This window comes from Rhamphochromis sp. 'chilingali' (assembly GCF_963969265.1).
Source record: "Rhamphochromis sp. 'chilingali' genome assembly, chromosome: 4".
NCBI classification, from domain to species: Eukaryota; Metazoa; Chordata; class Actinopteri; order Cichliformes; family Cichlidae; genus Rhamphochromis; species Rhamphochromis sp. 'chilingali'.
This window is the reverse complement of record NC_137948.1, coordinates 31,758,657-31,868,490: the sequence shown is the minus strand read 5'-3', so window position 1 is coordinate 31,868,490 and position 109,834 is coordinate 31,758,657. Positions and strand designations below refer to the sequence as shown.

Here is a 109,834-nt window from a genome sequence, read left to right as displayed (position 1 = left end):
GCAGGCCATCCTGAATAGTCCAGGGATGCTTTCAATCTCGTCGCAGCGGTGTATAATAAAGACTTTGCTTTTCCAGAGAGGTTGTTTTTGCATCGCGTCCTGCGATGCTGCCACATGAGTAGACTTTTTAAATTTTATTTTATTTATTTTTTTAAACTTCTGTGATTTCGGAGATTGAAAACATCAAAAGCAACAAATTCTGGATGGGTCGCCGGGCTACAGTAATATTTAACTGTGCTGAGAATGAGTAGGTAGCTCTCATCAGAGAGTGAATATAATGTGCCAAATCAACCAAGGGGATAGTAGAGCCCTACTGTGTATCAACTTCTCCTCACCACTGTTTTTATATACAGGATTTAAAAAAAGGGGGGGGAAAAAACTGCTAATATGAGATGTTGTTATTACTATTCATTATTCTTATTATCATTACTGGTCTTCTATTATTCCTATGATCCTCATCATTAATATTCTATTATTTGAATATGGCATGGCTCTATCGTGTGACTGTGTTTTTTTGACTGTTTTGAAACTCTCAGCTGAGGAGTGTACACCAACAGAGACACAAACAGTCGATGGACAAGACTTTTGAGTTCTCCTTTTTCTACCAAGAGGAATGTGCTCCTCGCCAAGCCAGAAACAAGCCCCCCTTTTCTCTTGGTGAACCCCATCCCGCCCACACCCCACCCTAATCCTCCTAAAGAGGAGAACGTTGTACAGATGAGAGAGAGAAGTTCTATATTTGCAAACAGAGGTGACTGTTTTGTTTGTACAACATGGGTTTTGAAATCTTTCAGACTTTTCAGAAACCAGAATCCCAAGTTAGTCACCTGCCGGATCACTTACAAATGGTACGTTTTTGATTTTGAAATCGAACTTCAAAAAAAAAGAAAAACAATTCTAATCTTCAAATGAATGTCTTCAATTCCCATAGGGAAAGCATATCTGCACTGTTCAAAATCAAAAAACGACTCTTAGAAAAAAAGGAAAAAAGACCTAAAACTCTCAGCTTCCTTCCCGATACACTGTAGCGCCACTGTGTTTTTCATCGACAATTCACCCCCCCCCAATCCCAACCCTCAAGCCCATCGCCCCGCCTCCCTCACCTTCCCCTCCCTCGTCCCATCTCCCAGGGTTTTAACGTTTGACCTTTTTTTGAATTCTTCTGGTTCCACTGTGGTGCCATTGTGCTAACTTGACAAATCGCAACACATTTGAGACGATTTTAAGTACTACTATTTACAGACCTCTTACCTTCGCATCAATACTTGTCAGTGTGCCAAACAGAACTACGATTTGCACAAAATGATCCACCACCATTGGCTCACTGCTTCCCCGCCTCCAATCATTTTTAAGACCAAAGTACTGTGGTAGTAAATTGACACCTTACCCTCCCCAACCCGCCCTCTCAAAGCCAGGACCCAACTGTTGACCCACCATCATCCTCACAGTTAACGACTCTAGCACATGCATACATGCAACTTCAAGTGTACTCATGCACTCGCAACCAACACACAGATGAATGTATTCTTCGAGAAGTTAATACTGTTCAGCAGCTGGATTCTGATGAACGAGCTGCATTCAGTCTTTGTGCCCATTGTCTGAGAGGAAACTCTCTTTGAGATGGCCAGTTGTGAGACCAAGAATTGGGAGATCAATAAGAAGCGATCGGCTTCCTAGAATCAAATGTGACCAAATTGGTGCACACAGTTGACCAGTTTGTCCTGGAAGCCCAAAGCAGTTGCTAAAGAGGTTCTATTTAAGTACTGGCAGTTGGTTGTTTCTTTTTTTAAATATATGAAGTGTTATGGTAAAATGTGATTAGTATCACTTATGTGGTGAACAGAGACTTTGTGTATATCTGAAATATCTGCAGGATTTAAACACTGGAGGTGAAAAATAGGAGAAAAAAATGTGATAATATACTTTACACAGAACTGTGCTACAACAAGTCATTTAATGAGACTGTAAACCAGGGGTGGAGTCAACAGAGTTTCATATCAATGCACCTTGAATTTAACGTTAACCAGTTTTGCGACATGATTTGAAACAGAGTTGACTCCAACCTTGAAATGATGACACTGAAAATCTACAGAGAACACAACAGATATGGCAAACAATGACAAGTTTATTGTTGAGTGGAAACACTGTAAAAAAAAACAAAAAAAAAAAACTTTTTTCTCTGCTATAATGAGTTCAGAATGCTCAAGTCATTAAGCCGGTTAAAGCCATAATCGCGTGTGAGTAAAATCATCACAGCTGTCTGTAGCACCGCAAAAAGCACATTCATTTGTGTGGCTGGAAAAGAAAAAAAAGGCAAATTTTTTAAAATGTTTTTCTTCTTCCCTGACACTGCAGCGGCTATGACATGGTTCCTCTGCTGCTGCAGCAAACAATCCAACTCTGATCTAAAAGGAAACTGATGAGCCGTGGCTGTTGCTGCGTTACACGTTCCAGATTGTGGCTTTAACCAAACAATAGCCTTAAAACATTCTTTTTTTTTTCATCTTTTTAACTTTAGCGTTGCTTTGAGAATTGAAAACAAAAATAATCCTGATTTCTTAACATATACTTCACCCGACTGCAATTTTATAATTGCTTGATTCTGAAGCCTCACTTGAGCATTCTTTTAGTAACAGTAATATCAATGTAGCGATGTATTCTATTACTGTTTTTGGTTTGTTTTTCTTTTTTTTCCATTATGTTTTATAAACAGTAATGGCCTGAACTTATCATGTGTCAGAGAGTAGCAGAGCTCACCTCGAGTAAGACACAAACGAGCTGATGGTCAAGGCGACCAGATGGCGGTGACCCCAATCAGCGCTGCTATTCTTTGAACCGTGATGAAGTGAAACTGTGTTTTTGAAACAACAATGCCTAGAAAGTGGAAATAAACCGAGGTCCTACTAACAGAGAGAAATGACAATGGAGCATGCTGCAAGGAAATCCTCAGTGGAAGCTTGTGTTATATTCTTCTAGTGAATGACTCAGGAGCAAGAGAGGAAGTGAGAGAGAGAGAGTGAGCGAGAGAGAGAGAGAGAGAGAGAGAGAGAGAAAACTCTACCATAGGATCTCTCAGAGGCTTTCTTTATTTTACTGTCAAAAAAAATTAAAATGAGCACAATAAAAATAGCCTTCCTTTCACTGTCTCCTTTCCCTGGAGAAACCATACAAATGCCACAAGTGCCAGAAGTATCACAGGACTTTCATTTCGCATTTAAAAGATGTTTGATGGATTACATTTGCTGGGATAAACATTTACTTGTATAGCCATAGATAATTCTGGTCTCATATGTTTGTGACAAGGTTGTGGACATTTTTGCTTTTATCTCAAGGCGGAGGCCAAAAAGAAACCGTTTGTGGTTCTCAGTGCTGAACATTTCAGGAGACATCTTTTTCCACAAAACGATACCAGTTACTCTGCAAAATACACAAAAGATCTTGTGGGAAGTTTTAAAATAGTTATACTCAAAAAAGCCGATGGTGAAACCTTTGGATCCTTTAACACAAATAAATAAATGTTCTTCAGCTTTAGGATATTTTATCTCTCAGATTTCTGCCTCCTTATATAGTGGAGGGAAATGACATTATTTGTGGTGCTACTGTAACCCATGTGTGCGTGTGTTACACCTGTTTTTGTCTGTGTTATGTTCTGTTTTGAAATAATGAGACGGGATCTCTGGTTCTTTAGTTTCAACCGAATGAAATACAGAAATACTGAAAACCATGAGTTGTGTGTGCTGGGCGCCTGCGAGGCCTGAATAACATAGTAATGTGATAAACTAAAAACATAAACTGGTCCATCACTGACTTGAATTAAACAATTAATCAGGCAAATAAATTCAAATTTGTAACCTGGATCGTTAAAAACTTTAGTGAAATCAAATCTCTGCAGGATTCACACAGGAAGAATAGAACAGCATACAGCAGTTTGGTCTTATTCAAATTGCAAGTAATGGATTTAACAACTTTTATCATCAGAGTGCCACTGCATGGTAACCTCCAGCCTTATTGGAAAACACTGTGACCGGAGAACATCAGCACAGACTCAAACCACACAGGCAGGAGATTAAAATCCAAAATAAATTATTTAACAGAAAAACGGGTGTTTGGGGGAAATTCATAAACTTGCATCACATCAGCTGCTACAGTAATAACAGCCTGACCTTTGAAGAAGTAGGGCGCACACAGAAATGCTAAGAACTAAGGTATGTATTCAGAGACTGCATTTAAAAGATGGATGAGGCCCCTGTGATGACGTCCCAGTGTTTCTGAAGTCCTGTCTTTGATTTCTGCTTTGCGGCTGGTCATTTCTGTCTTTTGGAATCCAGAAGTGACCATATTTACAAAAATGGGTAGAGTCCCAAGTTTTCAGCTAATGCTAACAAGCTTGGTTAGCAAGACGCACTCACAGCTAGCCTATAGATACTAGCTAGTATCAGACTAAGAAAATAGCAGGACTTCACTCACTAAGACTGGAGGACATTCCTCTTGAGTACAGGTGCTAGCAAGTCATTTTATTGTTACGTATTTGCATTAAAAATAGCCTAAAACATACATGAGTAATAAGGCTCAGAGACGAGAATTAGCTGTTGTTGACATCTTGGTTTTGAAAAATCCAACGGGATAAGGAGCAGTGTTGCCAACTCCTCAGTAAGGAAAATCGCTATTGGTTGTCCTAAAAGTCGCTAGAAGTCGCTAAATGATGTCATCGCCTAATTTGCATAATTGGTCATGCTAATCTAATTGTAACCTATGTTGTTGGAGAGAGAAATAACATCGTAGAAGAGACATAAAGTGAGTAAAAACGTCCTAAATGCATTTAGAGTTTATTTAGAACTACAAATTCAATTTCTTTTAGCAATTATTGTTTTTTTTTAATGTCACAATTCCAACCTTGCTCCTTTACCCGGGCTTGGACCGGCAAAAGTGACCCGAAATAGGCACTCTGGTGGAGTTACTTTGTGTGTGTGTGTTTATAAGTAGTTTTAAACCTTGTGATCCACAAAACAGCAAAAGAGTAAAAGAAGAACTGACTGCGTTACAGCACCCGCTGCTTGTTGAGAGTAAAAGCAATACGCGCTTTCACGTCTTTTTTTAGCGACTTTTTTTTTTAGAAAAAAAGTCGCTAAGGGGTCTGAAAACTCGCTAAATATAGCAACAAAGTCGCTAAGTTGGCAACACTTATAAGGAGGGGTGGGTCTGACTGTGAAACTGCTTGGTCAAGCCATTAGCCAATAAGCAAACCACAGATAATCCACCATTTTCTTTTAACATAACCAATATTTACAAAAAAGTTGTATTTACAAAAATGTTTTATTCAATATGATCAAAACTGGTGACTCGAACTCGAAAGAGTTTATAGAAGTCAAGACAGAAAACAATTCCAATAGAGTTCTATGATAATTAAGTGAAGTTTAAAATAAATATAAACTGCGAAGAATCACAGTATAATATGATTTTAAAAAAATTAAGTGAAATTGACTGCAAAACAAATAAAATTAAATCAGAGAATATTTTAAAAACAGTTACTGTTGGTAAAAGTCTTTATATAAACTCAGGTTAAACAAACTTTTTAAATGTTTTTTAAAGTCCACAGAGTCAGCTAGATGTTGTGGGAGATGTTCCAAAATCTTGGTGCCACAGACCTAAAGGCTCTGTTTCCCCCTTTTCTTCAACCTTATATGATGAACAACTAGCAAATTCTGAGCTTGTAAACAAAGACTGTGAGCAGAAGTGTGTTTAGTGGCAAGCTGGAATACATAGTGTGCAGGAAGTTTGTTTAATTGTCTGTATGTGAGGGAAAAAATGCAGAAAGAAAATAATAATGGACCCAGGAATGAACCCTGCAGAACCCCACAGTAATGTTAAAGGAGAACTGGCGCACCCTAACAATCACAGTAATAGAAATCACAGCTATCACCATCTGGTGGCTTCCAGATACATATTTTATGCTGTCTGTTGCTTAAATAATGGTTAGCAAATAGAATATTCATTATGGTCACCACCTGCGTTTCTTTTGTTAGCATCCAAACATGTACTAATTAAAACTTAGCATAAAGAGCAGGTGAAGCTCATGGATAAGACATTGATTTGAATTTGAAATCTAACTCACCAAAATCACCAGGATCCTACCTCTGGGGGTAATGATAATGCATCTCATGGTTAAGTATGGAAATGGGCAAACCTCAGCACAAAGAGCCACGATCATGCCAGCATCACAGAGGGTCTGTGAAGAAATTAGTTACTTTATTATTTTGAAAAGTTAAACTGGGACCATTTTATAATACAAAACAACCAATAAACCTGCAGCCACCCTCACTGTGTAGGCAGAAATCTGAGAGACAAATACAGCATCTCAAACCGATAAACAAAGCTAAACGATCTTTATAGCTAGAAGCAAGCAACTGAGCACATTACAGGTGATTGAGGGTTACACCAACTGACACGTATTGATACAAAATAATTACATAGATACTTATTAATCCCAAAGGAAAGTTTAAAAAGCTGCTTTCAGCTGCTTCCTTATTCACAGCAGGTTGCTCTGAGATGTGATTTGGCAGATTTTTATACTCTTCCTGATGCAACCCTCAAAGGATTTGTGTCTTCTCCTTGGATTAAATCAGGGATCTTTCATTTGTTAGGTGAATGCGTAAACACTATGGAGCCACTACTTAGGTACTTGAACAGTGTCCTGCCATCTGATATGTAGTTAAGACTGGCTGACAAATCATACAGAGGTATTTATATTTAGTTTTGATCTAGAGCCTGAGGCCATTTTGTAAAAAATCATGGAGACATCACAGTAATGAAAACTGGTTAATCTCTGACTAACTGATGCTTGTAAAAAGTTTTTGTCTTGTACTTAAATATATTACTATTAAATAAACTGCATAACATATGTAAAATAAAATAAATCAGTTTTGACAAACCTACACACCACTTGAAGGTGAACATTTCCCCTTAAGAAAACGTGGATGGATATGGATACTGACAAATCTACAACGCCCTCGATAAAGATCGCACTTTGGATTGACAGCACGGTTGGGATGGGATGCTCACTTTGCTCGATTTTAATTTGACAGATAGCAGTTGAATGGACCAAATGAACCTGTCTAATGAAAACTTTATTGACAGTAAGTATTTCTGCACAGTATGTGTCAAAACATATTTTGAAATTTTGTGTTTTATATGCTGACAAATATGCAGCATTAAAAGCAACTTTGACAGATTTAAGAAAACTAGACATTCTCCTTCTTTGTGCAGGGAACAATCGGCGTTTGTGCATACGGCGCTGCTGACGTATCCCACTTCTCGGGCTGTTTTGTGCAAAACAAAACAACAAAAAATAATTTGATGTGGCTGGAGATTGAACTGCCAGCAGCTTAAATAATAGTGCAAAATCTGGGCTACCTGTACATACACAAGGGAATTTTAACTTTCTCAAACAACACAGGAAATTTTCCACATAGTTATGCGATACAATTTTCTCTCAGAGGCTTTGCTGTGCGTGAAGCAGGTGAGTGCACTGATAACAGACATCAATGCAATACAAGGCAGACGTTTTAATGCTGTGCAATGATGGGGCTACAAGAGAAATTCTAAATCAGTTCTTTTACAAATGCTGGTCGTTTTACATCACATGGACGGTTATGTCACATTCGGTGATTGTAAGTGACGACTGTACTCCACTACTTCACTGCTTTTCATGTATTTATTTATTTCTTTTATACAAGGTGAATTTACTGGTACCGTTAAAAGTATTCAAGCTGTGAAAGCAGGAGGAGCTCTGTCACATCTGAGGAAAGCACTTGAGCGACAGCACCTGAGCTGGTCTGCAGAACGCACACTCTGAACACAAATCCTGGTTACAGACCAGGTTATTGAAAGGGAATGTGTTTTTAACCATTATTATGGCAGGTAAGGGCTAATAACAAGACAAGATCAAGTTCAAGTTTGCAAAGTGTAGGGACTTAAAGTGGCTCCGAGCTGTGAGGGGAAACAGCTGTGCTCGTTTCCAGTCTAGCCCCTTCAACTTGGTGTGCTGTTGTGGAGGGTCTCTTAGTTGAGGGGTACGGCACGGATACATTGGCAAGCTTTGGAAAATCCTTGCTCTTCTACAGAACCAGAAAGTAACTTAAAATCAGCATCCATGCCGATTTACACTGTTATAACGTGGATGTATTTCAATCAAAAATGTGTCTTCTGTTCTGCATTCAGTTGTTTCTTCCTTTTTCTCTTCTGTCATTAGCTTTTATAACGCCAATAAAAAAAGAATACAATAATAAAGTACATAAATAGCTACAATCACAGAGAGTATAAAAGATGGCTGTGATGATGTCACCGGCTGGTTTCTGAAGTCCTGTTTTGAAGCCTCGAGGTGAGCGTCTCCGACATTGCTACTTCGTATGCAACATACTGGATGTGACAAGAAGGGATGGGTCTCACCTTGAAACAGTGATCAGCTAATGACTTCTTACTGACACGGTTGTGTTATGTGTTTGACAACATGTATTCCAGTATATTGTTTTTATAGTTACTTACAATGACTGCAGCAAGATGACATTTTATAGAGTCTGCCTTCAAATACAAGAAACTGCCATATATGTAAACTTAACACAAGAAGTAAGGACGTTTGTGTTTTTGGTCGATTACCTCGTTGTTGTAACAATGCTTCTTGGCAATAAATCTTGTACCATTGGAAAGCCTGTTTATTTTCCCATAAATGGTAAAAAAATGTAAGCAAAATGCATTTGTGGGTTGAGCTACAGAGTGGAGTATGTGGGTATTGATTTTACTTGGTCACACACTGCTGTCCCATTCTTCAACGCACATTTGTCGCATCACCCATTGTGGTTGTGTTAATCACTGTGGCACAAACAGCATGTCCAAGCTGATCCCACAAGTGTTCAGTGGGGTTGAGGTCACTCCGTTCCGTCCTCTCCAATCCCAAATTCTGGAGGTAGTCTCTGATAAACCCCACCCTGTTGAGACAGGTTTTTCTCATTTTAGAGGACAGAGTTGAGTCTCAGACTGTGGAGATGTGGTATGGCCACTGGTTGCAGAATCTCATCTTGATATGTATCTGCATTGAGATTGCCTCCAGTAAAGACGAGCCCTATTTTTCCAGGGAGATGCTGCCACACACTGTTACATTGCCTCCACTGAGATCTGTTATTCTATCAGTGCTGCAATCAGCATAGCCTTCTCTCGGTCTTCTCCACATTTTGACACCATGAGCAGAATCTAAACTCATCACTGAACATAAAGTTCCTCCACAGGTTCAGGTTCCAGTGCACATGTTGGTGACACCAGTGTAAACGGGCTTGACTGTCATCCCTGTGATACCAGAGATTGGCTGTGTGCAGTCGGGCTGGGTAGAGAGCGATCAGCCATATCATCCTACAAACCTTGAATGCAAATCGTTTCCTTAGTGCTGACAGGATGAGGAAACAGTCTTCTTGTGGTGTTGGTTCTTGGGTAGTCCAATTTGTGGCCTGTCTCGGCTCCCCCATTATAGGGAATTTGCTTTTCAATGTGGAGATGGTACCAGGGCTTCTTTCAAATAACACTGCAAACTGAACACCAGCTTGAAGTTTCCCTGTGGCATGAGCCCTATTCAGATCAGTCAAACGTGGCATGCTTGGAGCAGACACCAACTGGGTGCTGTAGCAGGCCTCATGTTCTCAGGCATGTGATCAGGCACCTGAGTGTCAGGACCTGGGGCACCAGAAGCTCGAACCAAGAGTCACTAGTGGAATAAGCTGTTTGGCACTGGCAGAGAAGATTTGATGAGTTTTTCATTTGATGAGTGCAGCTCAGATACTCAACTCTGCTGCTCAACTCAGAAATACATTTTCCTTAGAAATATGTTACAGTTTAACCTCCTAAGATCCGAACCCTTCCACAGCATGCATTTTTAATTTCTCTCTTTTTACCTAATTTTTGTTTCTAAGAAAAATGAGAGCCACTTATGAGGATATTCATTTAAAATTTCAATAGAACAGTAGCAGTATAATGTCCTCGTAAGTGGATATCAGGCCCTTGTAGAGCAAAATTGAGTATTTTGGTCTAAATAACCCAAAATGTGATGTCCTCATGTGGACGCCAGGTCCTGTGAGGTTAAGGGTAGATAGACAGGTTTTCCACTTGTTTTAGATTTATTGCTAAAGAAAAAAAATATATTGTTGCAACAAAGAGATAATAAAGCAAACAAAAATTATCGTACTTTTTTTGCTCAGTTTACATTAACGGAAGGCATTATTTTAATTTTTTATTTAATTTTATTACTAAAGTAGTCATTCTGAAATAACCAAATGGAACTCATATTTGTAGGTGTGATGAGGTTTCTCTCTCTGGGCAGAAAACAGATGCTGCACTTGCAGGAGGTGTGGTTAGTAAGCCGTTAGCCCACTTACCGCTTAACTAATATTAGATAATGTAGTGAACCCTTCACTTGTACAATCAAAAGGACAAGAGCAGAGAGTTTGGGGACTTAACAATTGAGATTTAGTAATTTAGTGAGCTTTACAGGTGCTAGTAGGCAGGCTCTTTTTTTAAACTGTTCCTCCTGCTATAAAGAGTGACAAACACCTAATTTGAAGTGTGTATAGCTAAGCTAATCACCTCCCAACTCCAGCTCAGTACTTCAAAGGCACCCTGTAGAGCGATGTTTACCTTCAGTGTTCCTCACTAAAAATGAACCACATGGATCCTTGCAGTCTAACAAACATGATGAAAGAGCTTTCTTGCTCATTCAACATTAGCACTATTTAAATCTTTAAATATCCACCTGTTTACAGCAGTATTTTACTTCCCAGTAGTTTTTTTTTCTTCATCACTAAACGGCGTGTTACTTTACCAACTCTCAATCAGCAAGCTAGCACAAAATGACGCGTTCCATTCGCCTCAGAGGTCCAGTGTTGCATGTCAGTAACTTAAGCGCATGGACTGCAGTATGTTCATACGGTGGCCCTCAAAGGTCAAACGCACTGCAAGTTAAGAAAACATCAGCGTCTACTTCTGTTGCATTTCATTCAAACTCGATTGTGTTTTGTGTGCTTTTGCAGCATTTTTCTATTTGCTGGTGTTTTCTGAAGTTGCAGTGTGTTTGACCCCTCAGGGCCACCGTAGACAATATGGCTTCTGTATATGCCTTGTTTAGTAACTCACAAAATCCACAAAGGTATCTGTACAGATTACAAGTTTTACAGTTTTGCTTCTGTTTTTTTTAGTTTTTGCATTCACTGCCATTTTCCAAAAGTCAATTTCCATACACAAGCTCAAAAATAACTCGACATTTGACTGACATGCAGTTTCACAGCCAGGTGAGGCCTCTTTGATTATTTTGATAAAAGTTCTGGAGTTGAAGCTCTGAACTCACTGCACCTGGTCATTTACTGGAACAGATGACACAAAGATGAACTTATGTGACAGGAAGATGGGAAGACTCGGCCACCTGATCTGAACTCAACAGAGCATGCTCACAGAGGTTGGCTACAGTAAAGACCTGCCAGAGCATCTCAAGGGAGAGGACTAAAGGTTCTCAACTTCATATTTAAAGTTATGTTGGTTTGTCCGATTAATTTTGAGCCTCTAAAAATGGAGGACCATGCATAAAAATGGCTGTAATTTCTAAGCAGCTCATGGAAAATTTCTGTAAAACTTATTGAATTAAAGCTGACGTCTGCACTATGACTATGATTGTGCATTTACATTTAGGCAAAATGACAAAAAATAATAATAAAGAACATCATCTCAAAACAAGACAGGGACATGTAATTTTTTCACTTTGAAACACGATATTGAGCTCCCTATTTTCAGGTCTCATGTTGTCATTTTTGTGCAGACTTTCAGTATGCATGTTTTAATGGTGAAGAAGAATTAAGTGCACATATAGTTAATGACTAAACCGCCACTAAGCCTGTACCGGGAGCTTATCGCTGCAGGTGAAAAAGCTCTTTGGATTCATAGCAGTGGTGTAATTCACGTTCAGGAGCACAATACTGTTCTATCCTGAAATGACTGTCTGGAAATTGTGACTTCAGTACATCACCAGCAAGGTTCATTACTCCTTATCTTTAAACTGCAGTGGTACAATTGGCTTAGGGGCTCGACAGTGGGCGGCTTCTATCAAGACAGTGAGAAGGGAACTTGCTCTGGCAGAGCCTTTTCATTATCCTTCCATCTCCCATCTCTCCTGTGTGATTTTTACCGAGGGCAGGTGAGTGTGGTATGTCTCTGTGCTTACATCATCTGCCTCCCCAGCCTCATTTCCCTCCCTTTGTGACATCTCAGATCTCTTGCTCACTCTCAAACTCCCAGAGACAGATGTACTCTGTAGTTGCAGATTTTTTTTCTGCGAATCGGAACACCCGGGGAGGGTAAAACACACTTTTTTGTGCCAGGTCATTAAACGATTTTAATTTGGAGCTTTTGGAGATTTAACTTTATTGCTGAACTTTTAAAATTTGCACATGATATTTACAGAAATGCACAAAAACGCACCCGTAGATATGGGGGTGGTTCATTAAAGAGCACTCCCGGCCAGGAGAATGAAAGATTTTGCTCCTGTACCCGGTGGGCCAGTTGAAAAGGGCAGCCAAACAACTCCTGGTATTACTGCTGCTGCACAGTGGAAAGGAACCTACATTAAGTGTAGTTTTGAAGCGCTGTGCTTGAGAGCTGCCCTTTCTAGATGTGGTATTATCAAAGCAGTCTGACGCAGAGCGGAGAAGCCTCCAGCTTGACCCGGCATCAGAGTTTGGAACACAAGTAGTTGTCAGGCTTGTCACAGCCAACACTGCAGTGACCAAAATAACCGTCTTTCTATGTGTCTGTGTGTGTGCGCACGCGCCGCCTGTCTCCCCCATCACTCTATGCCTGCCCAAGTAACAAAAGGAACCCTCCCCAGGCACAAACAATAACCACCCTCCTTCATTCTCCACATTGGCATTTACAGTGACGCCTCCGGCAGGGATGGAGGGTGGCAGAGATATGAGGACAGGAAGAGAAGGGGGGGGGGGGGAAAGAAAAACAGAAAGGGGAAGGAAATGGAATTAAGAATAAGGGGCTAAAGAAGATAAAAGAGCGAAGAAAGAAGGAGTTCTTCGCTCATTTTCGGTTTTGATTTCTCACAGAGCCCCGGGGGTTGTCTTTGTGAAATAACCTTCTTTTAAAAATGACAATTAGACTCGCTGTCTCTCTCAAAGATCACGGCCTAATGTGGGCCAGCCTGTAGAAGGAGGCGGCTTGATAGAGCATGATGATAAGGGCAATAATGAGAAACATTCTCACCACTGTATTAATACATATTAAAATCAACCCGCTAAAGGGAGGGCCCCACTTCTTACTTCAATACACAGGCAGCCACACATAGAGGCCAAGCAGCATTAATAATGTACAGTCTAACTAAGAGAACACTGTGGAAAGGTCGAGGCTGGCTGAGAGGTAAACAACATGACTTGGGAGTTATTAGGTCAGTGGTTACGCTGTTATCTTCTGTTTGACAGGAGGTATATATCCAACCTGGTGCTGGTTAAATATCTTATGAGGCCAATCATTCTTGAGATAAACATCTCAGCAGTTTTAGAGAAAGAAGTTCCTATAGTTAAGTGATAGTGGGGAGTGTCAGTGGAGTTGCTGGCATTACAAGTGAGCTTTATTTAGCTTGTTTTGCTTGGATAGCACGCTGCATGCACAGACTGTACAGCTGCAATGTACAGACACACATCTACTATCTTACATACAAACAAAGGTCTAGAATTTCACCTACCAAAACTAAAGCTGAAGACTGCTCGCGTGGCCTCTACCTCACAGGAACACGCTATTTATCAGGTGATTCCATGAAAAATGAATCAAATTAATGCTGTCAAGATAGTCAACAGTTCCAAGAGGTTAAATGACTTGACAGAGGTGTGAAGTAAAAAGTACAAATAAAATACTTCGTTACTGTACTTAAGTACAATTTTCTGTGCTTTACTCCCTACATTTTTAAACAAATACCTTTAGTTTTTACTCCCTACATCTTCAAAACAGGCTTGTTACTTTTGGTTTAATGCATTAGAGGGGAGTTATTATTTCACATCACTGACAGCCTCCAAACATCAAACCGATGCCTAAACAGTAACACATGAAAGACAGTCCTGTTCATGTCAAAAAAGATGAAAGATGCGGAACTATGTGCCACAGTCATGGATGGGTGGGGGAGGACGGGGGGGGGGGGGGGGGCACACCTTAATGACTGCAGGTGTCCATGAGTTGCGGTACTTCTAGCTAGCAAAGAAGAGCGAGCATAAAGGTGTGACATGTTGTAGCACAAATGCAGTGTTTCCATTAGCTCAACAAACATCAGCAAACACACAAACTCCAAAGACTTTTTTCTTTCTTACTCTGAGTGCATTTCAGAGCCGGTATTTTTTCACTTTTACTTGAGTAAAGAAGATGAATCAGAGCTGAAGTATTTTTTAACACTATGATCTGTACTTCTACTTAAATACAGAAAGTCTGTAGTTTTGCCACCTCTGGAATTAGAAGACAGATCACCTACGAGCCATAGGTGATCTGGGTCAGCACAACTCTCAATCAAAGCGACCAGACAGCTGCAAATAAATCCAGCCGGTATCCAAATAGATGAGCTATTAAATGAAAAGCAGCTACAGGACTGTTAAGAAAGAGAAACGATCACCAGAGCCCAAAACTGGTTGTTATACCAGGCCATAAACATGCTTTTAATTATCTAAAGTTGGTCATTTTTAACAGTAAATGGGATTGACTCACTTTTGGAGCCGGCCAGTAGAGGAACTGCAGTTTTACACGCTTTAACTTTTTTTTTTGGCCTGTGCGTTGCCACTTGGCACACACAAACTACTGTACTGAGTGTCAAGAGCGAGTATATTTGGAGAAATTTGGGGTTAAATCCAATAAATACAAAATAAATAAATAATTTAACAAAAATAATTAATTAAAAATCAAATCATAGAACGTGCACCACAAAGAAAATGAGTTTGGATTAAAAACCCAAAGAATTAGCAGATAAGCAGAGGACAAACAAAGTTTGGCGGATATTTGGTTTCTTAGACTTCTTCAGACTCTCTCACCTTTCTAAATTACCACACAAGGTGACAGCGAATCAGCTCAAAATACACGAACACGCACCAGCACGTGTTCCCGCACATACACAGACTGAAGGGAGCTAAGACGAGAGATCGAGGCAGTGCATATTAAAAGTACTCTAATTAGCCAAACTGTCACTCTCATTCTCTGGCAGCCACACTGGACTGTGCCTGGCGACTTGCCTGCCTGCACATTTCCACTGGCCCTCTCAACTATATATTATATACTGTATGGGTCTGAGGATTAGTGGATGTTTAGACTTTAGGCAGAGCAACTGCTCCAAACTACAGAAATTAATCGAGAGAAATGTAAATGTAAATGAATCTGCTCTGTGGAAGTTCATAATGTATGCCCCCTGACAGCTCCTGCAAATAGGCTCTCTTGATCTGGCATCAGTACTGAGTGTATATCAGTCTAGACCAACTGTTATGCCAGAGGATGATCACCAACTTGCCCGTAGTAACGATGGAAAATATCAGAAATTTCAAATGAGTGGGCCAGCTTTTACTAAGAACTTTACTGATACATTTCTAAAGCACACACCTTCATGGCTTTTAGCTCAGAATCTTGTTACTTGTTACTGTACCTGTTCAACTGCTCGCTAAGGCAAATATCTAATTAACCAGTTAAACTCAGAGCACATAACCATGGACTTTGACGTGGTCAAGACGACCTGCTGAAGTTCAAACTGGACATCAGAATGGGAAAGAAAGGCGATTCAATTACTGATTACTGGACCTGAGTATTGTTGCTCCTCATGCAACCTTCATGACCACAGTGTAGCCATCCTCTCATGGCCGCTTCCAGCACAAATGACGTCAAAATTCGATACTTGAACACGACGATGAGTTCAATGCCCTCCACAGCCACCAGATCCCGGTCCAGCACCTTTGGAATGTGCTGGAATGGGAGATTCTTGTCATGGATCCATCTGCAGCAACTGTGTGATGCTGTCATGTAAATATGGATTAAAATCTCTGAGGAATGTTTCCAGCATCTCATTGAATCTGTAGCATGAAGAATTAAGGCAGTTCTCGAGGAAATAAAGGATGCCCAACCTAGCACTAGTACAAAGATGCAGTTCTGCTGAGTGTATTAAAACTATACACTGCAGTTACAATTTTACTACCAATCTTTCAGAGAGATTTTCCACCATGAGAGCCACTGATACCATACCACGCCAGGGAAGCATGAAAATCAATTTGGAAAAGCTTGAAATGTTGTCCAGTTTGGTAATCCATCACTGAGAGCATTTCCTTAGCGTAAGGTTTTGTCAGAGTTATGTTATTGTCATGAGGAAGGGGGCACAGAGAGCCGTGTTTTCTGTTGGTGTTTCTGTCACCCACTGACATTTTAGCATTTCAGAGTCAGAACAGCAACTTGGCTCATACAAGCGATGACATTATGCTTTTCAAACCATCTGTGCTTGCTTGTTGTCCTTTTCCATATATATATATATATATATATATATATATATATATATATATATATATATATATATATATATATGGGGTTAAGAGCAGCAGAACGAACGTTGAAAACAGGCAGCCAAAGAGAGCAAAATTATTAGGACTTTTGTAGGAAACATAAAGAGGGATGAAAGTGGGCTGGAATAATCTGAAACAGCGTTCCAGCACCTTCTGTTAATGAACAATTAAATCTGATAGGTAGGTTATTGCATATTACTGTCAAATGAGTTCATTTTTCATGTGCTGCAGCGCGGCGTCACTTCCAGTGACAGCATGGAGATACTTGCATGGTAATAAGAAAATAATGACATCCAAGGACTCGCTTTTACCATCGACACATCCTTAATGCTCAATGCTGTGATGCGTTCATGGTGCAGATGTAAAATTGTGGTTGCAGTCAGAAACTACCAATACTGTTAGATGCAGGTGGCGAACACGTACGGCTTCTGCACAGTAATTTGGAACGGTACAGAGCAGACATGGTGGTATTGGTCAGTGTTTCTGATCCGGTCATCAAATTATAACTTTAAAAATGGTTTTAAAGTGCAAAGGAGCTGAAAACTAGCAGTTCGAGTAACATCTACTTATATTTTGTTGAATTCAGGTGGCTAAATCAATAAAGAGCAGAGTAGCAGCCCAGGTTCGCTGATCACACCCTAACAGATGGCGTGACAATGTGAAGTATTTCTACACTGGTTGAACAGGTACCTGGTTTTAAGGTTTCCCCAAATCCCAATTTAACCTCTGAATATAACCTCATATATTATATAAACACATTACATTAAGTTATAAATAAAAGCCTTTATGGTGGAGCTTCTCAAATAAATGGGAATGAACTGAACAGAAGTTGCAGCTAGACAACTCCAGTAGGTTGTTAATGACATTTTTGACAATTTTTAAAACTCAAACAGCTACATCAACGCTACCGTGCACTGAGCAAATTCAATTAGGCAAATATGATATATTGTGGATAAATGTCTGGTGTTGTAACCCCATCATTAACAGATTAATCAGGTAGGGGCAGTTTGGGGGCTTCTAGAGGGGATGTGAAGTTGGAAGGGTACTGGGAATAAAGAAGGACAAACGCACAAGAGCGTTCTCTCATGTCTGTGTAAACTCACAGAGGGATGCTGGAAAATAAAAGCTGTCTCAAACACAGGAAAGCAATGTTTGGGAACTTGTCAGCATGCAGCAAAGTAGGAAACATTTAACGAGATGAATCATTTCCCGTTATGAATCTGAGGATAAGACATAACTGGAGAGTTGAGAAAGAACATCAATTACGTTTGACCAGCTTGTGATTCAATTTTCAGACTTCTGATTAGAATAAATTATACTCTCTCCTCTACATCACCTTACTTTTGTCTCATCAAAGGAGACAGAAGAAAAGAATCACAAGTCATTTCCACATTAAGGGCTGTAATTGTGGCGAAGCTTCACAAAGCAGATATTCCTTCACTAAAGTGTTCCTTGCCCTGAAAGTTTGGGAAAACCAGTGAAAACCAGTGCGTAAGGTGATGTTTGAAAGATCATTTCTGTTAAATGAAAATTCAGCTAAATCAGTTTTAGTCATGACCATGTAATTTTGAACATGATACAGTCTCTTCAGTTGTATGTCTATCTGTCAAAAGGCTGAATTGTCAGCTGCTGAGATCTAATGTTAAGGCAATGTTGATATGTTAACAGCCAGATAATCAGGAAAACTGCTTTACATGCAGCAAATACACTCACCAGAAATTTTATCAGAGTACACCTGTTTAATCGCCCAATTATATGGCAGTAGCCCAGCACATTTAGGCTGAAGACATGGTCAAGGTGAGCTCAGAGATGGGGAAGACACCTGACTCAAGTGACTTCCAGCGTGGAGTGAAAATATTTGTGAAAGACAAGAGTAACTTAAATAACCACTCGGATCAACCAAGATATGGAGAAGAGCATCTCTGCGCATAAAACACACTGAACTTTGAAGCAGGTGACCAACAGCAGAGGATCACACTCAGTGCCACTTCTGCCAGCTAAAAACAGGAAACTCAGGCTAAACATTGCTACATTTAGCCTGCCCATCCCTGAGCCTGGTTCTGCTGGAGGTTTCTTCCTGTTGAAAGGGAGTTTTTCCTTCCCACTGTTGCCAAATGCTTCCTCATAGGTTGCCATCTGATTGTTTTAAAAGGTTTTCTGTATTAACGTAAGGTCTCTAGCTTACAATATAAAGCTCCATGAGGCGAGTGATGTTGTGAACTGATGCCATGTTTAGGATACTGGTGGTGTAATGATGTAATGGTGTGGGGGATATTTTCCTGGCACACCTTGGACCCCTTAGCACCAACGGGAGCTTTACATCCTGGACAAATCTGCGGCTACTGTGTGATACTATCATGTCAATATGGAGTAAAATCCCTGAGGAATGTTTCTTTGTTGCATCACCAATCTGTATGCAGCACCAGCTGCAGTATTTCGATCAATAAACCCCCTGCCAGAGCTCTGCGATGATAATATAATAGCATCTTTAAAAACAGGGCTTAGAAAGTGCTTTGGCAACAGTGCAAAAGCGAAGTCCAGTGGAGTCCTGGCATTCATGTGGATTTTTCCTCAACACTTTCCACCCAATTAATCAGTGTTGCAGATGAGCTGAAACATCCCCAACACCCTGCAAATTCCACAAGTCTCCTGAAGGCTCAAAGAACGTGAGAGAGAACCCAAGAGAGATTCCAAATCATCCCAACTCCCCATATCTCAACTGGATTAAGCATCCAGAATACATCTGATTCATAGGGACCCCACAAGACAACCCACAGGACCCAGTGGATCTACTGCTAACATTTCAAAGCTGACAGGACACCAACAGAGATCCTGCATTCACGCCACAATGGGTAAGAAGAGCATAATAAACAATATAAGACAGGTGGTATTAATGTTGTGCTGTAGCTGTATAGTGCAGCTTGTGGAAAATCCCTTTATTTACACCAGCATCAAAGCATGTAACACAGCCCGTGTGTATTTTCTATCTTGGTGGGTCAATAATCTTGTTCAGGAGGTGAAGGATGAGAAATTCTTCATTGTCAAAGCAAAGCTTGGTGTTGATGAGCTACCTTTCAGTGTCACTGAGTTCTAGAGTTGTAATGTTAAGACAGCAACATGTTGTTTTGTGTAGATAATAGCTCACATCTCCACTCCTTTTCATTACTTACACCTTCCTAGTAGCAGGTTGGACCCCCTTTGTCAGGATGGATCCATGCTTTCGCGTTGTTTACACCAAATGCTGATGCTGCCATCAGAATGTCACAGCATAGATCGAGACGCATCAGGCCAGGCAACTTTTTTCAAACCGTCTGTTATCCAGTTTTGGTGAGTCCGTGCAAATTGAAGCCTCAGTTTGTTCTTGGCTCACTGGAGTGACACCCGGTGTGATCTTCTGCTGCTCTAACACATCTTACTGTACTTCAAAGTTTGACGTGTTGCGCATTCAGAGACACTCTTCTGCATACCTTGGTTGAAATGAGTAGTTATTTTAGTTTCAGCTGCCTTATTACCTCGAAGGTCTAACATCAACAAAATACTATCACCCGGCAACCAGGGAACTGTTTCAAATTGGAGATTTTCTTCTTTCAGATCAGTCTTTGTAAACCCTTGGGATGGCTGTGTGAGAGAATCCCAGCAGATCAGCCCAACAAACCACGCCATGTTCACAGTCACTTAAATCACCTCTCTTCCTCATTCATATGCTCAGTTTGAACTTTAGCAAGTTGACTTGATCATGTTTACAAGCTGCTGCCATGTCTTAAAGAGCTAAGACCTATTTCAAGGGTGAGCTTAAATCATGCAACAGTACCCAATAAAGCCTTGTTTTGTCTTCCAGGTAGGCATTCCCATTACAATAATCTCAGCATTTATAATTTCAAAAGAAAATCTGGCACGCGCCTACTGCTGGCAGTAGGTCAGAGTTGAATTCTCTTTTACTTTCTCTGCTGAGGTTTTCTTTCGATTTTAAACCTTAAGCCTGTACGATAAACCTCACGCCTCCTGCTGTGTTGAACGTTCACGTTTGCGGGATCTCTAAATCCAAGTCGGTACCAAGAATTTCATTTCAGCTGGAAAAGGCACCGCATTACAATAACTGTAAAAGTTCAGCATCTGTTACGACCAGTTAAATATTGGACTGGGTTCCTTCACATAAAACAGTTACATAGCAAAGAGCTTTTTACTGCTGTTCTGGGGCACAATACTGTAAGAATACATGAATGCCCTCGCACAAACACACACACACACACACATACACACATACACACACACACACACACACACCTTATTCAGTGAATACAGTATCCTGCTGTTTCTACTCTAGGGGGGAACCCGAGGAGAAGAAGCTCAGATCTGAACTAAAGCATGACAGCTGCACTGTCTCTCTCTCTCTCTCTGCTGGGACTACAGTGAAGGAGAGAGCTGGAGACTGGAGGAAGCACTGGGAGAAAGACTCACTTCAGAGAAAATGATGCAGAGCTTCCTGTGCGAGTGGAAGCCGGCAGATGGAGAGTTTAGTGAGGAAGGTATAGACAGAGAGACAGAGAGAGGGAATAGGGATGAGATGAAAGAACAAAGTGGCAGCTTCTTTCTCTCTCTCCTCTTTTACTGTCCCACAAGCCTCCCTCTAGTTTCCAGCTGAGACTCCCCTCTGTAGCGGGCATGTCTCTCCTCAGCGGGTCTCATCAATATTTCTCTGTGGTTTACAAAAAATAAAGCTGAAAAGATGAAGTTGAAGTACCACTCCTTTACTTTAAAAAAAAAAAATTAAAGATAAATTAATCATGCACAAGAATTGCTTTTAAAGATTTAATGCTGCCTTGAGATGATTTCCGCTGCGTATTTTCTTTTAAAAATACACCTTTCAAACGGATTGTTTACTGTCTGATGAGGTTTGGCACGCCAGTGCAATCTGATGCACGGCGCACAGCTCAGCTATGGAATTTTTAACCTCACTCCACCATCTCATTTATAGTTAATGAGATATCAAGGGTTGTGCTAATTGTTTTTCGACTCTGAGATGATGGGCTGATGAAATAAAGATAAAGGAATTAATAAAAGAGCGTAGGGGAGCAGGAAGATGAAAGAGTGTGAGGGGGTTGTAGTTTAGCAGGTAGCGAAGGATTATAATAATAATGGAAATAATGTGGTCGATTGAGATGTTCACTGCTTTTGCTGTTTTTCTTTTATTCTGATGTACACTTAAGGTTGTAGCGATGCACTAAGGATTAGGAAGCAATCATTCTTTTATTAGCTGTGTTTCAGGTAATTCTCTGTGGTAAACTAGAGCTAACCATGGTTCCAGCTGATTACAAGCAAACAAAACCTAAAAAAAAGGACAGTCTTAAACATATCTTCTCTTTTTTGCCTGGAGCAAAAAGCCATTGTTTAAGCACAACAACACTCTGAAGGCTACTAATGACATCGTGACTGAAAAAACAACAGAAATTAAAATTCAAAGACAGAAACGAAACTGTTCTTTGCCCACAGTGGCTGTGTCGGAGAAAAAAATATCCCTCCTATTTGATTCATTCAAACGTACATGCAGAGTCAACAGGTGTGTGCCGGTGGCGTGCCCAGGAAAGCTGAAAAAGAGAGACCCATGTAAGGAAAACGGTGATTAGGGGAGTCTGAACACTTAGATTTGGACTAAAATTATCTGAAACTTTGGACAGGTTTCATATAAGTGTCCCCCAATGCAACAGTGGACCTACTGGGACAAACACAAGTTTTTGAAAAATGACAAGTTTGGTAGTTTTACTTCTGTGCACTACCGCAGTGCATTCCAAATCAATTGTATAGGATTGAAGTGCAGGCTTTCAGCTTTAATTCAAGGCATTTAATAAGTAACATTACTTTTTTGCATAGTCCCCCATTTCTATAGGCTCAAAGGGAATTGGACTTATAATTGAAAAACAGGCGAGGTGAAGCCTGCTCCCCATTATTTCAGACAAAAGATCTGTGAAGTCAGTCAACTGAAAATGAGTTTTGTGCTTTTGCTTGATTTTATTGTGTAAATCTGTCCCACGAGGTTGAAATCTGGTGAATTAACACAGCTTATCTATGCCAAAGTATTTAAATAAGACTAAATGCATGTGGAGTCAACTTGATTTTTCTAATTGATTTTCTACACAAATCTATATTTTATTGTAACAAAATTCAAAGGTATTGTGTACTAAGTACAAAAATACAATGATAAAAGATCTGTCGGTGATTCCAAGTGCTGAACTTGTATTTGGTATCAAGATGAGACCCAAGGAGATGCCATCATTAGGCTGAAAAAGAACACACTGCAGGAGGCATGTTGCTGTCTACAACCAAGAGATGGCTTCAGGAACTGAAATCTGGAGTGTGCACAGTTCAGTCTTAGAAACACAAATACAAAATCGGAGGCAGAGACTCATCATCATCATCAGATCAAAAACAACTAGCGAAATTAAAAATACAATAAAATAATTAATAATACAATAAAATTAATAAGAAAGGTGTCCGTTTCCTACAGAGTTTAAAGCCAGGGAATAAAAATAGGTTTTCAATCTGGACTTAAAGACCTGCACTGATGACGCTTGTCTAATATGGAGGGGAAGGTCTACAGGACTCAAACAAGCAGCTACTGAAGCTGCAGTAAAGGCCTGACAGAGCATCTCAAGACAGGAAACGGCATTTGGTGATGAAGGTAATAGCAAAAAAGAAAAAGTCACTGTTCAAAAATGAACTAGAAATGAGCTAGAAATGGCAAGAGAACCATAACGTGCCAGACATTTTTCCTCTATTGCAAAATGGAAACGTACAGCGTGTAGGTTAACTCTCATTTAATAACCCCGTAGACTGTTCTACAGTAGCACTAGCAGGCTCTCTTTTTTCCTCACCTGTTTTATTTGTCAGCTAAGCCCAGAAATCCTTGTACTTTGGTTTGACAGATTCCTTCGGCATCCAGCACCATGTTATTGGGTTGTCGGACAGGAGCGCTGGCAGCAACTTTGACTCAGAGCAACTCCAGCCCTGGTGGGAGTTTGACTCCAGAAAGAGAGCCGTGCTTAGACGTAGTCTTAACTATATCCACTTGGTAATGCTCGGCCCTCTAAGCACACAACCTGCTGCTATAGTAATAAGGAGTTTGAACACCCCAAAATATAAATAAATAAAATAAATATTAAGTTAATACAGTGTCGTGCAAGAAGCAATACACCCGAGCTGTACACTAGTACATATTCAGTGGCTACTACTCGTTACCTCTTTGGTTGAGCTTGCACATTTATAGACACTGTTCAGTAGAGACTAATTTACATGTAATCAGCATTCAGAAAGAAAAAAAACACACACAAAACAAAAACGTTTCTTCAATTATCCATGACAAAAAATGTGATCCAGGAAGTGCAGTTTGGGTAACAGTTCCATTAGTGTGAAGGCTTATTAAACACCAAAACACTTAGAGTGCTTTATAATAACACAAGGATGGATCCCCCCCCTTCCTAACTCTGGAAAGGGGCAGAGCGGCTGTTGCTGCTCCACTGACATGCTGCTCACACTACACCTTCTGTGTAGCCAATCTGTCAATCTGGACATAGTCTGAGGCAAATTAGACCCATGGGTGCGAGCCCGGACACCAGTCATTCGGGTGCTAGCTCCAAATCCAAGTGTCTCCTAATGCCTGCGGTCTGGGTATTTATTAACGCAGTGACTCATTAAATCTCACTCGATCGACAGTCCAATGTGTTTTATTAACATTTTCATTTCAAATTTAAGACAAAAACAACAAAGGTACAGCAGATCGCAGCGTGTGCTGCACAGCTTACGCAAAACCCTCAAACACATGACCTCATCGGGGCGGTGGGTGTTCAGATGTGCTGCGCTGTGAAAAAGAATGTGTGTAAAAAAACAGAAACAAAACAAGGACAGTATGTGGCATGTACTGTGCAGAATATGTTGCCTCATGAGGCATATGGCTGGGCCAGCTGGAGTCCTTATATCGTTGCTGTGATGAGTGGCTTCATCCTCAGTTTGCTTCCTTTTGTTTCTCGGTTTTATTGGACGGCTTCCTCATTTCCCCTCTTCAGCGTGTTTATTTCTGCCATTTTCACGTTATTGTTACCAAGAAATTCCACTTGTGTTGTGTTCACACACACAAAGATGCAATCGCTAACTGAAGCCATAAAGGGGATAAATCGCAATTCATCAAACTCAAGGACAATGACTGTGTTACAGGCACTAAACATTACAGCTTCCCTGCACATGGCACACCACACACTGTAATTCTTCTGTAAAGCTGGTGCACAGGAACAAGTAAGAGAGAGCAAATACATAATTTCTCAATTGAAATTCAGAGTCCTGAACTAATATTATACTGTATGACACTGTTCCTTTCATTCGCGCCTGCTCCGTTTCTCCTGGGTGACAGGCTGATAGGTGACACAAATTTTTAAATTACCCATATCCATGATTTTTCCATCTATTACATCTAAAATGACTGCACACGGTTACTCCTTCAGTGTTTCAGTGTCAGTCAAGCTTAGTGATCCTGCTGACAGTGGAAACGCACAAATACTCCCCGTGTGATTACCCTGCACCGCCTCCTGACTTCCAACCTTTAAAAATCTTGTGAGGGGAAAAACAAATCTGAATTACAAACTGAACTAAGCAGGATTCAGTGATTGCTTTGACACCGGCTCAGATTGGCTCGGACAGAGTGGAACTACAACTGCTTCTTTTCTCTTGTATAAGGCCCCTAGAGCAGCGGTCCACAACCGTTTTTGTGCCATGGACCGGTTTTAAGGTGTCGTGGATAAATACAACAAAATAAAACTAGTACCAGTACCGAAAAAAAAGAAGATTTATTCATAACACACGTGAAAAGACCCAGGAAAACAGAGTTAACGATAAAAATGATAACAAAATAACGCTAAAACCATACATTTCACACCCGAGCCTCAGCTCTCACGGACCGGTACCGGTCTGAGGCCCGTGGGTTGGGGACCGCTGCCCTAGAGAAAGGAACAAACTTAGAGGAAGTGTGTTTCCAACATCCAGTATTTTTATTTTTATTTTTTTAAAGAAGGCTCTAAATACAAATATAAGTGATTTTTATGGATCATTTTCATGATGACTAGGAAAAAAAAATGGTTTCCTCGAGACTTTATTGATGAAATATTCATTGTACAAATAGGCGCACCAAGCTGCTTTTCAATGAAAGAAATTCTATCAAAGCAGGATTCTGATCCGCCACAAAAACAGCACTCGCTGATCTATTCATACAACAGAGCTGCTGAAACATACCGGCACAATCAAAACAATTTATGAATATTGTATGAGGCGAGGGGAAAAGTGAAGTATATAGAGGGCGATGGGGGGGGGGGGGGGAAGTCAAAATAAAAGTTAAGCTCATCTCGAATTTTTACACGAGTGTGTGAGATGGTGTGCAGTTCTGTCAGACTGTGGTCTGTCGGCTGAAGAGGTCGAGGGTCACGGCGGAGAGGAACGCTGGGATGCTCTTCTGGTGATGCAGATGAAGAGCCACCATCTCTCCCAGAGTTTTGGAGAACTCTGTTTCCATAAGCTGCATGCTTCCGTTGGAGCCCTGAACCAAAACACAACACACAATAACAAGCAATCAGACCCACTGCATTTGTTTCCACACAAAAAAAAAAAAAAACTTTCAAAGTGAAGCAAGCTCACTTAAAAGTTGTTATTCTCTACTAGGAATTAGTGTGTGTGCGTGTGTGTGCATTCACAGCAGGGTGAAGGTGTCTAAATCTGTGTGGATTAATTAAAAGGAATGAGGAGCAGCTCGGGGCGATGAAGTGAAGGAGAAAGGGATGAGTGAAACAAGGGATAAAGTAATTAAAGCATCGCAGGGAGGGGGAAAGCAGTGAGCAGCAGAGTCCCATGACATACAGAGAAGATATTGAGACATCTTAGAAATGCCCCGTGTCAATGTGTGTCAGACACACAAATCTCTGATTTGACAAGTGTCACGAGAAGGCTCATAAAACGAAGGGCAAAGGGAAAATACTGAAGAATGGCATTTAATCAGAAACAGAAGTCCAGAAGTCGAGAAAAGAATAAATCAAAGGGTATTAACAGACACGGTTTTTTTAGTGCACTCTCTGAACACCTTGATTGCACACTCATTCTTGGCGGTGACCTCAACCTTGGACTAAATGAAGAAATGGATAGGCTCAACACAACAGGAACTCAGCGTAATTGGCAGTCCACAAATATAATCAAACAGTATATGAACGACTTTGGTCTTTGCGATGCATGGCGCTCTCTTCACCCCACCAGTAAGGAATATACTTTTTTCTCGCATGTTCATCACTCTTACTCTCGTCTGGATTATTTTTTGGTCAGCAGCTCACTGCTGTGTGACATTTCAGACACTGAGATTCATCCTATAGCTGTCAGCGATCATGCTCCTGTATCTTTAACACTAATGCACAAGAATAATACTACGCCAAGTAAAAACTGGAGAGTTAATATATCACTACTTAAAGATGAAGACTTTATTAAATATTTTAAAAAGGAATGGACTTCATATTTAGACTTTAATGACACTCCCGGAATATCTGCTTCTGTTCTATGGGAAGCAGGGAAAGCTGTGATGAGAGGTAAAATAATTTCTTTCTCATCACACAAAAAGAAAGAAGAAAACAAAAATATTCAGGAATTAGAAAAAAACATCAAATCACTAGAAGAAGCCTACGCGTCCCACCAAGATCAGGAAACATTGAACAAAATATGCAAAACAAAACTAGAATTAAATGAAACTATTAATAAAAAAACACAATTCCTTATACAAAGACTTCGCTTGCAGAATTTTGAACACAGTAACAAATCAGGTCGATTTCTAGCTAACCAGCTAAAAATAAATAAAGAAAAAACAACTATATGTGCTGCTAAAGATTTATCGGGGAACACAATATATGATCCTGGAAGAATAAACAACATTTTTAGGGATTTCTATGAAACTTTATACTCACCACAAATAAACCCATCTAAAAATGAAATTGATCTGTTTCTTGACAACGTAACTCTTCCAAAATTACTAGACAGTCAAGCAATGGAACTGGATTCGCCACTGACGCCAAGTGAACTCCAGGAAGCCCTGATAAGTATGCCCAATAATAAGGCTCCAGGTCCAGACGGCTTCCCTGCAGAATTCTACAAAGAATTCTGGACAATTCTGGCACCAGTATTCCACAGCATGTTGCAGGAAATCGAGGAAAAGGGCAGACTACCACCAAATATGAATTCTGCCAACATTAGTCTCCTGCTAAAACCAGGCAAAGACCCTTTATTTCCCTCAAGCTATCGTCCAATTTCTCTTTTAAATGTAGACCTTAAAATAATCTGCAAAGCTCTCTCAAAGAGATTAGAGAAAATGACCCCCCTCTTAATTCATCCTGACCAAACTGGTTTCATAAAAGGTCGGCACTCCTCAACAAACACTCGTAGATTACTTAATTTAATAGACTACTCATACAATAAAAACATCAAAACCATAATATTATCTCTAGATGCAGAAAAAGCATTTGACAGAGTTAATTGGAAATTTTTATTCGCAACTTTACACAAATTTGGTTTTGGAAACTCTTTCATAAACTGGATAAGAATATTATACAATTCCCCAACGGCTCGTATCAGAACAAATGACCAGACATCCTCCAGCTTCTGTCTCCTGAGGGGCACCAGACAGGGATGCCCACTCTCCCCTTCACTTTTTGCAATTTTTATCGAACCTCTAGCAGCAGCATTTAGACAGGCTACAACAATTAAGGGCATAAAATGTAAGAACATAGAACATAAAATCAGTCTCTATGCGGATGATGTGTTGCTTTTTCTGCAAAACACACAAACCAACCTCTCTGAGGTAATTACTTTAATAAACTGGTTTTCAAGAGTTTCAGATTATTCAATTAACTGGCCAAAATCTACAGTTCTCCCCATTAACTGCTCCTGCCCCACTGCAATCCGGAAATATTAAATATTTAGGTATTAATGTCTCTCCTAAGCTTTCAGACTTAACTAAACTAAACCACATCCCACTTCTAAAGAAAGTAGAAGGCGATCTGACTAGATGGAAATCTTTACCCATATCACTCATGGGAAGGGTCGCCACTATAAAAATGATGATCTTGCCAAAAATAAATTACTTATTTTTGATGATCCCTAACAAACCATCACAAGATTGGTTCAGATCTCTGGATTCATATATTTCCAAATTCCTTTGGAAAGATAAACCCCCGCGTATTAGCTTAAAAACGCTACAAAGAACCAAGGATAGAGGAGGATTAGATCTGCCTAATTTTCACCAATACTTCTTAGCCAACAGGCTTCAGTTCATCTCAGAATGGTTAAAACATACCTTCTTAGTTGAGCCCTGGCTAGATGTTGAACAGGCACTATGCAAGGATCTAGAGATTTCAGACCTACCATTTATTAGCTCAAACATCAAAAGACATGAATGCTTTAAAAGTATCAACATCAGCTTTTCTCTAACAGCATGGTGGGAGTTTCTAAAAATAACGGAGTCTTCATTAATCCCATGCAAACGTACACCTATCTGGAATAACCCTGACATATTACAAAACAATAATATGATTAATTTTCCAGAATGGAGTTGTAAAGGAATTAAATACTTAGAACATATATTAGAGGGAACAGAATTTATTCCATTTGACAGACTAGTTGAACAATATGGGATCAACAAGACAAGGTTTTTAGAATATCAACAAATTAAATCCATAGTAAAAAAGAAATTTAACCTCAGTCAAGTTGAATTACAAACACCACTAAGTGCGGCACATTTTCTTACTCTTAAATCCCCCAAATTATTATCTAAAATATACAGAACACTTTCTAAATTAGATGAATCAATATCCCTTCCTACTGCAAAGTGGGAAGCAGATTTATCAGTCAACCTAGACCAAAACTTCTGGTCTCAGATTTGCTTAAAAACTTTTAAATTAATTAAAAATCCCAGTCTGCAATTAATACAATACAAAATACTTCATAGAGTGCACTATACAGGTCATCGGATGTTCAAGATGGGCTTTACATCTTCCAACAACTGCTCACACTGTCAAGGCAATACACCAGACAATTACATCCACGCTCTTTGGTTCTGTCCACCAGTGCAAAAGTTTTGGCGCGAGATATGTGAAGATTTATCAAAGTGTCTGAAATGTAACATTCCAACTTCCCCCTTAGTGTGTCTACTGGGCAGCTTAGATAATGTCACTTCAGAAAAGAATATAGCCCATATGATCTTCACTGCCCTATGCATAGCCAAGAAAACAGTCCTCATGAACTGGAAAAATAAAAATAATCTTAATTCTAACCAATATAGAAATTATCTATTAGATTACATTAGTCTTGACACAGCCTCTGCCACCACATTAGATCAATTGCTCTGGGCCCCTTTTATCAGCTCCATCACCTAGTGGGGGTGGGGGGTCATAGTTTGGTCCCACCTTCACTGTTGTGATTGGTGAGGGGGTAGGGACAGGCTTAGGGCGTCGGGGGGTTCCCCGGAGGCATCTTCCTTGGGGGGCTCAACCCGGGGTAGCGGTCACGTCCGGTTGGGGGCTCTGTTGGCTCTCAGGTGACTGTTTCCTCGCGGCTGCGTGCAGCGGGGCTAGGGGAGGGTCTGTGCTGACGGACGTGGGTTACTGACCTGGCAACCTGGCTGCCCCTGGGTGGGTCCGGGATGGGCGTGAGGTTCTGGGGGCGCTCCGTCTCTGGGCTGGGGCCCGGGCCGGGCCTCGGGGGCTTGGGTCCTGGTTGGTGTGTTGCCGGGGTTGTGGGCGGGTGGGTGCATGGGGGCCCGGCCCTGGAGCAGGGTGCCGCCGGTGCGTCGAGCCGCCTGGGGGGCTCTTCAACTGGTGGGGGGGATGGTCACATCTTGCAGGAGCTTTCTTCTCTTCAGGAACTCTCTGCAGGAGGGGGAGATACAGGAGAGGTGGAGGAAGATCTCAGCCTGGGTGTTTACCATCTTATGTAGTCTGGAAGATGTGTGGATGGTGGGGTGGGTGCAGTTTTCTCTGTGGTGGGGTTGGGTGGACTGTCCAGGGCTCTGTGGAGCCGGGGGGCGCTACTGCACTGGGCCCCGGTCTGATGGGCCTGGGCCCCCCTTCCCTGGCGGGTCGCGGAGGGTGGGAGTGCCTACTGGGGTCAGCGGGGGAGCTGGCCCCAGGGAGGGGTTACCTGCCCCTCCCTTCCTTCCCTCCCCATCTCCAGCTGCCTCCCTCTTCCCGCTCCTCCACAACCACCCACACATGCAGGGCCTTGGAGTGGGGGTATGTCACTAGGGTGCAGAGGAGGCTACCCCCCCCCCCCCCCCCCCTGTCCCCTTCTGGCTGCCTCTGCCTCAATTTTATCCCACAACTTAGACATTCACATTATTCACACTCTCATTACACATACATATAGGATCTTGGGGGTGGGCACAATCACGGAGTCCAAATTACCATCAGGGTGTATACCTCACCCCTGACGTCGTTGCCCACCTCTCAATTTTAAATACACTTAGTCATTGAGGGCTAGCAGGAGGGACTATGCGCTTACCTGCTGCTCCTTGGCAGGTAGCTCCAAGCCCTCCTGGGTTTTAAATGCACCTTAGAACACATATGCATCAACACTACAATGAGCGGGTGGAGGGAGGTTTGGAGTCTTCTCCCACCCCCATTCTCTGCGGCCTGCTGGAGCGGGAGGGCTAGTAGGAGGAGTTGGCCATCCGACTGCGGTCTGGGGTGTGGGGCCTCCCTGCTGCTGCGGAGTCGGGGTGGTCTGCCTCTCCCCACCGCAGGGAAAAGGGTAACACCACCTGGGTCTGGGTGCAATTCCCCCCTCCAGGGGCAAGGGTACCTAGACCCGGTTTGTAGAGTACGCTTGGGGAGTGTGATTGTGTGTACAGCGTCTCTTTATGTCTGCCTCCACGTTGGTTGAGTGTGGAGTGAGTGCATATGAGAGCATGAGGGTGGGAATGGATGTTTGTATATGTGTGTGCCTGTATGTCTGTGTCTATATGTCAGGTTGGGTATCAGACGCCACCTCTCTGGGGACACCTCAGGCCCTCCAAGGTTTGGAGGCCTATCTCCACCCACCACCACTTCCCCTGCCGGTGGCGGACTCCCTCAGGTGTCGGTGTGTTGGTGGTTCTTTGTGTCTGGGGGTGGGCGTCCGGGTACACACCGGCTCACTCCTTGGCGGCCGCTTGTCGGGGCCTGGGGCCTGGGGCTCGCTCGGGCCCCTTTGGAGGTGGGGTGCCCCCGGCCTCTCGGCCTGGGGCTCGGTCACTCAGGCACAGCTGGGGGCCGGCGGAGCTCACGGGCGCGTCACTGCAACTCCCCCTGACTTCTGCTCCGCGGCTGCTGGGCGAGCCCTCATCTGGGACTCTCCTCAGCTCTTACTGGGACAGTGGCGCGGCTGCCCCCCTGTTGGTCTTCCATGGTCTCTTGTGTTCTGGGGGCCTCTGGATGTCTGGAGTTTTGATCTCCTCCATACCCGCTTCACACCCTGGAGGACGGGGCTGTGGCCCCCCCACACTCCCTAGCAGATCATTACATGGAGAAACCTTTGGAATGCAAGCATGCTGATCCACACAGGTATGCACACATGGGTATTCACAGACGCGGACTAAAGCTTTCTTGGCTGCTGCCTCAAAGCACACTGCGCGCTGTCTATCTTGCGTGCTGCACAATATCGTTTATTATTTAGTAAATATTGATATCTATGACTAGCTAGTTTATTGTGATGGTGCTTTGTTTTCTCTATTATTATGTTGCTCTTTGTTGTTTGCTGTCGCCTCTGTTTGTTTTTTTTGTTTGTTTTTTTTTTTTTTCTCCATACAGGTGACCCAGGAGTTCTTTTTTTTTTTTTTTTTTTTTCTCTCTCTTCCCCCTCCTTCTCACCGTCTCTTCTCCCCTTTGGTTTTCTTTCTTTCTCTCCCCCTCTTTCTCTCATTCATTCCCCCTGTCCTATTTATTAAAAAAAAAAAAAAAAAAAAAAAGACAAAGGATGAACTGAAGCTCTGCCATCACGTAATGTCGCATACTGTTGTTTCTGATGTCATTTAAAAAAAAAAAAAAAAAAAAAAAAAAAAAAAAAAAAAAAAAAACAGACAAAGATTTAATCCCGCGCTAAATCATTTCCAACAGAGCACTTTTATTGAAGGAGCAACTCTGTAAATGTCCTCTCACTGTGTGAGACCTGGAGTTAAAAACACATTAGGAAAAAAAATGATAATTAATGATTTGACAAACGGATCCTGTTTGAGCATCATTATTTCTAAGACTGAACAAAACAGCTGGAAATTGCAAGGTAGTGCATGACTGTGTTGTAAAAAGTATTATTTGATAAACTAATTAGTGCGCTTCCTCTCACACAACAACCTGAAGTGAACTGTTCATTTCTGTGTGAAGAGTCACAAATCTCTAATGGCTGAGAGGAGTGGATACCTGAACTAATGGCATTTGCTAGCTGACTGCACAATGCCTAAGTGAGGCTTAATGCAGTATGGAGCGCGCTCAGGAAACGCAGATATACTGACCTGCTGTTTCAATGTCATTCTTTGGAAATATGAATGAAAAGTTTATAGTCAGAGCCGCAAAGTCTGTTAGGCTACGTTCACACCGCAGGTCTTGATGCTCAATTCAGATTTTTTGATCAAATCCGATTTTTTTTGTCTGCGTGTTCACACTACAAATAAAATGTGACAGCAAGACGTCACACACAACGCGCTCTGTTTAGGCCCAGAGCAAACAGTATTGCTTGACTGATGGCTCTTAATATAAAGACTTCGGACTTTACGTTTCCCAATTTTTGCTTTAAGTTATTTTGTTATTTACATAATAATGTAGATAACCTAATAATAATGTATGTGTAATAATGTGTATGTGTTAGTCCCCATAGGGAAATAGTTCCTCTGCATTTAACCCATTCACCCAGTGAAGCAGTGGGCAGCCACCAATGCAGCACCCGGGGAGCAGTGTGTAGGGATGGTACCTTGCTCAGGGGTACCTCAGGGTAGCTGTTCAGTGGAGTCGAACCCCTGACCTTCTGATCATGGGGCCACCACTCTACCTACTGAGCTATCCCTGCCTAATGATCCTTATTGCTGTTTTAGAGAGGAGCGGTGCTTCAAAGGATAGCTGCAGATTTCTGTCAGAATCTGCAGATTATACAGTACAAATAAAATGTTCACGTTTCTCCAACGTTGTCTTCCCAACAGTTTCACTGACATCTACACTGGATGGCCAGGAAGCATTCGCGATATCTTCTCCGGCGCTGATAATTGGCGTCTGTCTTGTGTCGGTGACGTAAAAGACGGATTTAATGCGACATGACCGTTCAAGCAGCAGTCGCTTTCTAAAACATTGGATATGTATCTGATTCAGTACCACATACGAAAGTGACCCAGACCGGATTTGAAAATATCGGATTTGTGCCGTTCACACTGTCATAGCATGATCGGATATGGGTCGCATAGGGTCAAAAAAAAATCGGATTTGATGCGCTTTCGCCTGCAGTGTGAACGTAGCCTTAAAGACGTTCTGCTTCAAAAGACAAGCTAAACTAAATCAAGTCATAGGTGTGCTTCTGTTTTTTCAAAGACACTTGTAACATGTATGTAATAAGTCCAATTCTAATGTAAGAGTAATTTTACTCCCACCGTGTCATTAGGATTGGGTGGTGGTGTATTTTTTATTTTGTTTAATTTTTATGGTGATTTAGTCTCTGTACAGCGCCAGAGTGGATATTAAATCAAACAATCACGAAGTGCAGATTGTATTAATTGTTTAGAAATTACATCAAATTTTATACACACACAGTATGTGTGTGTGGGGGGGGGGGGGGGGGGGGGAGGGGGGGGCACTGGCAGGTCGTTTGAAACTAAGATGAGTATTGCACATTTGATGTGTCACATGACCCTCTTCCTATTGAAAAAACAAAAGTTGTATCCAAGATGGCCGACTTCTAAATGGCTACCATGGTCACCACCCATCTTGAGGAGTTTGCCCCCTCACATATACTAATGTGCCACAAACAGGACTTTAAGATCACCAACCATTCCAATGTAATTACGGTGTATCCATATAAATGGCCCACCCTGTACAATGCTGTTAAAAGCGCAATCTTGATATGTAGAATCAAGCAGGATGAACAGCTAAATTTTAACCTTTGTTTAAACTGTCCCAAAATACTCTTGGCGTTCATAAAAAGGTGAAATACCTCGGGCACGTTATTACTGAGCAAATGAACGATGATGATGACATATACAGATAACGATGTAAGCTCTATGTGCAGGCAAATACTATTGCATGAAAATTCAGCTTTTGTTCACTTCCAGTTACAGTGGCTTTATTTAAAGTGTATCGCACAGTGCTATATACTGCACCCTTGTGGTCATCTTACAAATAATGTAGCACGCAGAAGCTGCATGTTGCATATAATGATGCAATGAGAATCCTTCATAGGATATCTATGCCCAGTCAGATGTTTGTAGCTGTGGGTGTTTAAACTTTTAAAGCACTTTTAAGAAAGTACTCACTGATCCGACAGTGAGTGTTCCCGTTACTCATCCAGTCTGAGGAAGCATTGGCTGAAGTGTTTGTGTATTCATTGATTTCTTCTAAGTAATTTTGTATTTTATGTATATTATGGTTTTATATTTTTACAAATATTTAACATTTTTTATTGAGGTTTATATGTTGTGTTTTGTCTTGTTTCTTTTTTGTTCATTGAATACAATATGGCCAGGCCAAGATATTTTGATACTATGCTGCGTTGATCCTCTCTTCCCACTCAATTAAATAGCGATGCCAGCAGGATATACTACTTTACAAGTAGTGAACAAGTTTAACTCTGAAAACCAGCTTAGCTGATCCTGATCATAGTTGTGTGTAATTAGGACACCTGAAAGAAATGTGGCTTTGGTCACTTCTTCAAAAAAAAAAATGTAGTCTTGATTTCCCTCTAAAATAATCTGTGCATCACCGCAACACAGCAGTTCAAAGGCTTTTCTAATCGCACCATCTTTTCTCTGACTACTTCCCATCACTTCATCCAACTGCCTGACAATCCCTGGTGAGATTTTTTTTCCCTCTGCGCTGCAGTCTCAAAGCTACACCATATCCTCAAGCTGCGACTCAAATCACAGACACGCGCATACAAACACGTGTGCACGCACGCGTTTTTAAAAAACGCCGTGGCTTGGAGAACATGAAACGCATAGATCAAAGAGAAAACACTGGGACTAGTTACCATGGAGATCTGTGTGTTTGTCTTTGGCAGTCTGTGTGTGAGAGACACGTAAGAGTGGACAAGCTGATGGAGGCCTCTGGGGTCCGAAGACTGCGAGGACGCTCACGGTCGTCTAGAAAGGAAAACTGAGATACCAGCCTCAACGTGAGGCGAAACAATACAGCACTGAACAAAACAATTGTTTTAAGTGGCCAAACGTGGAATCAGACACACACACACACACCTGAACTAAGGTTACAGAGATTTACAAAGATTACTAAAGGTTATAGATACAAAAAGCAGCAGTGCTCTGGGACTGAGGCAGAGCAACATGGAGACACGGTAAGAGGGCACAATGAATAAGGCGGTGAAGAGCCAGACTCCAGCAATGTTTGCACACAAACTGCCTTGCTTCAGCACCGCTCCCATTATGTAATTTATAACTTTACAGTCTGAAAACTTTCAACTCTACAGTTCCTTTTTGAGGCTATATTAAGCTCACCATTTTCGATTTCAGTTCGGCCATTTGCAGCACCCATGCTACAAGCTCTGTGAGGCTGCACAGTGGTGGTGCCTGGAGCCGACTGCTGACATCACCCTGCTAACATGCTCACACTGACAATGTCACGACACTACCTCTGTAACACTAACATTTGCTAATTAGGGCTAAACACACAGTACAGCTCGGGCTGATGTGAGGGTCATTAGTTAAGCAAATATTTGACCATAAACCAAATTACCGGACGACCTGCACTTGCGTCCAGATGATTGAGCCAGCAGACGTGTAACTATTTCAGCAAGGTCGTCAGGGGTCATCTTTTAAGACCCCGAATTTCTGTCCACATATTTGTTAAAGTCTAGATAAGTGCAATGGACTCACTGGCTGACAGATATGGCAGCATCACATCACTGGCTAAATTTTGACCAGGAATCTTAGGGCTCGCCGAAGATATTCACATCAATCCTCTGGGCATGTTGGACACTGGAAAGTTCTGAGCGATCTACATGGGATTTTGCTCTGCAATAGTGGTGGTTTTAATCTTCAAGTTGGTAACTTTCAATTCGTTTTTTTTTTTGTTTTTTTTTTTTAAATAGTCCTGCGTTTTTTCTTGTGTTACTTAACAAGATGCACATCTTCTCTGTATTCAGTTATTACCTTTTCACACTGATGTTGACCATCAACTTTTCCAGGTATGTTTCCCTCCACCTCTCAAGTGCCAATACGTCTAACAGTAAATGGGGCTGTCATAACCTTGTTGCGTTTATGTTTCTAGTAGAAAGAAAAATATCACCTGAAGTAAAAAGACTGAATGCTGCCATTTGTCAGGTTTACAGTCCCTCCAGTGCTCCGTATGAGGATCATTGACATAACATGAACTCTTGTTTTCAGGGGAAACTAATCTTAACACACTAATAGACATCGTTTAGTTGATATGATTGTGAATCAGATCAAGGGTTTATTCATGATGTTTGTTATGATGCTGTCATTTTCTTTGTGTATTTACTCTCCAGCTGCTACACCCAGCTAGTTATGCATTAGTGGCCGTCAAGCAAGGGATGTTGGAGCAAGCTGAAAGAATATTTCTCCTGCCAAAACAGCGAGTACTGACCCTCAGCCAATTATTCATAAAAAGAAATGCAGTGACACAGAAATGGGCCATCAAAAACAGCTTTTCCCCTCAATCACAGCTAAATGTGCTGCGTCTGTGTAACAGTGTGTTATAATGCATTAGCTTTGACGTTTTTGAGGCAAACTGAAGGTTTAAGAAAAAGGGGGAAAAAAGCTGAAGTGAAAGTGAACTGTGGCTCAACCTCTGCACATAGTCTGATAACATAAAACTCTGATAAAGGCTGAAAAAGACCAAAGCACTGTTGAACAAACTGTTACTATATGAAGAACTGTTTAAATTAATAAATGAATGAATGAAAGACGCTTTTTGGTTCTTTTAATGTCCAAGAAGGTCACATATCTGCCTGAGTAAATCAACAGGTCTCCAAATGGACTTGTACTGAGTAGGTTGCAAACTGATATCGGATGCACTCATAAACAATTCTGTTTAAGTACAGATGAAGGGGAGGAGTCATTTTTGCTTGTTAACACAGGCTAACCTGTGATTACAGATTTTAATTACACATCAAAGCTGTGCTATAAAATTAGAGCTGGGCGATAGAACGATAACGATATGTATCGCGATATAACTTTTACTCGATAGAGAAATTAAGCTATCGCGATAGACCTCGCCGCTCTTGTCCTCTTAAAATAAAAAAAATTAAAAATAAAAAAAAAGGTCAGCCAATCCAAACTAAGTAGCGCAGAGCCGAACCAATCACAGCCGCAGCGTCACGTCGCGTGACTTGTTACGTACAGCACAAGTGCCAAGCCGCACGTGTGTTTGTTTGGGAAGCAGCCAGCGGGTAATGGAGGAAATGAGTGTGCCGACTAGAAAAATCAACCGAGCGTGACCAAAGAGAAAACAGATGATGGTTCCAATGCTGGAGAGATTGTCGAACGGAAGAGCCATAGAAGTTCCGTAGTGTGAAGGTATTTCGGCTATTTCAAGTCTGACAAAAACAGAGTAGCGTGCACTGTAAATTGTGCCGAAAGCAAGTCTGGAAATACAATAAACTGGTGCATGCGTCACACTGTGCGCCACGTTATTGTTTCGGTGAAATGAATTTCTACAATACTGTTACTGTTAATTCTACTCTCTGCAGTGTTTAAATGCTTACATATACACACAGTTACTGTCCGTCCACACATACGACTCTGTTCTGCTTCTATGCCCCAGCTTTGTTTACTTTTTCCCACCGAGGCTTCTAGACTTCTGATTGGCCAACATTTCTGCACGGTTAGGAATCTAGCGCCTCCTGCTGCTTTGGCATGTTCATAGCAGCGTTTTCCTTCATTTCTGCCTTTATGTGTGGACGGGATTATTTTTTTAAAACGAAAAATCTCCATTTTCAAAAATACCCGTGTACGTGTGGACGTAGCCTCAGTCTCTGACTGGAAGCGCTAATTCGTCATTCGGCTTTTGTCAGACTAAAGTAACTGTTAAAACTGTTTGAAAAGCTCAGCTATACAACAAGGAGAGATTGAGAATTTCCTTTTAGTTCTCAGTTTCTTTGATATTGACAAAAGTTAGTCAGTTTTGTCCGTTCTTCTGTAAAACAAACTAAGATTTATTTTTAGAATTAATATTTTGTTTCTAAGTGGAATTGACAATTTAGTAGTCTGTTTCGTTTGTTCTATTTTGAAACTTAAACGCTTTAGCGGCTGCCTTTTGTGTAGTTTGCAATATTTGCCTTTATTTATCTGAAAAAGTCTCATGTTCCTTAAGTACATCTACCCTGTTGAACTTATTATGGGAAATAAATATTTAAATCAAAACAAGCTGCTGATTATTTCACATTTTACTTGTGAGCAACGGCACATTTAAATCTTACAAATATAGTTATTTGGCTTATATCGTGATAGATATCGTTATCGCCTGAAATGGAAAAAAACATATCGTGATATGAAAAAATCTCATATCGCCCAGCTCTATATAAATTTATTTTTTTTAATGGTTAAAAGAGACTCATATTTTAAATGAACATGACCCAACGGGCCATAGGCTTAGTGCCACTTGTTACATTTATTTTCACATTTCTCTTTCCACGTGCACAGAAAATTCAAACCAAGTTAATCAAAGGTCAGGGGAGATTTTTTTCCTTTAAATCAGCTTTATTCAAATACTGACCATATCAATCCCTATTTGCATATTCACGCGTCGCTAAGAAGTGTTTTTAACTATATCTGACCTTTATGAAAACAACAAGGTTCTGTTTACGTTTGAAAACGTGTAGGAAACAACCAAGGTGACATCAACGTGCCGTAAACACAAATATCACAGGTTCCTCCAACAAGGTGACTTCGACCTCACCCAGCATGAAAGCAGGCAGAAATGAAGGAAAACTTCTGTTTGTTTCCTCAAGATCAGGGCTAAGAATCTAAAAAGACAAACTTGTGCACAAAAACTAAGGACAACTCAACAATGGAGAGGAGAAGTGCTATCCCATTCATCTTTTCATTTGTCTATCCAATTAAAGGAAATCGATCCTTCCTGGCTTGAGATGCAGGGTGGGGCTTTATAGTGACCTCATCCAAGCAAGGAGCTGCATACTTCCTGAATGACAATAATGCTCCTCTCTGAATGCAGAATGGGCCAGAGTAAAAGGTTTACACCTACGCCATCAGACACATGAAAGACAACAAGGCAAAAACAAAACCCTGGGCCCTCTGTTGTCATGCCAATAAAAAGATCAGCAGCACAATAATCAATGCTATTATTTTTCTGACCTTGAAAAGGTTTCTCTCGATAGAGATTTTGGGATTTTTCAAACATTTCCAACCCCAACTTCAAAAAACTTGGGAAAGTGTAAACTGTAAAGAAAACAGAAAGCAATAATTTGAAAATCTCAAATTCATATTTAATTCAAAATGACTTTGGTGTCAGAAAAATGCCTCAAAAATTGGGATGGGATAACAAAAAGCTGGAAAATTAAGTGGAGGAACATTTAACAGCCAGCTAGGTTAGCAACATGACTGGATAGAAAAAGTTCATTCATAAATTGTTGGAAATTTTCACAATAATGTTTTTCAATGTCAAAATGCAAAGACTTCAAATATCTCCTGATCTAGTAAACATATAATGAAAGGGTCCTGATAATTTGGAATTTGTACAATCAAGAAGGCTGAAAATCAGTATTGGCTGCTTGTGATCGAGCTTTTTTCTTTTCATGCCACATCTTTGTGAAACAACCTCCTGCAAGATATTAGGCAGGCCTGCTCTGTGGGGGCTTTCAAAGCCAAGTTAAAGACCCACTTGTTCATCCTGTCTTGCGTGTCTTAGCTCTGTGCCTAGAGTTTTTACTCATTCTTATTGCTGTTCCCTTTAATTTATCTGTTTTTTAAAATTTGTTTTTATTCCTTTATCCTTTTTTTAAAAAAAAAGTGATTTATATAATAAGTTATTATCACCATCATCTTTGAACCAGAAATGGCCGTCTACTCTTGACCCAAGCTTCAAAAGCTGCACAATAGTAAACATGGCTCTTGTAATGCCCTCTTCGCCAATTTAAGGTTTTCTTTTCTGTTGTATTGTGACATGACGTGAGGGTGAATTTGGGTGAAAATGGTTCTTTTAATGATTTTAAAAAGTATTGAGAAAATAAGCTCTCTCTCTTTACAACGAAAAGAAAACAAAAAACAAAACTCAATTGTAGAGGTTTATTTTTTTTAGTCATATTGGAAACTTTCTGAATGAAGCCCATTAAATGACTTTATTAAAGTATTCACGGGGTAATATTAATGTTGCATGTAATTGTTACCATTTCCAAGCTCTCATTTAGTGCAGCTATCACCAATACCATTAGGTGGCTTATTGTGCTACAAAAATAAAAAACACGGCAACTCCACGTGCTTAAATTCACCTTTAAAAAGGGCAACACTTGGGATTTTGGAATCACCGTTTCACGCCACAATACAACAAATGTTATTTCTTTAGCAGAAGTGAAGCTCTCTGGCTTCTCATTTCCATTTGATGAGCTGTTTGTGTTATTACAACTGATTGGCACAGCTGTTTGGAAGTTTAGATTGTGGAGGGGAAAGATGATGATTAATCAGTGCTCTTCAGCAAATCATTTTCCACTTCCCTAAATCTGTAACGCCTGAAATACTTACAGAAAATTTCACTGTTCTTGGACAAGGCATGCCGCTTTGCACTGGTCTTTTTCAACTGCACATTAAACTCAGAGTCCTGATCTGGCTGCACATGTGTGGATGTGATAGATGGCTCTATATTGAGGTGGTGACATGCAGTTCACAAATCAGCTGACCTCTGCCTCTACTCTCCACCGCTAATGAGTAGACTTTTCTTCTCTATCCTTCTCTGTGTAGTTCTTTCCTCCCTCTGTTTCACTGCATCTTTGTCACCGCGATTAGATCATTCGAATAGAAATCAGTGCATTTGAAAACATTTCATTATCATTTATACCTTTGCCTCTTTACACACACACGAGAAATTCCAAAGGATGTCATAGCTGTTGATGGGTGCGGGTGAAAAACAGAAGGCAAATTAATTGAATATGCAGATTAATAGCTTGCAATTTAAATGCAGATTTTGGCATTTTTCCAGAGTCGGGAAGAGGATGAAAAGGAGAGAGGGAAAGAAACACTGTGTGGAGTTCCCACCAAAACTGAATCAGCAACAATTCAATACATATTTATATTCTAATCAGCTTTTTGTTTACACATTTAAAAAAAACGCTACTAATGTGACTGAGCGCTGAACAACTAATGGCAACATACATCTGACGAAATGATTTAGTGAGTGCTATGAGAAAGACCTCAGCTTAATAAATGTGATTAACCTGAATCTCAGGAGCACAAATACATAAAACATGGAGTAAGTTACAGCTGTTAGTAGAAGACACCTAAGATGAACATTCATAATGACAGGCGTGTTCGTCTGTATTTGTCATTTTAGATTTCTCTCATCGTTGCCTTTGCTCCCATCAATCTGTAATCAGAGATACAAAACACCGCTCTGCCTCAGTCACCAGCTTTAATGTGTGATTAGCTGGCCACTAATCACCAACTTAGAGTTCTCATGATTCATGACTTAAATATATAAACTGAAAGAAAGTATGAACTGGCCAGTTGTTTTTTAGCATTAAAATACCAAGTAATGAATGCCAAGTGAGGAAGAGCAAGGGTATTTATATGCAGTGACAATGAGCTAATCCCAATGCAAAACATTATATGTAGCAAGCATTCCCGATAAGACGCAAAGAAAACAAACTGGGTAAACAAGATTTTGCTGTTGGAATTCTGAGCAGTTCCGAGCTTTTCTCTGCATTATAATATAGAAACTGGCAGTGATGCTGGGTTTGTCACGTGGATACACTTACGGCTGGGTGGACACTGTACTAATGCAGCTTGTTGGAATCGTTAAAGCGTCTCTCTTTGCCTCACGTGCACACACGGTTAATTCTGCCCAGACGTTATCTTCCCATTTACTTGTGAATTTTATGTAACACACGTAACACTGTATTTGTGTATACAGACATTGTATCAACTCAAAAATGTTTGGCTCAGTCCAGGTTCAGTAACACTGTCTTGATGTAAAATCAGTTAAGAGTGGAGTGATGTACGCTGTTTATAAAATGTAGTCTTTTATTTTGAAAATGAAATTTGACAGTGCAATTTTTAAAATTGTGATAGAACAATAAAAACCAGGGCTCGCAAAATCGCTAGCGCAAAGTCCCGGGGCTAGCGATTTTTCCAGTCGGGCTACCAAAATCCATCTCAGCACTGCCCGTCGGGCTATCATAGGAAGGAAAGATATGTCAATGTTTTTGCATTCTTTCGCAAATGTAGCTGAGTAATTAAGTCATCGGCATCGATGAGCCACTGTCAATATGTGACACATTGAAATCGCGTTTGAATTTGCGCTTGTTTTTTGCTTTCACTTTCACTTTGCGATCGCGCGAACTGTGTATAGAGAGCGGCAGGGCTACCAGGGATTTTGAAATTTTGCGAGCCCTGAAAACATATTACATTATTAGAAATGTCTTAATATGACTGTATTGGGAGCACTCATCATCTATTTGAGTTTTTAATCATTTTTAAACTCAGGCTTGCAGAGTGGGCGGAGACTATCCTAGCACTCATTATAAGCAAACAGTGGGGCACACCCTGGACAGGTCACCAGTTTGACTGGCCAATTCAGAGTCACCAGTTAATCTAACATGTCTTTGGAATGTGTGAGGAAGATGGAGTACCAGGAACGTGCAAACCCCACACAGAAAGACTCGAGCCAGCAGGTTTAAACCATGAACTTTCTTGAATGGCGCTCACCACTGCACCAGTTTGCGGACCATATTCAGACAAAATCTGTTTATAGTATACTATATGAGCTCACAAAATTAATGCCAATAAATGTCAGACACACACACAGACTCACTCTCAGACACATTGGCATAGTTTACGAATAATCATAGTCTAATTTACAAATGGAGACAGATTGCAAACACATTGCAATCAGTTGAAGTCAGTCTGTGACCAGTTGCAAACTCATAACACCACTACTGCTAACCAAACAAATTGGATTCAGAGTGTAAGATTTTACATGGCACTATTTCCACAAAATATTTAGTAAATATTAATACTGAGTGTTAAAAACAGACCTGATTATCAGAATTCCCTATGAAGGTGAGATTTACAGCCTATTTCAACTTAATTTGCTGTAATGCACCAAAGTTGCTGTGTGTTACAATTCAGTTAGAAAGCTAATATTATGAAATATTATGTGCACGGTTTGTTGGCTTTGCATCTGATTCTCAGTAGAAGGGTTTCACAGTTTACATGTAATTAAACTTTTCTCTAACTGAACCCTTGTTCTTAAATATGCAGAGATCTATTAGTCATTTCTTAACATTTATACATTTTCCGTAAATTCATTTAGCCCTGAAACACAGGTTCCCATAGGACTCCTCAGCCTCAGGGATTTGTGATGTGGAATCTCAAGATTGTTAGCATAATGAACATGCTTCTCCTGATTTAATTTGCAAATAAGGATAGGAAAAAATAAAAAAATTTGGAAATAAGAAAAGGATGGCTTATAAACTGACTTGGCAATAAAAACAATTCTAGATTGAGCGTCTAAATCACATTTACAAACATTACTTCGACAAAGCTATCTGTCTCTTAAGTGGATTTCTCTTCCGTGTAGGTGGCTAATTACAGGTTCTATAAAGCAAAAATAGTAAGAGTCACAGATACATAAGAGAAAGCAGAAAAGATAGGTAACCTTTTATTGCCAAACAGCAGCATGGAGAATATTTACAGCACAAACCTCAAAGCTTACATTAGCCTACATTTCTCACATTGCAACTTGACTGATGATAGCTCAGTTAGAAATTCTAGAGTGTTCTGCTAGCAGTGGCTAATTCAGCAGCTATACTATACGATGGGTGACCCACTTAGTCCTGTAAGCTACACCATAACTGCAAACGGACATCAATGGGGCCGATGTGTACGTAGCTTTCTCAATCCATGAGTTTGTGCGCACACGTAAACTACTTCTGAGACTCAGCAGCCCTATTGATCAGAAGTGGATAAATAATTGATGTTATTTTTCCCCAAAAAATGTTTTTTATTAATACAAATGTGATTAACTGATGACCACTTAGCACCGGCATTAATGGGTCATCTTTCCTCGAGTCCGTGGCAGAGACGAAGCAGCCTTCTCCGGCTCGGGAATATTCATGACCTCAGGTGGACTTATGTGTGGGTGTGATGTATCATGTTACCATGGAGACAGCAGACATATGTTCCGAACATCGACCAGAGGAGGCAGTGACGCCGACAAGAGCAGGCACGCGAAAGTGCACGCACAGACACACGCGTGCCCGCATATTCACATACACACCCCGAGGGCAAGCGGGACAGGAAACTGTCAGGAGGAATCAGAGTCAACATTCTCCTCTTTCTCTGGGAGTTTTCACTCCGAGACCGCTCTCTGAAGGCTTAAGTACATACAGTCCTATCCACTGAAGAAGTACTTAATTTATTCTCTCTTGTCCCACCAGCCTTTGTGTTTACTGTTTATTAGTGCTTTGCTCATGTTTATCTTTATTGCTATCAGCGATACATCATTGAGTGTTTTGTTTCAGTCAGTGAGCAAAGTGAAATTCAGTCCCAGTAAGCCTTCTTCTCCCAAAATATTTCAAACACCCACTCATCTCTTTTTCACTTTCATATTCATTTTTATGGCTCTCAACTCCATCTTGTACACATGAGCAAGAGGCTATTGTGTGTACATGCGCTCTGAGATTTTAATGAAAAAAAAAAGAGAGTGGAATAAAACACACAATGTGCTGTTATTCCACTGTACAAAGGGAGTTATCTGACTGCACAGTACACACAAACAGTGGCTCAACAATATCCTGAAAGACTGTTTTTAATAACTACATTAGCGGTTTGAAAAAAAAAAAAAGACCTTGTTTGATCAGATTCAGCTAAAAATAGATATGCTACAATGCTATAGCAGCTACAGATGAATGAGTACTGATGGCGAAGTGTTCACTGAACAAATCGGAAAACCTAAAGGTGGCAAATTAAATTTGCAATAAGTTGGACATAACTCCTGGAATTTAGGCAGGACATTTATTGAAATTGTACTGCAGTCCCATTCTTCCAACTTTTCAGTATTTTTCGTAAGGCTGAATGGGTTTAAGCTGAATATTAATTAATATTAATAACCCACAAAGTTCCACACACAGCTTCAAATTAAAGGTATCAGTCTTTTAGGGTTTTGATTTAATTATGCATTGAATTATAAAACATTAATGTACTTTAGATTACTCTAGCATCAATGTGGAAATGGCATTAACTGCTATGTACAGCGCACTGTATATTATATTATTCCTCCTTTGGAAAGTGAGAGGATTGAGACCTACAACCTGATTGTTTTACAAAAATCAATGCGTTAAGCATCATTGGTTTGCTAGATCGCAAACTGTACATTCTACTTAAAACTAAAATTGGAAGCCACTGAGAAAATAAATAAATGTTACCAAACAAACAGCATATTGTAACCTCCTGAGGGTCTGTCAGTACTACTACCTGTAGAACGATCCATAATCATAATGAACTAAAACAAACAAATTAAAACAAGTTTAAAAACACTCGAAAACTACTAAAGTGTACTGCCAACTTCACTGACAAATGCAAGAAAGTTACAAACCACAACTAAAGAAAAACTACATCCATGTGACTTTAAATCTCTGCTGAATGACTCACCTGGCCTGCTTCACCCACATGTCAACTCAATCACTCCAGACAAGTCGTGTCAGCCAAGCTGTCCGTGTCTCCAAACATACTTTTTTTGAGGCCTAATAAATACTTAATCCCTCATCGTCATGGAGGTATACATATTAACTTGATTTACAACAAAGAAAAAAAAAAGGTGTCAGGTCCATAATCAACATCACAGTGGACTTCAGATTAAACAATCAATATGTGATTAAAGTGCAAACCTTCAGTGTCAATTCAAAGAAGTTTGTAGTAGTAGGGCTGTCATGAAACTAAAATTTCAAACTTTATACTGATACCTGGGAAAAGGCTCAATGCCATTTTTAATACTGCAGAGGAAAAATAATAAAGTAAAAATAAATAAATAAGCCTACATTTCCCAAATAATAATAAAGATTCGAGCAAGGTAAATTATAAATGGACTGGTTCTTACTTTGGGGTTAGTAACTTGGCGACTGCAGACTGGAGCAGGGATCGAACCACCAACCTTCCAATTAGCAGATGACCTGCTCGGCCACGATGTTCTTTCTATGAAATGTTTTGTCAGATGTGATCAGACCCAAACCTTCTAAAAGCTTTACTTTTGATTCATCGGTCCACAGAATCATTTCCCAAATGTTTTGGCAATCATGAGATGAGCCTTTGTGTTATTCTAGGTCAGCAGTCGTTTCTCCTTGAACTCTCCCATGGATGCCATTATTTGTATCTTTCTTATGGTTTAATCATGAACTCTGACCTTATCTGAGGCCAGTGAGTCTGCAGTTCTTTAGAAGTTTCTGGATTCTTTCATGACCTGCTGTCTCTTGGTTGTAGACTTTGAGAATGACAAGCCTGGCTCTTCGAAAAGGTTCTCTGTTTGGTTAATTGTTGTAGAGGATTCTTAACCATGGAAATGATTTTGTGATCTTTAAATTCAGTTTCCTTCTGTGGATCTTCAGGCCTTTTTATATTGCTGCGTTCATTGTTGATTTTTAATCTCATATTTAGTTCTAGTGAGCAGCTAGTTGAACACCGCCTCCAGATCTTTTATCAACTTAATTTGTCATAAAGTAACAAAGAAGCAGGCTTCGCCTGGCCATTAATCTGCTTATCAGTCAATTGTCCAATTAATTTTGATCCTCTGAAAACAGAGGGATGCGTATAGAAATGCCTTTCATTCCTAAATTGTTAATGCTATAGTGTTAAATCACTTGAATTAAAAGCTGACAGTCAGCATTTCAATAAAAAACGTGATTTCATGTAAAATTCACTGTGGTGATGTACAGAGGTAAAATTACAAAAGACAATCACCGTCCAAAAACGTGGAACGGCAAAGAACTGATACAGGAAAAGGACTAATGTAAGCATACATTATAAATAAGACTGTTCTATAACTGTCCTCCTTTTTAACATCAGCTGTGTCGATATTTTAATAGATATATTCAATAGCACTGTAGTAGAGGATGAATACATAAAACCTCCTTTCCCTTTGGGAGGGAGGCGATGTTGACACCAGTAACCTTTCGAGCTCCTTACAGCTGTTGCAACCAGCTTCCCTGGCAGTCAAGCTCTGCTTTAAGTTATTTCAAAATTAAGCTATAACAGACAAATGAATAAACTGTTCAAGCTGTGATGGCTTACAATCCGTCTTACACACCCTCACAGGCAAACACACATTTGTGTGGCGTTAATCATTCCCCGGTGGCTGATAAAACAGAGACAGGTCATTAAGTCTCGACAGTGTTCATAAACTGTACTTTATTAACTGTCCTCTTCTTTCGCCCACTGACACACACACAGACACAAATTATTTTGCTTTTTCAAAAGGCACTTTTTCCATTGCTTCTACTCTGTCTGCGTATCACCTATCCTCAACCGTTCCCTCATACGTTTTTCTTCCGCTCCATCTCTCTTTTGTGACAGGGCTGACAGTTAATTGGGAGTGTGTTTTAATGAGCTGGCCCTGAGATTTTATCTTCTCCTTTCATTAGGAAGGGAAGACAGGGGAGAGTGTGTCAAGGAAGTGAAGGAAGAGGGAGAGAGAGTAAAGGAGGCAAGGAATGAAACGAGAGGAAAAAATGTCAGTGAATAGAGAACATCGAGAAGTTTTTAGTAAGTGCTGTGGAGAGCTCTGTGCGTGTTTGTTTATTTCTTAATGAGCTAATCAATAGCAGAGGTGTGTAAGCCCAGCAGTGGGTCTGCTTTGGGAGATTACTTACAAAGACGCACAACTTGGAAGACTTGTTTATCTACAATGTTCTTCTCTTATTTTTAAACTGGCCTGACTAGACTAAAAGTTGCTCATCTCAGGTTTCTCAGGCACAAGTCAGGACAATATAAACCTCAATCTCAATGTGAATCACATTGTGTCAAATCTACCATTTTATTTAAGCAACTGCACAGTTTGATTGTATAAAACAAAAATAAATAACAGTTTAAAAATAAAATTCTATTTCTAATACCATAGAGGAAATGAATACAGAAAAATCTACAGCAAGATTTGCAGCAAGGTCAAAAGTGTTTATGCATAAATAAACAACCTTTTCCAGTCATTTTTCAATATTTGGTTTTTTTTTTTGGTTTTTTTTAACCTATGGGCTTATGTGAACTCTTAAATTCACAAACGTTAATATAACACTCATTCTGCATCTTCTCCTTGAAGCTTCATGAAGAAAAATGCTAAAATAAGTCAATCACTCACATTCCTAAGGTGTCTATCTCTCTGATTAGCAGAGCCTCATAAATATCTAATCACTGATGCTAATCAGATTGCTCACCTAGGAGTGAGCTAAAAATATAAAGCACATGCACAAGCTACACTAAGCCCCCCCCCCCCCCAAAAAAAAACCCCTACCCTTTTCCTAGGTAAATAATGGCTTTAACAAATCTAATGTAACATTAACCCATTATTGATCAACCAACAACAGTTCTGCATAAACTCTGGGCAATGAAGATGATGATCACTGTTTCTTGTTGGCGGCACTAAAAGAATCACACGGTTACGGTCGGTTCTGATGCCTGCAGCTTTGATCTCCTTCCACTTTAAGGCTGGCTGTTACACAGTCAGGCTTCAGACTATTTGGTAAAACTGATCAAAAACAGCAGCATTTTGGTGCCAACATAATGACATTCCCTTTGACTTTGAAGTATATCGTGCAAACATATCAAAACAATTGACATCAAATGCTGTACAGGTCTATAACTATTATGGATGATAATATAACAATTGTACCACAGCACATCAAACCTATCATTTTATTAATGCAGAACTTTACCATGAAAACCACACAAGTAATTTCCTAATCTCAAAGTAGACTCCAAGTCGATAAACCTTTTATTTTCCTTTTTTAGGTAAATTGCAAAGTTCAGCTGATTATGGCTGGATAATTAGATTTATTCGAACATAAGAGTGTCCATAAGTGCACGTGGCACCAGGACGCTCTAGGCCGTAGGTCGATGATCGATTTTGTAATCGTATCAGCAGACCTGCGACCATATGTTCTGGACACTCGGGTAAAGAGAGGGGCTGAGCTGTCAACTGATCACCACCTGGTGGTGAGTTGGATCAGGTGGCGGGGGAGGACGCTGGACAGACCTGGTGCACCTAAACGCGTAGTGAGGGTGTGCTGGGAACGTCTAGCAGAGGCCCCAGTCCGCGAGATCTTCAACGCACACCTCCGGCAGAGCTTCGACAGCATTCCGAGGGAGACTGGGGACATTGAGTCCGAATGGACCATGTTCAGAGTCTCCATTGCCGAAGCTGCTGCATTGAGCTGCGGCCGCAAGGTGGTGGGTGCCTGCCGTGGTGGTAATCCCCGAACCAAATGGTGGACACCAGAGGTGAAGGGAGCCACCAGGCTGAAGAAGGAGTCCTATCGGGCTTGGTTAGCCTGTGGGACTCCGGAGGCAGCCGACAGGTATCGACAGGCCAAGCGGAATGCGGCTCGGGCAGTGGCTGAAGCAAAAACTCGGGTGTGGGAGGAGTTCGGAGAGGCCATGGAAAAAGACTTTCGGACTGCCTCGAAGAGATTCTGGCAAACCGTCAGACGTCTCAGGAGGGGAAAGCGGTGCTCTACCTGCACTGTGTATAGTGCTGGCGGAGCGCTGCTGACGTCGACTGAGAAAATTGTCATGCGGTGGAAGGAATACTTCGAGGACCTCCTTAATCCCACTGACACGTCTTCCGAGGAGGAAGCAGAGTCTGGGGATGAGGGGAATGACCCGCCAATTTCCGGGGGCGAGGTCACTGAGGCAGTTAAACAACTCCTTGGTGGCAGAGCCCCTGGTGTTGATGAGGTCCGCCCCGAGTTCCTGAAGGCTCTGGACGTTGTAGGGCTGTCCTGGTTGACACGCCTCTGCAATGTTGCGTGGAGATCAGGGGCAGTACCTGTGGACTGGCAGACCGGGGTGGTGGTCCCCATCTTTAAGAAAGGGGACCGGAGGGTGTGTTCCAACTACAGGGGGAATCACACTCCTCAGCCTCCCTGGGAAAGTCTATGCCAGGGTGCTGGAAAGGAGAGTTCGTCCGTTAGTCGAACCTCGGATACAGGAGGAACAATGCGGTTTTCGTCCTGGTCGCGGAACACTGGACCAGCTCTTTATCCTCTCCAGGATACTTGAGGGTGCATGGGAGTTTGCCCAACCAGTCTACATGTGTTTTGTGGACTTGGAGAAGGCATTCGACCGTGTCCCTCGGGGTGTCCTGTGGGAGGTGTTGCGGGAATATGGGGTGTCTGGCCCATTGCTACGGGCCATTCGATCCCTATACAACCGTTGCAAGAGCTTGGTTCGCATTGCCGGCAATAAGTCGGACTCGTTCCCGGTGGGTGATGGGCTTCGCCAGGGCTGCCCTTTGTCTCCGGTTCTGTTCATAATTTTTATGGACAGGATTTCTAGGCGCAGCCAAGTGGCGGAGGGCTTTCGCTTTGGTGGCCTCAGAATCTCATCTCTGATTTTTGCAGATGATGTGGTTCTGTTGGCTTCATCGGGTGGGGGCCTCCAGCTCGCACTGGAACGGTTCGCAGCCGAGTGTGAAGCAGCGGGAATGAGGATCAGCACCTCCAAATCTGAGGCCATGGTTCTCAACCGGAAAAGGGTGGAGTGCCCACTCCGGGTCGGGGATGAGTTCCTGCCACAAGTGGAGGAGTTCAAGTATCTCGGGGTCTTGTTCGCGAGTGATGGGAGAAGGGAGCCGGAGATCGACAGACGGATTGGGGCTGCAGCTGCAGTAATGTGGACGCTGCACCGGTCCGTCGTGGTGAAGAGGGAGCTGAGTGTAAAAGCGAAGCCCTCAATTTACCGGTCGATCTACGTCCCTACCCTTTGCTTAGGCTGCTGCCCCCGCGACCCGGCCCCGGACAAAGCGGATGAAGATGGATGGATGGATGGATGGATAATTAGATTTATAGTCAATTTTTACATTTTGGTTTAAATGAAGTTTGTAAATTATTAAAGCAGACCCTATAAAACGTTTTGAAGGCTCTGCTCTGTATTTACCTGTTGCCATGGTGAAATGTGGTGAAACTAAGATTGAACATGCTCAAAGTTGATTGAACTTTCTCTGATCAGGAAACTCAGAGTGGTTTTTTATGGTTTTAGTTCTTATGTTAATGCATTTCCATGTTCTAAGTAAAATGAGTCGAAAGAAGCTTGATCTGAACAACAGTATATATGTTGTCCCTGTATCATCGAATCATTTTTCTGCTCCACATGATAGCCATACATCAGACATCAACCACGAACTGGAGCAAATATCTGAACTGCTGTGTTTAAAAGATTCAACTGACAAAATTCTTTTAGGGAAATCCAGAAAAAATAAGTTCTGAATATCAAAAACATGTAAGCATATTCTAGTAGAACCAAAACATAAAACTGTGACCCTGTAAATGAGCAACATGTAGCCTCATTAACCATTTAAAACACCAAACTACAGTAAGGTTACAGGGCTGACAAACAATGAAAATACATTTTAATGAGTGTGACATACAGTAATGAATGCATGAGACAAGAGCGAGGGCAGGGGAACGTGACTACTGCAGGTTAAACAGCTTACGCTATAGGAGGGGGATTTGGGTGCCTCTTCTAGAGGGGGATATTAGCAGGATTATCTGGCAACCCTGTTGCTGAGGTGAATAACATTAGAATCCTATTTGTAAAGACTTCTATGCTTCCTGTCCCAAATCCCCCCATTTTATCTCCCTTCTCTCTTGCTTCATAGTACAATTAGTCCACTTTACATTCTCATACCCCAGATTAAAGTCACACGCATGCTTAAAAAGCAGAATATATACACATACTGTATTTATGTGTCCTAGTGTGTATCCTCTTTAAAACATGAATGTCACTGTGTGTTTATGTGTGTTTATGTGTGTTACGGCCTCCGGCCTCAGGTGGCCCCGCCTTCCTCTAGGTAAATCAATGTGTTCCAGGACTCGTGTGTGATTGGTTACTGGGAGACCCGTGCCAACCCTCACTTATGCAGAATGAAGTGTGCCAGACCACACGGACGATTGGCTGCCCCGGGATCCCATGATGCTCCAAGAGGCAATCAGTGGCTGATCGTACCCACCTGTGGCTACAAAAGGCTGGAGGTCCTTCACTCAGTGGCGGCTGCTTAGGACTGAACATGCAGTTTGCCCTTCATGCCTCCCTCGTCAATCTTTGTTGAACTTATTCATATTGCTGACCTTTGTCGAACCTTGGTGCATGCTTTAAACCTAGCCTGATTAGAGTTTTGAGCTGCTAGCTGGCTGTGAGTAGGATTGCGTGAAGCTGGCTTGCCTTAGTTAAAACCCTAGCTTTTATTTTGTGTGCGGCCAGCCTGCCTTAGTTACCCTTTAACTTTTACTCGTGACTGTTCTTTCTTTATGTAATAATTGTCTGCCCAGTGGTCTGTTGCACAGCCCTGTCGGTTTTCTGTTTAAAGTTTGGAATTAAAACCTTTTGCTTTACTCAGTTTTGTGTTGGGGGGCTCGTGTATGTTACTCCCTCCCTGACGCCTAGCAGAGGGGGTCGTAACAATGTGTGTATGCGCGGGTGTTGATTTTTGTATTCCAATAATAGTACAGGCCTTTCTGCTCCCATAAGCCACTAAGTGTTTGTCATACACGCTCGCAATGGTGCATACTTTGAATACTAATACAGAGGGTGTTAGCATTCGTTTTGGGTATGCATGTGTGGCTTTGTACATCTGTATGCACGTGCAGCCAGCAGTGGGAGGGTGAGGTGGTAGCAAGTGCTGTGCGGTGTGATAGAGTGTTGAGATTGGAACGAGTATGTGTGCATTTGAGTGTGACAGTGCGCGCCATGAGGGCATTATGACTGTGTGTGAGTCTGTATATGTGTGTGTTTTATGGACACACTCTGAGGTTAATAAATATTGACAGTGAATTATCTCTTCTGGCAGAGTCGCAGGTGGTTTCGATGGAGCAGACCGGACAGAAATCAAAAGAAAAAACAAAAAAAGTGCATGTGCACGTTTACACACCGCTCCTATTTTATATTTTTCCTTTTTCAGCTATTCTTAATTTCAGCAGAATTCTCGAGAGTCCTTGAGCAAGGCACTGATGACCAGTCGCAATAAATTAGCATGTGACAGCAATAATTACCTGCCAAGATAATAAAGCCGCCCCTCTGCCACCTTGCCATTACGGATTCTCCAGGGTTTCTGCTCTAGCTAGGGGCCGCCATCAGAACACGATAGCCGCAGCAACATGGAAATTAGCTAATGCTACACAATTGGGCTACAGAGAGAACGAGAGACAGACTGAGCAATAAGCAGAGGTAAAAACAAAACTCCAGGATGGAAAGATGAGAGGAAAGTAAAAGAGTAAAAAAAAAAAAAAAAAAAAAAGCTGTGTTAAGCTTAAAAAAAAGTGCTTTCTAAAAAGCTAAGGGATAATGACAAATTCAGCTTTTATTTAGCCCATTCAATAAGTGAGTGGTGATCGATTAATGTAAAACCCACCCTGTGACACTGCCCAGTCATCACTCTCTTCTTCTCTTCCACACAGACGCTGCCAGTCTCCCACACATACAAATTTAAACCACAAAGCAAAGAGTCTCTGTTGGCATAGTGCTCGTCTCGCTGCATCGCTAAGCCGATGCACAATGTGGCAAAGTGATGCGGCACCTTGCAAGGTCAAATCTAAACTTCCCGAGGCGCTTTTTTTTTTTTTAAAAGAGCTCCCTGGGACAGATATCAACACTTACACAGATGCCATAGCCTGTAGGAGTTTTGCTGACAGTGTGCCCATTTTAACTTCACGCTGCTGTTTAATGATGCACACAATCTGTGGCTAAAAGCTACATGTTTCCATATCTGATCAGTTCAGGTCTGTATATAAAGAAGGATGTAAAATAACACAAACCCCCCCCCCCCAAAAAAAAACGTGTTACTTGTACGCAAGGCTGGATTATCAGTGTACGTATAAATTTCAGGTCTTGTTTCAGCTTCTAATTATTGTTCTTATTTATTTAAATTTAAAATATTGTGGCATTTGACGGCATCCCCAACCTTAGATGAACTCTTCATACCTTTTTGAAGAGCAAGGAGTCATCCATGTGCTCCGCGTAGACAGACGTGAGCCGGTATTGGTTCTCAGTGGTTATATCGATCTGGTAGCCGGTCAGGACGTAGCACACTGTGCGAAACTCCTGTATTTTTCTCTGAAACACCTCTTTAAGTCTCTGGTTCCTCAGCTCTGAACTCTCCATTTGTTTACGCAAATCTGCAACACACAAATCAGTTATACAGCACAATTATTTTGATAGCATAGTTATATGCTATCAATATGTAGAGTTTCTGGAATAACTCCAGCAACTTAAATTAGCATCTCAAAGACTTGATATTATTAAATAGCAAAGCCATAAAAATAAAGATTTAGTCAATTTAAATAAACCTGGATTCTGAACGCACAGAAGAAAAAGACTACAAGTGGGAGACAAAAGCTCAAACCAGGGTGGAGAATCAGATAAAGAGACCAGTGGAGAGCCTAGCATGGAACTACTTAACATTTGAGGGCGATGACCAGGGGGTGATAACTGATTCCCAAAAGGCAATATTTAAATCATTTCCATTTTTGCTTTTCAGACCAAGAGAGGAAGATGTGCAATTAGATCTGCGAATGCTTTTCAATTTAACATCCATGAACATTCAGAGTATCAGAGTATTATCCTTCTCATGGTATAGAGCACAAATACGTTACTATTTAGCTTGAGATGGGTGGAATTAAATCATCGATGAACCATAGGCTGAAATATTAGCAATGCCTAATGTTGCATAAATATTTAATGTTACAGCAATAGTTACATTAATCATCAAAACACTGCTGCCTGTCTCCCATCAATGATATAATTTTACCATTTTAAAGTTTCCCAGTTAGTTAAAATAACTTTTTATTAAAGAGTTTATGGTGTTTATGTTTAGCAACATAAACTGGGTGTAGAGAATCATGTACTCATCTACTGTTTTTGGTACCAACTACTAAATATCGTGACACCCCTAGATACCAGCATCAAAAAGTTGTGAATGATATCAATCTCTACCCCACAGCAATCCCTCTGCTCACTCAGGGTCTACATACTACTATAAAGCAGAGCACGGTGGCGTCTGAAGCAGTCAGCTGCATCTCCTAGCTGGGAGCAGAGATAATCATGAAGGGGAGAAACAGAATGGGGCTTGACTTTAATTTGTTGAAAATCAATTTGGGATAATTACTTTAATTTGGAGACTTGATTTGAGAAGTCAGAGAAATTAGTTTGTCTGAGGAAAAAATGAGTCGTTGTGGAGGTAATTATTTACAATGTGATCACCACAGAAGAGAAAGTTAAAAGGATATAGATGCAAATGTGGAGCCATGAACATTTTGTAAGTACACAAGTGGTAAAAGGAGAGCTGGGAAAGGAACAACCACAAAGAGGCAAATATTTACTTTTTATAGATATTTGTGCCGATCTTCTCAACACTGTGATGTATGCAAATCTGAGAAAATGTAAAAAGAAAAAAAAGAAAAAAGAAAAAGAAAAAAACGAGTGCAGGCAGGAGCACCGTAAAGACTATTAACCAAAAAAACAAAAACACATGGAGGGAGATGATGTAACCAGGCAAAGAAATGCTTACCTAACACCTCTGAAAAGCTTGGTGTTTGCTACTGATTTTTTAAAAGGTTAAAAGCATTTCTGCTGCTCAAATGTGAACCTACATTGTTCAGGGTTATACCTTACTTAACAACCAGTCCTTTTCACTTTTTTCCTCTCTCTCTACAGTCAGCATCAGTCAGTCAAAACTCTCTATTCTCTTACAACATAATGCGTCGTTTCAAGAGCAGTCAGGGAGTTTTTATTCCCATAACTTCTAACCCTGCTGCGACTGATAATTATTTCTACTCATCATTCTCCTCTTCATAGCGTATAGCTTGGCCGATTACATTTTTATCTGTCATTATTAAACAAGTGAATGACTAGAAAGTATAAACTTAAGAGTCTGGGACTGAGTCTGCCAGTGAGTGTCTACGTGCCTGTCTGTCTCCTGGGTGACTGGGCTCCTCTCAAGTGTCAGTCACCGCGGTTAAATAGTGTTTCAAGACTTCAGAAATGTGACAAAACTGTCACTTTATGACAGCCATCAAAATGCCCTGAAAATGGTTGGGAATTCTCAGGCTGCAGCAACCAATACATTTCCTTCTCCGTGCAGACAAGTGGACACACAGGAATGTGGACATGTCGTTATCTGTGCAATCGCAAAGACAAACACGTACAAGTGGGCACACAAATGTGTCAACGTACGTGTTGAGTTACTAAATCCGAGTATTAGTTAGAATACTTTTCACACAAACTTTTACAGTTTTGGTGACTTCTGTATTTCAGTCTTGATTGGTGTCTACAGGTCTGTGTACATAATGGCTCAAAAGCTGCCAGCTGCATAGGGAGCGTCTTATTTATATATTTTCTTCTCTCGTTTTCAGTCTAAAATACTGCTAAAATTTGCACTCGTATCAGAAGCAAAAACAAACAAAAACTAAACTAAACTGTAGTGTCCCAAAACATCTGCAAACGTCTTGAGCCACCCCTCACATCATTATATAAGGGAAATGGGAAATAGGGGCAGCGATTTACTGAAAAGTGCAAACATGCATAATCAATATTTAGTACGACCATTTTTATTCTTACTCTTCAACACAGCCTGAACTCTCTTAGTCAAGCTTTCTTTTCATTTCTTTAAGTAGTCTTCAGGAACATTTCCCCAGGCTTCTTGAAGGACTGTTCTCTGTCAGGATGATCCCACACTGCTTCAATAATGTAGAGGTCTGGCCTCTGGGGAGGCCCATCCATGACTGATAGTGTTCCACTGTATGTTTTTCTATTCAGGATCATCATCATGGTGAAAAGTTGTCCAGTTGCCCACTTGTATAATTTGCCATATGTCAGGCTTTACTACCCATTAACTACCCTTTCTAAAGACGTGGCTTTCAGATAATGATACTTTTATGCCTGCCACTTCTTCTGGCCTCCACTTGTTTTTTGCTGAGATAAGTTTTCAGCTAATAATTTTTGAGAATCATAAAAAACTATATTTTAAAACCTCTCAAACTGTAATATTTAAAGTTTTCATAGATTTGAAATAAAATTTAAAAAAAAATCTCTGCACACATGAACCAAGAGAAAGGTTCCACAACAATTAAAATGCAACTCGTGCATACTGTCTCGATAACCACTACGACACTTATTAAATCACAATGTTTCAGTCTGACTGACTTGATAAAGGTACCTGATGGAGCTAAGTGAGACAGTGTGCGGAGGTTATATTTAAACTGTTATAGATTTTCATTAAGAAATGGGTACAAATGGGTACAGGCTGCTAATAACTGCTTCTTTGCAAAGTTATCTGACTTACCCCTCGAGTTAGGTGCCTGTTTAATGCTTTAATGATTCACAGTTAGTGTTAAGTGGCTTAAGAAACCAAAAAGAAACAAACTAAAAAAAACATTCATCTGAAATTGTACGAGGACTGGACTGAAAATGAATGAAAAAGCATCCAAAGTCCAAAGAAAAACTTTGAAAGACCTATAAAGACCTAGAACTACTGCTCAAGACAACTTATAAAAAAGATGATGATTATTTATTATTATTATCATCATCATTAAAGTTCATTTCCCAGCTGTATTTAATGAAATAGTAATTTGTAACAGCAAGAGTAAAAAGTTAAAGCCCTGATTTTTTTCTAATTCTAAACTTACTTTTAAATTTTGTCATCACAATTGTCCAGTATTAATGTGTGAAAAATGCAAAAATGTGGAAACTCATCATCAACACCCAGGGCAGAACTAATAACCGCTGGTGTATAAAACTGGACAGTAAATTTTACTAATTAAATGTAATTAAAAATGGAAAACATTTTCTACCTGCTGCTAATTGCTACATGAAGTATTGTTCCTGTAATGTTGCTTAGGTAATTTCTTAACTGAACACACAAAGCCTATAGCCAAGTTAAACTACTACTGACAGCAGGGTAACACTACATGGGGTAAAATGTCATTAAATAATTTTATAGACATTAAAACGTTTCTGTTGATCTCTGATAAGTTTGTAGACTTTCTATTGCACTGACCCAGGTCTTGCAATAAGGACAGATATCACACACTAGGTCTGCTTTATCTATACAGAGTTTAAACTGAACTTACTTGTTACAAACTCAATTTTCATATCATAAGAAATTAAAAGCCAGAGAAGCGAACATGCCAGGAACAGGAGAAGATGACAGAAAAGACAAGAATGAAAGATGAGAAAAAAATAAGAAGGCTGGGAGTTGGAAAAAAGAAGTGCCAAGAAAATTGAGACCGTGAGCGAGCAGCAGACAGACAGAGCGAGCACAGAGCGCTGTGCACAAATTGGCCAACAGACTTTTACCAGTGAACTGTCCTGAGCTCCAAATGCATATTTAACCCTGTCATAACTGCACGTCCTCCCTCTAACAGTCTGTCATATAGACACTTAAGAGGACAGAGACTTTCTGAGCCAAAATATCAATGAAGCAGTTCCCAAGAGCAACATGTTCCTTTAGAAAGCAACTGTTGGGTATGGCTTTTCTCTTTTTTTGCCATTTCATATTTTTTGGATCAGTCTACATGTAAAGAGGACCTTTAACAACCTTTAAAATCTGTACTTTATGTTGTCTAAATATCCACTTCCCCTCTAATGTTAACTATAACATTATATAACAATATAATTAAAAAGAGAAAATCTAGTCATCGGATCAGAAAAGCTTCATCCATGGATCAAACCCTCCCTTGGCCCCTTATCCATTCATCTAACATCAGCTATCCGAAACCTGGATCTGCAATTTCACCTTAAAATATATAAACGAGGTCACCCAGTCCTCCTCCTACCACCTAAGGAATATTGTGAGGATATGAATAATACTGACTTCTAGTGACACCCATACTATCAGTCATGCTCTTATTTCCTCTCAGATTACTGTAATTGTCTTTTAACAGCCATCAATCATATTATTCCACTCTTAATGATGGTATACTGGCTGCCTTTGACTTCTAGACATTACCTATTACTTTTTAAGCCCTGTTTGCTGTTGAATGACATTATAGCTCACTCTTATTCTGATGTCACACTTCTGTGTCATCTTACCCAACACTTCCTTTGAAGGAGCCAAACTAAGGCTGAAGCTGGGGTTGTGCATGTCATCCTGGGAATGCCCCACAGCACCTCCACTCTGCAAAGAGCGTACAAGATCCCTGAGCCGTGTCACTTCTTGTCGGAGAGCCTCCACTTCCTGCTGGCGCTCTTGTTTGGCAATGGCGGTGGGGTTCACTTTGAGGTGGAGAACACGGGTTTTGACTGGATCGTAGTCTCCCTGAGACACAGAGACATAGATCAAACAGCCATCAGTTATAGAGCAGAACATTTTTTATGCACCATCTCATCTTAGCATCCAGGGCGCCTCACATTCCTCACTCACAGCAGTGATCATCACGCTTCAGTTCACCTCGCTGTTGCCAACTCAACAACTCTGTCAGATTTAGTGACTTTTCATATTCTTTTACAGAGCGCTTTTCCCCCTGAAAAATAAGAATGCCTTGTGACAAATGCAGCAGTGTAATGACCAAAGAGTGGAAAGTTGCATTCCCCTGCCTGAGTCTCTTCTCTGTTCGATGAGTGCCCTAGATGAGCAGGCAGCAGCACCCATGAAAAATCTGATTCCTTCCAGTCATGATCAGCTTTGTAGCTTTGATAAACGAAAACTGGCAGCAATAGCTCTATTAATGCCAAAGAGTTACCACACCAAATATTGACTTAATTTAGCTGAGCCACAATATCAATGATTTCTATCATTAACTTCTTTGTGATAACAAAAATATTGACAGCAACAAGTAAATAACAATAAGAAATTAAAATAAACAAAGAGAATACAAAATATACATTGTGAGAATACAGAATACATTGTGTGCTGTCGGTCCTGCTTGCTACACAACAACATTCAATATTTAGTATTTACTGCTGTTTACACTTAGCTAGATTAACGTGACGGTGTTGTGTTTAGTATGTTGCTCTGGTTTTTTGCTTGTTTTCTCTTCTCTTTCTCTCAACAGGTGATCCAGGAGATTTTTTTTCTCTCTTCTCTCTCTTTTTAAGAGCCCTTCCTCACTGTCCCTCTTCCCTTCTGATTTTCTTTTCCTTCATCTTTCTTTCTCCCTTTTCTATCCGTCAGTCATGTCTGTCCCGCCTGTAACAACTGAAGATAAAATAAAATAAATAATAACAACAAAGGTCGATCAAATGGACCAATACAGCAAGGCCGTGATGATCCATTTGGCAAAGTAAATCCGTTGGGTATCCTTGTTGGTCTTCAAACAACAATTCTGACGGCTAAAGAACCAAATGGGACAGGCAAAAAAAAAACAAAAAAGAGAGAGAATACAAAATATAACCAGGCCAAACAAAAGAGAAGACGAAAAGTCCGAAATATTTAATGTACAATAATGATCCTACCGTACTTTTAAATACTGATCATTTGAAAACTACATTAATTAAAAGACTTGTACTCTGCTCTCATCTTGGGATGTCAGATCAGGTCATTACAGTTTTACACTCATTGTAATTATAACGTTCCACACGTTCTAACACGCGGAAACACCCCAAAACACGTTCCTTTGGTGTGAGACCAACATATGCAAGAAAAACCCTGCAAACCTTTTATAACCAATTTCAGTTTGCTATACATGGAGAGAAATGGTTACAACTGATCTCACATTACAGATTGGGAGAGGAGGTTAGCATAAAAAAAATACTCGACAGTGTGATCGAAAGCTCTTGACGTTCACGTGAGCTTTCCCTATGAGGAAATAATGTTTTCAGTTATATCAAACAGACACATTAACGAGAAAGTATTCTTTCCCAGTGTTTTCTTCTCACTCTGCAAGGTCTGGCTAAATAAAAGTCGCTTAATGCCAATATAAGGAGAGACACACTCAAACAGGAACGCTCACAACATGTACACACCCCTATCTGAGCTCTTGATTACAGGCTAAATTAGATTCTATATGCCTCCAAGCGACGGTTGCCAAATAAACTACAGAGTATATGAGGAAGAGAAACGGTGAAGGACAAATAAAAGAACATGGTAAAAAACAAACGGTGTCCGGGTACCACTGCCTTCAGCGTCGAGAAAGACCAGAGTGGATGAAGCGTACAGAAAAGCTCATAAATAACTCTTTCATGTACTTTATAAGAAACGATTACATTTCTCGAACTGAGTAACAGTAGATGTGTGTACTTAACATCAAGTATTTTTCCACAGCACACACACAGTCACAGCCAAACAAATTGCCCTTTCATTTTCTTCAACTTCAGTCTTTTGAAGTTCTACATCTGTTTACAGAGAGTTTATTTAAAGCTGCATCTGTATGTGCTTTATGATAACCAGAGAGAGAAAATGGAAGGAAGAGACAGATATGTAGATTAGAGTTCGAAAAACGCAGTCAAAAGCTACATGCTGTCAAAAAGCAAAAAAATAAATTAAAAATCTTCGTCTTTAAAAATTTAGGTCAAGCTAAATTAAATTAGAAAGATTTTGCTGTGGATTCATATTTCACTTTCAGGATGTCTGGACTGAGCTGAAGGGCAACGTTTTAATTTACTGCTCAACAGAATAAAAACAAACTAAACTAAACAAAAAACAAAAGCAAAGTTACTTCTCTTTGCCTTTCAAGCACATTGCTTTCAAAGCAAGCCAAATGGCATAATTATTTTTAATTGGGTTGACTCTCCTCCTATATTGAACTGAAAGTAAAAAAAAAAATGGAAGTCTTTAAAAAGGCATCCATTTGCTTGTCTGAATCTATTTGCCATTTTCACATTTCATAACAAAAGTAATACAGTGAATAAGTGTGATCCACTGATCAAAAAAAAAACCACACACACAAAGGACAATCATCTCCAAAATGAGCAAATGTAATATTACACTTTATTCTGCATCCATGTCTGCATTCAGTAGGAAAAAAGGTGCACCATTTCATTAAAAATTATAAATACGTTTATTGCTGCAAAAACAGAAAACAGCCAAATTGTCTGAGTTTTCAAAGCGAGCTTCTTAATATTACAGTTCTTCAGATTTTGTAAGTTGGTGTGTGTGTGTGTGTGTGTGTGTGTGTGTGTGTGTGTGTGTGTGTGTGTGTGTGTGTGTGTGTGTAGACGTATTTACATGCATATTATAGAGCCTGTTCTTCCACACATAATTTACAGTGCAGCAAGGTGGAATGCCATTCTAAGTGCTCGAGGCTACATATCTCTTATTCATAGAACAACAATAACAACACATCTAATACCAGAGTGCAGTCTGTTAAAAAAATAAAAAATAAAAAAAAGAGCAAAAGGCAGGGAGAGAGGGAGCATCGGAGCAAGATCAAATGTATGAGGAAGAAAGAATGAATAAGAGAACAAGACAAGAATACGAGTTTTGGGGGGAGGTTGAAGTCCAAAGAACAGTCTCTGTTCTTTAACAGATGCAGAACAAATTGCGCTGAAACATCCACTTATATACTCAACACAGCACCAACCACAGGGGACACATGAGTCACTGATGGAACAGGTGACACATTAATGATGAGTGTGCATGAATTTGAGAGTGGAGGGTACCATCAACCTTAAACCACACGAACCGATAAAGTTAGGTTGAATGGAAAGACAGCAGAGATGCTGGCGAGACGGGCTTCTTCCACTGAGTGACATTATCAGAAAACAGATTGAAGCTGCTGTCTAGATATTGGCAGGCTAAAGGCTCAGTCCTTTAAAAAAAAAAAAAAATCTGTCCAGAAGATCAGATGCATTTTAAGGACCAGATCAAATTGAACTGTGATGTACACTCACCCCATCCGCCAAGAGTGGAACAAGACTTTATTTGAAATAATTTTAACATTTTTTGAACAAAAAGGGAACAGTTTTCACTTATCAATTTCTATTCTTTTTACTTTTATTTTAGTGTGATTTTAGTGAGAGGAAAATATTAATACTCATTACCCACCATTCACACCTAGAAGCTGCCTGGTACCATTCACTCTCACATCTGCTTGCCAATGGACAAGCACCAGTACACACGACTACTACCCACCCAGGATAGTTTGGAGATTTGACACAAGAATTGGTAACTTGTGTGTCCCATGTTTGCCTCTTTAATTCTTCAGTGACCACTGTTGGGACAATCCCTATTAAAAGATGCAAGTCACTTTGTCTGATAGCTGACATCTCAAAACTCCATCCATCCCTCCCTCCCTGCCTCCTGGGGGCAGGAGTCTAAGCAGAGATCTCTAACCACTTCCAAGAAGCTCTCAAGAGATCTCTTTAGTGTGTGTGTGCCCAGTGGGAGATGCCCTGAACAACTCCAGGTCATATGCCAAAACTACCTCAACCAGCCTCTTTCACGGTGCGAGTAATGACTCAACTCAGACACGTCAGCATTCTCATTTTTCCAGTCACTACCAAGAGCTTTTGACCACACATGAGGGTAGGAAAGTAGACTGAACGGTCAACCAACAGCTTACCGGCCCATGTGGCTCATTCAGTCACATGGGCCACCACAAACTGAATTTCATTAACACGGCACTGACCTATGCCTAACATGTGGACAGCTTTGGTTTTAAGTAAAACAAAGTGCACAAGCACGTAACTTGAGAATAAACAAAAGAGACTTGCTGCTTCTATGGAACAACTGTGTGATGTCAACTGGCAAACAAACACAGCAAGCAGAAACCCTAGTGTGGCCTCCTGTGACACAGGCAGGCTATGAGAAACTCAGAGCAGTTGCTGAATAGGTACTATATCCCTGTCTCAAAGGCAATGAGGGAACTAGGGCTGTATCTTTGTGGAGGTTCCACTCCAATGGTTATTCCTGAATGGGTGAAATTTGTGGATGACGAGCTATCTGCAGCACAGATGTCCTGATAGTGACTTGAAATTGGCTCCCTGTTGTTAAGCAGACATGAAGTGGAGCCTGAAAGCTCAAGACAGAGTTAGGAGAAGTAAAGTCACAGTCTCCGCTAACAATGTTTTGACTGGTAATGGGCTTACCAGCGTAAGGCTTGGACAATCTGGTATTCTTTGATAAAATCCTATCTAAGTTACGGTTAGACACATGAAAAGAACAAACAGCAGATTCTACGTCGTTCTGAAGAGCCAGGAAGCTGCAGATCAAGGGCTCCAAGAACCACAGGTGTCCATGAGGTAACCACCGACAGTGTAGAATATAAAAGTAAATACTGTGACATCACCCATTGTTTTTTAAAGTCCTGTTCTGAAGCCCCAAGATGAGCGTTTACACCGCCCCATCTTGGTTGCAAAATAGCACAGGTTTAAGGCATGTCCTCTCTCCCCATCAGGGCCCTACATCCATATTTTATACTGATTCAGATTCCTTGGTTTCTGTGTCATAATATATTAAGTGTGTATCATTGAGAGCACCTTCACATCTATATCTTCAGCTGGATTTGAGCAGGTCTAAAAAAAACCACCAGGTCTGTGCACAGGCCCACAGCAGTTTTCTATGTAATATTAATATAGGAATGACTGTCAGGCAATGCCATAGGGACCCAGGCCTTAGGGATTCATGGATGAGCAAGAGGAGATGAGGGCCTTGCCTACAAAGCATGAAGGTCTGCAGAGCAGTACCATGTCACATGGAAGACCAAGTTTTACGGGCTCCTCCTTAGTATCAAACCTCCCACATGTAGACAGATCAGTAGAAATGATGCTGTCAGGAATAACTAGAATGCACAATGTCATCTTCTCTTCTGCCACATGTATAAACCAAGTCTTTGCATGACCACTCTTGTGTCTTGCAGCTCTTATTTATTTTGTTACTTAAAAAACTGAACATTGATGGCTTTTCTTGAATTTCTTGATCAAATCTGTTTAAGTTATTTATAACAGGAAATGGCTATAATTCATTTATGTAGCACTTTTCTCATCTTAGTGACCACTCAAAGCACTTTAGACTATAAGAACACACTTAAAAGACTGTTAGAATGTATGGTTATCCTAAATACTATTTATATCACATCAATGTCCAGTAAAGAATCACAATCTCAACAATGTCTTTGGACTATGGGAAGAAGCTGAAGTAGTTGGATGAAACCCATCTGGGCTTAGGGAAAACAGGGAAATGCAACAGAGAACAGATCCAAGCTGAGGTTTGAACCCAGAAACAACTTTTTATGAGATGAAAGTGTAGGCAAGACTGATGTTATATGTGGGAATAATCTGGTGCCAGAACCTTTTTTTAGCACCAGGTTATTGGTGCTTATATCATCAATGTGACCTTTAGTAGGGTTTGTAACAGCAAAGCTTAAACTGTTTTAGTAAATTCATGAAGAATATCAAGAAAATTAGTTGTGAAAGTCTTATAAATGGGCCAAAGGCATTTCTAAATAGATTTCCTGTCCATCTGTCAAAACATCACTGTAAGACCCTATATTCAGTTTAAATTAATAAATAAAAAGGCATTGTTAATGAAGCACCTCAATAAACCAACCCCGCCCACACACACACCAAAAAACAAACAAACAAACAAAAAAAAAAATCAAAACAACAAAATACAACTAAACATGTTTCTGTGGCTGTGTATTGCACAACTACACTCGCAGATGTAAGCATATGCACAACACAGAGACTATGTTGATGCAACCTCATGCAATAGCAACAATTATTTCTGTTTAGACACTAGCATGAGAGCAAAGCATAAAGTACAACCCTTCAAATCTACCATTACGACTGCCATGATCTGTGATGTATCAATTAAAGAAAAGAAAAGAAAAAAAAAACAAAAAGAGAGAGATGAACAAATATTAGCGGACAAACAAGTGAGGGAAACTAAGGAACAGATTCATATTACAGACCACAGATCTTTTTGTTGTTGTCATTAACTAAATTAAAATTACATGGTAATAAACATCATTTTTCCCCATTAAGAATAAAGACCTGAAACCACAAAAGGGCCAACTCGACATGAGACAGAACACACAGGGTGAAACAGTCCTTCATGGATTCTCAGAGCTTCTCTGGAAAAACAATGTTAAAAATAAAACTGAACTGAACGCTGAAGGTTCTTGGAGATGGTTTTGTTAGAACATTTCAGAGCTGTTACTGTTACTAAAATAAGGCTTAAGAAAGTCAATGAAATAACAACCAGCACATTCTTTTTAAATCTATACTGAAATATAAAATAGCAAACAAGTTTATGTTTTGCCCCTCTCCATTTCCAAATCAGATGGTCATCTAAAAATCATACAGCTTCTACAGTCACTGTTATGAACGATCCAGCATGTTTGGGGGAAAAACTGGTGCACATAACGTAATCAGTTTATATTTTTGCAGTCATTAATAATGAATGCAGTTCAAAAATAAAGAGATGAAAGCATAGCAGTTCTTATTCTCCCAGTGTGTTCTCTTAAAGGTGGCTCTTTTATCAGTGAGAGAAATCATTAGTTAGCAAGACCAGCAACCACAGAAGGCTGACGTCAGCCAAATTACACAAGAACTGACCTGAATGCAGAAAAGTACTGTCAGGTTTTGATAAAGCAAATTAATTGCAAATTAATCACTGCACCCATTTCCCATTTTTCCAAGCAAAATATGAAAAGAATTAAGGGTACCTGAAAACCGTCACACAGCACTATACTTAAGCAACCTCCGCCAAAGCACAATACTTGCAAAATATGCACAAAAACAAACAAAAAAACAAACTGCTTTTGCTAAAAGGTATAAACAACACATTTTACTTAAGTCAAAATGCATGTCAAGTACAACCAGGCTGTGATTGCACACCAGGAAGAGATATTAGCACCTGGGGATGTGTTATCCAAATGTAAACAAATGACTCAACTAACCATCGCTGAAGCATTTGCTAGTTGCACTCCATATGACAGAAACAGCAAACAGTGGGTGGAGGTTACTAATGCATTTTACTTTGTTTAGTCAATGATATGATGACAGTCCAAACTGTGGAAAAGAAGGGCTTTAAACAACTAATTAAAAAGCTCATCCCAAAATGCAACATCCCAGCTAGCAATTATTTTCTAATTTAAAGTTAATTCTGTAACAATATGGTGCAGCTCCCAAAAAGTTACAAGGTTAAGCCGTGCTATGCAGTTCTGTTACACTTTTACTTCGTTTTCAGAGAAAACATTACCTTGGCTACTTCTGTGCCTACATTTGACTGATGCTGTGTCACTGGATACAATACTGTGTCACTGCTATTGTACAATAATGCTGCTGCTCCTGGCACCTCGTGACAATAGATTCACACTTTGAAGTATGTAGTCTGTCATCAGTGACAGCAGCTCATTGGAAAAGAAGGCTGGAAAATACCCTTCATTTTATTTGCACTAATAAATGCTGCTGCCTGCAAGCTGCAATCACTGATAAAATGTTGCTCGGGACTTTTAGCTATATTGTCATAGATGTCATTATTGCAAATATTCTTGAAATATTATGGTTTAATTCAGAGGCTATAACATCCACCCTCATTGCCTAGTATGTATGTGTCCCTACAGAACACAAGGTGCTCGAGTTTGTTGAAAATGTGCCGAAAAATAAATAAATAAATACAATGTGATATCAGCAATTTTTCCTTTTTTCAGGCACACAAAACAAACAGATTTCCATAACATTTGTTCTCTGTTGTTTAAACAATTATGTAAGTTCTGCCTGACTCTGCTCTCTGCCACCAAAGATGCTGCAGAGTGCCCTCTGGTGGACAAACTATGCAGCATCAAGTCTGTGTAGCTTCTCAGTCATCCAGGTCATGGTAATCTTAGTAGGGGGAAGGAAAAAAAAATATCGACTGGACTTCTTTAAGTTTCTATGCAACATCAACACTCCCGACATTCGCTGAAAAGTGTTTCTCCTATCTCGTTAACTGTTTGAATTTTCATTTATCGACCATTATAAATACCAGCATCAGCAAATGGCGAATCTTGGCCGTTATACTGAAAAAGTTATTAAAACCTAAATGATATGGAATGTACTACAGTCCTTGCAAAAACTGGATTTTGAGGGCCAATTACAGCTGTGCCATTGGGTGATGATCCTGCAAATTGATGCTAACAAGTAAACAACAAGTAACTGATCAATCAAACGTTTTTTAGCTTGTGCTCTCATAAATGCATGAAATCAATGTTTTTATTATAAAAATCTGTCCCACTTTAGATTGCTGTTGAGCATTTAACCAGCACTTGTGCAAGTACATGCACACCCTTCTGTACTTTTCTTTAAGTCCATCAATCAGCATGTCTAAAGAGAGAAAACAGAAGTGTTTTTAAGTGTTACACTTTAACTTTAGGTTTAATGAAAATGGGCTGGATGTATGTGTCATTTAAAGTCTCTGCTGTGTCCAGAGAGGACAGAATTTGATTCTATTTGCCTTTGTAATAGGCATCTATCGATATCAGCATTGATACTGACCAATATTTATCAACTCTCATCGATGCTTCTGTATTTTTGGTGTAATATAAAGCTTTAACTGGATGCAACACTCCATCACGATCCCTGATGTTTTGAAGTCTTCCAGTTTGTGCAAGTCCTCTGTCGCTAGGGCCTCTTGTCTGATCTGTGTGCAGCTTGGAGTGTTTGCCTAGCAACACTGACTTCACAGTCAAAAACACCCTCTAGTCTGAGCCCAACTGCCAACCACACAACACTGTGTCAAACACTTCCACCTGATTTTCTTTCCCATTTATTTAACTCTAGAAGAACATTTTTTTTGTTTTTTTCTTCTCCAGTTTGCATCATGTTTCTAAATTGAATAAGTAACTATGTTAAATGACTCTGATCTCAATCCTGACTGAAATAACCCAGTATCATTTAATCTTGATTATCAAAATAAAGAAAAAAAATACATGTTTTAAAAAAATAAGTACATAAATATGGTAGAGAGACCCTACAATAATACACAGAAAACCCCAACATTCAAACAACCTCCTATGAGCAAGCACTTGGTGACAGTGAGAAGGATGGTGACTATAATAACTCCGTCGATAGCACTTCTAAAATCAGAATCTCTTTGTATGGCGTTTTTAGAAGGATTATATCTGCTCATACACTGTCATGTGATTCCTAGTTTAAAAAGTTGTTGCTTAGTTTTTAACTAACTGTAAGATAAAAAATTACATTCATTCACTTCTACTGATCTACTCAGAGTTAATTTTAGGTGTTCAATGATCACTATGCTGGTTTCAAGATTTTAAAGGTACAACCACTGGTCATCCAAGCGATCGACACCTGTGTATTTCAGTACGATTTAAATATAAAGGCACTAATAATGGGACTGGCTACGAAAATCTTATATGGAAGTTGATATAATACTAATAAAAAAAATGCAATGTCAGTTTATTTGAGCAATCAATTCTGTTAACTCATCCTTATTCAGCTATTCACTTCTTCTTTCAAATAGTTCTCCATTCAGTCACTCATCTCCTCAGTCAGTCTGATGTAGAGGTCTCTTGGTGTGCATTAGACCATGAAAGAGTCATAAAAATTAGCTCCTAAGAACTGACCTGATCCATTGACTGTGTAACCTTGAAACACACACACACACACACACACACACACACACACACACACACACACACACACACACACACACACACACACACACACACACACACACACACACGTCAATTGCCTTAAAGGTGGTGGTCATGCTTGAAAAAACATGGATTTCATTCAACCCACTGCTAAATGGAACCAACACGCTTGCCCACACACGTTTCATTAAAGTGCCCTGTTGGCTTAGTTTGGCACAGTATGAGTCAGGGGAGTTAGAGAAGCTGACTGAGATGAAACGCACACACGCACGCACACACACCATTTTAAAAGAAAAAAACAGGAAAAGACTTAAATAACTTTGGAAGATGAAAGCAGCTGGATTAGATGCACACAGTCAAATGTGTGTGTCTGTGTTTATGTTTCACAAATGTTGTCTACCAATTTAATTTTAGCCAGTGTCATTCGCAGCTAACACTAGGGAGGTCCACGAAATGCTCTGTGTATTGTAATCCTTTCCACCAACAAAGGAAGGATTTCAAATCAGCCACAGGTTGTGCGATTTTTCCATTGGATGCTGCTCAAGTCACACCTGGGTCCAATTATGTTTGAAAAACTGTCAGATATGTGAAACGTTTGTGTGAATCAATCTGTAGTGTCATGCGGGCTCGTCTGCTGCCCTTGGGGTTATTAAATTGGTTCCTTTGTGCCAGACGAGTGAATCCATCACAGAAAACAGTTGGAGGGAACTTAAAGCGCCTACCTGTAGGTTGTGCCTCTCCAGTCTCATCTCCAGAATGTTATTCTGCTCCTCCAAACGTTGCCGCTCTCTCTCTAAATCTTCAATTTTCTGTCTGAGAAAAAAGATGCATGCACATACACTGTTTAATAACGCCTAACATGCAAAGATGTGACCATGTATGTCACAGAGTGAACAGGTTAATCTTAGGCGTATAGCTCTGCTCAGGCATGCATGTGAGGCATTAGTGATTTAATCCTTTATATGTATAGTCATGAATTTTTCATTGCAACAAGTTGAGGTCAACCCACCTGAGAATGGTGACCTCTTCTTTGGTCAGTAAAGAGTTGCTGTCAGTAGCAGAGGCCTGCTGCTTCTTTAAAGACTCCAGCTCCAGCTCCGCCTGGGACACAAAGAAAATGATCCTGGTGTACTATCATCAGACCACCTTTGGCCGTGTGCCTGGCAGAAACCTTCTGCCTGCAGATAAATCCTGAAGACTGTATTATAGTGGGCTGCTATCTTTTTGACACAGACATCAAGACAAACAGATATATCCTTTACACACCATTAGCCCACTAACTTATTTTCTGTTTCACAACGTCCTGATCTTTTTACCTCTTACTCGTTTCTATTCCATCTGTCTCATAGTTGTTTTTTTCCCCTCTGATCTTGCTCTCGTCTGTAAAATTATCCCTCATTTCCATTTGCACACCAATTTTCCTCCTTCTCTGACAGCATCTGCCCGTCTCTCGGTGCATCCCCACTCCCAGTCTTCCCAAGACAGATAAGTAATTACTGCTATACCAGACAGGTAGATTTCACGCGTCAATACTCATTGCTATGGCTATGTTGATGTCACCTCGGCAACAAGGAGCCAAGAAAAGAAGGAAGATCATAGAATGAGTAAAGAGGGTGCGTTTCAAGGTTTCAGGTCACACCTGCCAACTCGCTACGTTATCCGGGACTATATTTAAAAGCAGAATACTTCTGTCTGTAAGAGTTTTCTGTCATTTCTAAAATCTTCAATTGAGAAAAATGTACATGCCAAGATTGACAGATAAACCTGTTAAATGTACTGACACACTCAGGACTGAAAAAAGAACATGTGCTAAAGTTTACATCTGTTTTCATTTTTTTACACTGTCATTAAAAGATTACTATGTATAGATAGATGCATAGATTCTTTTGCATCCATATTTCATTTTATTCTTATATTTAGCTGGTTGGGTGGTTATATTCATCAATTTTCTACCACTTACATGAATCTGGGCTGTTTGAACCAGAGTCTAAACAAAGATAACAGGATTTCTCTCTCTCCCCAGCCATCTCCTCCAGCTCTTCCAGGGGCACAGTGAGGCAAGCCAGACATAAGACAGTATCTCTCCAGTGTGCCCCTGGGTGTCCTCCTGGTAGGACATGCCTGAAACACCTCAACTAAGAAGTATCCAGGAGGAGTCTTAGTCAGGATGTATAGACAGACTATTGTGAGCCTCTACTGAATGACTGAGCCCCTGACCTCACCTTTAAGTGGGATCCCAGAAAACTTTTGGATGAAGCTCATTTCCACTTGTACAGTGGCTTGCAAAAGTATTCGACCCCCTTGAACTTTTCACACACCCCACTTTGCAGTTATTTATTTGTAAAAAATGTTTGGAATCATGTATGATTTTCGTTCCACTTCTCACGTGTGCACCACTTTGTATTGGTCTTTCACGTGGAATTCCAATAAAATTGATTCATGTTTGTGGCTGTAATGTGACAAATTGTGGAAAAGTTCAAGGGGGCCGAATACTTTTGCAAGCCACTGTATCTGAGATTTTATTCTTTCAGTCACTGCCCAAATCTTGGGGTATTCAGTGACGGCAGAAAGGTAAATCAACCAGTAAATCGATGGCTACACACTGACACTCAGCTGTCTCTTCACTGCAACGGACTGGAACAGAGTCACAAAGTCCTTTAATTAATTAAATGGAGTTATATATGCATGTTGTCTAGGTAACTTCAACAGATTGTACATAAAGATGCATGATTCCCACCTCCTGCTACTGAAGTCTGCCTTCCCTCTTGTTCTAATTATATCAATTATTAACCTGGAGCCTCCAGGACAGTGGGCACATGATACTGGTGGCCACCCAAAGGTGCACACACATGCTACTTTCCTTTAATTTCACATAGTGTACATGGCACAATCATAGATGCTGGTTATGCTCTTATCTTTTTGTAACTGCTATATGTGAAATTAGCTAGCTACATCTCAAACGCTTTTTGCAAAAATAGACTGATTGTGCTCTTGGATCCATGTCTCCAAACTGGTTGATACTGCTTATACTTTGGCTGCTAATTACTTGACTGGTGAAAAATGCCTGTGCCTTTTATAGAAACGGCATGTTGCAACAACAACAACAACAACAAAAAAAAAAAACAACAACCCAAAAAAAACCACAAAAAAAAAAAAAACGGGATTGCAGGTTCACTTACTGTTTGTAGCTGCAGTTTTAGTGTCCCTGTCTCCTCCTGCGCTTTGGTCAGCTGAGCCTGAATTAACAGGACAAAAGAAATGTAATGCAGAAGCAAAAAGAAAAATGACCCTAGCCTACTGATATGCAGTAATAGCCCTCCAAAAAACAAAGGAAAGAAGCCAGTTAGTACTTCAAAATAACATCCCTGTTGAGAAATGAGCTGCTATCAACCAAAATATTAGGTCTTTCATGGGTTATTATTTTGTATTGTAGTGTCCTAAGGCAGTGTGTTGTGGAGGCTTTTGTGTTTGTTCCATTTTCTTACAGATCAAGCTGCATTTAAGCTTTTGTAGCTTGCCATCACCAGTGTGTGAATGTGTGTGTGAATGGGTGGATGACTGGATATGTAAAGCGCTTTGGGGTCCTTAGGGACTAGTAAAGCGCTATATAAATCCAGGCCATTTACCATTTTATTAACCTTCATGTTAGATTAGCCAAGCTGTGACACTACGAGTGCAGGGGGTGCTAGGTTAGTGCTGATTCCCGTTTCAGCACAGCAACTGCCAAATTCACAGTGATTGTTGGCTGATTATTAAAATAAAAGATTTGTAGAGAAATTCAAGGTATTTCGCCCATCTCTTTCAAAAGTGAGTCACAGTGTAAACAGCATAATGCAGTAACTTTAAAAGGGCAAAACTGGAGAGAATCAAACTGGGGTTCTGCACTTAAACATGGCAATTCTGTCAAACTGAGGGAATTAAAAGAAAAGGGTGACAATCTCTGCAACGTAAGTCCAGTATTATCCATTTTTGTAGATGTGTTTCAGTCTGTCCGCTAAACAAGAGTATTGAGGATGTAAACAACAAGCAGCTGAAGCTAAGCAGCATGCAATTACTGTGCCCTCAGCTACGAGTCATGTGTCAAACAGCTACATGCATAATAATCTGGTCGGCAGCTTAGTGGAAGTCAGTACTTTCAAATTCAACTTTGAAAAACAAAACAAAGAGCAGAAGACAAAAAAAAAAAGTATATTTATGCACGCCTGCAGACACACCTCCATCTCTGCATTATGGCTCTGTGTCTTCTGCAGTATGTCCTCGGCCTCCCTGAGGCGTTTGCTCAGTTGAGGAGAGTACTCAGTAGGCGCCAGCTCGCTGTCATAGGACTCTAATATGGCACGCATTCCATCCCGCTCCTGCAACATAAAACGTTACACATTAACAGCACTATAACACGGTAAATCTGCTGATTAATAAACAAATTTCACCGTATCCAATAAAGTAAAAGAAAAAGTTGTGGGAATTTTAACATTTTGTAGCATCACATAGTAAATGTCTATCTGTGTCTGCATGAAAAAACAAAGTAAGAAAGCATCTTTCTTACTTTTTTTCCTCTAATTGTTACTATGTTTCTTTTTGTTTGCTTGCATAAGTCAGTAACACAGTATGAGGCAGCTACAGCTTTCTTATCCAAGCTGTGATAAGAGAAGCTTGCGTGTGCCCATGCTCATCTGTATTTCTAAAACTGAAAGAATCAAATCAAAGAAAAATGTCTTTGTAGACAAAGAATACCAGAATGAATAAAGAGCACGTGTTGCCTATATTATGCTTCCTCATCATCTCATCTTTAATGTGCTGAATAGTAAACGTTTTGTCCTCTGTAATGGAGTCAGAGGCATACCTGCTTCTCTTCAACAGGAAAAATATTTCTTTTAAAGCGTCAACAGGACTGACATAGTTTCCAAATAGCTATCAAAGTTGTCGGTCTGTGTGCTTCATGTCTGAGTGGTTCATTTTATATTTCACTGTCACAGGAATCTCATGGCGTCCCAAAAAAAAAAAAATCCATATAAAAAGAGATTTTTACATTTATTGTTCATATAAGAAATTGAAGTCATAAGCAAAGAGAAAATAAACTGCAATGGCCTGTTGTGGTGTGTGAATGGAACCTAATAAATGCACGATCATTGTATAGAGGATCAAAAAGGCAATAATAATAGGATTAGATATAAATGAAATCACTCAAAAACAGGTATTAAATGTTCAAAATTATAACGGTATAATATATAGATACAATAATATAATATATTGTGGAGGTATGTAATAACGACAGGAGAGGTCTCTGTGTCTCACTCCAACTTTATTAACTGACTCTCAGAACTTCACATATATATTGAGCGCCAAAATCTCCACCCCAACACTTCCGTTCAACTTGGGTGTGAGTGGAGCCACCTGGTGGTCCGCCACAATATAATATAAATTGTAAAAGACTATTGACTGTCCCATAGTTTAGAGAAGACAAAAGGTTAACGTTGTTAATTTATAGTAATTTAATACACAAGCTAATCTAAATAACACTTCATAATAATTGGTAATCATCGTCTACATTTTTGTGAGACCTGTAACCACTCCAGTCAAGAATACTTGTGAGAGAAAGGAAAAGCACAATGCTCTGAGGTCAGCTGTCAGTTCACTTTGCTATCTTAGAAGTGAACTGTCAGTCAGCACTGTTCATATGATGCAACTCCTCCCCTCCTGACTCTGTCAGTGTACACTGTGCACTATAAAGCAAAGCAGGTGGCATTTTATGATAATCAAGTTAAGAACCAAACATTACGTAGCAAAATTTCTGTGAGAAGTCACTAATGGCTGACTCTGTGAATCAGGAGGTGCAAATACATGAAATCTGTTCTAGAGTGGCCACTGACACTGCAGCAGAAATTACATATTAAAAGGCAGAGACAGAATCCTGAACTCTGTGACCTTTGTGTGGGCCACTTCATACCAGGAACATCCCATAAGACCAGCCATTATGGAGATGCTTTGACCCAGTCAAACTGACTTTACACTTGTGTAACACATTTCATCACTTGAAAGCTGCTAATGTAACACGGCAATAAATGTCATAAGTTTTAAAGTACACTGTGTAATGTAATCAAACTGTTTACCAGAAGGAAAGTGTGATTTTTTTAGCCGAAGATTAGCTGGCATAATGCTAGCTTATAACCAGCTGTTGATTAGCTGACTTGTTGTCAGCTGTCCAGAGACAAGAGGGTCGCATGTCAAATCTGCTGACAATGAGCACTGTGACAATATCGAGAATAAATGAGTGTTTATGGATGTGACTGACTCCAGTCCAGTTGAGAAGAAGAGGAAGAGAATGAGGTGGAAGAAAAACGTTTCTCAACTTCCAGACGGCGGCTGAAGCAACTACAAATAAGAGTGAAGGATACCGTTGATTGGCATATGACCTGCTACGTAACACATTAGAGGGTCACCTAGGGAACCAGCTTCAAAGTGACGTGCGTGTGGACGCATCTTAACCCTCGCCTGTGACCATAACCCTAACCCCAAATTTTGCCCAAATCCCAACAGTGGGCAGCAATAATAATCCTTGTACAATAGCATACTGGTTACTACCTGCAAACAAACCATGGCAAAACTAACCAGTCAGATCAAAATCAAGATAGTCTGCTAAGAAATGAGTCCGTCAAATGCATTACAGCAGTTTAGTTTGCCAAGCATTGACACACAACCATTGACTTCATACATCCTACAAGATTCTCTTTAGAGGAGAAAAGAAGATAAATAGGAAGACAGAATGAACAGAAGTAAATACAAAAAAGGCACACATGAGTACGTTTAGAGGTCAATGTGCATGTGTTCACTCCCAGTACTAACCAGCAGGCCCTTTGGCTGTTTACTCTCCATTAATGTGCCAAGAAATTCACTCAATCTTAATCAAAATCTGTCACCTCTTCTCTGATAAAAACTCTCAATTTAAAAACACACAAACAAACAGGGAATGGGTGGACAGAATGATAAAACTATCATTACTGTTTTCATCATCTTTTTTTTTTTTTTTTTTTGAAATTGCTTTTGTGTCAACTGTTTTATCCAGTGCGTGAAGCTCTGGCCATGCCTCTAATGGGTCACGAAGTCTGTCCCACTAAAGTATGTGAAGGTAAAAGAAGTAACCAGACCAATGGTGGCTTAAAGGAGATGCCGCCTTGTGGCAAAGACAAAATGTTGCATTTCATAGTAAAGAGTAGAAGAACCTCAAGGGTTTGTGGGGTAATTAGTTAATTAACCAGTTCTCTTCTCTTCTCCAAAGAATTCTTCAAAGGTCAAACATTTACTTGATGAACTGGTTAGCTGATCAATATACAAACTACTGACGACAATCAAAACCGAATAACAATTTAGTTATTTTGTCAGTCACTTTGTTGGTTCCACATACACAAATAGGAGGACCTGCTGCTTCTCTTGAGTTTTATTTCTTAGTTGGGCAGGGTGACATTTCAAATCCATCTAAGACACCTGGAGGAAAGTTCAAAAGTGGATAAACATGCTCTGATTAATCTTTTTTTTCCCTTTATAAAAACTTAAAAACAACTGCTCAGATATTCTTCATATTCCTCAGATAGCTTGTATTCTTCCCTGAATCAAAACTCAATGAGCTATTATTTTTCATTTTAAAAGTATTGAATACATAAATGAAAGACCATTCACATTGTTTTTGCAATGCAGACTTCAGGCTATATGACGCATACCCTAATTGTAGGTGAGCAAAAAGATCCTTTCAATTTTCAGTAAAGTTCAAAAACTAAAAACCATTTGAGTAAAAAAGGCATTTTCAGTTGTTTGTCATTAAAGTATATAAAATGCCTTAAACCTTAAAATTAAGCTTAAAAAAAAGGAGAAAGAAAGAAGGAAACTGAATAACATCAGTGGTTGCTGGCTACATTACAAGCCATAGAAAAATTATTTAAAAAAAAAAAACATAATAAAGAAAAAATTATGAATAAAAATAAACTTGGGCAGTTGGAGATATGGTTGAAGTCACGTCATTAATATACTTCACTACAATCATTAAGGTAATTTGAGTGTTCGGCATATTTGCATTGTTGAAAACAAATTGTTCTGCGACTGCGCCTGAATAAATAAACAGCTTAAACAGTTCACGTTTAAAAGCTCAGAACTTAACACCAACTATAATGGATTTTTTTTTCTAAATAGGCTGTGACTGGCTGGGAAATAACAATTACTTATTTCGCTTTTGTGAAAACTTGATGCAAAAAAATTCTTTCACCGAGCTATAATGTTAGCACCCCTTCAATCCTGCCTAGTTATGGTGGTGGTGTGTGCATGTGTGTGATTTGTGTGGTGAGAGACTAAGCATGATAACGTCGGGAATTACACACATCAAGAAATCAATATTACAGGGAGGTCTTCTCAAGAACTGCAGAGCAGGGGGGGGGGGGGGAGCAAGACAGACAGATGGAGGAGTCATGTGACACCCGGTGGCCAATTAGCAGGACAGAGGCGTAAAGGCGAGATTAAGAATTCAATGCTGGCCTTGCAAGTCTACCTGGCTACTGTGTTCACTGAGTGTTTAGAGTCAAATTACCGCATTGGGTGATGTTTGAAAGGTCATGTTTGAAGGCATGAATACTTCTCTGTGTTTGAGAGTGCGTGGCTGATCGCCAGGTACCTTGGTTAACAGCAGCACCCGCTTCTGCAGTCGACGGACAAGAGCGTCCTGTGCCTCTCTCTTCTTTTGCTCCTCCAGAGTCTTGCTGTGCTGCTGGGTCAGCTCTGCACGAAGCTCAGACTGTGAACGCTCCACACTCCTCACACTGACAGAGCAGAATAAATGAATTGGTGGGAAGCAATTTTTATGTGTGCGCGTTCGTACGTATGTGTGTGTTTGTTAATAACAGGGGAGAGAGAGGGGAGAGAAAGAAGGAAAGAGGTTGATTAATGCAGAACAGTCTGACAATTTGAGAAAGGCAATTTATAGTCAATTTATAATAAGACTCACAGACGACTTACCTGACTGACACCAAAAAATCCCAGACAAGGGTCCAGAAATTATTTTCAGCAGAGATTTGTGCCAGGTCTGATCAATAGGACAATAATTACGCCGAAGGGCAATAATTACACCGCAAGCTCCCATCACCATCCCCTCCCACACCCACGACTCTCCCATTCTGCTGTTTCTAATACTTCATAATGAGCCCAATACGCTCAGCAGAAGAGGAACGCTTGTTAGCTAATGAAAGCTTTCTTAGCTGGACTGAGTTGCAGCACGAATATACCAGAGCACGCGTGTGCGGCCCTCCCTATAGACATCACCGCTGTCTAAACAGGACAAGTTTAATTAGTGAATTCCTTCTCTCGCACACGTACACACACTCACACACCAGTGGTTACTGTCAGGAGTGCTATCAGAATCAGGACCAGTTTAATTAACTTTGTGACAATTAAGGACTTCTCAGAGATATGCTCTAATAGATACATGAGGGGAAGAGAGGCATGCAAGCAGACAGAATGAGAGAAATAGGTCTGAAGAGAGAGAAAGGGATTTTGTGTGCGAGCGAGTGTGTGTGTGTATTACCGGCTGTTGAGTGTGTAGTTCTGCTCTTTCAGAGCAATTTCTCTCTGCTGGATCTGAATCACCTCCCTGGACAGATCCTCGGGTTTCCTACAGACAAGACACAGCACAGAACAGTTAGCATACAGATGTGTACATACACTTACTCCCGCAATGAAAAATTGATACGACTGAGAAAGCAGAAAGGGCAGAATAGATGAACACGACGGCACTGCCACAGTCTTTTGTTTGCCGGTCAGTAGGGAGCTCAGAAATAAAATGACACGAGGAGCAGGGGGGGAGATGAGAGGAGGACAGTGGGGTAAATACTGGTCACTGCTCTACAAAACAAACTCACTCGGTGGAAGAGACTGACGGGTTACAAAACAGACGGTGAAAAGGCAGCAATGCATGTGCCACATATGTGTTTAAAAGCCAACATCTCACCTCTTGTGAAATGGGTTTAAGATTGGGCAATTTAGCTCCACAGCACTTTTAGTGCAAAACTAGAGACTTTCAGAGGATGTAGCTTACTCTTCAGAGCAACTGAAAATTACCAGGTTAAGCAATTCAACCAACAAACCTGGAAATATCAACAGATGAAGGCTAGTTGCTTTTCCTCGATGAAATCAATCTGCTTTACATGTTTCACATACTAGCACCAAGAGACCTGACCTGGGCTTGTGTGCCATGATTAGGCAATCTACTGACAAATTAGGGATATGAACAGAAAAGGCTGAGCAGGCAGATTAAGGGTGTACTCACACAATTGCTTTGTACCATGCCCAAGCTTGACTGTCCGCCCTCTCCCCTCGCCTGCTGGCCTGCGCTAACACTTAACGATCCGGGGCCAGAGTACACTTCAGTTTCTCAGCATCTTATCCCCTGCTTACTCTCTCTCCCTCTTTCAGGCAGACACTTGCTTTTGAAACGCATTCTTGCACAACAAATGAGGTTCATGATTTTATGTGCTTTAATTGTAACCTTTTTTTTTTTTAAGCAATAACACGTTGTCCTCACGTACCTTATAGATTTGTTAATTAGTTAGCACGGTGATTTTCACGAGAGAGGGTGTTAGTGAGGAAGTGTTACACGGTTAGTGATTACACTACAACGTGTACCCTGTATGAGTCCAACTGAACCGTGCCTGGGCTCACCTCCTAAAAAGTGGGCCAAGGCTTGATGTGCTTAACTGAAACGGTCACACTAGTTAAACATAATGGACTTTGGGGGTCAAATGTGCTTTGACGCACTACGGATTCCCTACTGTGAGTACACATCAACTTCAAGGCAGACAAGAGTATTCCATGTGAAAACTGGATGGTGAGGATTTATTACAAACAGCATTTCAAGCCCAAAAAACTTCAGACAAATATAAAATGTACATGAAAACTGGAGGCAATGACAACGATCATTTAGAGCCTATAATGTCTTAAATGTAAGTATGATGAAAATAACACAAAGACTACCTGCATACACATTCACATACACACGCATATCCATTTTCTTCCGCTTATCCATGTTAGGGTCCCGGCTGTTGAGGGACAAGACTCGTGTGCACCCTGGGCATGTTGCCACTCTGTCACAGGACTAGCACAGAGAGACAGTCAACCATTCACAACTATGCTCAATTTAGAATCACCAATTAACCTAACATGCACGTCTTTGGACTATGGGAGGAAGCCAGAGCCCAGAGGGGAAGGCACAGGGAGAACATGCACGCTGCACACAGAAGGGCCCAGATGGCCGAAGGGGATCTGAATCCAAGATCTCTTTGCTGTGAGGCAACATTGCTCACCACCACACCAAATTTATACTCACGTGTTCATATTGACCTCAGCAACATTACAGCTGCTGGAACAGGAGCCAGAGAAAGAATTAATCTTTTTTTCAAGGTCATGATGTGAACACAAATAAGTCACAGCCTCGAGCAGTCATCTCGTCTCTCATCCACAGGTACTGTGTGTGTTGTTTTATATATTTTACATATGAAGCTGGTGCTGGATTATCCACTCAGCACCTGATTCATACTACTGCATTAAGTCCATTTAAGAAAAACAAACAAACAAAAAAAAACCATATACGGTAGCGTGCTAACGTTGCCTCTGTTACTGCAGTTGTGAGATTTAGGTGGCCTATGCTAGAACTTGTTTCTAATGAAAAATTATCATTACTTACTGTTGGAGAGATGTTAAGAAAAAACTGCATTTGACCATCCTTTGCAAACTACCCATGTCTGAAGACAAATACTGTCAATTCTGGGAGATCTAATAAACTGACATCACCTCCCATCTAAGTTTTTAGTTTCTTACTCTTTTAATCTCATGGAGCAGCGTTAACTGATATTACACTGTGTAATGATGGTTAGTAATAAATGCATAGATTTGTACCAATTGAAGCAACACTGACTCTTGAAGATAGGATGCGAGCCTTTTCATTCTGAGGGTTTCAGAGTACAGCTGCTTCTCCTCTACATTGAAAGGAGCCAGGTGATGTGGTTGATAAGGACGCCTCGTGGGCGCCTTCTAGGTGAAGTATTTTGGGAATGTCCTGCAAAGAGGATGCAGACCCAGGACATATTGGAGAGATTATATCTCTCACCTGGCTTGGATGACACCAGAGAAGAGCTGGAAGTGGGCAGGGAGAAGGAGGTCTGGGCATGTTTGCTTGGACTGCTGACCTCACAACTCAGACATGGTTAAGCAGCGCAAAATGATTGAATGGCGCTTATGACAACCACTGTAAGTGATCGGTGATTACTGCATCCCCAAACGCTAGCTATAGTGCTTATTATATGAATAAACTAGCTGCTTTATTCAGACCATGGTAAACTCATTTTCCATGGTCTGAACTCAAATCTGAAATTCTTTTGCAAATCCTGAATGCCTTCAGGCCAAAGAGGAGATACAGTATCTTCCTTGTTATCAGCACACAATTCAAAAGCAAGCGTCCATGATGGAATGCATTATTGTACAAGGCATGCGAAACGGTCTCATCTCAAGGGACCTTTAATGCTGAGCACATTTTCACAATTGAACTGTTATAACTAGAGCTGGGCGATAGAACGATAACGATATGTATCGCGATATAACTTTTACTCGATAGAGAAATTAAGCTATCGCGATAGACCTCGCCGCTCTTGTCCTCTTAAAAAAAAAAAAAAAAAAAAAAAAAGGTCAGCCAATCCAAATTAAGCAGCGCAGAGCCGAACCAATCACAGCCGCAGCGTCACGTCGCGTGACTTGTTACATACAGCACAAGTGCCAAGCCGCACGTGTGTTTGTTTGGGAAACAGCCAGCGGGTAATGGAGCCAGCGCGTAATGGAGGAAATGAGTGTGCCGACTAGAAAAATCAACCGAGCGTGACCGAAGAGAAAACAGATGATGGTTCCAATGCCGGAGAGATTGTCGAACGGAAGAGCCATAGAAGTTCCGTAGTGTGAAGGTATTTCGGCTATTTCAAGTCTGACAAAAACAGAGTAGCGTGCACTGTAAATTGTGCCGAAAGCAAGTCTGGAAATACAATAAACTGGTGCATGCGTCACACTGTGCGCCACGTTATTGTTTCGGTGAAATGAATTTCTACAATACTGTTAATTCTACTCTCTGCAGTGTTTAAATGCTTACATATACACACAGTTACTGTCCGTCCACACACACGACTCGGTTCTGCTTCTATGCCCCAGCTTTGTTTACTTTTTCCCACCGAGGCTTCTAGACTTCTGATTGGCCAACATTTCTGCACGGTTAGGAATCTAGCGCCACCTGCTGCTTTGGCATGTTCATAGCAGCGTTTTCCTTCATTTCTGCCTTTATGTGTGGACGGGATTATTTTTTAAAACGAAAACGGAAAATCTCTGTTTTCAAAAATACCCGTGTACGTGTGGACGTAGCCTCAGTCTCTGACTGGAAGCGCTAATTCGTCATTCGGCTTTTGTCAGACTAAAGTAACTGTTAAAACTGTTTGAAAAGCTCAGCTATACAACAAGGAGAGATTGAGAATTTCCTTTTAGTTCTCAGTTTATTTGATATTGACAAAGGTTAGTCAGTTTTGTCTGTTCTTCTGTAAAACAAACTAAGATTTATTTTTAGAATTAATATTTTGTTTCTAAGTGGAATTGACAATTTAGTCTGTTTCGTTTGTTCTATTTTGAAACTTAAACGCTTTAGCGGCTGCCTTTTGTGTAGTTTGCAATATTTGCCTTTATTTATCTGAAAAAGTCTCATGTTCCTTAAGTACATCTACCCTGTTGAACTTATTATGGGAAATAAATATTTAAATAAAAACAAGCTGCTGATTATTTCACATTTTACTTGTGAGCAACGGCACATTTAAATCTTACAAATATAGTTATTTGGCTTATATCGTGATAGATATCGTTATCGCCTGAAATGAAAAAAACATATCGTGATATGAAAAAATCTCATATCGCCCAGCTCTAGTTATAACTGAATGTAACTCCTGCACATTGTCTACCTTAAAACATAAATTACAATGTTTGAGTCTAATCAACATTTATCAGGTACAAAAGTAATGTCCACACACACACACAATTTTAATTATCCATTTGATGTCTTTTTTTGTCATATTTCTGCTATATTAATCATTTATGGGATATGTTAATCATCCCTTTTGGTATTGCAGCTATAGTTAACAATTTTTGAAGTGATATCCATGCAAGTTGGATATCACTTCATGGTTATCACAACTATTATACATGTACATGCGAGTATATACATAACATATCCATACATAGACGTTCCCTTTGCACCTGGTGAAAGGCAGTCGGACTGAAACTTCATCATTTAATAAAGGCATAATCTGTAAGCGAGACACTGTGTGAGGGTTATGTTCAGCCGTTATGTGGAACTTTTTCTAGGAAAGTGGGTTGTACCACTTAACATTTATCTAGGCGTGACTTCAGGTATGGAAATAAACTCATGACTAAAATATGACTTTGTGAATTATAAGCTGGAATGGCCTTGGTATCCCAAGTAGATAATTCAACATTGCCCTGAGCACAGAGGGATGAGCCTTTTCCTGAACTCACACAAGCAGATATTTCTCTGTCCTCTGCCTTTTGTTTGTTTTGTTTTGCAGGTCATGAGTCAGTCATCTTGGATGCTGTTGCAAATAACGTGATGGTTGCATATTATTGGGTGCAATGTTGTGAACAACTGGGGTGTAACCTGGTCTACAAAATGAACTGTCAGATTAGCGAGTCTTGCTTACAAAACGCACATAAGTGAATCGGGAAACGTGGCCAAAAGTAAAATTTAGTCCAAAGCCCAGATATCAAACATAGCTATAGTAGCAAATAGTCCAATTTGTCCCACTGGATAGATGCGAATGAGCCTTAGTGATTTTATTCACCATAGCCATTTGCTTTCCAATTGTTAAGTAAGAACTGGGAGTAAGAAATGCTAAAATCATAATAAATATAAATAACTGAGAACACTGACTTTCTGTGTTTGGAAACTTGACCTCTGACCTCGACAAAATTCACTCCAGAACTCATACAAGATTTGTAGTAAACGCACCCATGGTATTAATTTGAAAATCTTACGCTGTGTCGTTCTTGAGTTATATAAAGTCGGTCCCCCTCTTTGCTGGGTGATGACAATCCCCAAACCTTTCATGCATGAAATTTAGCTTGTTGGCACATAGAACAGTATCACCATGCTAATTTTAACTCCTCTATAACCAGCGTAGATGGAATCAACTGGCCGATTTTGATGTACTTGATGAACTTCTCTCTCTTTCAGTATGATTATGTATTCCTGAAATGGATCTGTACACATGTTTAGCCCATCTAAACCAACAACAACAACAACAACAACAACGTAAAGTGAAACAGTGTACAGGAGTTGTACTGTAATTTCTCCAGAAATTGCACAAAGTTATCAAAACTCTTATTGGTTTTATTTAATTGCGAGTAATATTTAGCATAAAAATCCAGCAATTTATGAACACTGGGTAGCATTCCAACTAAACTTGTTTCACTGGTGGATCATGGACACATACGAGCTAAAAGAAAGTCTTAATCCACAGGGAACAGCATCAAGTTTGTATGGCCTTCAATGTGGCATCAAGATTCAGCATACACACAAACACTACCATGAAGTAGTTAAATCAATTTAATACACCATCTATCACACAAAAACCAGTCTGTGACTTACATGCACAAAATAGCTGCAGTTCTTTCTGTAGCTTGTGAAAGTTTCAATAATAAGGGGGGAAAAAACATTTTCTGGAAGACCTTTCAATGTATTTTAATCATTCAGCTGTCCTTCAATGGCAAGACCAGAAGCACTTCCAGCAACCAGTCAAGTTGCACGAATTCAGTATCCAACTAGATATGACTAGACGATCACAATTTCCTGTTGAATTGTTGTCAGAAAAGTGATTTTGTGGCACATTATGATCTCACAGCGATGAGAACATGTGACCTTTTGGTGTAAAAATGTCATTATCTGATCATTTTTATCATATATGTCATTTTCCAGATATTTAGAGATTCTTGAATTAGGGCCAAATCAAGTCTTGAACTTTAAACACACAAAATTCTAATCACTTCATCCTCCAGTCAAAGTGAAACTTTCGAGCGATATCATGTAAAGAAAGCGACGGACAAATCCAAAACTTAAATGCCTCCAGCCCCAGCTGTCGCCAGCGTGGAGGCATAAAGATATTTTCATCTTCTATTTCTTCCAATTTTATTTTCAATTGTCATCCCCACTGGCACGCACATAACCAAGCACAATGTTATCATCTCACATAACAGAAGGAAAGAAAATAACTTCTAGCAACCAGCCAGCTGCTAGCAAATCCAGGCTGCAGCTTTAAGGCTTGCGTCTACTTCTCAACACATTTATTGTTCTTAGGAGTTTTCTCTTTTCCCTTTAAGTTATTTCTTCCTGGCAAAAGACCAACATTGTTGGTAAGAATTAAATCTCAGGGTGATGGAGGTCAACTCTTCAAGTACAGTAAATTACATTTATTCAATCCTCAGTCGCAACTCAGCTACATACTCTTCATATCCTGATATATCTTGTGAGAGAAAATGTTTATCATGTATAAATATAAATTATATTTAGCTTTAAGTAACGCAAGATGACAAAACAAACCATAGAAAAATCAACAATGAAAATCCAAACTTTAGTGTCAAAGCACAGCAGCCCTTATGAGCCATTTCATATTTAATGACAGAACAACAACCGCCCTAAACAAGCATCTTCGACTTCATGTCAGCATTAATTCAGGCACTGTTACATTAGTGACGGCCCTGAGATATGATCATTATTCTGTCACTGCAGTGCCATCAATTCTTTCTTCTGAAAGCTCCTGATCATTCTTAACCGCAAAAAGAATATGACATATATCCAATTCACTTTCACTTACTTTGTGATTCTTAAACTTCTTCATAAAAACTTTGACAATTATGTACCTGACAAGACTCCAAGCAGTAAAATGCTGAAATAATGACTGTTTAATAGCCTACAAGGCAATCACAATATCCCACTTATGCACAAATCCACATCAATAGTAATTTTTGCACAGCACTGATGCACCGAGTGCAGTAAAGGTGAACAAATTGCTGAATGAAACACACTTACTTCCACCTGCCTCTACGTCGCACACACTGTGACAAGAAAATAACATCTTGACCGCATTGACATTTTATTTCGGGCTTTTATTAAACACCAGAATAACAGCTTTAAGGAGTTTCTAAAGGTGACTGTGATGCTATTTTGATCATCAGGAGCTAAACATGTGTGCAACATTAATATTTTGCACTTTTACATCAGCATCACACATGAAGCCAATAACAGAACTATGAGATTCCCCTTATCCAGTGGATTTTGAGGAAGAAAATTACAACAATTTACTTTAAATATCTCACTTTTTAAGGATTCAAAATGTTACATAACAAATTACATATGACTAAAATTAAGCCTTACGGAAATATTGATTTCACTTAATTTCATAGTTTATTAGATCGCAGTTTTTACTTTTTCCTCCCACACTTTAAAAAAAAAAAAAAAAAAAAAACCACACACATCCTCACACACTTTTCATTAAGCGCTGTGTTTACCTCACAGTCAACGTTAATCACAAAAGAAAGAAAAACACGGTGCGCATGTGTGCGTGCATGCATGCCATCGGCAGGTCTGCAGTGTTTATGTGTCAGATCAGCTTCATTGCTCACGAGGAAACATGCAATCATTCTCTCATTACCAGCTTTGAGTGAATGCATTGAGACTCATTTGGTGCACTCACAAGCAGGTACCAAACAGACATCTATACACAATGGTGGACTCAATCCACAATGATGAGGCACATTTGTATGGAGTGACCACAGCTCCACCTAGTGGCACTTTATACATGATTAAAAACAGGAAAAAAAAGAAAAAAGAAAAAGAAAGAAATACACAAATGTCTATTTAAATATTTTTCTTTGTGATTCAAACGTACACACTTTGAAATAGTGTCTGACCTTATGTTGAGTCCAGTAGATTGCCCAAGGTTCTCCCAGGCGTGGAGCTTCTCTGTGAGCCTCTAAGTTTTAATGACACCAAAGCAAATAACTGTTTTTGAGTACAGGAAAAGTTGATGCTGATATAATACAGTCAACAGCAGAAGAAAAAGAATACTTTTATGCAGTATGAAGTCTTGCAAATATGGCATCTTTACATCCCACAGCAGTATAAATACATTATTTTCTTCTCTTATTATTGTACATATTTTATAATTCACCAATTATCTCTGACAATAGCTTTTTAAAAAGTAATGACTGAAATGTTTACTCAAGTTGCCTACACACAGGAAGTCAGTCTTTTGTCAAGCATCAGCTTGAAGCTGACACTGAATGCTAGTGGACATTCCCATATTTGCTACCAGCTTATATGTTAATCAACTGTATTCTTCACTCTCATTGGTAGCCACCTCAGTTGCTCACGTGAAGCTGAGAATAGTTTATCGCAAGTCCCGCCCACTTCAGCAGCACTTTTTTCACCTGTAGTTGTTTTCTATGGTCTGTTGCCACCATATCACTACGAACTGCTCCCAGTGTGTATAGGGCTTTTTGGAGGACATTCTAAGCTTAGATTATTAATTAAAAAATATATTTGATAGTAAATTCTAAAAGTTAAACTTCAAAGTTTGCAAAAACAAACATAGAGGACAGGGAGTCACAAAAACCTTCACGAGGATGCAGCCAGAGTCATTGATCTATCTAAAAATGTCTCATTGAAGCTTTGCTTATTCCTTAATTCTCTTAATATTTATATATTTCTAACTGCCCACACTTTTACCTCTTTTTCCAGTTCCATGTTGATCAGCTCTTCTTTGGTTTTCTCCATCCTCTCCAGCTTCTTCCGCAGACCCTCCACCTCCTCTTTCAACAGGCTGCAATTTTCTCTGCTCTCCCTGGACAGAACAGAGACAAAAAAGGTAAATTAAACTGATAGCTCAGTGTCTAATGCAAGACATGGAGAAACTTTCAATCCCTGGCTACAGTCACACTCGGATGCAATTTTGAAAACCGTTTTCAAATATATTAAGATTACAGTGACTGACGACAAATGCACGTAACAATGTACCAACTGTGCATTATAGCTATAATACATTGCTCTCACTAGTTTTCAAGTTTTCTTTACTTTAGTCACACTTGTTGGATTAGGGTGACTTTTCTGTGAACTCTACTTGAGAAACGTCTGATATGTTTTGGCCATGTTATTTCCCACTTCAATCAACAACACTATTTTTGCCCAGCTCACATTGTTTACACCAGGGAGCTGATTATGCTGACACAAGCCGGTAGAAATTAGGGGGGGGGGGGGGGAAGGAGGAGGAAAGAATAAGGGAAAAGAGCTCGGTCCAGACAACAGAGACTGATTAGGAGATAAAAGAAGAATTTTCCTTCTATTGTTTCAGGCAATGTGAAACAAGAATCTCCCCACAGTTTGAGGACTTCCCAACCATCGGAGACCAGACAATGGACTCGCCTTGGAAGATCAGACAAAATGCTGATTGATCCACCTGGTCTTTCTTTTCAGTCACATTTCCCAGACTAAACCTGCAATACTTGCTCCTCTTGCTATCCAGCACCAGAAATACTCAGTAATATGAACAAGTACTTATTGAGATTACATTCATGTATGCCAGTTGACTGTTGGCCCTGAGATGTTAAGCAGGATTTCTCAGTAAATGGCAGCCCCTTGCCCCCCAGTCACCCTCTGTCTCAGAACATGTAAACAAGGAGTGCAGTGCAGCTCTGCAGTATTCCATTTACGTCTGGCCAGAGTAATCTTAGTGTGATGACCCATTCCATTATGCACATCCCTTCCTTGCTTTCCTTACTGATTTTTTTATGAGAGATGGGGAGAGTGTGAGGAGCATGTCCCCCACCACACACACCCTCCCCACACTACTGATATAACATTCCACTTAAAAAAATAAAAATAAACAAATAAAAATTATTTAAAAAAAATAAAATAATTGGCTAATTAGCTTTGTTCCTGTTTAGGACAGTTACACACACACACACAAACACTCGACCAGAAAATACTGCTTTCTGCATAAGTGTGTAAAGGTTTATCTGTAAGGACAGATGGCTGCAAAACACTGGCACACTTTGCAAGCTAATGTGAATGTGTATGCACAGCACAAAGTGTCACAAATTTCAGCAGCATTTAAAATGCAACTTGATTGTCTGAGTACTTTTAGAAGGGTCAGTCTTTTTTCCCCCTCCCATTTAATCGACTTATGAATAAGGAACATTCCTAGTTACAGTTATGGTATCTTCAGCAAAATTCTTAATCTGTTATCTTGAGAAAGTATGAAGAGTTTCATGCTTTAAATTGAGATTTCTGTAATACAACAGAAAGGATAAGTGGATAAACACACCAACTGCTAAATTTCTCCACTTAGTCTGACAAGCTGTTTGGCTGTTACTTGACAAATGGATCTTCTGTTATCCAACTTAATCTTTCAAAATGCTTGTATGCTCATTAATGCCCGATAGCATCCAAACTACGTGGTACAAACAGAATCAACCTAAACATATAGTGTAAGGTTTTAGAGACAACACAGGCACAAACACATATTACAAATACCAAAAACACTTGTTAAAGAAAAGAGAGCTTGTGGTATATGTGTGTGTGAAACTTGTGGATTGAAAGGTCCCTCCACTACAGTGTAAAGAGTTTACATGTTAAGGAAACTTCAAAAATGTATTTAACCTGAGGTAGGCATTATCATCTCTGAGGCGCTTCAGCTCCTTTTCCAGATCTGGAACTCTGGCCACCTCTGACTTTACAGTCTTCACAATGGCAAAGTCCTGCTCCTGGAACACAAGCCGCCTTTCCAACTCCTGCCAAATTAGAAAGTGAGAAATTCACCAGTAATACAGTTTTCAGATTAATGACACACTTTATGGAAACAAATACCTGTAACAAACAAGCAAACACACACACACACACACCTGTATTAATGTAAATATCTAACCACCAATCATGTGGCAACGACTCAGCAATCTTTTATTGTCCAAAAGTGGACAACAGAAGATTAGTAAAAATTGTTGCCTGATCGATGTCGAGCTGATCAGAGTGGGTACTAATGGAAAAAGGGCTTTAGTACCAACTAAGCATCATTTAAACCTACACCCTACCTGACGATTGTAGCTGACCATGTCCATCTCTTTATGAACACAGTGTACCCAACTTCTGATGGCTGCTTCCGGCAAGATCACGTGACATGTCACAAGACTCCAAATCACCTCAAACTGGTTTCTTGAACATGACAGTGAACTCACTGTACTCCACAGTCCCCAGATCTCAGTCCAACAGACAGACAAATCTGCAGCAACTGTGTAATGCCATCATGTCAATATGAACCAAAATCTGTGAGGCATGTTTCCAACACCTTGTTGAATCTATGCTCTGAAAATTAAGGCTGTTCTGAAGGCAAAATGGTATGTTCGATAAGTTTATGTTATGAGGGGAAAAAATACATTTAAACTCATTTTATGCAATTTGAAGGAGAAAGGTAGTTTGAACAAAAAAGCTGATATGTAGAAAATTGAACTGATATACTGCACATGCATTGGTTATACGTCTAAATCGTAATCATATTTAGTAGGTTTACATTCGCTGTAGAGTGAGCTACATAACACTGTGTAACCACACCGTCTACATCAGTGCAAAGACGTACAAACTGCTATGTTTAACTATTTCAACTAGTTTCTCTCCATGAACTGTGGACACTGGAATGTTCTGAACTACAGACAAATCCGTACACCATTTAAACTCTGAAGTGAAACCATAAGGAGCCCAATAGAAGCGACAGCATTTCGTACCTTAATCTTGATTATGTGATCAGAGCATGAGGACTGCGCAGCTTGGAGACTTTGGCAAAGTTGAGAGACTTCCTGATACTTCCTGATCATAACAGCAATCAAAGAAAACTGCATGGTCAGCATTTATATTAAGCAGTACAATATTTATTAGCATGAAAAAGAGCAAAGTGTCAGTCCTTGTTTGTGTGTGTACCTTTGTTGCAAATCTAGCTTTTCCTGTAACTCCTGGTTTTCGAGCGTTTGAGCAGACATTTTTGAGTCTTGGTTTTGAATCTTCTGCCTGAGCTCTCTGATCTCATCCTTCAAAGAGCTGATGGTCTGCAAACAGATAACAGAGGTAATCCAGTATAAGATAAGAGGCACTACCAGACTGGCAAAATAACTGTGCGTGCAAATCTACAAGCATGCGTGCACCTGGTTAGCTGTGCCAAGCTTATCATCTCTTTCCTCCAGTGTCTTGTTTAGACCCTCCAGGTTCTTCTGGAGAGCATCATTTGCTTCCTTCTGCTCTGTTAGCTTCTTATTCACCTCTTCCGCTCTCTCCTCCAGCTTCTTTATTTGTCCCAAAAGCTCCTGGTTCCGATCCACCTCATGCTGCAACATAACAAGGTGGTGAGCTATCTGATGCCTTGGTCATGTGGTATTAAAGGAGTATGTATGGCATGTACCTCCAAGTCTCGTGCGCTGTCTGAGGCTGCCTTCTCCAGTTCAAAACGAGCCCGTTTGTGACTCAGCTCCATCTGTTTCTTTTCCTGGTCCAACTGCAGGTAGCGATTCTTGGAGTGAACCCTCTCTGCTGCTTCTAAAAGCTAAAAGAAGGATATGCTAGTAAGTGCGGAGGCTGAATGCTGGTGCTATTTTTGTTCAGCTTTTTTGCCCCCCTGTTGATGCAAACAGTTTCTGTATGTACCTCCATGCTGCGCTTGTACTGACTCTGCAGGATTCCACTCCCTGCTGAGTGTTCTGACAGCCGCTGTGGATGTTCGGGGCGGCTGATGAAGGAATTGAAGGACTTCAGGGTTGTTAAAATGGTCGTGTCGTCTTCTAAATCCATCCTGGAAGATGCAGCACACAAACGAAAGGCTCACAGTACGAGTAAAAAAAAGACTACACTACGGCCATGTAAAGTTTAGCTAAGCAATTCTAAAGTGCACCATTTTCATGCTTTATAACTTTACGATAAAAGTGTTAACACGTTAATGTTATATGCAGACAGGTTCCTAGCATTAACTACGTAAAAGTGCGAAGTAAGATAAAAGTGGCATTAGCTTCTTTGCTCAGCTGCACAAACACGAAACCAACTTTAGTAGCTTAACCAAAAGCTAATGTTTACGTTAGTTGCCATATTTGACAATTATCAAGAATTATCTCAAGAAGGTATTCACTGGTTTGTTAAGAACGGTATAAACTGCTTCACTCCTGTATCACCACAGGCTACACAAGAGTTCAGTTTACCATGACTGTTTTCTACAGCTATTCTCTCTAAGCTACGTTTAAGTAGCTAACAAATGGGCGTCGCTTGTAAGAATATGTCCTCACCTCTGAGCCGGCTTGGTTTCCTTTTTTAAGGAGCGAGTTATTTGCAAATAGATTATCTCAGTGTTGCTAACGTGTTAGCTGCTCGCTCAATACTACAGAAATCCCTCCAGTTTAGCTCGAATGGGATGTACGTAGTATCGCGAGATTTGGTAACATATCGCGAGTATCAAAAGCAAACTTTTTTGTTTGTTTTGGTTTTAATCAATGACTGTAGAAAGGTTTTCTACAGTCATTGGTTTTAATAGGAAAAACGAATAAATCGTGCACTGTTATCAGTTTGATTCAACGTTTCTTTGTTAGTTTGTTTTTTCCCCCCTCTGATTTCTGGTTTTCTAATAATAAATACTGTAACGATGGTTAAGTGTTATTGTACATGTTGGTTATCTTTGCACACTGTTGTTGTTCTTTTAAGATTCATGTTTGGTTGTGCTGCAGGAAGTAGGGAGGGTGGTGTGGAGGAAGGGGAGGGAAAACCTGGGTTCTGTGTTGTTGTGTGGGTGCCAGGCTGATGAGAGGTGTAGCACGAGGGCGCTCTCCCCTGAGTTAGCAACCCGCTTGCTTGTGCCGAATAAACGGACAAACTGAGACCCAACCGTCTGGTTCTTGAGAATGTTACATTGGTGTCAGAAGTGAAGGAAGAAAAAAGAACCCCAGAACGCCCGACACCCTGTTGCTGGCGACGCTTGCCGTTACGAGACGAGGATGTTGCCGGGCAAGATTAAGAAGGAGACGGAGGAGAGGGAGGTTCGTCCGCGCTCGCCCGCCCATGGAGTGAGGGACACGGCGCTGCGGCTGTCTGCCGAGGCTGGATTTTCTCCAGGTTTGACTAGGCTCGGGAACTGTTCGCACAGCGGCCGCGATTCCGGCGGGAAGGAGTCGACCTCGCTTGGCGCGCCGTCACGTGATGTAAACAAACATGGCGGCGCCCAGCAAGCTGCAGCGAATATAAAAACGCCTAAGTTCAGCGGCAAGACGCCATGGGAAGTGTTTATCGCACAGTTCGAGCTGTTAGCTGTTGCAGCTGGCTGGTCTGAGGAACATAAAGCTCTCCAGTTGGCTTTGTGCCTGTGTGAGGATGCAGCTGCATGCCTGCTGCTGCTAACCGGGGAGCAGAGGGGAGATTATAATGCTCTGGTCGGAGCACTTCAGAGGCGCTTCGGGCAGTATAACCAACCAGTGCTGCTGAGGTCGGAGTTCCACAACAGACGCAGATTGCCAGGTGAGCCCCTCCGCATTTTGGCCCATGAAGTCGAGTGCCTTTGCCGGAGGGCGTATGACAGCATGCCACCATCAGTGCAGGCGGAGTTAGCTCGGGACCAGTTCCTGCAGGCCCTGAGCCCTAAAGAGCTCCGTATGCAAACTCAGCTTGCTCGTCCGGCCACACTCAGTGCAGCCCTAGAGCTAGCGTTGGAGAGGGAGATGCTTGCGGGATCCTCTGGGGGCGCTGATGACGCACACGTGGTGAGGGCTGTGTCAGCACCTGTGGAACAGACGGAGACGCCAGCGGGCCTGTGCAGTTTGGTGCAGGCGGCTTCGCTGCAGTCGCCTTCCCCTCGGGCTGGCCCACACCGCCGACCGCAGAGCTGCTGGGGATGTGGACAAGTCGGACACCTCATCAGGCAGTGCCCCAAGCTTGCAGCGGTTCAGGGAAACGCCCATGGGCCCGTGTAGGCGGGAGTACACGGGCCTGGGAGAACGACATCCCCACTCCACCGCCACCCCCACCTGGTGCGGCCATCGCTGTGGGCTGGACCCAGGTTGGCGGCTTTTGCCATGTTCCAGTGACGATTGCGGGGGTGTCCTGTACGGCCCTGCTGGACACGGGGTCCAATGCAACGCTGGTCCGACCCGATGTTGTCCCACCCGGAGCTGCTGTGCAACCGACTAATGTGCAACTTAAGACTGTGACCGGTGATCTGGCCCCAATGAGAGGGAGGGGAGTGTTCCAGTTCAAGGTGGGGGACCTCGGTGTGTCTTATGCTGCCTGGGTGGCTGACGTGCAGGACGCCTGCATCCTTGGGCTGGATTTTTTACGAGCCATTGGTGGTGTACTGGACTTAGGCAAAGGCTTCCTCGCACTCCCTGATGGGAAGAAGGTGCCGCTTATTCCCCCCCCGGTCTGCACAGCATCTGCCGCGGCGTCCACCTCCACCGCAGAGACCCCTGCAGACCCGCCAGCAGAACAGCGAGCGGAGGAGGAGGAGAGGCTCTCAGCAGTGAGGAGTATCTGGTCAAAGAACTGTGAGGGGCTGACTCCACAGCAGCAAGAGAGTCTATGGCAGGTACTAAAAGAGTTTAGTGACATTTTTGCCCTGAAAGAAAGTGATGTTGGCTTGACACACTTGGTAGAGCACGTCATTGAGACCGGGGATGCCCAGCCTATTAAAGTGCGCCCCCGCCGCCTGCCCCTGGCTCATCAGGAGGCTGCAGACAGAGAGTTGTGTGAAATGATGAAGGCGGGCATCATAGAGCCATCTGATAGCCCGTGGGCCTCCGCGGTGGTGATGGTGCCTAAGAAAAAAAGTCCTAGGATGCGTTTCTGTGTGGACTACAGACCACTCAACAAAGTGACGAAGAAGGACTCTTACCCCCTTCCCAGGATTGATGAGTCTCTCGACTTAGTAGCCGGGTCCTCCTGGTTCTCCACCCTGGACCTGCGGAGTGGCTACTGGCAGGTGCCACTGTCCCTGGAATCCAGACCGAAGACAGCCTTCTGCACTAACAGGGGACTATGGCAGTTCAAAGTCCTGAGCTTTGGTCTTTGCAATGCTCCTGCGACCTTCGAGAGGCTTATGGACAGTGTGCTGGCTGGCGTCCCACGGCAACGGTGTCTGGTTTACCTGGATGACCTTCTAGTGCACGGGAGCTCCTTTGATGCTGCCCTGGATGCCCTGAGACAAGTGTTGGAGAGGGTGGCAGCTGCAGGCCTGAAGCTGCACCCCGACAAGTGCCACTTCATGAGGAGGGAGGTGGAGTTTCTGGGCCACAAGCTGGGTCGTGAGGGCATCAGCACGTTGGAGGAAAAAATTCACACCATTACCGAGTGGCCCACACCAGCAGACCAGAAACAGCTCAAAAGCTTCCTAGGGCTGGCGTCTTATTACAGGAGGTTTGTGAAGGGCTTTTCCTCCATAGCCGCACCACTCTTCCACCTGCTGCAGAAGGACCGTGACTTCATCTGGACCCGGGACTGTCAGCAGGCGTTCGACACCCTCCGCAGATCGCTGACAGAGTCTCCAGTCCTTGCCCCCCCTGACCCCACCCTGCCTTTTGTCCTGGACACTGACGCAAGTAATGTGGGGCTGGGAGCTGTGTTGTCGCAGGTTGGGCCGGAAGGTGAGAAGGTGGTGGCGTACTTCAGTCGGGTCCTGAACAGGAGTGAGCGGCGCTACTGTGTCACACGACGAGAGCTGCTGGCTGTGGTGGCAGGGGTGAGACACTTTAAGTACTACCTGTGCGGCACAGCATTTGTTATCAGAACTGATCATGCTGCCCTTCAGTGGCTGATGTCTTTCAGGGAGCCAGAGGGACAGGTGGCTCGCTGGCTGGAGGAGCTCCAAGCCTTCAATTTCACTGTGGAGCACAGAGCAGGGACGCACCATTCTAACGCAGACGCCCTCTCTCGCCGCCCATGTGCTGCAGCTGGCTGCCGTTACTGTGAGAAGCGAGAGGAAATAGAGCGGGAACTCACGACAATAGACGGAGCAGCACAGCTCGCCTGCAGGGCTCTTCTGGTGGTGGATGCAGCGGAGTGGAGGGCACGGCAGGAACAAGACACGGACCTGCTGCCGGTCCTGCAGTGGCTGGAGAAGGGGGAGCAACCCCTTTGGGATGAGGTCACTGGGTTTTCCATCTGTACCAGGGGGCTATGGGCCAAGTTTGCAGCTCTCAGGCTGAAGGAGGGGGTGTTGGAGCGTGCCTGGAAGGATCCTGCCACGGGGGAGGAGAGGTGGCAGGTTGTGGTGCCAAGGTCGCTGAGGTCAGCTGTGCTGGAAGCCTGCCATGGGAGCACTGGCTCCGGCCACTTTGGGGTCTCCAAGACTCTCCGCCGCCTCCGCCAGGGCTATTACTGGGGTCAACAGCGGAGGGACGTGGAGGACTTTTGCCGCAGCTGTGATGCATGTTCCTCACACAAAGGGCCACAGGACCAGTCCCGGGCTCAGCTTCAGCAGCAACCAGCAGGAGCCCCAATGGAGCGAGTAGCTGTGGACGTCATGGGCCCATTTCCTCGCACAGACAGAGGAAACCGCTATGTTCTTGTGGCCATGGACTATTTTACCAAGTGGCCGGAAGCATATGCCATCCCAGATCAGGAGGCTGAGACGGTCGCTGATGTATTAGTGGAGGGGATGTTCAGCCGCTTTGGAACAGCAGAGACCCTCCACAGTGACCAGGGGCGTAACTTTGAGTCCAAGGTATTTGCTGCCATGTGTGAACGCCTTGGGACTAAGAAAACCCGCACCACCCCACTTCACCCCCAAAGCGATGGGCTGGTGGAAAGGTTTAACAGGACGCTGGCCCAGCAGCTAGCCATCCTTACCTCAGAACACCAACGGGACTGGGATTACCATCTTCCCCTTACCCTCATGGCCTACAGGTCGGCAGTACAGGACTCCACCCAATGTACGCCTGCCCTGCTCATGTTAGGGAGAGAGCTGAGAACTCCTGCAGAGTTGGCTTTTGGGAAGCCCCCGGACGCGCCAGAAGCACCACCAGGCCGGGACTACGCAAGGAAGCTGCAGGACCGGCTGGATTCTGCACATTCCTACGCCCGGGAGCAGCTGACGAAGGCAGGCCTGCGCCAAAAGAGGAATTATGACATCACCACTAAGGGGAGGCACTTCCGTGCTGGGGAGCTGGTGTGGGTCTACAGCCCAAAGAGAAAGAAGGGACGGTGTCCTAAACTGGATAGCAGCTGGGTGGGGCCTTGCAGCGTCCTAGAGCGAGTGGGGGAGGTTGTTTACAGGGTGCAGTTGCCTCCTAGGGGGAGGATAGTAGCGCTGCACAGAGACCGGATGGCCCCCTACAGAGGGCAGTCCCTCCCCTCCTTTCCAGAGGGACGTGTACAGAGCGTCCATGACCCTGCTCAGAGGGACCCCCGACCGGGGCTGCGTTCCCCTCCCTCGGACTCTCCACCCCAAAGCCCCGAAGCTCCGCGTCCACCTCAGGGGCTCAGGAGGTCAAGGAGGGAACGTAGGCTACCACCCCGCCTCAGAGACTGTGTCGTTCCCTCGGGGACGAGGAACTTATTGCTGGGGGGGCAGTGTAACGATGGTTAAGTGTTATTGTACATGTTGGTTATCTTTGCACACTGTTGTTGTTCTTTTAAGATTCATGTTTGGTTGTGCTGCAGGAAGTAGGGAGGGTGGTGTGGAGGAAGGGGAGGGAAAACCTGGGTTCTGTGTTGTTGTGTGGGTGCCAGGCTGATGAGAGGTGTAGCACGAGGGCGCTCTCCCCTGAGTTAGCAACCCGCTTGCTTGTGCCGAATAAACGGACAAACTGAGACCCAACCGTCTGGTTCTTGAGAATGTTACAATACAGTGACGCTTGGAAAAGCCTGGTAACTCCGGCACTATTCAGGTAGAGCTGTTTTCTTACAATTGGTATTAGACAGAATTTTACCATTTGCACAACCTCTGTCATACCACTCCTACCCTTAGAGGTCAACCACCTCCACTTTACCATATAACCCAGGTTTAATAATAATCTTAGCGCAAATTGCATTAATAAATATGTATACTATACACTGTGTAATATGTTTGGGACTAGCGTGATTCAGCTATCACATAAACAAAAGTTATTTTGCAGTTTTACAGAGATTGGTAGGAATAATTTCATGAAGCATTCTTATCTGGCGGCAGGGTTTTGGATCAGTCTGATCAATCTTGCTGGAAAAACTCAGGGAACGTGCCAGCTTCAGTGCATAAAGAGGGAAACACATCATCATGTAGCAATTTCAAATATCCAGTGGCCTTGAGGTTTCCATTGATGAAGAATGGACCCACTATCGTTGGACCCCATATACCACACCAAACCATCACTTTTGTTGGTCCAACAGACTTGGAGGGATCCATCCAATGTGGGTTAGTGTCAGACCAATAGCGGTGGTTTTGTTGGTTAACTTCACCATTCACATAAAAGTTTGCCTCATCACTGAACAAAATCTTCTGCATGAACTGAGGGTCCTGTTCCAATTTTTGTTTTGCCCATTCTGCAAATTCTGTGCGCCGATCTGGGCAGGGCCGTGCAGAGAGGGGCGGGTGCTCAAAGTTAAAAAGGGGCACATTGAACCAGGCTGAATAACAACAACACACATTCATCAAGAATCTAATATGGGCAACAAGGCAAAGCAAACGTAGCCGATGGGTACAATGTTGCTGTTGAGGGGTTGCTGCTGATAGTGCTGGAGGGCAGGGCTGTGTTGATCTGAGACTGTAGACATTAAAAAGTCCATAGAGATGGTAGCTGATTAAACAAGTGTCATGAGATAATAACAAAATGCAAAGATTGGTGACAGCGCTTGGAACCATAAGGCAACAAAAAACTGTGAGAAATAATTTAGGCTCTGCCTGTGATTCACTCTTTGCTTCTCTTCTTCCTTCCATCATTTCATATATCACTCTCCACTTGCTGTCTATCTGAGAACAAGGCACAACTTGCTATTGCAATAAACTATAATCTAATTATCCACACCTAACAACTCTTGCACTTAATCTATAATAAAATGATGACAGAAAAATGTTATAGCCCTGCCTTTAGTAGCCTCACACAGCTCCTACTGTTTCCTCCTCATGTCCTTACCAGGCTTGTCTGGACAATGTTATATCATGAGTAATTTTTTTTTTTTAAATCCATCTAAATAAAACAAACACACGCACACACAGTGACATTTTACACCTTCTTCAGAATACTGTATATACTATGGGCATCATGGTGCTGATCCAGAATCCTTACATATTTATTACTAGAGCTACAATAATAAAGCAATGAGGAGGGGGAAGTAATAAATATGAAATAATGTATTTATGATGATTCCATTTGTTTCACTATCCACTCTGTGCAGGGGCAAAGCTTATTACATTTTTAAACTGCAGCGATACAATCATTTTACTGCTGTAAAATCCAAATTTTGTCTTATTTAAAATAGAAATCTAATATAATCTGCTTCTTAATGTATGTTCTTTAAAATACAGCGTGTGTTTTTTAATATATTATAATTATAATAATGCATAATTATGTGGAAGTGCATATTAGATCGTTTTTTAGTGAAATATAATTGATTGATTGATTGATTGAATCTTTATTTTGAACATGTTGAAAAAGTATAAAAAAAATAGAATTAAAAGAGACAAATGAACAAAGCAAACAAAAGGAAAACGAGCAACCACAACTCCAAATAACGTCCATGTTCAAAAAGGAGCAGGAAGAAGCATAAGCTTATTTAATCCCACCCCTTTTCCACTATCTAGTATCTACAGACTACAGAAATACCTCCTTGCAATTACATTATATGTTATGTGTAATTAATCCCTCCAGAAAGGCAGGAAAAGCCCTGTAACTTGCTTTAAAACTAAATATGTTCCCTAAAACGGTGACAGAGCTACAGACCCATGACAGCCTTACACAGGTAGCCAGCAGCTGTGACCAGCACTACTTGTGCAGTTAATAAAAGGACAGGTAATGTTTGTCGCGCTGTTGCACACACAGCACGCTCCAGGGACGTGCAGAGGGGGGGGCTAGAGGGGCTTGAGCACCCGCCCCTTTCCTGATGAGTGCCCAAAGTGCCCTTTTGTTGAGGCAACTTTTAAATTTTTTTAATTTATTTATTATTTTTTTTATGTGTGTGTGCGTGCGGAGTCCTGTCTGTGCCCCTCAACAATAATATTTAACTATTAATCATAGTTTTGCTAAATAAAAGGATCTGGCTTGCATCAGTCACATGATCACATTTAACCAATGATCGCCCTCGACGGCAGAACGCGCTGGTTACGAGCCGGGAACGAGCTCACAAAGAGCACGCGCATTTTTTGCGGTCCGGAGCTGTAGGAGAAACACAAGTTAACTCAGAGACACAGACTGATGCGACAAACCCAGTAAGTAGGTGTACAGCGCACACTGTAGTGTGTAGCACACAGGAGTATTAGCTTATTACGTACACGTTGGTAAGCTGTCTTGTTGCAACTGACGAACTGAAACAAACGAGCGTGCTGTGTGTGCAACAGCGCGACAAACATTACCTGTCCTTTTATTAACTGCACAAGTAGTGCTGGTCACAGCTGCTGGCTACCTGTGTAAGGCTGTCATGGGTCTGTAGCTCTGTCACCGTTTTAGGGAACATATTTAGTTTTAAAGTAAGTTTCTGGGCATTTCCTGCCTTTCTGGAGGGATTATATTTTACTAAAAAACGATCTAATATGCATGTCCACATAATAATAATTATAATATATTAAAAAACACACGCTGTATTTTAAAGAACATACATTAAGAAGCAGATTATATTAGATTTATATTTTAAATAAGACAAAAGATTGTATCTCTACAGTTTAAAAATGTAATAAGCTTTGCCCTGCACAGAGTGGATAGTGAAACAAATGGAATCATCATAAATACATTATTTCATATTTATTACTTCCCCCTCCTCATTGCTTTATTATTGTAGCTCTAGTAATAAATAATAATGTAAGGATGCCCATAGTATATACAGTATTCTGAAGAAGGTCTAAAATGTCACTGTGCGTGCATGTGTGTGTTTTATGTATATAGATTTTTTTAAATTATTACTCATGATATAACATTGTGCAGACATGGCTGGTAAGGACATGAGGAGGAAACAGTAGGAGCTGTATGAGGCTACTAAAGGCAGGGCTATAACATTTTTCTGTCATCATTTTATTATAGATTAAGTGCAAGAGTTGTTAGGTGTGGATAATTAGATTATAGTTTATTGCAATAGCAAGTTGTGCCTTGTTCTCAGATAGACAGCAAGTGGAGAGTGATATATGAAATGATGGGAAGGAAGGAAGAAGAGAAGCAAAGAGTGATTCACAGGCAGAGCCGAGTTTATGTCACAGTTTTTCGTTGCCTTATGGTTCCAAGCGCTGTCACCAATCTTTGCATTTTGTTATTATCTCATGACACTTGTTTAATCAGCTACCATCTCTCCTGTGGACTTTTTAATGTCTACAGTCTCAGATCAACACAGCCCTGCCCTTCCCATATTAGATTCTTGATGAATGTGTGTTGTTGTTATTCAGCATGGTTCAATGTGCCCCTTTTTAACTTTGAGCACCCGCCCCTTTAAACCTCTCTGCACGGCCCTGGCACGCTCGTTTGTTTCAGTTCGTCAGTTGCAACAAGACAGCTTACCAACGTGTACGTAATAAGCTAATACTCCAGTGTGCTACACACTACAGTGTACGCTGTACACCTACTTACTGGTTTTGTCGCATCAGTCTGTGTCTCTGAGTTAACTTGTGTTTCTCCTACAGCTCCGGACCGCAAAAAATGCGCGTGCTCTTTGTGACCTCGTTCCCGGCTCGTAACCAGCGTGTTCTGCCGACAAGGGCGATCATTGGTTAAATGTGATCATGTGACTGATGCAAGCCAGATTTTATTTAGCAAAACTGTGATTATTGGTTAAATATTATTGTTGAGGGGCACAGACAGGACTCCGCACTCACACACACATTAAAAAATAATAATAATAATTTTTTTTTTTTTTAAAGTTGCCTCAACAAAAGGGCACTTTGGGCACCCATCAGGAAAGGGGTGGGTGCTCAAGCCCCTCTAGCCTCCCCCCTCTGCACGTGCCTGGATCTGGGTCATCCTCGTTGAGATGCTGCAGTAGCTGGAGTTTGTAAGGGTGCTATTTGTGAGTAGCTAATATCCGCCAAAGGGATGTTCGACTAATGCCACTCTCCAGTGACATGCGGCGAGTGCTACGCTGTGGGCTCTTGCTGAATGAAGCTAGGACAGCCACTGATGTTTCTTCATTAGTGACAGTTTTCTTGCGTCCACATTTTGGCAAATCCAACACTGAACCAGTTTCACGAAACTTAGCAAGCAGTTTGCTAACTGTAGCATGGGAGATGGGTGGTCTCGTAGGGTGTCTTGCATTGAAATCTGCTGCAATGACCCGGTTACTTTGCCCCCTCACATATACTAAGTCACTTTTTAAAAGGCAGTAATCCTCCTCATCCTTATCATCAGTCCAGAAAATAGCTGATAAATATTGCATGTGTTACTCTTTTACATTTACCTAATTAATCAGTGGGTAAATAACAGACCTGAAACAATGAATCAGTGCAACTCATGCTATTTCATGCCTCAAAATTAAAGCACAGTATTGCATTATGGGGGTTTTGTAGATTCGGCCTAATTTATAGACTAAATAATTTGGCTAGAAGGAGCAAACCATTGACCAGTTAACCAGGTTTATAAATATGCTTGTGATGATCTACATGGCACTACTGTGCTTTTGTTAGAAATGACCAAAAATGATATAGTGTATTTACTTTTGTATCCCATTAGCCCAGCACCTGTATGTGCTTGGATTTGTGGGGCCTTACTGGCATAGTTGTTCCAACAGAGGGCAGCACTGCTATATTTATCAGTTTATATTTTACAAAGCATGGTCTTTTGGTGGACACAGAGGTCTGCCTCGGCGTAAAGCCTCGTCTTTGTACAAATAATAAGCTGTGATTGGCTTCGCATTACTAGAACTCACACAAATGTGGATAGATCTTGATATTGTACTTACATAGCACACTGGTATGGAAATGATGCTTTTTTTTCCTCTAGCATAAGGCGTATCACTCACAGGGAGGCACTAATGGCACAGCTTTACAGATGGCAGCAGTGCCACGGACGATGTGAATTACAACCATTTGTGCCACAATGTCACGTCCAAAAGCATTTTAATTCATGTTTAATTAAATCGCCATAAGTCGCCTTGAACGATCCTCCTGATCCAAACAACGGTGATGCTCATTCTTGTGCATCCGGTTTGCATCTTCATTAATACTTCATTTATTCCCATGTGGAAAAAACCTCTGCACTTGACAGTCACGGCATAGCAGCTGAGAATCAACTCCAGTTCTCCTTGTGCCGTCTGAGGTCACGGCCAAGGAATTATTTACGACTGTCCTGCATTCATGCCCTTCCTGAGTGAAGTAAAGGAAGTGAGACCTTGGGGCATTTATGTAAGAATATCTACAGCAAAATACAGGCAAGACCTTGAGAGTGCTGATCTCTGTAGTTTCAGAATACATGGATGAAAAAGACGCAGACAAGCAGCTCATAGATGGTTGGAACAAGCTGCAACGGACGCACAAGAGAATAATGACTATGCTGTCATCATCTGACAAAAGAAAAGGCTGTAATTACAAAATCACCTCTCTATGACTTGGCTGAGAGCAGAGTAGGTGCACAAGAGGTGAGGCCCGGTGCCCAGTCCATATTTATGTGAGAAAAGAGCTGGAAAACATGAAATAAAAGAGAGGAGGGTCCACGGAGGGATTTTTATGATTTTCTTTTTTTGTATGTGGGTGAGATTCAAGAGGGATTGAATGAAAGGGTGTGAATTTGTCTGAAAAGGTCAAACAGAAGACAATTCCTCTTCAGAGTGACATAAGAGCTCCCCTTTCTCTCTGTCACTGTCTCTTCCCTTTTCATCCTTTCACCCCCGAGAGAATTCAGCCTGTTTTGGTCCACTGTCTCTCCTAGCTCCCTCCTTCTCTTCCTCCCTCATCCCTTCCTTTCATGGTCCTACAATCTCCCCTCTCTCACCGGGTGAGAACACCTTTTTTTCTCCCCCTCCCCTCCCTCCTCACTGTCTTTTTTTATCTGTCATACTCTGACTCAGTCCCTCCCTGTCTCTCTTGGGTATTCAGTCGCCGTCCTCAGCATCTCCACCTGCGTCGGTCCTCCAGCAGTCGACCCGTGGATGCAGCCTTCCCTGCGAGGTGACGCAAATGCTCAAATTCAGACTCCTGCACATGCACACGGACACACACACACGGCGTACGATGTAAATCAGCAGAAGTGCCCGCAGATGTGCCCTTCATTGCCATCTGTTGAGAGAAATGTGATAGGAGTTCACAGGAAGCCGTTTCACATTCAGTGGGGTGTTTTTTCCACCCACAGCTGTAAACATCAAAACATACACAATGTCATGCGAACTGCAAAAGGTTAGGAAGCTGACACCGAGAAAAATCTCTTTATTGCGTCGTTACCCGATTGGCAGCAATATCAGCTTTTACAGCTTTGCAGTTAATGACAATGAAAGATATGAACGAGTGTAATTCAGGCTTTCAGTGTCCATTAAACACATTATTTAAGACATCACTGTAACCATCATCATCGTCCTTTTGAATTAATTCACATAATTGAAAACATAACTGTATTTAGTCACACCACAGTAGGCAAAAATAGGTCACCTCAAGGTCATCCAGACATAGTGTGTTACCTCAGTGTCTATTGTGGGTTTTATGAGTGGGTGAAAGATAAAGTGAAATAGCTCAGAAAGAGCAGGCATGAGGAAATGCAGAAGGAAATTTGTGGTCATGGCAGGTTCATAAAGTGCAAAGAAGAGTGTGATGGGGGGGGAAACGTAGGCATGGGAGGCGAAATGAGGAAAGCTGCAGAGAAAAGGCTCAGAGAGGGACAGAAAACAACATTACAGATCAGATGAGAGAAAGGTTAATGAGAAGAATCAATAAGATAGTGATTTCATACCCTTCTAATGAAGGAGGACAGAGCCAATAGCTGATTCAGGCTTTCAGTGCTCTGGAGCCCCGGGGAATATTTGAACAATATTAGTTTACAGGCGTGCATGCTTGTGCACACAAAGGGAGGAGGGGGGACAAAGAAGATGCAGAGGCACCCAGTTATGCATAAAGAAGCCACAATCAGAGGAGAAATTAAAAATAAATTGTGCTTACTAATTAATGAAATAAGCAGTCTCTGTGGGATAAGCCTGATGGGGAGGAGATGCGTGTGTCACATCATTTTCTGAATTCTCTCCCCCGAGGTTTCAAAACATTCAAAACCGTCTGCAGGGCAGAGAGCAGCAATATCATCAGCAGAGAAAAAACTAAGTTATTAATGTGGAACCCAAAATAGATGCTAACTGTGCGTATAACACATCGTCATTTCACAAAAGTGTGGTGCCTGTTTGGATATAATCCATACGTGCATTCATTTTCTTCACTACTTGCTCAGGGTTGCTGGAGCCTATCGCACTAGACACAGAGTAAGAGTTGGGATACACCCCACACACAATGGACGCATACAAGAAATGTATTTTTAAAAAGTCTAGTTTACATGTCTTCAATCCATAAAGCACCACAGTATTCCACTTGCTGTGATATGAAAGAGTGTGTGTGTGTGTGTCCATGGAGCTGTCTGCCCACTTATGTGAGGCATCAGGTGGGATATGACCAGTCACAGAGGCGTTCTATCCGCAGGGTGGTTTGATTGACACACAAACATAAAGCGTCAAGAAACTGCTTTGGGAGATCCAAGTGAATAGACAGGGAGTAGGAATAAAAACAATAAACAAAATGAAACACGCTCTGTGGGAGGAGGGAGAGAAAGCGTGACAGTGGTGTCAGGCAGGTGGGATGAAGGGAGAGGAAGGGAACAAATAAAAGGTGGAGAATCTCAGAGGACTGTGGAAACAAAGAAAGAGGCCATAAGTATTGTTGCCTTGTATCTGCATATTAATGTGGTTGTTTATTATTTCAGTGTGTTCAGTCCCAGAACAGCAGATATCTATGTAATATTAATGAATAAAAATGTAACAAATTAGTCGCTATAATAAATGTATTACTGCAGTCTGTCCATGCTAAGTTAGTGCTTTCCCCCCTGTTATTATCACAAAGAACTAAAGCAGACACTTTTGGATTTAACTATTTTTTATTTTAGGAGCAAAGAGATTACCAGTTGTCAGGGTCTTTGGAACTAACTCACCATTGTGGAAACTAAGGCTCACCTATCGTTTACCTGCCTGCCCATGAACACACCTCAAGTCTCCTAGAAGTCTGCCGGCCCACCTGTAACTCTTCAAACTCTGTCATCATCCAGTCTAGCAAGTAAGGCCTCAGAGGCTTTTAACTATTCTCCTTCACAAATTGCCATAATCAGCCAGCTCTCATCTGTCTCCCTGTCCTCCTGAGTTTAGCTGATGGAAAAGGGCTCAGCGCCATAGCCTGCCTGCCCTTTGTTAATTCCCTGAATTCTATAAATAAACCGTTTGAAACCCTTAGCCACGGTCTGAGTCTGCTCTTTGGGTCTGGTCACTGCAAAAACATGACAGCAGTGCTATTCAGTATCTTACACCATTTATTTCTGTTCCATAAAGATGAGTGAATTTCCTGTTTATATACTGCACTTCAGTAACAATTGGGGAAAAAAATCATGCCAGATATCTAAACTGATATGGATGTGTTAGGAATTAAAAGACACCCCGAAAATCATAGAGAAAAAATGATGTTACAGGCTAGTACAGGGGTCGGCAACTTGCGGCTCCGGAGCCCCATGCGGCTCTTTAGTCGTTATACTGCGGCTCTGCATGGTTTAGGAAAATAAATTACAAGTATTTAGCTGAAGTGTATTTTTTGTATTAGTTCTTTTTAAACTTGTACTTCTAAATTGAAAGATTATTGTGATATTGAAATATAAAAATAAAATTATATTTTATTATTTTTCGTTGCTCAAAATAAGCGTCACACTCGCTTTGGAGTTGACGTCACGCCGCAGTGCATTGTGGGATCGCGGCGCCATGTCAGTAGGCCAGAAAGCAAAACGAGCGCACAGTGCTGGAGTGTTGGAATCGGGACTGCCAGAACCATGCTCATAATCAGCGCAAAAGACAAAGGGCTGTATCGCGACCGATTGCGCCCAGACGCCAAGAGACGGTACTTTGAAAAAATTGCGTGCATCGGTAATGTGGACCCGTATGAAATAAGGAAGTGGAGTGGAAACCCAGACGACCTACCGCCGTTGTCCTATCCCGATATCTTCGCATACCTTGTCTGTGGAGTCAGCGCATACACAGCGAACCAGTTTAAGAATTATAAATCCCTGGAGGCCCACATCCAATTCACAAACGGCTGGGTGCAAGATTTGTCCATCTTTAAGCCTCCACGCTGCGAGTACGTTGTCGTTAAGACAAAGGTAAGTCGGTTTGAACTTGATAACTTTCTAAACAACTTCCTTGTTACCGTTTTTGCTTTGCACGTACACTCGTACAGCCAACCCATCTATATTAGCCTTGGTTAATTAAAGACCTTTTATTAAAAGTGGCTTTTGTGTGTTTCAGGTACTGCACTCACAACGACTGAATGAAACTGCATTACAGCCATGGGTCATTGTGAGCACCAATGGGAGGGTTGAGGCTGCTCACTGCACATGCATGGCCGGAGTTGCAGAGGCCTGCACCCATGTCGCTGCTCTTTTGTTTAAAGTCGAGGCTACAGTGTGTATCAGAGGCACCAGAACTGTAACAGATGAGTCTGCATATTGGGTATTGCCCGGAAATATGACCAAGATACAGCCCGGGGTTGCACATAACATCGACTTCTCCTCAGCAGCTGCCCAAAAACGTGGTCTTGATGAAATCATAAACACACCCTCTGCAT

General features: G+C 41.2%; 1 protein-coding gene across 1 annotated transcript; it reads right to left on the bottom strand.

The window, feature by feature from the left end:
* Positions 1 to 24,347: 24,347 nt before the first annotated feature.
* mad1l1 (mitotic arrest deficient 1 like 1) lies at positions 24,348 to 94,320 on the bottom strand. Its single transcript, XM_080879953.1, has 18 exons — positions 94,194 to 94,320; positions 93,565 to 93,709; positions 93,323 to 93,463; positions 93,069 to 93,248; positions 92,848 to 92,972; positions 92,655 to 92,736; positions 91,540 to 91,670; positions 89,611 to 89,725; positions 88,794 to 88,855; positions 80,320 to 80,406; positions 79,414 to 79,558; positions 74,975 to 75,115; positions 73,940 to 73,996; positions 71,770 to 71,861; positions 71,483 to 71,573; positions 60,316 to 60,541; positions 55,210 to 55,403; positions 24,348 to 26,172 (listed from the first exon to the last, which is right to left on the bottom strand). Exons 2-18 carry the CDS (start codon positions 93,706 to 93,708, stop codon positions 26,023 to 26,025), a joined length of 2,163 nt encoding a protein of 720 aa, XP_080736079.1. The 5' UTR covers position 93,709; positions 94,194 to 94,320; the 3' UTR covers positions 24,348 to 26,022.
* Between the last annotated feature and the right edge of the window lie 15,514 nt (positions 94,321 to 109,834).

Bases quoted from the DNA above. Each gene is read 5' to 3' on its own strand.
- mad1l1 (XM_080879953.1), bottom strand. From the start codon at position 93,708: ATGGATTTAGAAGACGACACGACCATTTTAACAACCCTGAAGTCCTTC. The intron at 93,249-93,322 runs GTACATGCCATA...GTTATGTTGCAG, and splicing joins ACAGCGCACGAGACTTGGAG to CATGAGGTGGATCGGAACCA. The intron at 88,856-89,610 runs GTAAAAGTGTGG...ATTAAAACTTAG, and splicing joins ACATGGAACTGGAAAAAGAG to AGGCTCACAGAGAAGCTCCA.